Source organism: Vipera berus, assembly GCF_964194415.1.
Source record: "Vipera berus genome assembly, chromosome: 2".
Lineage (NCBI taxonomy): Eukaryota > Metazoa > Chordata > Lepidosauria > Squamata > Viperidae > Vipera > Vipera berus.
In genome coordinates, this window is record NC_138203.1 from 64,992,741 (window position 1) to 65,136,919 (window position 144,179).

Consider the following 144,179-nt stretch of genomic DNA (forward strand, 5'->3'; position numbering starts at 1 on the left):
CAGTGATAAGATACAAATGGGAAAAGACCTGAAGTCAGATTAATTGATTAGATTTGCATGCTGAAGGGGAATAATCAAAATTATAGTACAATACATCTAGGCACCATGTTGAGAAAGGCTGTTCTGTATATACCAGTATGTCATAGCAGGCCATTACATAGTTATTTAAATAGTTATATTGATACAGTGGAAGCAACAGAATAATACCAATCACGTGAAACCTGAAACTTAGAAAATACCGGTACCTCATCTTTAACTACTGCAAGTCGATTCAGTATAGTGGTTAGAGAGCTGGATCAGGATTGGAAAAACCTGTGTACAAACCCCCACTTGATCACAAAAAACTTGCCACCTGACAATCTCTCAGTCTCATCTATCATTTACAGCTAATCCTTGACTTACAACCATTCATTTAGTGACTGTTCAAAGTTACAACAGCAGTGAAATTTTGATCATATGACCATGGGGAATATTTTAAAAAATTGTCATAGGGCACCTTTTTCAGTGCCATGGCAACTTTGAACTATCACTAAATGGATGGTTGTAAGTTGACAACCACCTGTAATCATCAGCTGGAATGAATGATCCAAACTGTTCTGGTTAGGTTAATGACAATGGACCTGCATATTCTTAGTATGAAACAGTTCTTATCATCAGTGACCCATGCAGATGTGAGCTTCCTTTCTCCATTTCAGCTTCTTACCATGTAAATCTGGAGGCAGACAGAAAAGGCCACTTACTGCCACTCCAAATTTTCTAACCCCTGCAAGTTCACCACAATATCCAAACTATAGCTTAGTCTTCAACCTGCTCCTTTTCCCCTCCAGTTCTTCACACAGCTTCTACCAACTCTCTCTCCAGGGTCCTCCTCAGAGCAAGAAGCTGGGATGACAGGCCAGGAGAATTGTAAGACCCTTGCCAGCTGCTTCACCAAATGCTATTTTAAAAGAGGTTTTCCAAAACCCTTTCTGTTTTGCACCTGCAGCTTTGGCACTTCCAGATATGGCTACCATTCCCTAGTGACTAAAGCAATCTGGCTAAGTTTTCTCTTGAGTAGCGAAAGCCAGCCAGCTGGCAAGGACAGGCAAGCCAGAGTGCTCTCACTCTGCTTTCCCTGGACCCACTGCCTCTCCCCCTAGATTCAAGTTTCCTCAGGCAGGGCCAGTCCTATCACACATCCTGAGAGAGCTCTTAAATTTAATGGAGCCTGTTGTGCTGTTTTTCTTATTGCTTACTTATTGTTGACACTGTGGATTTTCCCTCAGTTATTTTCTTTTCTGAATTGCTGTGGGATTTGGGGTGGGGGGAAGAGTAGTGAGACAACCTAATTGCCTCAGTCTCAAATTCATCTGGACTTCCTAAAAAATGGTATTTGAGTAACAAAGCTGTTTTTCATTTCAAATGGTCATGGCAGCTTATAATCACACAATAGTCTTAAGCAATGCACACTGCACCCAACATACAAGCAGCAATGACACAATATATGAGCAGGCATCATGGCTGCCATCTTAACTTTTATTATTATTATTATTTATCACCTGGTGGTGCTTCTCAACCTCATCAACTTTAATATATGTGTACTTAAACTTCTAGAATTTCCCAGGCAGCACACAACTTAAAGTTAAGGTTGAAGAACACATTGCCCTATGGACAGGGCTTTTTTTCTCATAGAACGCTCAGAACGGAGTTCCGGCACCTTTTTTGGATGGAACATTATAGCGTAGGCAAGGCGGGTTGTATGACATGTGTGAGTTCTGGCACCTTTTTCTTTTACAAAAAAAGCACTGCCTATGGATATCCCTGTGTCAAAATGATGTGGTTGCTGCCACACAAGACATCTAGCAATGTAATTTTCCCTGTTGTATTGTATAAAGAATTGCTTGCGGCTTCCTCAGGCATCAGGCTAATTACTGAAAATTCTGCAGGAGACAAAGGTCCTACAACCTTGACAGAGACATAGATTTTGGGAAGCCAGATGCAACTGTGGATTTTCTAATTCTGCTTCCAAGAAAACAAATGTATAGATTTTTACTGGGTCTTCTGGATTCAGTCAAGCTATTTCCAGTTACCAAGTCCATAGAAGTTCACTAGAAGTCAATTTGAGGTGGGGGGAGGGAAGGGAGAGAAAGCAACAGCTTGAAAGATTCAAGGCTACAAGATTAAATTTACTAAGCCATCATTCTCCACATGCTCTGCCACTGAAAAATAATATATTCCTCTTAAATCAGAGATTAGCAGGACTAGAAATTATTTTTCATATCAATTCATTGTAAAAGTTGAGATGATGTTATGAATTCAGTCATGTCTGACTCTTGGTGATTTCATGGTCCATGTCTCTCCATATCTTCCAATCTTGCGCTATTTCTTTTATTTCTTCTATGGTCTAACTGGTGTTAGTTTTGATGGTGTCCAGCCACCATGTTCTTTGGCAGCCTGGTTTCCATTAACCACTAACGCTTCCAAGCATAATTGCTTTCTCCAGTGAATTCCCTCTCATGACATGTGTGTGATGTTATCTCAGAACTGCTGCACCACATCTTTCATAAATCCTGAAGCACCGGGGAAATACCCAAGGATTGGAAAAGAGCTGAGGTGGTTCCCATCTTCAAGAAAGGAAAAAAAAACAGACCCAGGAAACTACAGACCAATCAGTTTAACAGCTATACCTGGGAAGGTCCTAGAAAAGATAATAAAAAAACATATCTGCGAACAACTAGAAATAAATAAGGTCATAACTAGTAGCCAGCACAGGTTTGTTAAAAACAGATCATGCCAAACCAATCTTATCTCATTCTTCAATAAAGTGACTAAACTAGTGGACCAGAGAAACACAGTGGATGTAGTATACTTAGATTTCAGTAAGGCATTTGACAAAGTAGACCACAACCTACTAATTGACAAGCTAGAAAAAGGTGGAACAGACAACATCACCACCAGATGGATCTGTAGCTGGTTGAAAGCCGCACATGAGTATGGCACTACATCCACATGGAGAGAAGTAACCAGTGGAGTACCACAAGGTTCTGTCTTAGGCCCAGTACTCTTCAACATCTTCATAAATGACTTAGATGAGGGAATTGAAGGGGAACTCATCAAATTTGCACATGACACCAAACTGTCAGGAAAAGCCAACACCCTAGAAGACAAACTCAGGATCCAAAAAAGATCTTGACAAATTCAAACAATGGGCCCTATCCAACAAAATGAGTTTCAATGTGGAGAAAAGCAAAGTCCTACACTTAGGCAGGAAAAACCAGAAGCACCAATACAGATTGGGTGAGACCCAGTTTAAAAGCAGTAACTGTGAGAGGGACCTTGGAGTCCTACTGGATGGTCACTTGACTATGAAAACAGCAGTGTGCAGCAGCAACCCAAAAAGCTAATACAATCCTGGGTTGTATAAACAGAGGCATAGAATCAAGATCACGCAAATTACTAGTACCGCTTTACAAAGCCTTAGTAAGACCACACCTGGAATACTGCAGCCAATTTTGGTCACCATATCACAAAAAAGATGTTGAGAGTTTAGAAAAAGTTCAGAGAAGAGCAACTAAGATGATCAAAGGCCTGGAGGCTAAAACATATGAAGAACAGCTGTGGGACTTGGGTTTGGCTGGTCTAAAGAAAAGAAGAAATAGGGGAGGCATGATAGCAGTGTTTCAGTATCTGAGGGGCTGCCACAAGGCAGAGGGGGTCAGGTTGTTCACCAGAGCACCAGAGGGAAGGACAAGAAACAATGGTTGGAAACTGATCAAGGAAAGAAGCAAACTAGATTTAAGGAGAAACTTTCTGACAGAGAGGACAATCAACCAGTGGAACAGTGTACCCCAGAAATCATGGGCACCCTATCACTGGAGATCTTTAAGAAAAAACTAGACAATCACCTGTCTGAGATGGTGTAGGTTCTCCTGCTTAAGCAGTGGGGCTGGATTAGAAGATCTCCAAGGTCCCTTCCAGCTCTATTCTATATACAGGGTCAAAATAAGTGAGCACAGTTTTGTGATTTTTGCTTTCCAGTGACACGTCTGGTGTTACGTGCTCTAGTACTTACTTGTTAGTCACCAAGGAATATGTGGGAGCCTTCTCCAGCACCATAGCTCAAATGAGTCAATTTTCATCCTTCCTTGCTTTTTTAAGGTTCAACTTTCACCACCATAGGTAGCTATAGGGAGCATGATAAAGGGGACTAACCTATCTTTGGTTGCCAGGCTGTCCTTGTTTTCCCATATTTGGCTCATATTCCTCATTGTAAAAGTTAGGCTCAGTCATTCTTTAACTTTATTCAGAACTATCTGTGGCAAACTATACATATTCGATGGGCAAGTTGCTAGAATTGAAGTAAAAAGTTTGCATTTCTGACTACTTCCTAAATTCCATCTTATTTTAAAAATATTGTTTAATATAATTTAACTTCCAGCTGCCTCTTTGTTTTATCTTGTACATAAGAAGACCGAGAGCCAAGTTTTCAATCCTCATTTGCCACATTTTTAGCCAGCAGTGATATTGTGGGGGAAATAAAATCTCCCAAGCAGAGATTTATTGTTGATAGCCTGTATTGTCAATTACTCATGGGCACTGCAAATGTTCAGACTTTATGGTAACTGCAAAATAAATAATAGATGACCTTATAATATATGAGAACTATGAAACAAAGAGGGACTAGAATACAAGTCTGCACTCTAATGTGTACCAAAGATTTTTCTACACATTAACCATCCTCCCTTAAAAATAAATCAGAACAATGATGTTTATAAAACAAATGAGCCAATTATTTATTGACCACATTTTCAAAAAGAAAGTGCACTCTAACCCTTTGACACAGAATAAACAGTTCTATAATTACTAGGGTGCAAATATCAAAAGAGTTGACAACTGACAAAAATATGTATCTGGGTAAAAAATAAAAAAGGATAGAACCCATATACAGGACAATCTAAATGATTATCTGTACAAATTGGGGCATTAAAGATCTTACTTCACTGGCTTCTTTACATATCCAGAGTGCACGATATAATATTACTCAACTCACTTAAGGCAATATTTCAAATCTAGGATATGCAAAGATATGCAGCGCTGTTTAAGGCACTGTTTCCAACTTTGACAAGTTCCAGACACATCAAATTCAACTCCCAGAATTCCTCAATCAGTCTAGTTATGGCTGAGAATTTGGGGAGTTGAGTTTCACACATTTGGAAGTTGCCAAGTTTGGTGTAGAGTGGCTGAATTAACCCCAATTCAATCCACATTCATAAAAAGTTTCAAAATAATCGTGGCCACAAATGATTGGACCATTCTGCAAAAAATAGAGATTCACTGTTAAAGATCTGGATATTGTAGAAAAAGAGCTATGTTGGCCTATTGTAGTAAAAAACAAAAGTTTGGTATAACCTTGTCTAACAATTTTTATTAAAGGCCTTTCCTTTTGTGAGCTAAGCTCATTTCATCGAATGAAAATGTACCTTGTAATAAAGGTTATTGGTCTGAAAAGGTGATACCAGACTCCTTCTAATGTAAAGAGGTAGATGTAATCAATGGCTTGAGAAAGGTGAGTCTTTATCTTTCTGAAAAATATATAATATCTTTGCAAATTTTTTTAAAAAATCTTATTCTTATGAAGGACAGTCATGTAATTTACCTGATATTTTTCCCTAGGAAAAGCAAGAGGTTTATTTAAAATGTTCTCAAAATGTAGTTATGATCCCCACTTTGTTTAGCATAAGGAGCTTGCAGTCTGCACCTTCAGCAGTGTGGACAGAATGGAAACAAACACATTTGGAAAGGGAAATTTTTCAGCACTGACTCAAGAGGGGCCCTGGATGGCAGGGGCATCATAATAATAGCAAAAGCAATAGCATTTAGACTTATATATACATCCCTCTCTAAGCAGTTTACAGAGTCAGCATATTGCCCCTAACAATCTGAGTCCTCATTTTATTGACCTCAGAAAGATGGAAGGCTGAGTCAACCTCAAGCCAGTATGAATCGAACTCCTGGCAGTCAGCAGAATTAACCTGCAATATTGCATTCTAACCGCTGTATCACCACAGCTCCTAATTCTTATGACACTCTCCTGCTTACAGGAATACAGAAGAGAAGATGGTTCCACCTAGATTTGGACTCACAAAAGGAGGCTAGGATCTTGTACCAGGGAGACACTAAGACTGCTAGTTCTCCATTGTCATCCCAGGAAAGCAGAAGTTAGGGCAGCTTCCATGCTATGATATGCTGGCTGGGGAATTCTGGAAGTTGAAGTCCACCAGTCTTAAATTTGCCAAGGTTGAACACTCCTGCTATAAATGAAAGCCTGGTCTTGGGCCTAGCAAAAACCCCAAGCTAATGACCTTCTCTGCCAAAGAGAAGAAAGCTATGTCCAAGGTGGATTTGGCCATATAGTGGTGCAGTGCAGTGGTGGGGAGAAAATACCAGCCATGCCTGACAGGGCTGAAGATATGAGGCCCTCCCTTCCTGTGAGGACAAGACATTTGGCTCGTAAGATCCAGGATGGCAGCTATAATCTGGGCAGCTCAACTTCTGAGATAGATCTTTTTAAAGATATATTGAGGGAAGTCTTGTTCATTCTGCCTGCTCAATGTAGGGAGAAAACACCAGTCACCATTGGCTGCTGGGGAGGTTACACATTTTTGCTTAGAAAAAGGGCATCGAAGGAAGTGGATAAACAATGGGATGAAGAACCCCTTGGATGCTAACTGATGGTTGGCATGTTCATCAGTTATGAAGAAGTTATTAGCTTTATTAATACCATCAATAGCCAGATATGCATCTATTAGATACATAAAGGTAAAGGTTCCCCCGCACATGCGTGCTAGTCATTTCTGACTCTAGGGGCCGGTGCTCATCTCCATTTCAAAGCCGAAGAGCCAGCGCTTGTCCGAGGATGTCTCCATGGTCATGTGGCCGGCATGACTAGACGCCAAAGGCTCACAGAATGCTGTTACCTTCCCTATTTTTCTACTTGCATTTTTACGTGCTTTTGAACTGCTAGGTTGGCAGAAGCTGGGACGAGTAACAGGCGCTCACTCTGCTACGCGGCACTCGGGATTCGACCCGCCAAACTGCTGACCTTCTGATCGACAAGCTCAGCGTCCTAACCCACTGAGCCACCGTGTCCCTTATTAGATACATAGATTCTTACAATCCCAGAGGATGTTTTAATATATATTTAATATATTAATATATGTGTTTATTTAAATGTTTCATCAAGTGGGCTTTTCTTCTATAGCATTGAAGCACTCAAAAAGTTAAGAAAGAAAGCAAAAAAAAGCCCATCCATTTTTGGCAGACATTCTTTAAAAGAACTGACTATTAAAATGTGTGGACTTTAACTCCCAGAATACCCCTACCAGGACTTGGAGTCTCCAGCCACACAGTTTAAAGTTGTTGAGTTGAGAAATACTACTCTAGAAAGTTACTCTCTAAATGCTCAAGGGCACCTTATTCCAAAATATATTCATCTTTCCAAACATCCATCTTTTTCCACACTTGCCTGAAAGATGCCAAGATCAGATGCCTCCCATGAATCTATCAGGTATTTGCCTTTATATCTGCTTGATTACATGCTCTGATTCCCATTGTTCTCTGCATGCTTCTTAATGGATATATTCCATGCCCCTAAAATAGGCATTTTTGCTTTTCATTACGTGGCAGATATATATAAAGTAAATATTGGTCACAGTAAACTTAAAGTTTCATCAGTAAGTGGAGCAATACTACTTACTAACCAACAATCAAGAAGAAGCCATCCCAAGAAGTATATGAGACATGTTTCCTCAATTTATATTTTGCATGAGGAGGAGGACTTTAGTGATAGATCTTATAATCATATCAAAAAATCAAGGAAAATTGCAAGGTGTATTTTGAAGATAAGATAGGTAAAATATATATGTGCTAAATACAAAGAATCAATAGCTGTCCTGCTTCAGATTTCAATTACTGACTCTCACACAGCTGGTATGGTATCTTTGAATTTACTCAAAATCAAGAGGTAATAGCATGCAAACCAAAACAGTTTTAGATGATTGCCTGAAATAGGGTGTACAGTAGAATAGTCCAGAATCAGTCCAAAGTTGCAAAAGCAGGGTCAGGGTTCCCAGACAGTTCAAGGGTTACAGGTTTAAGATTTCTTACATGAACAGAGACATCACACAAGAGCTAGAGTTTAGGTATTGTTTCCAGCAAAGGAACATGGATTAGAGCTGCTTCTTAAATCAAGTGGCAATCAGTTGTCATCAATTAAGTAATTTGCCTGGTGAGAAGAATAATAGAATGACATTGCTCTGTTCTTTGGTCTACTCCAGGGATCTTCAAACTTGGCCCTTTTATGACTTGTGGACTTCAACTCCCAGAATTCCAGGCACGCTATCTGAGGAATTCTGGGAGTTGAAGTCCACAAGTCATAAAAGGGCCAAGTTTGAAGACCCCCTGGTCTACTCAGTGGTACTGGGACTAGGAGTTCATCCAAATCATTATGCACCTTCTGTTTGCTCCTTTTTTGTGTTCTTGGCCTTGTTTCTCCTGAGGCTGACATTCAACAGGTTCTTCTGGAGCCTCTTCCTCAATGTCTGAGTGGTCAGAGTTGTGGACCAAGACAAATTCATTGCCTTTACCCCAATTTGTTCAATATAATAGATTCATAGCTGAACTTCTCCTTTATAAATTTAGCAATTTTGCTCACAATTTATACCTACAAACCAGGAAGAATATATTTGATGGCTGAGGCATTGCAGATTCATGCCCTCTCATGATATGGCAAGTGGTAGAAGTGCATGTCCATAGAATCCAACAACTCAAATTGTGCTCTTGAATAGGCCCTTCTAAGAATTGCATCAAAGTTATTGACAGGTGTTATTGACAGGTGTTTGGGAAATGACTTTGTTCTTAGCCAACCAATTTCAAGATCTATTTTTGTCAATAATTCCACGTACATTTGAGCACTAATATGTAAGACTTTCTGATTTACAAGAAATGATTTGCAGGGAGGTAGTTGAAATACATGTTGGGTGGGAAATCTATGCTGTAAGAAAAGATGGATTGAGCTCTACTTATCTGCTCAGCTAAACATACTTTGGGTAGCCTATTTGGATCCTCTGCCAATACATTAAAACTTTGATTATTGAATAGATGTGTATGATGTAGATACTTGTTTCTTCTCTGACTGCAGGAAGCTGATGTATCCCAGTTTGCTTCTTTAAAAAACAGGTCTGAAGCTGTTAAATGTAGGTGCTCCACAGTTCCATGCCATAGGTCACCATTGGGACTATTTTTGCCCTAAATACTCTCAATATGGAGATCAAGGTGCCTAGGTAAAAGAAATTAAATAATTTATATCATCTTTAATACTTTCCTCAGCCCTCACTGAGCTTCTTTAAAATATTTGCCCACAATCACAGGCCACTCCTAAATAGGTGAAAGAATTCACTTCTTCAGTAAGCTTCCCATGCAGCTGCCCATAATATTCACATTTTAAAAAAAAAAATGCCATCGCTATAGATTTGGTTTTATTAATATTTAGAGCAGGGGTGGCCAGCCTTGACAACTTTAAGACCTGCGGACTTCAACTCCCATAATTGGCTGGCTGGGAAATTCTGGGATTTGAAGTCCACAGGTCTTAAAGTTGCCAAGATTGGACACTTCTGCTTTAGAAGTTTGAGAATGCAGTAGGCATTTATCTTTCACAACAGTCTTCTCAAACCTATTTGAGACTGTGCCATTAGAACCATATTGTCAGCATAGAAAAGACTATTAATAAATTTATCATGGATTGTTGGCATATGAAGCATACTGGAATCCTATAATATCATTGACAGAGAGGTTGAAAAGCCCTGGGGCTAGACTACATGTCTAACATCTTTAATGGGTAAATATACTCTGAGTTAGAGAACCATTTATACCCATATGCATTTTTGAAAGCCTTAACCAATCTGGGTTCCATGTTTAAGGTGGCCAATTTCTTCCAAAAGCTGCACTGAGATCTACAAAGGTAGCGAACAATTTCTTACCTTTAATTACTTGTTTTCTTATGAGATGGTGTAAAATAAAACAACAGCTTCTCAACCTTTTGGCTAAGATCAAGTAGTAATGTGTGGTCTGTTTTGCATGAGATACAGAACATTACCAAGGTCTAATTGACTGCTAAAAGATATATTCTTCACTTGCGCTCTTCGTTTTTCACTCCATAGCCATTGATCTTTTCCCCCCCCCCTTGAAATATGTTATGTTGAAAGCAATCAATGAAGCTTCATAATTCCAGTCTACGAACTAAATTGGAATAACAGGTTGTAGCAACCATAGACTAGTTCTCCAGTTAATGGTTTTTCTAGGCTTCCTTTAATGAGAATGTATGGCAGCCAAGAATGAAATTTAATGTGTCTGGTGAAAGACATAAGAGCTTGCAGCTGAAGGTACTTCTGTAGAAGAATATATCCATTTCTATAGACAAAGGGTATAATTCAGACAGAGTTAGGCACTTTTCAGTCTCATTAATTTGGCGGGAGAAAGCTAAGCTTGACTTTAAAGCCATATTGTAATTAGGTATTATGTAGGGCGATTGAGATGGGAACTCCCTGTAATTTTTCATTTACAAAAATAGCCTCCCAGGAGAGGACCTCTCAGTTAGAAGGGTGAGACTGAGAGAGGAGTGTATTGCCTGTGTGCTCGTATACTTTTTTTTCAGCTAGGGGAAAAAAAAGTTTCCTGTAGCCTATCAGAGGGGAAAAGGTGAAGAGAGAAAGGATTAAGTGTATCTTTACCCCAGGCAATTAGTCCAATCCAGCTTTTTGTAAAAGAAAATAAACCTAAGGTCTCTCCATTCAGGACTCTCCATTATTTTCTACATTGAAATAAGTGGAACAAGCACTAAAACCAAGATGGATTTTTCTTCTACTACTTTGGTGTTCTCTTCCCTTCTCTGTCTCTTTTGGAGAGCTTCAGCTATCCAACCCAGGATAGCTCTTCTGTTTTCTGGTGCAGTTAATACAGCCACTCTCTCCAAGTCTCTTCATTTTCTCCTCAAATTAGAAAACAAACTTGCAATTGCTGGAGGTATAGTTTGGATTGTCTTCAGGCAGGCAGACCAATGCAGGTAGTCCTCGACTTAACTGAGCCCAAAATTTCCATTGTTAAGCAAGAGAGTTTTGCTGCATTTTATGACCTTTCTTACCACAATTGTTAAGTGAATCACTGCAGTTGTTCAGTTAGTAACATGGTTGTTAAGTGAATCTGGCTTCTCCATTCCCTCTGCTTGTCAGAAGGTTGCAGAAGGTGATCACATGACCCTGGGACACTCTAGCCGTCATAAATACATATCAATTGCCAAGCATCCAAATGTGGATCAGGTGACCATGGGGTGCTGTAATGTTTGTAAGTGTGAAAACAGACATAAGTCACTAAATCAGGGGTCTTCAAATTTGGCCCTTTTATGACTTGTGGACTTCAACTTCCAGAATTCCTCAGCCAGCATGCCTGGCTGAGGAATTCTGGGAGTTGAAGTCCACAAGTCATAAAAGGGCCAAGTTTGAAGACCTCTGCACGAAATGAATGATCGTAAGCAGAGGACTTGCATGCACTTTGTACATCACAGCAATATTTTTCCCCATTTGCTCTCTCTGTTCATGAGCTCCAGAAGTGAGAGAAGCCTAGGGTGAAATAAGAGAGAAAATGGAAAGGGGGGGGATTCCTTCCACTTAATTTCTCCTATTAAAATCCCTTGCCAAAATGTTCCTTGCTCATTCTGTCAGCTGTAGAACCTTTTCTTAAGATAAACATTTAACAACATGGGCTGAATTATCCCTAATAGTACAGTATTAGTTTATGTTTCTTTTAATTTGCTTTGCATACATAAAGGATTCTTTTCACTTTTGAAGAGAAAGATAAAATATCTTCCTGGAGTTAAACATGAAACATTGTTTGAGTCTTTTCTTTTCTAAATGTCAAAAGAAAGTGCATTCTCATGACCACATGTGTTTATCAGGCACTCCTGGGACTAGCTAATTAATTTTTCAGCTGTCAACTTCTGACTTCAGTTAATATTTTTAAACTGTTAAAGAAGAACTTACCTTTTAAAGAATGGAGATCCAGTCAAGCCTAGAAGTTGAGGAAAGGCACCTAAACATAAGATATGCAGATTTAACTATTTTAGTTGCTCTGGATTATATAATAACATAACAGCTGTTTCTTTAAAAAAAATAGGGAAAAGAAACTTTATGAGAGAGGGAAGGATATTAAGCAATATCGCAAATTTCACCATATCAAGATCTCATAGAATACTTCTAAAAATCTAAGATAAATAACCTTTATTTTCACCTTCTTTGTGAACACACTGGCACGCATTAAAAAATTATATATATATATATATATATATATATATATATATATATATATATATATATATATATATATATATATATACACATATACACATATATACATATATACATATATATATATATATATGTATGTATGTATGTATGTATATATGTATATGTATATGTATATGTATATGTATATGTATATGTATATGTACGGTATACAAATCAAATAAATAAATAAATAAATAAATATGTATATATATATGTATATATATACACATACACACACATATACATACATACATACATACATACACACACATACACACACTCATATATACAGTATATGAGTCTCGGGTAAATACAAATTAGAGCATCACTGGTGGAGATAACAGTTTATTTTTGTTCATGACTCAATAGTGTTCATTACTGCAGCTGTACTGTAATACAGGGCTTTTCAACCAGTGGTACACCTACCACCTGTGGTACTTTGCCACATGGCAGGTGGTACGCAACTGCTAGCCAAGTGTAGCAGGAGACGGAAATGAGCTGAAGCAACCCAAGCCTGAGGGACAGGCAGCTGCAGCTGCAGGATTGTCTAGGCTTGGCAGAAGCCCAGGAGCCGGCAGAGCTCCAGCTAATTGGCTCCAGCTGATTGGCGCTTCTGGAAGCAGCACGGAGCTGGAGGTGAAAAAAGGGAACGAGGAGAGGAGAGGCTATAAAAGGATGTGGTTTGGGTGGGAAAGGGAAAAAAGGCAACAGGGAAAGAGAAGGAGAGGTTATCAGGCAGGGAGGAAACAGGAACAGAGAAGAAGAAGAAGCTGTTGCTGGAAAAAAAGGTCCCCTTGTTCTTTTTCTCCAGCCAGGAGAATGCAACCAGTGCTGATGAAATGAAAAGCCAACATGTCAGAAAGGAGGTGGGTTTATTTAGTTCTGGATCAGCTGGCAGCTGATTTTTTTGTACAGTTTTGTAATTCAGAGGCTCATTTGTGTGCTCTGGTTATTAGAATATTTTAGTCTGTATTTTAGGCTAGCAATGAGTCCAAAGTGTTGACTTCCGTAGGTTTAATCCCTTTAAACAAATGTAATTAGTTTTACCCCCTTATCTTGAGTCTGTCTATGGCTTTTAGAAAGTTTTCTTTAAAGGTAAAAAGGCTTAATTTTAAAGCTAATTGCTGGAGCCTTTCAGTCTTGATTGCAACATTGTGACACATGCCACGCCTGAGGCAGCTTAAAGAGAGAAAAAACTCGGAGTTTATGTTTGTGAGCCTTTGTTGCTTTGCACTTGATTCCTGTGTCTTTAAGGGTACAGGAAAGGGATTGGGAGGGTGCATTCTTACTACACTGTAGAAGGAGAGCTAAGAAGGGGCCGACCAGCTAGCTCAGGGGTCTACAAACTTAGCAACTTTAAGACCTGAGGACTTCAACTCCCAGAATTCCTCATTCAGCCATAATGGCTGAGGAATTCTGGGATTTGAAGTCCACAAGTCTTAAAAGTTCCAAGTTTGAAGACCCCTGAGCTAGCTGGTAGTGGTGCATATTAATAAACATGGATAAATTCATCATACATTTGTCAGTGCAAAGGGAAAGTGATTCAGCAAAGGAACAGCCACCAAAGAAATTAAAACGTACTTTTTTACTTTTTTCTACAGTTTGTAATATTTTATTAGATTATCAAATAAAATACAAAAGCAAATAGTAGGACACAGTGGGGAGAAAAAAGGGGGGAAAGTGAGGGGGAGAAGGGAAAAAGAACAGACTTCCTCTGTCACAGTAGAAGGAAGCATTAACATTGAACCTCAGCTTTTTATTTTTTTCCTTAATATTATAAACTAGCCATTTCTATAACAACAAATGAATCTAATCAGTAAAACTCAAAATCCCCTCCCTTTTTTTAATCATCAAGTTTTTGACACCTTGCTAAGCACTGGGGGTACTCAAATATTGTCATGCCCTAAAAGTGGTACAATCTGTGAAAAGGTTGAAAAGCCCTGCTGTAATGTATCACTAGTCCAGGGGTGTCAAACTCAATTTCATTGAGGGCCACATCAGCATTGCAGTTGCCCTCAGGGGGCCGGGTGGGTATGGCCAGGGTGGGCGTGGCCTACTGGGTGGGCATGGCTAGAGTGCGTATGGCCTACTGGGTGGGCATGGCCAGCTCTACATCGTTCGCATCAAGGGTGCCTATGGGGGCCTGGGCAGGAGTGGGACAGATCTGAGGGTCTCTGGCAGAAGGAGGGTCTCTGAGCCAGGGCCAAGGCAGTGGGGGCCGTTCCCTCACTGTTTCCAGGATGGCTTCGTGGGCCACATGAAACCACTTCGCCACCCCGGGCCTTGTGTTTGACATGTCTGCACTAGTCACTCCAGTTGCATGAGAATTTACCATGTTTCCCTGAAAATAATACCTGGTATTATTTTTTGCCTCCAAATGAGGCACCAGTCTTATTTTTGGGGGGTAGGGAGGTCTTTTTCACTCACCTTGCGGCAGCGGCATTGCCAGCCCCGCCCAGCCAGCCCACTTCTTCTGCAGCCGAAGGAGCAGCTTCATTCTGCAGCTGAGAATGGAGCTCCGGCCTGCATTTCGTCGTCAGAGGCCTTTCCAAAAGGCCTCTGCAGCCGAGAACCAAGTTACTGATTGAATTCATAGCTCAGTTCTCAGTTGCACAGTTTGTGGCACTAGAAGGTCTTCTAGTCCAAATGCCTGCTCAGGCAGAAAATCCTATACCAAGTATTAGTCATGCTTTTTTTTCACAAAACCAAAATGAGCATTATCAAGTCAAATAAGAATGGATTTTTTTTCAAGAAAATAAGTGATTACTTGTTGTTGTTGTTAGCTGCGAAGTCATGTCCAACGCATCGCGACCCTATGGACAACGTTCCTCCAGGCCTTCCTGTCCTCTACCATCTTCTGGAGTCCATCACTACTCTTTAATTAAATATAAGGTGAAAACAAAACCAAGCAGCATAATAATAGTTTACTCTTTGAAACAATAACACTTTCTAAAGCCCAAAAAGTGGAAAGATTTGTAAAGGTCATTATATAGCCCTCTGCACCACTTGTTGTAAATTGCATGCTGAGACTCACAGACTTTAGACTTTGATCTAATGGCTTTTATGATAATGTTCCTCCAATAATGAAAGAACACACTTTCCAATTTCAACATCAAATATATAAAATAAGACCCCACATAAAAAGGAAACAGTTGACATTCATTAGTGAAAGTAACTTAGATAAGTGCAGAGCATTAATTTAATGACGAGTTATTGAAAATGCTAATGCTCAGAATAAAATTTATAACTTGTCTAGAAAAGAAAACGTAGAGGGTTTTCGTCATTGTATTGAGAACGTGCTCCAATTATCAAAGATTAAATGAATTGTAGCTAGAAAGTGCATCATAACTGGCCAAATCCCAGATCCATTTAGAGAGATTTGGTGACTCTTTAAGGTAAAGTAGAATTGTCTACAACAGTGGTGGCGAACCTATGGCACGCGTGCCAGAGGCGGCACTCAGAGCCTTCTCAGTGGGCACACTCGCCATGCCACAGAGATGGCAATCGTCCCTCTTCAAGCAACCACCCGCTAACTCGTCGAGGTCCCACATGGCCGGATGCTTCCCGGCACGGCTGGTTTCCCTCCCCCTGTCCCATCCCTCCTGGCCTTGCATGCTCTCTTTTTCCTGGGCATGACCCACTGCATCACCTCCTCAGCTGTCAGCCGGCCATCCAGCTCAGAGGCAGCTTCTTTGAACTGCTGGCGGTGGGCTGCGGAGCCCCAGATTGCGCTGGTCAAGGGGCCAGCAGGCTGTGGCTGCTGATGGACACCTTCAGTCCCCATGAGCTCGCTAGCCTCTGTGTGTGGGGGCCGATGGTGTCAGGCAGCAGCCACCCCGGCCCTTGCCTTGTCCCATGGCAATGGCACCTCCACCCTGCCTCACTTCACCCCACAAGACGAGCCTCCTGCCTACCGTCTGGCCCGCCAGAGACCCCCTGGATCTCCTCCATCCCTGCCCACCCCTCACAGGCGTCCATCCCCACAAGCAACATTGAGGTGACCATGCCCACCTTGGCCACACCCACCCAATCTGCCATGACCACCACAGCTATGCCCACCCAGTGGGCCATGCCCACCTGGCACCCGGCAATAAATAAGTTGGTTTGGGGTTGCAGTTTGGGCACTCGGTCTCTAAAAGGTTCGCCATCACTGGTCTACAATATTGGGTGTAGATGTCTTTCTTTCATTTTATATTCCATCCCTTTGACTAACTTTTAGAGCTACAGCTTGTTAAACAATATGTCGGCATGTCTGTGGAAAATCTTCCTATCTCTTCCCAAAACCTGTACTTCTGTTTATATACCAACTCATCTGTCAAGATCCTGCCTCCCCCAAGTTGGTTGTTTACTTTAAAATTTTAAACTTTCCCAGCTTCCCTGGAAAGCATTGAGTTACATATTGGAAAAAAGTATGATTTGTTGAATCAATCTCAGTGAGCTGCATTCACCCAAACATATACCATGAATAACAATCCTGAGCTCACAACATGCTAAGGCAAACCAAATAAACTATTAAGAATTAAAACATTTTTTGTACTTGTTAAATGTGTTCGCTGTCTTTTTCTCTCTAAATTTCAGTACGATAAAATTTGTTGTTGAAGAACCCTACCCTAAAAGCAGGAAGTATTTGTAGTAGTAGTAGTAGTAGTAGTAGTAGTAGTAGTAGTAGTAATATAATAATAATAATTAATAATAATAATAATAATAATAATAATAATAATAATGATGATGATGATGATGATAATGAAAGGGACCTTGGAGGTCATCTAGTCCAACCCCCTGCTCAGGCAGAAAACCCTATACCTCTTCTTAAAAACTTCCAGTGTTGGAGCATTCACCGCTTCTGGAGGCAGGTTGTTCCACTAGTTAATTGTTCTAACTGTCAGGAAGTTTCTCCTTAGTTCTAGGTTGCTTCTCTCTTTGATTAGTTTCCATCCATTGCTTCTTGTCCTGCCTTCAGATGCTTTGGAGAATAGATTGACTCCCTCTTCTTTGTGGCAGCCCCTGAGATATTGGAACACTGCTATCATGTCCCCCCGTCATCCTTCTCTTCATTAAACTAGACATACCCAATTCCAGCAATCGTTCCTCATATGTTTTAGCCTCCAGTTCCCTAATATATAGACTCCTGATTTCTTATACACTTTTCAAGCATTTAACTGTTCAGCTGGAGCTAAAAATATAACCCTTTCTGGAAGATGTTATTGTCAATTAACTGATATTAAGACTATTAAACTGCCTGGTTATAAAGTAGCCATTTGTGGTTAACGGGATAACAATTAAAACCAGCAGTGCTAGTCCTAATGCAATGAAACATTAATTGCAATCTGTTATTTACTGTCCAGTAATCCTTTACCACAACTGTTTCAGTTCCTACAGCTTGGCTACATATCTTAACCTGTAGAAAAATCCTAAATTAGTCATTTAAAAAAAACAGTTTGACAGAAGAGGAATGCTGTGAATGGGCAACGTTGTTCAACAATTTTGGAAATAAAGATGAGCTTTTGGAAGTTGATTGTCAAATTGGCTTTGGCATGGTTTTGGTCATTTTATTGTTAAAACTAGGATATATTGTTAATAACAGGAATTAATATTAAGGTGCAATTAGAACAGAATATCTATTCCAAAAAGCATGGACAAAATTTAAAATTATCATTAATAGAAAGCATCCTGGTTTGTACATATACCTACCCCTTACACTGTTTTCCTTTTTGGGGAAAGCAACATGCAAAAAAAAAAACAAATAATGAAATAATGAACCAATTAAATTTAAGGCATGAGATAAGAAAAGGGAAAATAGCCAAACGTAAATGAGAAAAACACCATTTGTGAGGGCTGCAGCTGGCAACACAGGAAATGAGTCTGGATCAGGCAGAATTATTTTGTGAATATGAAAAGTGGACTACAAAAATCCATTATATTAAAATAGCAGGAAAAACAAACTCTTGATACTACTGCATGAACTTTCATCATAAACAGCTTTTATGTTAATTCTTTTGCCATTTGTGCATATCAATAGGCTTATGCTTAACCACATAGTTGGAATGAAAAAAGATTTTTTTTCTAAGCACAGTTCACCAAACAATCACCATTTTCATTCATTCTTAGGTTGCCAAATGGCTTTCTGTAATGAGCCATTTTGTTCACATCCATCCATTAATGATACTCAACAGAATTCTAAAAAGAGAAGAAGAGGAAGAAATATATTTTTAAATTGATTAATTCATTAATTTCACTGGTTTTAATTAATCAGTAAGAAAGACAAAAAATCTGGATAATAGATATTGTAATACCTGGAGATAGCCGAAGAGAAAGAACCAAATGGCAAAGACCTGCAATCAATCAACTGTGTTATTAATCAGCATTAATAAAATCACCACTGGACAGTTTACATCCTGTGTCGATACCTTTAATACCATCAAACAATATTTGCCTATCATAGATCCTTCAGATAAAAAAATGCCAAATCCAATCTAAATCTGGATGGCTGCATGACTAATAAATAAGATGTATATTCCCACCCCTACTTCCAATGACAATCACATTCATTCCAAATATTGCCTACATTTTTGTTTATAATTATTATTAAATATTTTTATTGTGATAGTACAGTGGTACCTTGGTACTCAACTTTTTTGAAACTCATTGAATTTGGTATTTAGTGCATTTTGACATGAAAATTTTGTCCTGGTACTCATCAGTTGTTTAGTACTCAACACAGAAGCTTGAACTTGTTGGTGTTGGCTGCCTTGTGACGCATTACATTATTCCTTATGGGAAAAATATGTGTGGTACTCATCATTTTTGGTACTCATAGCCCCTCCTGGAACTAATTAACAATGAGTACTGAGGTATTACTGTAACATCTAATGCAAACTTAAAGAAAGAAAAGAAAAGAGTAAAAGCTGCAAGAAAGCCACTGAGTGAGGAAGGATGAAAGCATCACCCACATTCTGCCATCACTATATATTAGCAATAAACAAATCAAAGAAGCAAGTTCATACAAAGGATAGAATGGAATGGAATGGAATGGAATGGAATGGAATGGAATGGAATGGAATGGAATGGAATGGAATGGAATAGAATAGAATAGAATAGAATAGAATAGAATAGAATAGAATAGAATAGAATAGAATAGAATAGAATAGAATAGAATAGAATAGAATAGAATAGAATAGAATAGAATCTGGAAGGGACCTTGGAGATCTTCTAGTCCAGCCCCCTGCTCAAGCAGGAGAACCTATACCATTTCAGACAAGTGACTGTCTAGTCTCTTCTTAAAAATCTCCAGTGATGGAGCACCCACAATTTCTGGGGCTAAGCTGTTCCACTGGTTAATTGTCCTCACTGTTAGAAAGTTTTTCCTTAATTCCAGGTTGCTTCTCTCTTTGGCCAGCTTCCAACCACTGTTTCTTGTCTTGCCCTCTGGTGCTTTGGAGAATAGTTTGATGCCCTCTTCTTTATGGCAGCCCCTCAAATACTGGAATCCTGCTATCATGTCTCTCCTGTTTCTTCTTTTCTTTAGACTAGCCAAATCCAAGTCCTGCAGCCATTTTTCATATGTTTTAGTCTCCAGGCCTTTGATCATTTCAGCTGCTCTTCTCTGAACTTTTTCCAAGGTCTCAAAATCTTTTTTGTAGTATGGTGACCAAAATTGGTTGCAATATTCCAGGTGTGGTCTTACTAGGGTTTTATAAAGCAGTACTAATACTTCATGTGATCTTGATTCTATGCCTCTGTTTATACAACCCATGATTGTATTAGCTTTTTGGTGATGGCTGCACACTGCTGGCTCATAATCAAGTGATCGTCCACTAGGACTCCAAGGTCCCTCTCACAGTTACTGTTTTTGAGCCAGGTCTCGCCTAATCTGTACTTAAACCTTTGTTTTTTCCTGTCTAAATGTAAAACTTTGCTTTTCTCCACATTAAAACTCATTTTGTTGGACAGGGCCCATTGTTCAAGTTTGTCAAGATCTTTTTGGATCCTGAGTTTGTCTTCTGGGGTGTTGACTATTCCTGCCAGTTTAGTGACATCTGCAAATCTGATGAGTTCCCCTTCTATTCCCTCATCTAAGTCATTAATGAAAATATTGAAGAATACAGGGCCTAAGATGGAGCCTTGTGGTACCCACTGCTTACTTCTCTCCATGTGAATGTACCATTGAGGATTACTTGGTGAGTATGGTTTGTCAGCCAGCTACCTTTTTCTAGCTTACTAAGCAGCAGGTTGTGGTCTACTTTGTCAAATGCCTTACTGAAGTTTAAGTATACTGTGTCCACAGCGTTTTGCTGGTCTACTAATTTAGTGAGTTTTTAAACTAGTTTAGAATGAATGTGTAACCTTCCAGCCAGGATATTCTGCCCTCAGCACTTCTTTGACTAACATCTGGGTCCAATATTGTATCCTTATTACTAGCTTCATCTAAAACTTTCATAGAAAGTAAAGATCAGTAGGAGATACATTGATTCTGTGAATACCAAATGAAACTTAAATTGCCTAATGAAGAATCACAGAGAAAGCCATGCTCTTTGCACACAACTCAGTAGAGATGTAAGAAGAAAGCAAGAGGGCATTTTTCTATTTTTCAATTGGAAAGTGGAAATCCTGCCCTGATAAATTCATTTGCCTCTCCTTTGAAAGTACTACAACATCACTTGAAAATATTCATTTAATATGTAAGTAACATACGTTTGTCTCGGTTTAAGTTTCATTCACATCAGTGCTTTGCTCTTTTTCATTTAATCACTTTACTTGCTCTGTATTTTTATCACCTTATTGTATACTTTTGAGTGACAGAAATAACAGCATCAATTTTAATTGTCATTTGAGAAAAAGTGGAGGATAAAGTAGAACAGATAATTCCATAATACTAAACAAACAACCATGACCTCCACAACATAAGCAAGTAAATGTACATACACAAATCTTTTTATTGTGAAAAGTGAAGTAGAGGAAATACAATATGTATAAGCTGCCTCTTCTGATATAGAGTCAATAAATTCCACTAAAACCAGGTGCAGTGTATGCCTCCCAGCATACACAAAGGACAGCACAGCAGGAGGCTGATGGTGCAGATCAGCAGAGGGGTTGGACAGCTCCGGGTGATAACTGCTCACTCAGGATAAGCCTAATGACTTAAGCTGTTGACAGCCCCAGGCATGGTCAGCCTGGTGGGAAGCCAGGATCTACACCCATTGTCACCTGCACTGGCAGGAAGCCCAGGTTTGAACTGATTGGATGCCATCCACCTGGGCAGGTACAAATAGACGCCAGGCTTCCCTGTTTCCCTAGTTCGTTCTGTTCAGAATAAACTCATCTTTACCCCAGCTCTGTATCCGTCTCTATGTGAAGCACGCGACTTTACACCAGTGAAAATTAATATATTTACACACAGCTAAACATCAAATTTTTCACTGCACATAATTATTTAGAAGGAAGAAGCGACTATAGAGTAACATTAGTTTCCTACTTGCTTTCAATGTTGGTTTCATAATTCTTCAAATATTCACAATATAGTTTAGTCACGGCTCTTTTGTTAAAAGGTACAAGGCTAGAGTCCAATAAGCTCCTATTAGACAAGTGCTCATAATGTTCCAGCTGATCTCCTTATCTCATTGAAATATTCCTCTGTGCTCCCTTGAAACATTCAGCAATAAATTAATCATTTATGGGATGTGAAGTTATGCTGCTGAACACCCAGCTGATCAAAATAATGAGGTCACTGAGCTTCATGAAAATGCCGGTATGGTAGTTACTGAAATTCTCAACCTCGTTAAAAGACATTGAAATATTTTCAAATGGGAATAGTTAGGTAATAATGGGAATAGCTGGGGGCACAGTTAAAGAGAATGCTTCTGTGGAGCAAAAAAAAATTTTTTTCCATCTCTCTCTATCAAATCTTAGGTTTGTCTGCAATTAAGGTTTAATGTAATCAACATCCCTCCTAGCTAAGCAAGGTGTTGGATCCAGCAAAAGCTTGCATCATCAAATAGGAAACATGATCGTTTTTGTTGATTTTTTTTTCTTCAGCTCTCTAATTTCCCATCCTGCTTTGAAGATCCCCCAACACTCTGGGATGATTCTGAGGATGGAGGGATGCCAAAATTGCCTTCTTCCATGTTCCTCTGAAAGACGTCCTAATGGATCTTCCATCAGAGACAGCTTCAGATTGGATGCAACTTTCACTACAAGTTTTTTCCTTAAGTACCTGCCCAATCAACTTCGATCTAATGGAATGGCCTTTGGGAGCATGACATATTCCAAGGCTTTGCTCTATGGCAACCTCAGAGGAGGAATTTCCTTCCATCTTCATCTTCATGTTCAACTCGCTGTTCAAGTTGCTAAGTACTTGATCTCAGTGTAATGCATATGTTCACTCAAATATTTGGTTAAATAGAAGCTGCTGTGCCTCTTGATTTGCTTCAGAATTGTCATTTATTATAGTACAGTAAAAGCTTATTATACACATTTTGTAATCATTTTAAGTATGTACTTGAAGTATGGTTACAGAATTTGTATAATAAGCTCTTATTATACAAATAAAAATTTGATAGATTAAATTATGGCTTACTTTGCTAACAACCTGGTTGCTGCATTGAGGTTTGTATGTAACCTTTAAATAGGTTTAAGCTGTTACAAATCAATATTAATACATAATGGAGGCTTTGGATGAAGACAGTGAGGAGAATTGGAAAAAGAATGTTGGGTCTATTTTGTCTTTTCTCACTTCCATTTACTACTGAACTGAAGCATATATCTTAAGATTGGCAGTGACATATTTGTGTGAAATATGCTAATGCAGCAGATTTTCTACATTTGGTCAAAAGACGCTGCATTAGCAAGTTTTCTAGCTCTTTTTGAGTTTCTCAACTGATTTTCTGCTTCTATTATCTCTTATTACATAAAGTCTATTAAATAGTTGTTTTTTTCTACAGGACATACAGCTGAAAATTCATATATCAGATGAGCTATTTCAAATTATTATTTACTCTTTAAATGTTCCAATTTCTATAGGGCAGCTTTACTCAATACAATGATTAGAGGGATGGAGGTTAAAACATATGAAGAATGGTCGCAGGAATTGGATTTCTCTAATCTAAACAAAAGAAGAACAAGGGGTGACATGATAGCAGTGTTCCAATATTTGAAGGGTTGTCAGAAAGAAGGGGGGGCAATCTATTTTTCAAAGCACCAGAGGGCAAAACAAGAAATAATGGGTGGAAATTAATCAAAGAGAGAAGCAACCTAGAACTAAGGAGAAATTAACCAGTGGAATGGCTTGCCTTCAGAAGTTGTGGGTGGTCCATCACTGGAGGCTTTTAAGAAGAGACTGGACAGCCACTTGTTTGGAATGGTATAGGGTCTCCTGCTTGATTGGACTAGACCTCCAAGGTGCCCTCCAACTCTGATTTTCTGTTCTCTTCTGTCTCCAAATATTTGAATGACATTGTTAGAATTCTGAGATATCTGTAAGGTACCAAACTGTGGAGAACTAACATGGTAGATTTACCAGAAGCATTGTATCGTATTTGAGAAAGCACTGCATTTAACATTTCCAAAAAAATGACAATCATACATACAATATATATGCAAAAATGATATGCTAGCAAGCAGAACCTTCTTATTCTCTAATATCAGCTACAGCAGAGGTCCTCAACCCCTAGTTCGTAGACCAGCACCGGTCCATGGCATGCCAGCAACTGGGCCGCACAAATAAGCAAAGTCCCATCTGTGGGATGCAGACATTACACGAAACCACACACCCTCTGGTTCACGGAAAAAACTCTCTCCACGGAACCGGTTCCTGATGCCCAAAAGTGTTGGAGTCACTGAGCTACAGAATGTTCCCAAATCAAGTGTGGTCCCTTTTGCTGAGCCAAACTTATATTCTGCATGCTTTGAAAAGATTCCCACTGACATTGGGGTCTGCAGATAATCGCCCGGCCGCCCTGTTTAGGGTGACTCGCTCCCTCCTGAATCAGGAGGTGAGGGAGGAACCCTTGGAGGGTCGTGCCGAGGAGTTTAACCAGCATCTGTCGGACAAAATCGCTCGGATTCGGACCGGTCTAGACTCTGACTGGGCAGAGTCTGTCGAGCAGGACGCGGGCGGTCTTGTCGATTTCACCTGGGAGGAGTTTGATTCTGTGACTCCGGAGGAAGTGGACAGGATCATGGGGAGGCTGAGCACCACCACATGTTTATTGGACCCGTGCCCTTCCTGGCTGGTCTATGCAGCCCGGGAGAGGACACGCAGCTGGTTCCAGGCAGTTATATCGGCTTCTCTGAGCGAGGGTAGCTTCCCCGCCGTCTTGAAAGAGGCGGTGGTGAGGCCTCTCCTCAAGAAGCCTGCCTTGGACCCAGCTGTATTGAACAACTTTCGTCCTGTCTCCAACCTTCGCTTTCTTGCGAAGGTTGTTGAGAGTGTGGTGGCACATCAGCTCCCTCTGGTCCTGGATGAAGCGGATTATCTAGACCCGTACCAATCGGGTTTCAGGCCCGGGTACAGCACGGAGACGGCATTGGTCGCGCTGGTGAATGATCTCTGGAGGGCTCGGGACAGGGGGCATTCCTCTGTTCTGGTCCTATTAGACCTCTCAGCGGCTTTCGATACCATCGACCATGGTATCTTGCTGCGGCGTCTCAGGGGATTGGGAGTGGGAGGCACGGTTTTACAGTGGTTCTCCTCCTATCTCCAGGGACGTTCGCAGTCGGTGTTGGCAGGAGGGCAGAGGTCGACCGCGAGGTCTCTCATTTGTGGAGTTCCTCAGGGGTCGGTCCTCTCGCCTCTCCTGTTCAACATCTATATGAAACCGCTGGGTGAGATCATTCGTGGTTTTGGAGTTGGGTATCATCAGTATGCTGATGATACCCAGCTTTTCCTTTTGACCCCAAACCACCCCAGTGATGCCCTCAATGTGATGTCCCATTGCCTGGAGGCGGTTCGGGTCTGGATGGGGAGGAACAGACTTCAACTCAAGCCCGACAAGACCGAGTGGCTTTGCATACCTTCATCCCGGGTTTATTCGGACATTCCACCTCTCGCTATGGGGGGTGAACTATTACCCCCCGTAGATAGGGCTCGCAACTTGGGAGTCCTCCTAGATTCACGGCTCACCCTGGAAGATCATATAGGAGCTGTGACTAGGGGGGCTTTCGCCCAGGTTCGCCTGGTGCGCCAGTTGCGGCCCTATCTAAGCCGGGATGATCTATGCACGGTCACTCATGCGCTCGTGACCTCTCGACTAGACTACTGCAACGCTCTCTACATGGGGCTGCCCTTGAGGACCACCCAGAAGCTCCAACTGGTACAGAATGCAGCCGCGAGAGTTGTGTTGGGAGTCTCCCGATACTCCCATGTTACACCTCTGCTCCGTGAGCTGCATTGGTTACCAGTTGCCTTCCGGGTGAGATTCAAGGTACTAGTAATGGTATTCAAAGCCCTACATGGCAGGGGTCCAGAGTACCTGAGGGAACACCTGCTGCCGGCATCGACTTCCCTCCGCCCTGTGCGTTCCCACAGAGAGGGCCTCCTCAGGGTGCCACCGGTCAGAGAATGTCGACTGGTGGCCCCCAGGGGGAGATCCTTCTCTGTGGGCACCCCGGAGCTATGGAACCAGCTACCGGTTGAGCTCCGGATGGCGCCCGACCTTCGCTCCTTTCGCCGCGAGCTAAAAACATACTTTTTTGAACAAGCTGGCCTGGCCTGATGAGGGGATTGGGGGGGGTCTGCTATTGTTATTTTATTAGGTTTTAAAGATGTATTTTAGTATGTGGGCATTTATTTAATCTTGTTTTAACTTTTGTAATTTGTATTTTTATTCTTGCCCTGTTCACCGCCCTGAGTCCTTCGGGAGAAGGGCGGTATAGAAATAGTATTAAATAAATAAATAAATAAATAAACATGGGTTTGCAAGAAAAGCTTATTAAATTTTATTTTACAATAAAAGATAAAGTATTGACAAAAATTTGTCAAGGCTTTTTGAATGCACCTTGCTAATTAACTCTTTCCTGCTTTGGCCTGACTCAAGGTCCCTTATCCACAGGATGTAGTCAACTTATGACAGCTCATTATTTGTGTAAATTATTCAAATTGCTAATAAAGAATTTGGGAGGCTGAGATGATCATTTCGAACTTCTTATGTTCTCATCAGTCAGTCATACCCTTTATCTGAAAATATAATTAAATAAAACAATCCTTAAACTAAAACGAACAGGGGGGAAAAACAGAAATACCAAAGGAAAAAATGACTTTATATATTAAAATTATCAATAGGGTAGTTTATTAATAAATACTATACAGTACTATGGTGTAATTTACAACAAAATATTATTGTAAAGTATCCCCCAAACTGTGCCAAAGTAGTACATATTGCTTCATTCTTTGCTTTGAGAAAACACTGACTTTTCCAAGAAGGATAAATCACACATTACCAAAAGCCATTACATCTGGAATAAACAGTTTCTCAGTTCCTCAGTTATAATTGTTTTAACCCTGTCCCCCTTCCAGGCTTGATTCAATTGTATTATCTGATAAACAGTCAGATTCCAAACTTTAGAGTACAATTGGACATCATATCAACATCTTTAACATTTTAGATTTTAGGAAAATCAAATCTTTAATTCCTATAAAACTACTTACAGTATATGCATTAAAGTATAATCCCAAAAGAGCACCAAATCATGTTATATGCAACCATGAATCCCTACAATTTTATACCGCTAACAGAAAATCTGGTGTCCATCTGTTCAAGCACAAGGTAAGACTTGTATTCAACAATAGTGACCAAGATAGAAGAAAAATGTCAGTAACTTGCTTCACAGCTGAAATTAAGCTCAACTAACTGAGCTGCATTATGGTACATCTATTAAAGGTTCTGGCAATCTGTCCTGTTTTGATTCTGGTCATTACAGAATACCTATTATCACTTATCTTAATTGGTTTAAAATTCCTAATTTTGTCCTACCGACACAAAGATCAAGCAAGAAACTTTTAAAGTGTTCCACAAATTTTTTTTTTAACTTAGATTGTAAAAGGCTTAATGCTCCAATCCTGTCTGACTGGAAAACTGGGGTAGAGCAGCTCCATTCCGTCTGTCAACAGATTCAGAACAAGAGGAGGCCCACTCTTTCAAAGCTCCTTATTGTGGGTTCTGTCTATGTGCTCTGGCAGAGATAATGACAAATTATGGGTATTACACAGATTGGGGGCAGATGGGAAATTTTGGATCTTCTGGGTCTTGGTTAAAGGTATTCCTGAGCCATTTCTTTCACAAAATGAATTTGTTCCAGATTCTTCATTTCGTGTCCCAGAAGGACTTGTTTTTCCGTCATACTATGTCTGCAACAAGTTCATCCAAATTATCAAGGTTGCTTCCAGACAGTGGGGATTGTAATGCTAACAATTAAAAACCATTGTGCAATCGCTTCTTTTGTGTGTGTGTGTGTCCTGTTAGCATCTTTTCACTGGAAATTAAAATGGTGCCAGGCATGGAAAAAGATGGGCGAATTACAGATCCAAATAAAATTCTGTAAATAAGGCAGGAAATGTCTGTCACGAAAGCCTCAGTTGGAAGGACCTTCAGACCCTACTCCATAAGTTGGTCATTGTTTGGAAAGGACCTGCACAATTCATTATATTTATTATGGAAATAATAATGAATATTACAGGATCCACTAAAGAAGGGACATGTGTGGAGGTTCCATGAAATTTAAAACCCAAGTGTGCATAGATGTAAAAAGAAGGACATGGCTTCAACCCTCTGGTTGCATCTGCCATTTTCATACTATTGACAATGACCCCTCCCCTGTTGCTCCTGCACTAAAGCTGTCAGACATTTTTAAATGATATATTTTTACACATGAATTCATTATTTCTCCTGAGACTTAACTTGGAGTTTCAGAACTCGCTAGAATAGACCATCTATTTACTAAGCAAGCATTTTCTCCCATCTCATTTACCATTCCAACTTCTTGAAGAATCGTCTTAAAGAAGACATTAATGAACAAAGGAAAGGGAATCCAAGAATCCAAGAGAGTGTAATCTGATCTAATATATTTAAACTCAGGATTTAATTATAGGAACCTATGGGGATTCATTTTTTGTTTGTTTGTTTATAAAAATTTATATGACTTTCAGTGAATCGGGGCGGCTTACAAAGAGATATCTTGGAGAAGGCATCCACAAGCCTTTGGAGGAGAAGAAACATGCATAAAGTGCAGAAGAAGCATGCACTAACTGTGTGGGGGGGGGGGGTGTAGTGGGATGGGAGGAAAATAAAAAACTGAGACTGGTTCCCCTCTAACTCCCTGGAATGGTGGAGAAAGTAGGAGAAACACAAGCATACTTGTAAAATTCTTGGCAACCATGATAATTCTATTACTACAGATTTCTTAATAAAGCATAGTTCTAATGATCCTGTGGAGACATTATTACTATTATTAATTATTATGGTTTGTCACAGAGTCAGCCAGATGCTCAGACTGGATTTGACATTTTTATCTGCCTATCAAGTCCTTCCCAAGGACCAAGGATAGGCAGATGCTGTTTGATAGTGTTGTGTAGTGAGTTATTCGCGCAGGAAAGGAGACGAGGCAAGTGAGTTCAACAAAGCTCATGGTTTATTGCTTGCAGGATCTGAACTGAGAATTGGGCTGCAGCTTGCAGCAATTTATAGCCTGGCCCCTAGGCGGCAGCCAATAGGTTTAAAGCAACCCATTGCTGCCTAGGGACAGCCAATAGCAGCACTGGAGACCTGGAGTCTGGGTAGCTGGAAAGTCGTTAGCTGCTCCAGCTTACCACGTGGTGTTACAACTGAGCCCATTACATAACAGATAGTGTTAAAGGTATCGTCACAGGATGTAAACTGTTCTAAGTAAAACAGCCTTTTGCAAGTGACTGATGTGATTTTTGCCAATGGCAATGGTGTTTAAATGATGTTCAAGTTGTTTTCATATTGTACCCAAGGCCCCAATTACTATTGGTACTATCTTTGCTTTCTTTTGCCACAGTCATTCCAATTCTATTTGCAGGGTTTTGTATTTTGTGATTTCTTTTTCCCCAGTTCTTTCTCTTCTGTTCTGCTATCTCCAGGGAATTATTATTATCTTGCTTTACAGTATGATGTTAAGCTACTTATTAATATAGCGAGGGCCCTTGAGTATTTGCTTTAAAGTTCTGCACTTATGCAGAAGGATGCTTTTTTATTTTACGTTCACCCCAGTAGAGATCCTATCAGCACTTTTACCAGTCATCAAATCAATTTCCATTATTTTCTCAGCCGTTAGCATTGGGGAGAACTGGGCGATGTCCTTTTTTCCTTTTTTAAAATCTCATTTTCTACTCTCTTCCTTAACTGGTTCTTTGGATAGGATCCTGCTGGCATGATAGCTTTCTTCTTCCCTCCCTTCTTCCAGCTTAGATATGTGAGCAACAGAGACCTTCTTGCAAAAGGAGTAACAATTCCACCCAGAGCGTGTGTTTTCCATCGCTCATACTCGATTACACATTTTTATCTTTCCTCTCCACACAGCCAACTTACTTCTGGCAAATTGTTCTTTGAAACAAATATGCTTAAAACTACAAATTTCAATAAAACTGTTACTGTAATTGCAAAACATTGTCAGTCTGATTTCTGCTGATAGCCATATTTACTTTTTAAAGATTAAGATCTTTAACATATGTACGCCCAGCAGTATATTACTTTATAGTTGCTGTTTTTTAGAAAGTCAAATAGTTTGTGTTTATCTAGCCTTTATAAGTTAGCAATTCTTATAAATGTGTGTGCATTTGTTTTCAAAATGTTAGGAGATAATGTAAAAATAAATATATTTGTGACTGCAGGTATGGCTGATGTCTACTTGGAAATTGTAGGGAAAAGAGTGACAGAAACTGGGGCAGAGTTAAAAGAGGGATCAGTCTAGAACCTCTATGTAGCCACAAGCAAACTAAGTCCAACCTCTCTTGAATTTGTGGACCCTTATCTAACTCCAAGCAGCTGCTAACCATTAATTGAGAAGATTCCTGTGCATAGGGAGTTTAGCAATAAATCAGTTTAATTCAGTGGTGGAATTCAAATACCTGAACAACCGGTTCTCTTATTGGATGCAGACCTGGGCCTCTGAGGACTAGAATGGGCTTCCAGAAGTGGCATCCATGCACTTCTGGCAGGTCGTTCTAGGCCTGGGAGGCCTCCTCAAGACCTCTGAGGCCTAGACTGGACTTCTGGAAGCACTGTACATTAAGCCGGTTCTCTGAACTCAGCAAAATTTAGCTACCGGTTCTGCCAAACCAGTGCAAACTGGCTGAATCCCACCACTGGTTTAATTGGAACTTTCCATATGGATCTGGTCTTTTGAGTCTGACAGAATAACAGAATTACAGAGTTGGAAGGGACGTTGGAGGTCTTCTAGTCCAACCCCCTGCTCAAGCAGGAGAGCCTATACAAGTTCAGACAAATGGCTGTCCTTAAAAACCTCCAATGATAGAGTACCCTCAACTTCTGAAGGCAAGCCATTCCACTGGTTGATTGTTCTAACTGTCAGGTAATTTCTATTTATGTTAGCTCTTTCCTTGATAAGTTTCCATCCATTGCTTCTTGTCCTGCCTTCAAGTGCTTTGGAGAATAGTTGACTCCCTCTTCTTGACGGCAGCCCCTCAATTATTAGAACACTGCTATCATGTCACCCCGTGTCCTTCTTTTCAAAAATAGATTTAAATAGTTTATGTTTTGTACTCCTAATTCTTCAAAGGTACAAATTCTTAAAACCAAAATAAATGAACAATTACAATTGAACTTGAATATGACTTAATACTGGTGCATGCCAAGATTTGGCTCTTCACAGTGGCAATAAAATGATGAAGAATGTATTTCTTCACTCTTGCTGTATCCCTAGACTCCCTTCAAGTATCCCATTTGATGCTCTGGATCTGTTGGAAGAAAGTTGAATGGAATAAGATGCTTGCAGACTGCCCAGATGTTTTTGTGGGTTTCTTTGCACATAAAGTTGTTCACATTCATTCAGAAGTAAGTGCCAACTGGACAGAGCCACATGAGGCATGGGAATCAACTCTTTGCAACATTACCAGGGTTTGTTTTTAGTTTGTGGCAGCTGTGAAAGTAGATTGGATGCTCTATGCAATGAGTTTTGCCATTGGTGGGTTGGATCAGTACCTCAACTGGATACTTTGGTGGCCACAGAAATATGTTTGGCAGGATTTAAGAAATAGTTAATTATTGGTTATTTGAGGAATGGCCAGAAGCCTTTGCCTTTAAAGCAGTGAAAGTGCACCCTATTTGAAAAGACCCTTTGTCAATTTCTTTTAATTTAATTTATTCAATTTAGATACTGTCTGACTCCAAAGTAACCTTGGGTGGTATACAATAAAACCAAACAAAATATAAGAATTCAAAGAATAATAACAAAGGAAGAAGAAGAAAAAAGAAAAAAATAGATGGTGAGTCCAGCTAAAAGCACCCACACCCAAAACATATCTAATGGGGTCCTAACCCAAGTCCTGGGAGAACATCCAGATCATCAAGGCTTCCCAGAATGATATCAGGGTGGGAGCCACATAGATATCAGGGCCCAATTCATTATCTTGATTCAGCCATGCTCGACAACTTTCAGCATGATGAAGTGTCAGTCATCTTTTGCCAGCTAGGCAAGAAACTATAAGAATAAACTTTCCAGGATACCAAATGTCTGATAAGTAGATTTATTGAATCAAAGTTAATGAGGCCATTTAAAAAGAATTCCACTGACTTGAAATGCAAGACCACTGCTTTTTCATCTTTTGCTTCTTTATCTTGCCTGTCCAGTGTAGAAAATATTTTCTCTGATGCAAAATTGGACTGTGTCCACTGTCTCTTCTTTGGAAAATAATTGACATGGTTCAAGCTTGACCTGTCATCATGTGAAAACTTGATGTCACCGTAATGGCAGATGATAAAGTGGTGGAGAAGTGGAGCTTCAGGTGAGGCAATAATGAGCTAGGGCATCTTCCGATATTATCAACAAAGATCAAAGAACTGGCAAATAACCCTAGTCTGAGGGAACTTCTCCAGATAAGGATGAGAGATTGCCTACTTGTACTCCAAACCATTTCTCCTCATGAGGAGGCTGTAGGGTGGGTCAACATATGCGTCTGAAAGCCAGGTGATAAGGAAAGCCCTCGACCATGACAGAACCTTTAAGGAGATTGTGTTTGTTAACCTCACTTTCTAAAATGTTTTAGATTTACAATTATTTCAAAGTTACAAGAGGTCTTCCAAGCAACAAGTTTTTAAAAACTATCTAGTGAGTAAAACTGCATCCCTAAATAGAAGAAAAAAATAACTAAAAGATTAAGAACAAGCAGAATATAAAAAAGGGCAAAAAAATAAATAAGAATTTTAGCTAAGAAAGTTTTAAATGGACCAAGGGACCAGAAAATTTTGGAACATTGGAAACTTTGATAAAAAATAATTAAATAACTTTTGCCAAGACTTTTGAAATAATAAGCTCTATAGAACAATATCTGCATGTAATAGTAATTTATTTAACCTACCAGGAAAGAGATGTTTGGTTGAAATTTGAATATAAAAAAAGAAATCTGAGACTCTATAGAAATTGGACACTAGATGGGGCTAAATTTCCAGAAAGGGGACAAAAAAGACAAACCTTTTTTTATCTTGGATTTGAAAGAAAAAGAGTGAAACTTATAAAATGACATACGCAGAAATGAGACTTGAGATATTTCAAAGGATCAGTGAAGAATTGGAAGTGAAACTTATAATTAAACTGACAGCAATAATTACTGCACTTGCTAATGCATTTCTTTAAGGTCTTTACGAAAGAGCAAATGAAAGATGAAAAGGAGAATAATAACATACAAGAATTTACAGGCAGATAGAATGAAGAGGTGAAACAAATTTTAGCTGACATAGAAACATTAAAAAATGTAGATTATAAAGCAGAGATGACAGTTAAAGTGAAAATACAAATGGTAAGCCGAGAGATTTTTTAAAAAAAACCTAGACAAAGACTTATCAATGGATTTACAAAAGAAGGCTTTTAAAGTTCTGAAGAAATATTTGAGGCAGGAGGAACAAAGTTTAAATGAAGGTTCAATCCCACAACAGCAAATTGATGGATTAGAGTTCAAGATTTCAACCCCTCCCCCCAAAAATGAAATATAAAGTTGACTTGTTTGATAAGGGATGAAATAAAAAATACTATCATACAATGCTGGAAAACCTTTATGGACTTTTTGGTGATATCTTTTAGTGAAATCACAGGTTTTGGATTTGCGAATGGAAAGGGGGGATTATGGGAAGAAGCTGATTATATACTGTATATAATTCTGTAAGTGGTGGAGAAATATCAAATTTGCTTGAACTCATTGCAAAGAAGATCAGGAGTCACTTCTTTAAAATATTCTTTTTTCCCTTGCTCTTATTCGTTTCTTGTTTCATTCTTTATTTTCTTTCTTTTTCTTTTGGCGCTTTGTTTTCCTTTGTTTTCCCCTTTCTTTTTTTCTTTTCATATTTGTACTACAGTACACAGTACAAACATTACAACATGTATGTTAAAAACCTTAATTAAAAATTTTTCTTTTAACAAAAATAGAGAAAATGATGGAGAGTCAACTACATGAGTGTGTAGGAAAAACAAACTATATGAACCTCCTTCATTCGGGATTAAGACAGGGTGTGGGAGGGAGGCAGCGTTGGTTACACTGGTGGATGATTCATGAGGAATGAATTGGACCAGTGTAGCCCTCCTGGTCCTACATGTCCTCTTGGTGATGTTGTGAACCATGATAAACTTCCTGGCTGCCTGAGAGGTTGCCTGTTGGAGCCATCACTTGGAGATGGTTCTGCTCCTTACCAGTGTAGAGAGTTCCAATCACTAGTCATTGGGGAGAAGCAGTGCTCCAATATGGAGTATCACTGGGCAGAATCCTTTCCCCCCTAATATTGAACATCTGTATCAACCTTCTGGGAAAGTTCATCTGTTGATTTGAGCTGGGGCTTTGTCAGCAGATTGAGCTGGAATTGCTGTGAAATGCCCCATGATACTCTCTGTCAGGACCCACCCCAAACCATGTCTTAGGAAGACAAAACTCTTGGAGCCAAATCTAGTCCAAAAAGAATCTTTACTATGACATGCTTGGTTGTAGGAATACAAGACAGGACTTAATATTGTTTCACGAACTAAACCCTTATAAAGAGTTCCCAGTTTAACCCCCCCTTAACCCCATTTGGTCAGTCCCCCATCATTTACTTCTATCATCCCTCTCGTGGGAAAAAGGAACTTAGGACCTTTTATGTTTATTGCTCTCTTCCGTGACACAAGCCAGATGCTAGCCCCCCCTTTTGTTTCCTCAGTTCAAAAGGCTTCTCTTTTCCTTTGAAATGCCTAATACCAGCTCGATACACATCCGTTCTCTCCTCTTCGGGAGATGGCAGAATCCATAGAATAATGTTTTAAACATACATTTATGAATATGATATAAATGGATTCTGACACTCTATGCAATGTGAGATTGGGTTACATTGGTAACCTCATTGTCCATATATGGTTCAGAACATCTAGACAAGGCCTGCTTAAGGTCACATATTTGCAGAAAGTGAAAGGTTTATGAAGTAGAAGTCTCTCCTCCGTGTTTGTCCCTACATCATGGGTATATGCCGTTCAGAGATACATTTGGGCTCCATTTATTCTTGGCATTCAGGAAGGAATTGAAAATCTTTTTATATCAGAGTTTGCCAGCCTTGCAAGGTACTCCAAATAGGAAGCGTGCCCAGATAAAACAATTCTACTTTATTGTAATAATACATTAACAGACTCTAACAGAATCTAAGTCTTGTTGTTTTAGGTTTTGAAATATATCAGATATTTCACTGTTAATTTGGAGCACACCTTATTATTATTATTGCCTTTCTTTTTAAAATACCTTTTTAAGAATCGGAAGCAGAATAAATTCCCATTTTAAAAGAATTACTACCACCATTATTAGTAGTATTTTGCCTCTGTACGAAAAATGAACAAATTCAAGTGAATGCTGCCATCGTGTGTTTAATACTTGTCATTGCTAGGAGAAAATGTTATTAGCTTATAAAATCAGAATACTTCCTACAAAAGCAGAGAATCTCAGGATCTGTTCAGAGGTTCAGTGATTTTGTTCTGAGATTTTTCCTGGTTTATAAAGTTTCTCTCTTCCTCATTGCTCTTGGTGCCCATCATATATCTTAGTATTCTATCTATTTTAATGTTATCTGGTTTTTGTCATTGCTTATCATGAATTTTGAATGTTCTATGTTTAACCTGACCAGGAATGAAAAGCTATCATCTTAACATTCTGGGATCCAAAATCCCAGAGGGTACCAGACCAGTGGATCTTTTTTTCTTTTTCTTTTTTAGCACTGGCTACTTTCTTTCCCTCACCTGATTTTTAATATTATTTTAGAAGTCTTTTAATTCAAGAAAATGGCAAGTTGGATTCTGTAAAGCAACTGACCAGACTCGGGCACTATCTTTATTTCTAAGAATGTCCCCAAGAATCGAAGATATTCACTTTTTCACAAATAAAAAAAGTGGTAGATAGGGGCAGAAATGTAGCCACGGGCCTAGAAAACAACGACAATGTTATGTGTGGTAGAACAAAGTTTCCAGGCCTGGGGTGAGTGCATACCATTCTCAGAATGAATGAGATGTTTATTATAAGGCTCTTCAAATCTCTGTTCAGAATTCTACACAATGTGCAAAGAATTAAACTATAGTCTTCAATAATATGAATATAGCACATTCAGTGGTATGGTATTATAGTTTATACTCTGAATATATAGTGATCAGTACCCAGATGAGTGTCTTTCTAAATCCTTTGAGAAATTCCACCCCACCATCTTGAAACAATACCTCCAGTTCAGTTTGGGAGAGAGAACAGTAATTGCACATCAGTCATTAATTTGGCCCCAGTATGTTTCCCATTTATTATAGCTTGATGTCGACAATTCATCTTTCCTTTAACTGCTTTAGGCAGCTTTTAAAGGTAATTCACTTCCTGTTTCCATTTGGAATTATGACAGATATTTTAAGTGCTTAAGAGTAAAACCGCGTGAAATGAATACTCAATTGTATGTAATTAGACCTGTCCCAAAACAAATTACTAAGTCAGAAACAAAATGGTTTTGAATATTTCTTCAGCCTTCTGTGGGACTCGTAATAGAAGAAGGGGAAACATCTTTCTTCATTTAAATCAATGCACTAGCACAAGTATAACATAGGGATTCCTAGTAATATGCAAACAAAAAGTATGAGTCAGGCATATTATGAAATTTTCTTTTAATGACACTTTCCCAGTGCTTGAATCCACATGTATACTGCACAAATACGTTACAAGCCCTTGGGAAGAATTTGATACATATGAAAAATTCAGATGCTTGGCAATGGATTCATATTTATGATGGTTGCAGTGTCCCAGGGTCATGTGATCACCTTTTGCAAGCTTTTGGCAAGCAAAATCAACAGGAAAGCCAGATTCAATTAACAACCATGTTACTAACTTAACAACTGCAATGATTCACTTAATACCTGTTGCAAGAAAGGTCGTAAAATGGGGCAAAACTCACTTAACATATGTCTCACTGAACAACTGAAATGTTGCGTTAAAATTGTGGTCGTAAGTCGAGGTTTATACACACCTGCATACAGTGATGGCGAACCTTTTAGAAACCGAGTGCCCAAACTGCAACCCAAAACTCACTTATTTATCACCAGGTGCCAGGTGGGACGTGGCCCACTGGGTGGGTGTGGCTGTGGTGGTCATGGCAGACTGGGTGGGTGTGGCCAAAGTGGGCATGGTCACCTCGATGTTGCTCGTGAGGAGGGACGCCTCTGAGGGCCGGACGGGGTTGGGGGAGATCCAGGGGGTCTCTGGCAGGTGGGGCGGTGGGCAAGAGACGCATCCTGCAAGGTGAAGCGAGGCAAGGCAGGGTGGGGGTGCCATTGCTGCAGGGCAAGGCAAGGCAGGGGCCAGGGCCACTGCTACCTGACACCATTGCCCCCACACACACAGAGGCCAGCGAGCACATGGGGGACAACAGTGTCCATCAGCAGCCACAGCCTGCCAACACCTTGACCGGTGCACTCTGGGGCTCCTCAGCCCACTACCAGCAGTTCAGAAAAGCCTCCTTTGAGCTGGACAGCTGGCCAACAGCTGAGGAGGCGATACGGTGGGTTGTGCCCGGGAAAAGGAGAACATGCAAGGCCAGGAGGGACAGGACGGGGAGGGAGGAAACCAGCTGTGCCAGGACACATCTGGCCACGTGGGACCTCAGGTGGCTGATTGAAGAGGGACAGTTGCCATCTCCGGGACATGGCATGCGTGCCCACAAAGAGGGCTCTGAGTGCTGCCACTGGCACGTGTGCCATAGGTTCGCCATCACTGCCTGCATACACAGATATACACACACAACTACATACATACTCCGTGTGTGTGTGTTTGTGTTTGTGTGTGTGTATACACATACATACATACACATACACATACTTATGTTAATGTATGATGTTGAAACTTGTTGTTTGCTGTTATCTTTTTAGGACAAAAATCAATGTTTATTTTATTGTTGCTTTTCCTTGCACCTTATAATCATAGCCTTGAAGAATGGCACCACCTATTGGCCTTCTTCAACCTGACATCGTCTTGTAAGAAATTCTGATAACTTGAAGCCGAATAAATTTGGACAGTGCTGAACCAGGGAAGTCCCTACTTACTACTCCCCACTACACACACAGAGAGAGAGAGAGAGACCCATGACAGTCTACTACTTGAAAATATTATGTATTGCAGAATTTCCATGTCTGCCTAATTTCCCTAATTTGCCTTTTCTGGTTGAGGAATTTGTTTGCATTATGACTTAATCTAATCTATTTTTATACTAGCACAGCCCTCTTTTATAAGGCAATTTGCAATTTGTTAAAAGAAATGCAGTGATACATTGGCTGGTTTTATTGCTGATCATAGTGCTGATTGTAATGTAACTATTTTTTTGTAAACATTAAAGCACATTCCTGACAGCTAGAACAATTAACCAGTGGAACAACCTGCCTCCAGAAGCTGTGAATGCTCCAACACTGGAACTTTTTAAGAAGAGATTGGACAACCATTTGTCTGAAATGATATAGGGTTTCCTGCCTGAGCAGGAGGTTGGACTAGATGACCTCCAAGGTCCCTTCCAACTCTATTATTATTATGATTATGATTCCAAATCATCCACTTCTCAAGAGGCATTTAAGGTCAACATATAAATGTAAAGTGGAATGTAATATCTAGCCTTCTTTTCAATTGTAATATTTCACTGTAACTAAATTAATAATTCTGGATTTGTAGCATTGTCTGCAAATAAAGGATTCTAGCAACGGAAAGTATCCTCCAAACTTGCTCATGGTTTGTTCCAAAGAGATGGAAAATGTTCATGAAGTAGGAAATGAGCTGGTACACTGTACAATAAACTTAAGCATCACTGAAGGAGCATTGTTGTTGTTGTTTTTAGCTGCGAAGTCGTGTCCGACCCATCGCGACCCTATGGACAACATTCCTCCAGGCCTTCCTGTCCTCTACCATCTTCTGGAGTCCATTTAAGCTCACGGCTACTGCTTCAGTGACTCCATCCAGCCACCTCATTCTCTGTCGTCCCCTTCTTCTATTGCCCTCGATCTTTCCCAGCATTAGGCTCTTCTCCAGTGAGTCCTTCCTTCTCATTAGGTGGCCAAAGTATTTGAGTTTTAGCTTCAGGATCTGGCCTTCTAAAGAGCAGTCAGGATTGATCTCCTCTAGGACTGACCGGTTTGATCGCCTTGCAGTCCAAGGGACTCGCAGGAGTCTTCTCCAGCACCATAGTTCAAAGGCCTCAATTCTTTGGCGCTCAGCCTTTCTTATGGTCCAACTTTCACTGCCATACATTGCAACTGGGAAGACCATAGCCTTGACTATACGCACTTTTGTTGACAGGGTGATGTCTCTGCTTTTTAGTGTGCTGTCTAGATTTGCCATGGCTTTCCTCCCCAGGAGCAAGCGTTTTTTAATTTCTTGGCTACAGTCCCCATCTGCAGTGATCTTGGAGCCCAGGAAAATAAAATCTGTCACTACCTCCATTTCTTCCCCATCTATTTGCCAGGAATTGAGAGGGCCAGATGCCATGATCTTGGTTTTCTTAATGTTAAGTTTCAACCCAAGTTTTGCACTCTCCTTCTTCACCCGCAACAAGAGGCTCTTTAGTTCTTCTTCACTTTCTGCCATTAGAGTGGTATCATCTGCGTATCTTAGGTTGTTGATATTTCTTCCGGCAATCTTAATTCCAACTTTTGATTCATCTAGCCCTGCCTTTCTCATGATGTGCTCTGCATATAAGTTAAATAGGCAAGGCGACAGTATACAGCTTTGCCGGACTCCTTTCCCAATTTTGAACCAATCAGTGGTTCCATGTCCAGTTCTCACTGTTGCTTCTTGACCCGCATATAGGTTTCTCAAGAGACAAATAAGATGGTCTGGTACTCCCATCTCTTTAAGAACTTGCCACAGTTTGTTGTGATCCACACAATCAAAGGCTTTAGCATAGTCAATGAAGCAGACGTAGATGTTTTTCTGGAACTCCCTAGCTTTCTCCATGATCCAGCGTATGTTGGCAATTTGATCTCTAGTTCCTTTGCCTCTTCGAAATCCTGCCTGTACTTCTGGTAGTTCTCGATCCACATACTGCTGAAGTCTAGCTTGTAGGATTTTAAGCATGACTTTACTAGCATGAGAAATGAGTGCAATGGTGTAATGCATCACAGACCAGCGCTTGGCAGAGAAGCCACAAAGGCCTTGGAAAATAAATTTATGTATTTATTTATCAAATTCTGAGACTGTCTCTCTCCCTCACAGAGTGTCTACACTTCATGCCATGATCTTTCCTGAGACATTCTATGGAAGTCAAAGTTGGACTTTGAAGAAGCAGAACAGGTAGAGTATTGATACTTTTTGAATTTTGGTGTTGGAGAAGATCCTGCGAATACCTTGGACGGTCCAGAAAACAAGCCAATGGTGCATCAAACAAATCAACCTAGAACTTTAACTCAAGTCGCAAATGGCCACAATAAAATTATTCTACTCTGGGCACATTATGCAAATACACAGCTCCCCTCTAGAAGGTTTTAATGCTGGGAAAGTTGGAGGGAAAAAGAAGAGGATGATCAGCAGGAAAGTGGATAGACTCAGGTATGGTGGCCATGGTACATTGTTAGAAGACCTGAAAGATCAGATTAGGGAAAAATTGTCATGGAAGAAATCTATCCGTTTGCTAAGAATCAACACCAACTTGATTGCACATGATGGATCAAAGAGAACATGAAGCAGAAAAGAGATGCTTGTGTGTAAATGGAACTCAGCTCATCAATAGGAATCTCACAACTGATGTATAATAATTATAATAATAAAAACAAGTACCAAAATATTAAGAGTAAAGCAAAGAAAACCTGACTGGTCTCAGAGTATTACAAGGAATACATTAACTTGCATGATTCTGATATTTATAGGTAATTGCATCATTGATTTAGATAAAAAATATTGCAAAAAGGATGGTATTATTTCCTTTCCAATGAACCTCTAGATGGTAATATTTTCACAATGCACAAATCTCAGACTGACACAATGAAAACAGCTACCTACTAGTCACATGGTGCATATATGTGATATTAGAACATTTTTGCCGTCAAAGAGATTATTTTACCTTGCTAACATTTTGTCACTTTCCCATTTTTGTAAATATCTTCTGTAGTTCTGCATATTCCACTTCTGTTTAACCACTTTAGATACTCTGGTGCCTTTAACATAATTATTAACTGAATGCTCCAACTAGGACCATTTGTATACACATTTTAAAAAGCCAGTTCTAAAAAAGTATTTGTGGGATCCACTATCTAGATCAGACATGTCAAACTCACGCCGTCACATGACGTTGCGCAACGTATTGGGATGGTTTTGCCATTGCCGGCAATGGTGTGGGCACAGCTTCCAGATGACGCATCCGGGCCATGGGCCAGCAGTTTGATACCTCTGATCTAGATCTATCCATTGTAAGGAGACAGTATTTTAGATATTTTTATTGCAAGAGAGAGTTTGGTGGACCCACTTCTTGCCTGTGTTACTAAACAATGCATCTTCATTAGCATTTATTCCATGTCTACTAAATTTTCTTAGTCTACTTTGATGTGCATTTTGATTAAAGAATACACACAAAAAATACCTCTCATTTGCACTCCCAATGGCACACTCAAAGAACTTAGATCTTTGCAAAAAGTATCTGTTTTTTAATATCTCTCCTGTTATATAACTAATAATGTTTACCTCCCATTTACCTAGCCTATGCTTCCTGGAATGTCCTTTGTCTTTTTTGAAATATTGTATTAAATTGGCTATTTTCCAATTGTTTAATGTAGAGGCTGGTTCTACAGATAAGGTGCATACTTTAATTCAAAGATCAACGTGTTCACATAAGAGTTCCTTAAGATCTCTCAGATGTTTTACTGGGCTACCTACTCATTGCCAGTACTGTCAGCAATCATATCTCCTTTACGTAAAAGGTAACTAATGATTAATTAATCTTGACTGGGCAGTTTTTAACAAACTCTATACAAGTTCAGGTACAATGAGCTAGTATTATACAGATTATTGCAAGGCTTATACTATATGCCTTCTAAGCTACCCTTTCCGTACAGTTTCTTAAATGATTAACTCATTGCTTGATCACATGATCCCAACATGTGAGGAATATTTACATAATTATGAAGTGTTTTTCAATGATGTTATTATTAAACAGCAGGAAATGACAGCAGGAACTCAATCAAGAAAAGTAGTGGGACTATTTGTTTGTGAAATTAACTTCCTATAACACTGTTGTATTTCCCAGGTTGTGTGTAATAAGGTCTATGAGGGCCACACTGAGTGCTTCCACACACCCCATCTTCAGCCACAAAAAACAACGAACAATATTCCTCAAAATAAACAGTGGTCTTTCTCTTGAAGTTCGGAAACATGCTTCATTGATAAGGTTTACAAGTGGCCATATCTGCTTTTGCCTTCGAAAAGCAAGTCCATATATTGAATGATCATGGTTTGTTTAAACATACTTCATTGAATAGTCATAATTGGCTAGGTTTGCTCAATATGCACTATAAACATGGATTAAGAATGGCAGTAGGTAAGTTCCCATAGTAGACTAAGCCAAATTCAGAAAAATCACATTGTGACTTAATGTATGTTATGAACTCAATCCAGACAGCTTGAACAGGGATTTCTAAGGGGGTCGAAAAAAGTCAAGGTGGCAGGCACAACTGGACAATGAAAGCCGCATCTCCTTTTCAATATGTGTGTGATGACATACATACAAAAGAAGATGGTTGACACCTCCACTTTTTTTTTGCCCTTACCTCCCCAATACTGAGGGTTACTTTACTGTTTTACTTTATGATATTCTGTTGATACCATCAAGTCAAGCTTTTCATGTATTATATTGGATGCTTTTCTACCTGTATTTCTACAGAAAATAATATATTTAATAATTACAATTATCCAAACAAAATATGAAAACAAATGATTATGTATGTGTGAGAGCCACTTTGGCCTACTAGTTAGAGCAGCAGACTAGAAATCAGGATACTGTGAGTTCTAGTTCCACCTTATGCATGAAAGTCAGCTGGGTGATTTGGGGCCAGTCATTTTTTCTAATCCCACAACACCCAGGTCAGGCCACAAGTCATTTGATCATTTCTTCTTGCAATAGGGGTATCAAACTGCCAGCCCATGGACCAGTTGCATCATGCAGAGGCTGAGCCCAACCCAGCTCCGGCAATAGGAAAAAAGTTGTGATACGTTGAGTTATGGTGAGTTTGACACCTGTGTCTTACAACCAATGAATCAACACTTGACTGATTCTGAAAAAAAACACAGATTCTGCACTCGTGGGAAAGCACTAGGAAGGGAAAAAATTGTTTATGTTTGTGTCTTATTTTCCTGAATCCTTATTTCCTTACTTGTCCTGAACATGCATGAACCTGAACATATATAGAATTGTGCTGACTGATATAATGAGAAGTAAAAAAAACAAAACTCTAAATGTTAGAACTGAACAGCACTCCCAATCCTCAGAATACGCTTAACTATTCAAGATAGCTGTGATTTTGCATCATGATAAATCATGTTTTATTAAGCCATGATTTTATATATCCAGCCATAAATTGAACAAAATTGAACAAACTGCATTGTGACTTAGTATACTGTTGAACCATGCTACCTTTTTTGGTCATGAATCTTTCCCATCCAGTGAACACCTTTTAAAGGTCTGCCCAGCTCTGCAAAGATCTGGATCTACATTCTGCCCATTTCTGCCCCAGGACACTCCCGAACATAAATCCAAATCTTCAGTTCCCTCAGAAGTGCTTTGGTCATTATGAACGTCACCCTTTCCATTCATTTATAACAATGTGTAGGAATGTGGCTGCCTCCCAAAATTGTAGAATGGGCGGTTCCATTGTTCAGCAAGCACTTGATGCTCATAGGCAAGTGTTAATCATAATCTTTCAAATTTCACAAGCTTGGAGTTTTACAGTTTTGTATCAGAGAGACACAGGAAAGTGGAGCAATGACTTCAGTGTAAGGATTGATGGTGTGGTTAAGAGTCAGATATGTCAAGAAAGAGAGAACACACGGCTTAACTGGATGTTGCTGGTGGCTGGGTAGGACCATATTTGCAGCTCTGCCAGCAGCAAAGGTGTCTCTGTTTCTTTAAATACCCTTCTGGGATTATTTCTGCAGCTATGTCCACAGTTAACCGCACTTCTTCCAATAGCTACAAGAACCCAGGATTTGAGGTAAGTCTAAAATGTTTTTTGTTGTTCTGGAAAAAGTTTGAATACTTTAACATAGTTTCTAGGAAGGTCTGTCACCTGCTACGCCCAGGCAACAATTCTTTAATAACAAATAAACTTGCTAAGAAAGAACCTGTCAGTGAAAATGCTCTTTTCTCAAAAACTGAATACAATTACATCATTGTGAAGAGATATGCAACCAACTGGGGTTTTTTTTTTCCTTCTGGATTATTATATCAACAAATTAGTCCTACTCCTGTTTAACTCGGGAACTGAATTAGTTGCAAGTACAACTTTTAGATACATTCTGAACTTATTTAACCTATTTGGGGGATGTGAGGGGAAGAATCCAAGGCTAGATCACGTTGTACAGATTGTAATGACTGTGGTAGCAGTGTTAGTTGTACAGTGTGATTGTTTTACCACACATATGTAGGTATAATTTGCATTTTTAAGCATCTTGTGCCATTGTACCAGTGTTATCAACACCAATTAGTATTTACTAATAGTACTTAAAGAAGTACCTACAGGGACAGAAAATATTTACATCTAAAGTGCTTCATTAGCATAACTTCCTCAGCCTGGAACTTTCCAGGTTGATTAAAATTACAATGACCCAAATTCCACAAATTCCTTAGATCTCCCCTATCCTTTTGGCACCAAGTTAATTTCTTTCATTTTCAGAGATGCATAGATTAATCATTAAATTTAAAACAAAGACTATCAGTCAACATTAATATAAATGTGTTCCAGTTTATTTATTCTAAAAAAATAACTAAAACAATTCTCAATTTATATCAATCGTCCAGTGGCACTTGGCTGTTTTCTAGTGGTCAAAATATCACATAACAGCCCCTGGGAGTTATTATCAAGCTTAACATAGATAATTGTGGGAAGTAGGTACAGGATTGGCAATCACTTCTCTTTTTCACCTTCTTCCTCCTTTGTGTTTGTTATGAATTATTTCTTAACATCTGCATTTCCATCATTACTCAGGTTGAGTTAGAAATGCTATTATTAAAATAACCAGACATCACAACCACATGAAAGAGGAATGTTATCAGAGGACTGATGACCCTCCACCGTCCACTAACATATTAAAAATTATTTTTACTGTGATAATTAAGTGAATCACCATGGTCAGGGGTAGGCAGCCTTAGCTCTTTTATGACTTGTGAACTTCAACTCCCAGAATTCCTGAGCCAGCCATGCTGGCTCAGGAATTCTGGGAGTTGGAGTCCATGAGTCATAAAAGAGCCAAGGTTGCCTACCCCTGATTCCATGGTCATTAGGCAAATCATATAGACATTAAGCAAATCATGTGATTGTTAGCCGAAGCTAGACTGTTAGTATGAAGCACCAACATGATGGTACATAATCCATAATTAATCAAAAAGTATGTTTGATGACCTCAGGTAATGCCAGATAACTTACAGGTTCAATCAGTAGCTTATCTGACTTAGAAAATTGAATTATCCATGACTCAGTGAAGCCCAGGTAAACATGTTGTGTGAACAAAGTCTACAAATCCCATGTTTCTATAGATGATGAAAGCAGCAACGGAAGCCCAAAAAGCACTATGGAGTAGTATATAAGTCTAAGTGCTATTGCTATTGCTATGAGTGGCTGACATCAAGGCATCCTTGTCCAGATATAGTGATCTTTCTTTTAAAGCAGTGTCTGTGGGATGACTGTCATTTTAACTTCACAACCCTGTTGAAATATGCCTAAAGTTAAACTATGAGCTCCACAATGAAACGAGGACTTCAACCTGGTCCCATTCTATTTCTCTAACCATTACACCACAGTGCAATTCCTATGGCACACCTGGATGGTGCCCAGGTGGGATACATCAGTCTCTGTCTAACTGACCTGTTTTCAAATGTGGAATCTACAACTGGAAGATGAAGAAAACATTCACACATGCATTTATCACTTATTTGATTTAATAACCATCAACATACTGTAGCAAACTAGATATGGGTCTTCAGATCTCAAGTCATAACTTTTAACTAAGAGAGAACACTAAAAAATTTATTTACTAATGCCAGGCACAAGATAGGAATAAACCTCTTACGATTTTCTAAGAAGCAGTTTGGTGGCAAACCAAACTTGGATGGGATAATGGGAACAAATCAGCTATGAATCAAAAATATCTCCTCCCATTCTGCTCAGTAAGGTCAGATGAGGAAAAGAAAGTAGAAAAGGTCGTGAACATGCAACAGAACTTTCTTTACAAGGCAAGAGGAAAACACTCTTTGCAATCTCTTTTGCAAGACGTCTAATTTCGTCTCTTTCCTCTGCAAGTTTTGTAAGTTTTTCACTTGTAAGTTTTTTTTTAAAAAAAAGGAAAAAGAAACTCATTTACAAGAAAAATAAGAACTTGCATCTTTGTTGCAAAACCAGCTACTGAAAGGAGTAAAAAGAGTTGTTGTTGTTTTTTACTTATCCTTAGCAAAGTACAGTATTTGGGAGGAGAAAATATCACAGGAAGAAAATAAGGGGGTATAATTTATGCTCCTTGCAAAAATAACAGTTCCTACAGTTTATAGTTGCCTGCCTGAAGTTTGGAGGGTGTAATTGCATCTTAAGGTTTGTGGCATATTAAACTGGTGACTAAAAGTCCAGAGCTTGCAGTTTGAGCTCCTATATGACAGAATCAGGACAGGCAGACGAAGGGTGTTGTTTAAACAAACAAACAAAATGAAAACTTTAATGGAATTTAGGAACTGATTTTTTGTGCTTTGCCTCTTTCCTCTATTGCCTCAGGGAGCAGAATGTGTATTTATGACTCTCTGTGTGTAGATCTCTGTTTGTGCATATCCTCCATTTTATCTTCACAACTCTATGAAATAAGTTGAGTAAGTGTCCGAGGACACTCAAAAAGCTTCATGCCTTTGCAGGCATTTGAATCTGGATTTCCCTCAATTCACAAGTTTATTATATAGGTAATGTATGTATATCAAGAAGTTAAATATTTGACCGAGACTGAGGGGGAGTGATTGGCCCAAGTTCACCTAGCTGGGTTCCTAAGACAGGACTGGAACTCATAGTTTCTCAGTTTCAGGCCTGTTGCTTTAACCACTACACCAAACTGGTTCTCATTATTATATTACTAAGATTTAAATTTACTCCTTTGTTGTTTGAGAAGTAAGTTCAACAAAGAACTATCATTATCAGATGGAAGGCAAATTTACAGTCCACAGGTTTGCTTGCATTTTAATACTGTTACGTAAAGATACTTGATTCTCTTTAATACAGATACAAAAATATGTGGCTTTTATTAGCTTTGAAATGTGCCTCTTTGGATTTAGCTAAATAATTTATTAAGCTTAAAAGCCAGCTTTTTTTTAATTTAAAATGTCAATGTGACCATTCGTAGTCAGTAGAGGTCAGCTAAAAAGCAGCATGTGGCCTTCAGTTTTACCAGAGGCTCCCAAGCACCTCTTAAAGTGGAAGAAGCACTCTACATTTCTCATAGCACCTCGAGATCCCATTACAAAAATTCAGTGGCAAAATGGCCAAATGTCAACCACTGACTTCATCATTTGGACCCAGTGTTGGATTCTTAAGGGAAGGAATAAAGGGTGGGAATGGAGCTGGAAGATTTTGAAAGGCAAGGTATTTCCAATTCCACCTCTAAAATTTCAAAGGCTCTACCGCCCAGAGGCCCCAAATCATACTTCTGCCAGGAACAGTGTGTTTGTGAGATTTAAGGTTGGTGATGGGAAGAGTTTATTCCCAGATGCCTCCCACTGTTTCCTATCCTTAATTCAGTATATTGAAATAAGCTAAAGTAAAAGGTGAAAAAAATCCAGCACTGTTTCCTCCCACTCCCCTCTGATCCACTTCACCAAATGGCCTCCTTTGGCCATCTTGATCCTTGAAAAATTGCAGCTTGGCTGCTCAGACTCTAATGGGTTTCAGATTTTGATTTGTCTGAGCCTTGAACTGTACTCTGATCCACTGTAATGAAGTGACCGATCTAATCTTTACAGTGAATCAGTATATTTAAGTTAGAAAATTCATTACTGGATTTCTGCGCATGAACCATGATTGGGAAACTCAAAGGTGCTTTTTTTCCCCAAAAAGCAATTGGATTGATTTTTTTCTTGAGGAAAAAGACATTTCACTTCTCATCCAAGAAAATTCATGTATTATGACTGGATGGAAGGACGGGTTCTAACAGGATTGTGGGGTGGGGGGAATGGAAAGATTATATTTCTTTGCAGTCATCTAGGCATTAGCACTCTGTCTGAGAGCTGTTGAGGCCACCTGGGGGTTTATCTGTGCTCTCAAAGTCACCTGAATGACTCTGAGGGCCCAGATAAACCCCCAAGTGGTCTCAACAGCTCTCAGAGAGAGTGCTAATGACCAGATGACTGCAAAAAATCGTAATTCTTCCATTGTCTTCCCCCCCCCATCCTGTCAGAACCTATCCTTCCATTCCCCCCCCCATCCAGTCACAACTGATGAAGCTTCCTCCTCCTCAAGGAAAAAACAGTCCAGCTGACTTTTTAAAAAAATGCATCTTTGAGACAACTATTACCTGGATGACTGAAAATCTTCATAGACATGTTTGGGAAAATTGTCCTGAGGCTGGATCAATTGATGGGTTATTTTATTTACAAATGGCAATTTAATCCAGGCAAGAGATTTAGCCTTTATTGACTCATTACAGTTATGAAGATTCTATATCTATCCAGGATGACCATTAAAGGTATTATACTAAAATCCATGTTCTTGCTTCCTTAGTCTTTCCTGGCAAAGGACAATTCAGCAGAAACCAGCCAAGCCTGGGTGTCGTTAATTGTTAACATGAGTTTGCTCAAAATATAAGGCTACAAATTCTACCTATTTACTTTTCATTCGGTTTCTCTCTACCCCACCCTCCTAGTCACAATCTGGCTTTGTTTGTCTGTGAAAAATTAGAGGCTGTGCCAAAGTTATACACATGGAAACAGAAACTAACGTTGGACATCTTTTTGTGGTCAGGAACTGCACTTAATATTATTTTGTGGGAAGTGATACAGTACAGATCAAGCTATACTTTTCTTTCTTTGCTGTTTAACTGTTAAGCTAATGTTAAGATTTATATGATCTCTGAGAGATGGACTAAAATGAAACTTGCAAAATTGTTTTTAATCAGAAACACAATTTGTAAACCATTCAGCAGATAATGAGTTAACTATATGATATGAATTATCCCAATCATTGAAAACCAACAGTCCTCCTTTGTTCAAAGTTGGTTAAGCAGTTTTTATTCGCAATTTTATGGTAAGCCAATCTAAGTGCTTCTCTGATTTCTCAAGATACTAAAAGCTTCCATTATTCACCAGCAGGCAACTCCATTTCCAATGATAGCATAATAATAGTAATTGCCAACTTAGAATTTGTAACTTGTATGGGTCCCCCAGGATAATAGTCCATAATGGTTATGCTCTTCCCTACAGTTTCCCAATATTCATATACACATTGATTTTTTGGTGGGGTGTTCCAGTCTAATCAGAGGAATTAAAACATGGGGAATACATTTAGCTACAGCTTTTGTATGAATCATGCCTCAAACTAGCAACAATCCATGCAGCTGACCTTCAGTAATCATTGTGCTAGAAAAATATGGAAATATGTTGGTGCAGAGGAGAGGGGATCCAGGAATCACAAAAAGTGGGAGCATTGGGAGAGCTAGAATGCAGTTTATCCACTCCTATCCACCTCATTCCAATTTTTGGTTATCACAGAGGTGGGAATGCGATCCCCCTTGCAATATCCCATTCTGTAGACACATACCGTTAACAGCTTTTGCCTGCCTTTAATTCTCCTTCTTTCTTACGAAGGCACCTGTAGGGAATAAGGAAGATGGCCTGAGCAGAGATATGCAGGAGCCGCTACCTAAGCAAAAGGGGATGAACCATTTTTAAAGTCCAGGACAAAGAGATAAGATTCTGAAACGACTCAGGCAGATGCCTGCCTAATTCACTGAATGATAAGAAAGATAAGCTCAATCAGATTTGCAAGATTCTGGTATTACGGCCAGTCTCAGGAAAAGTCATTGTAGCCTTCATGTGGAGTTGGTTTGCTGACAGCACAGCAGGATGAATGTCACTCCTTTTGTCGCATATGCTAAGTCGAAGTCTGTTCATCTCAAGTCAAATGTTGTGCCTTGCAGGAAGACACTGACGTTTCAAAGACAAACGGTATTGCATTAAGAAACAGGAACTTAGAAAGCAGTAACTCTCTTCATCCTGATGAGGTAAGAGGAAAATGGGTAGATTCATAACTCACATTCAGTCATGACAAGTTTTGTTTGTGTTGCATTGTGCTGAGTTAAACACACCACAGTTTTCTCTGGCTGTTAGTGTTCATGCCACAGTTGTTTTAAATTAGTAGTTTGGGAACTGGGAAAGAGCCGGTGTTATGTATCCAGTGCAGGCATCTGCATAGCAACAGCCACTAGGGGGCGTTGACCTGGACGGTTTTGGCGGGAACCTTAGTTTCGGCGGGAAACCTAGGGCCAACCCCATTGGCTGATCACATACCTGGCTAGGTATTTAAGGAGGCCAGGTAACCCTCGTTCCTCAGTACGCTACCCCCCCAATAAAGAGCTGAACACGTACTCCGGCTGGCGTCTCTTCCTTGCGTCGGACCCACTACATTACAGCCAGAATGTGATTTTGGCATGTGGAAGAAAAGTTATAAGCTTTGGGTAACCAACCCGCCCCCTTTCAATTAAAGATACCTAAAGATTATTAACGTAACTGAGATAATGTGGGGTGGTGAATAGACAGTAGACAGCTTGAGAGTCACTGAGAACTAGAAGGCAAGTTTTCCTTGTATCTGGCCCTTGAAGAGGAATCAAGGGAATAAAAACACATGATTAATAACCCATTTTGCTTTCTCTTCTCCTAGCATGAGACAAACATCAGCATTGACAGTGAGCCATATGGAAGCCAACCTGAATCAGAAGAAAACAAGAATCTTGGGTGCAAGGGGTAATAAATTCATTAGGAGTTCTCCACCTATCAATGTCCCCTTCAAGTGAAGTTTTAGTGTATTCAGACACACTGGGTTCAGTTTTTGGCTTCAGAGATTTTTCTTCCATCACTCTGTCATACATTGCTTCTTTTGTAATAAAAGATTCCATAGAGGGAGGGAGTGGCAGGCCGGCACACATGCACATAAGGGCCCGCCAGTACTCCATTCACGCCAGTTGAACTGCATGCGCACCAGCCAGCCACCTGCACAGCCCAATTCAAAACTGGCCACGGCCCAGGAGTTGGAAACCTCTGTTCTAAGAGCTCAAGATGGTTCACACAAGATTTTTCCATAACAATATTATTGGGCAGTTTGGATTAAGAGATATCTTTTGGAACATCTGACACCCCCCCTTCCCAGTGTCTCTGCTCCTACCCTCCTGATCTTCAGTAAGGCCCTGAAAACTTGGCTCTGCCAATTGGCTTAAGCCCCAATGGGGTAGTGCCACTCTGGAAGTGCTTGATGGGCTAAAAGCAGATTCCACCTCATTCCCTGCACACTTTGTTCCCACCCTCCCCACCTTTTTGCAATAATGTATAATGTTATTGCTATATTCATTTGCATTGTTTATTGATTTTAACTTTGTAAGCCGCCCAGATTCACATTGTGGCAAGATTAATTAATTAATTAGGCTGGCCCAAAACTCACTCACTCAGATAGCCGAGGATGGTTTGGAACCTGATTCCCAACTACTACACAAAGTCTGATCAGACCCTGATGGATCTTAGGCTTGCTTCATACATGTCACTAAAATCATCATGTGAAATAATTAATAGAATAGAATAGAATAGAATAGAATAGAATAGAATAGAATAGAATAGAATAGAATAGAATAGAATAGAATAGAATAGAATAGAATAGAATAGAATAGAATAGAATAGAATGGAATGGAATGGAATGGAATGGAATGGAATGGAATGGAATGGAATGGAATGGAACAAAATAGAACAGAACAGAACAGAACAGAACAGAACAGAACAGAACAGAATAGAATAGAATAGAATAAGAAGGGACCTTGGAGATCTTCTAGTCCAACCCTCCTGCTCAAGCAGGAGAACCTATATCATCTCAGACAAGTGATTAACTAGCTCAGGGGTAGGTAACCTTGGCTCTTTTATGACTCGTGGACTTCAACTCCCAGAATTCCTGAGCCAGCATGGCTCAGCTTGGAAACCTCTCCCTTTTCCCTCAGCATGGCTGGCTCAGGAATTCCAGGAGTCATAAAAGAGCCAAGGTTGCCTACCCCTGGTCTAGCCTCTTCTTAAAAATCTCCAGTGATGGAGCGCTCACAATTTCTGGAGGCAAGCTATTCCACTGGTTAATTGTCCTCACTGTCAGGAGTTTCTCCTTAATTCCAGGTTGCTTCTTTCTTTGTTCAGTTTCCAATCATTGTTTCTTGTCCTGCCCTCTGGTGCTTTGGAGAATAACGTGACCCCCTCTGCTTTGTGGCAGCCCCTCAAATACTTTGATTGCTTTTGGCTTTACATGATATCTAAAATCAAATTACTGTAGTTTGCTCATCTAAACATGTTTGTAAAAACCTTTACTCACATGAAGAAGACAATGGAAAGAAAATCTAAAAATCCTGTATAACCAATATGTTCTGTTCATTGTTGATTATACTATATTGTGTAATGCATACTTATCTACTTACAGTACAAAATAGTGTGTGTTTAAGTTATCCTGTTTACAGTACTTATTATCTTACATTTTATCCTTCTAGGAAACTTGCGAGGAAATACGGTATGGTCCTTCAATTTTTCAGGAAACATAAAACTAGAATCCAATACATAATTTATGGAATATTAATTACTGGTAAGTATTATACATTCTGGAAAATAGCAATTTTATGTAGAATTTTGGGTCTATATATTTTTAAGTGTGAGATTAGTTGCATAAAATAAAATCCATCTCTTGGTTAATATGCCTGTCTGATTACTGCAATCTTCTCCGGCCAGAAGGCTATCTTTGAAAAAAGTCAGTAAGCTCTAATTTATGTAAAACATGTCAGCTAAGGTGTAGACCAGTGCAAGAGATATTGGAATTACACAGTGGCTATTTTGAAAGTTGTGTACTGTTTGACAAATTGCTTTTTGGGACAATTTAATATGTTAGTGTTAAAAGTCTTCAAGGAATTAAAGCCTGACTACCTGAAGATACAGCCAAGAGTCTTATGTTAACAGAAAAGTAGGGCTGCATAAATTGGGCTGTCCTGACCATTGAGCTTTGTTTTGTTTTCATAATGAAGCTCATAAGCTGTACACTCTTTGTACTTTTAATGCAGGCTATATTAAGAAAATGGGTGGATGAATGGATTCCTCTGATTTGGTTTCTCTTCCCACTGACCATCACTTGCCAGCAGGAAAAATAACAATTGTTCTCCTAAACATATGGTGGGACAGGGTTAGAAAAGTTACAAAGAGTTATTGTGGAAGAGCTTGTCTCCTGGAGACAAGAATACTCTTATTGTTAGAGGTTTTCAAGCAAAGTTTGGACAGCATTTCTTGCTGGATATCATGGAGATTCTTGCATTGGACAAAGGATTGAATTAGAAGACTTCCAAGGTCAAGAAATACCTCCTTATTTCAAGTTTGAATCTTTCTCTGTAAAGCTTTCATGAAAAATCATGTATTAGAGAAGAAAGAAACATTACTTTAAAACTGGCAAAATTAAAGACAAATGAGACAATGGCAATGTTATGAGGTCATCTCACCTTGTTTAATTATGGTTAGAGGGACAGGTGGATAAGGCCTCAGGGACCAACTTCATCTCTCTCCCACTATTACTATTGATCTTTGTACGTTTATTATGTACTTCTTTGATGAGTTTTTGTTGTTGTTGTTGTTGATTCAGATAATTAGATTGCATTGGAATAACTGGCTCCGTCTTGGAATAGGTAGTTGTTATGTATTGAATATATATCACTACTAAAGTGAAACTAACTTAACTCCAACTGCTTGTGAAGCTAAAATGAAACTAACCTTTAGATGACCCTGACTGTTAACTCCAAGTGTTTTGGAGGGAAACTTTGAACATTCATATTTGGGCAGGTTTTTTTCAAGTATTGTGATTAGTTAAGGCCCTGTGGGCTCAGAGTATAAATTACAGGCAATTGCCTGCAGTTCTCCAGTTCTAGTTTGAGTCAATAAATAATGTTGTAACTATGTTGGTCTGCTCCTTACCTACTGAAGCCCACTACTCAATAGTAGTGATATCAAAATTGCTTTGACTTAGTTTGTGCTTAGCTTCCTGTAGCAACTATAATTTTCCTGAGGTAAAAGTAAGATTAAGCAGACATGATACCAGTTTCATTAACTGCTGTTATACCTGCTTGGGTAAAACAGTATTTTGCATCTTGCCCCACCCTCTTCCAGCAGGAAGAATATTGGTAGTCCTTGACTTACAACGACAACTGAGCCCAAAATTTCCATTGCTAAGCAAGGCAGTTGTTAAGTGAGTTTTGTCCCATTTTACAACCTTTTTGCCACAGTTTTAAGCAAATCATTGCACTTGTTAAGTGAATTGTGCAGTTGTTAAGTGAATCTGGCTTCCCCCATTGATTTTGCTTGTTGAAAGTCAGCTGTGAAGGTTATTAATAGTGATCACATGACCCCAAGACAGCACGACTATCATAAATACATGCTACTTGCCAAGCGCCTGAATTTTGATCACATGACTGTGGTGATGCTGCAACAGTTGAAAGTGTGAAAACTGGTCAGTGGTCACTTTCTTCAGTGGTGTAAGTTCAAACAGTCACTGAAAGATGGCCTTCCTTGTAGATGCTTTTCCTCCAATTTGTCAGTCCAAGGTAGAAAGGATGTTGATAATTTGGTCATAAGTGGAACAACCATTCTCCTTCTGTTCTTTCAAACAAGACATTTCCCCTTTTGCCCAATTAAAACATACAGTTTTAGGGAAAGGATGAAGAAAAATGAACAGATCTCTCACCTCTGATGGATGCGAAGTGTGGTTAGATCAGGGGTCTTCAAACTTGGCCCTTTTATGACTTGTGGACTTCAACTCCCAGAATTCCTCAGCCAGGCATGCTGGGTGAGGAATTCTGGGAGTTGAAGTCCACAAGTCATGAAAGGGCCAAGTTTAAAGACCTCTGGGTTAGAAGGTATAAAAGTGCTAGATTTTATATAAGCACCTGTTTTATAAAAACATCTAAGGCAGGGTTGTCAAACTGGATGCATCACCGGGAAACCACGCCCACCCCTTTGCCGACAATGGCAAAAAAGCTCCGATACGTTGTGCGATGTCACATGACGTCGCGAGTTTGACATGTCTGATCTAAGGAATTCCAAAGAGATATACTCAGTGCAACATAGTATTCATGCGTTTCAAAGCATAATCATTTCTTTTTAATTATTGGTGACCTGAAAATTGCAGGTAACTGTTGCAATTTTGTTTCAGGAGGAAAAAAAAAACAGGAGATGGAGACATTTTGTATGCAGTCTGGACAGCTGACATGATCTTCCTTTTTTTCCATTACAGCTTATCTGGCAATGGTGATTGCAGCCTGCATCTTGAATTTTCACAGAGCCTTAGCACTCTTCATCCTCACTGTCCTAGCCATTGTTTTCATCTGTTGGGACTTTTTCATAGCCAGATATGAGGGTAAAATTGCAGAGCTGCTGTCTCCTTTGGGAAGATTTCTGAAAGCTCAGTGGTTTTGGTTGAAATGGTAATTAACCAAGTTTATTTTTTTAAGTGAAAATGAGATTATGCACAAATTATGTTTGTGATTTTCAGTACTATATAAATGCTATAAATTATGTTACATTTCCTCTTAGCTGCTAAAAAAAAACCAGGACTTTGTGATATTAATTCAAAATAAAATTTCACTTTTGTTTGACCTAAAGAAGTACATTTCAGTATCTATGTAGGGGGTGTACTATTAAAATACATATTGCCAATTATTAAAGTAGCTCTCACAGCTATGTTTTTAATAAGAGTTCAGTAATGATTAGCAGATGAAAATGTCTAGCCTAAGGTTAGTTAATGCATTATTAAACTGATCATGTAGGAATAGAACCAAAGCAATCTGGTTTAATTATAGCTATTTAGTAGCTTTTGTAAGGAGGTGGAGACTGAGTAGACTTAAACACTTATTGGAGCTAAATTATCAGGACAATGTATAATCATATATTATTGAAAGCTTGTCTTCAGACAAAAATCCCAGTGGTCATTTCATCTGATCATACACTTCTTATTTGGGAGTAGGGGGACACTCCCAAACATCTTTCAAACTAAAACAGCTTGAATTGTATCAGATTTAGCTAGTTATAAGAGCCCAAAGTATACTGTACTCTTTTATTGATATTTTAAGGGCGTTTGCTTAGTTCTTTGACTTTCTAGAAAAAAATGCTACAAAAAAGATTGTAATAGTGAGCGCCCAACTTACAATCACAAGTCCAGACCCAATTACAGTCATAAGTGAATCTGTACCCAGAAATTTTGGGATTCCATCACATGCAGCGATGGGCGGAGCTAAAATAAGTGGGGCCAAAAAAGAATGAAACTACTGTTCTTTTGTCTTTCTGGCTACCCGTTTTTCCCCCCTGCCATTCATTTTACTATTTGGAAATTAAGTTTAGTTAAGCTCTTATAAAGCAATCCCCTTAGTCTGCATTTTAATGACAACTAGATGCAGAAGTAAATTCAGAAGGTTGGGTTCTCTCCATTACTGGAAGTCAAGTGTCTGTCTGTCTTTCTTTCTTTCTTTCTTTCTTTCTTTCTTTCTTTCTTTCTTTCTTTCTTTCTTTCTTTCTTTCTTTCTTTCTTCTCTCTCTCAAGCAAAGCTAAAAACACAATAAAAGAGAAAGAAAACCTGTAATTATTTGTCAGATTTATACTGCCATATTGTTGTTAAGGATACACACAAAAAGAAACAATCTAAAAGCTTAAGGAAGTAGAGATTACTTAAATCTCTAATGGTGTTTTACCAGAAATCAGTTTATATCATCAATTGCTGTCACTGACAACTTCTCCAATTGAAGTCAGTACTTCCAGTTTGACAACTAAAAGTTTGACAACACCACCCCCTCCCCCATTTTACAGTCCAAGGCCAACAGAAGCAAGTTATCAATTATTCAATGGGAAGCAATATATGGCTAGTGTGTTTTTAGCAATAAATAGTTGTGAGGAGTCTGTATTGGAATAGCCTATATTGGGGGGGGGAGATACAGTCTAAAACAAAGTTATGATTTATCCCATAAGTCATTCATTGCGGTGTTTGAATACCTTTTACTAGGGTAGTGTGGATCATCTTAATAGTTGCTGGTCTGTGTTGGTTAATTTTTGATACTGCCAAGCAAGGGACCAATCAGCTCATTTCCTTTGGTGGACTTATTATGTATATTGTCTTGATGCTGATCTTCTCCAAGTACCCAACTAAAGTGAGTATGTTTACAATCTTTCATTTATATTTATCATTTATCACATTTAATGTGTATTTGCAACCACTAAGTAGATGCCTGATAACATAGCTTACTCACTATATTTTATTTGTATCTTTGTTTTACACAATTCAGCCTTTGATTTCTATATTCATTTGTATCCTGACTTTATTACTTTTATAAATAACTCAAGGTGATAAACATATCCGGCACATGTTCCTCCTCCTATTTTCCCTACAACGGTTGTGGTGAATTGTGCTGAGAGAGAGTGACTGGCCCAGGTCACCCAGTTGTCTTTCATGGCTAAGGCAGGACTAGAACTCACAGTCTTCTGCTTTCTAGCCTGGTGTCTTAACCACCAGACCAAACTGGCTTTTACCAATTGTATATCCTCCAGATATGTCAGAACAACTCTCAAAATTCCAGAATAGCATGACATTTGAGGAATTCTAGTAAGTATAATCCCAATACATAAGAAGGATACTAAATTGAGAATATTGGGTTGGATTGAGCTAAAATGTAGAAAAAAACATTAAAAAAGGGGGCAGAAATATATATATATATATATACATAGATATATAGATAGATAGATAGATAGATAGATAGATAGATAGATAGATAGATAGATAGATAGATAGATGATAGATAGATAGATAGATAGATAGATAGATAGATAGATAGATAGATAGATAGATAGATAGATAGATAGATAGATATAATGTTTTAAAAGCTGTTCTTTTTACATGAGTCATTCTCAAGGTAGGTCTTGGTAGGAAGGACTATATAAAACAGAAACTTTAGTTTTGATCCTAATTCTTATTCTACTATGACCGAACCTAGATCAGTTTTTAAAAAGTTATTGCTCTGGTCCAAGGCTTTGTTTTCAAGTTGGATAGCATCCATGGATGATTGCTGAATTTTTTTTAAGATCGGGCGGCTGAATAGTTGAGTCAGTGGCTCCAGCTGATTCCAGCAGAAAATTATATATTTGATCCTGGAATGTGCAGCCTAACTTTAGAGATAAGTTGGTTACATATCCTACTTCATGCTGGATAATTCTGTATTTGAAGGCATTCTTTATTTCAGGAGAGAGAGACAATGATCTTGTTGCATTGCACAACAGTTCATTGTTTTTTTCAGGGACGGCACAAGCTGGCTAAGTCTATATGAAGGCTTGTATACTTCATTTCTTTTGCATCTTGTTAGAAACTGGCAGAAAAAAATGCAATTAGTGTTCGTCAATTTGTTGATAAATGTCAACAACACAAAATCCTCTCCATTTAAAGGGCTGCTAGTCCAAATCCATTTCAAAATAAAGAGCTGCAGCAGAAGAGCAGGCAGAACTGGAAGGTGGAGTTAAATGCATCATAACTTTAGAGTCTCTGCGTTCCCACAAGAAACACAAGTCCAACCCGCCCCCCTTGAATTCCATTACCTTTAACTAGCACCAGTCTAGTGCTGACACTTATTTGACCAGATTCTTATGAATAGGCTGAAATAATAAATCATCTATGCTTGAACTCAGTGAATGATCCTGGTTCTTTGTGTCTGACAAGAGGCATAAGATTAGAAGCCATTTTAAATTGCCCATCAACAGTAATGGAGAGACATAATAGAAGCAGAGGTCCTTTGGTCACACTTCCCTCTGCCAGACTGAGATTTGTTTATTTGTTATAATGTTTTTAATCTGGCACCTATCCATTTAAATTAGCATATCCAAGTAGAGGGCAAATCTGTATCTCATTCTGGGTTATGCAGTCCCTTCTTATGCAGTGGTGAACAAGTAGCAACCTTATTATGAGACAAACAAAGAGAAAGAATAAAAGTTGTGAAGATTTGCCAGTACATGCAGAAATGCTAAAACCAGTGTATCTAATGAAGTCCCATCTTGCTTGCTTTTTTATTGCTTTTCCTTTTTGAACAAAATGAATATCTGTTCTAAATCACCTATGTTTCATAAAATGAGAAGAATGTGATTTTATTACCAGAAAATACAGTTTAGTTTTTCTGTCTTGGCTTTCATAACTAAGTCAAAGCTTTCCTTTAACTAATATTCATATTCACTTCCTTAGTTCACCAGATTTCAGCCAGCTGCTTTCAGAGCCTTTAAACAAGTTACTTTCTAGCTCAGGAATAGAGTGTATATCAAGGGATGTCCCAGATAAACTAATTCTGATAAAAGCCCCCAGAAACACTTTAATTTCTGAGAAAAATTACTAAACTGATGTTTTATCCAAAATCTACTTACCGGTACCCTTCCTTAAGAAAAAGGAACATTTATAATCTCTTCATCCACAATATATTTTTCCATTAGTCTTCCTTGTCCTGTCTGGCCAATTTTATGACAGTTATGAAGAACAAAGATAGAGCTTCATGTAATGCTATTCATATGAAATCTGGGTTGGCTTGTATAGGAGAGAGAGGTAGAAAACCATGGAAAACCAGCAACCGTTTGAAGTTACAAGGATGCTGAAAAAGGAGATTTATGTCTGGTCCTAAAAGTTGCATCCCCACAGATCATAATTCAGGCATTATGCAACCAGCACTCATTTACGATAGTTGCAATGTCTCACAATCATGTGATCGCCATATGCCTGCTGCTTCACATCCATCTGTAACCAGGAAAGTCAATGAGGAAGTTGCATTTAATAACCTATGGTGATTCACTTAACAACCACAATTAGGACTGATGTAACTTGATGTGGTGATAAGATTTTTTTCACTTAATGACTACACCAGTTAGCAGCAGAGTTGGCAGTCTCAACAGAGGTTAATAAGTGACACTAGATATTTATTTATTATCAAATTTAGATACAACCATCTCACTCTTGGTGTGATTGTATCCTGAACAAGTGAAACCTACAACAAACATTGCAGTGTATTCATATCTTTTATTGCAAATCTTTTTACCCAGAATTCCAAGCCACTGAGCTTTACTCTCTGCCAAGATATTAAAAACTATAATGTAATTTCTCCAGTACTTTCCAGAAGTATGGATCAGTTCCCAAAATTCCTTAGCCAGCGTGGCCTTTATCAAGAATGTTGGAATTGAACTTCACTTGTTTGAAAAGCAACACCAGATTGGGTAACGTGGCTGGAAGAAATCAAACATGCATAACTTTTCTGTCTTACTTGTAAATTTAGTGTAATTATTATTATTTTTAAAAAAATCTCCCCTTCTTTTGTAAACATTTATATATTTGGAAGAAATATGCCTCTTCTTTGGAATCACCATCTGCATTTACTACAGTATTCAATGCAATATTGTCAACTTTGAGCTGATTTTAAATCTGATGGTTTTGTTTTGCTTTATGTATCCATAGGTTGTATGGAGGCCAGTAATTTGGGGGGTTGCAATGCAGTTTGTTCTTGGACTTATAACCTTGAGGACCAAAGTAGGATTTGATGCATTCCACTGGCTTGGTAATCAAGTGCAGGTAAAGTGTTGAATAAAGAAGTACCTATTCTTAATCTTTCTGACAAATGATCAGTTTATGCCTGTGGAAGGGTACTTAGGAGGTGTGCCTTGGTGCTGCATTTTTTGACTCGGTCATTCATGCCTTGGCTTAAAGCAGGGGTGTCAAACTCAATTTCATTGAGGGCCGCATCAGCATTGTGGTTGCCCTCAAGGGGCCGGGTGGGTATGGCCTGGGTGGGCGTGGCCTACTGGGTGGGCGTGGCTAGAGTGTGTAAGGCCTACTGGGTGGGCGTGGCCAGCTCTACATCGTTCGCATCAAGGGGGCCTATGGGGGCCTGGGCAGGAGTGGGACAGATCTGAGGGTCTCTGGCAGGAGGAGGGTCTCTGGGCCAGGGCCAAGGCAGCGGGGGCCGTTCCCTCACTGTTTCCAGGATGGCTTCGCGGGCCACATGACACCACTTCACGGGCCGGATCTGGCCCCCGGGCCTTGTGTTTGACATGTCTGGCTTAAAGCATCTTTAGTAAGTAGCATTTCTTGAAATGTTGATGAATTTTTCCAGAGGTCAAGCTAAATAATTTTAGACTAGACAGACAAATGATCTGACTGAGTAAAATAGCAGCTGTAATATTTTGCTAATACCTCATTCCTGTCCATGTTCACTTACAATTAAATTTTGAATTCTGATTTCCTAAGGACTCGTTCTCAAGAAAGGTCAAGGCAATTGTCTGCTTCAAAAATTATCAGAGGAAATAATCTGATTTGTCCTCGCTTGTGACCAGGTTTCACTAAATTAAAGGGATTTGCTTATACCATAATTAACCTGCAATAGGCAATTTGATTTGACTGTGCATCTTAAATTATAAAACGGTTAATGCTGCATATAGAAAAATCACTTATAAAGAAATGCAATTTCTAAAACAATCTTTTTTAGTCTTAAAAAGGATACAGGTGAGCAGACTTTATCTTCATAAAGAAATATCCTAAAAGTGCAGTCCCCTTCTTTAATCAATTTAAAACCACTGAGTTTGTAAAAGAGCATTTTCAATTAGCAGTTAAACCTGAGCTTGCCTTCTAGGTAAGTGATGGTTTACTTAAGAAACCACATTTGGCTGGGTTCACAGATAGCATTAAGCTAAAACAACATGATGCATAGCTGGCAAATCAAGCAAGTAAGAATCACACAGATTTCATAAACATATTCATAATGTGGGTTGACAACTGTAAGAGAAGATTTGCTTCCCATTGCTCTTATGTCCTTCCTGTGTTGTCCTTCCTATAGTTTCTCACAACTAAACACATTGATTGAAAACTCCACAGTGTTATTATCCAAATATTGTTCTGTTTAATATCTAAAAGTCCAACCCAATGCTATTGGGTTACAGTGTTACAGTATCCTCTAGTTCTCCAGCCAGTAGAAAAATGTTCCAGCATGAATTGTACTTCCCACATTGTTGATCTGCCACAGAAACAAAGCCAGAAATTATGCTGCTGTCCTTAGTATTTCAGGGTGGGACACGTTAAGGAAGTCAATTGGTGGATCTCCCAGTTTGATATCCCCTCTCACTAATCATTGCTAATCAGTGGGAAAGCAATCACCTAGTACTGTCCCTACTGTGGGATAGGGAACGGATGAACAAATATAGGTGCATGCATGGAACTGTGTGTTGAGCTGCTTGTCAAGACCCCCATCAGCAGCTCTTCAGGGCATAATTCATAGTTCAGCTTTTTCTGAACACAGATTTGGTATTCTTCTAGGAGGGAGGGGGAAGGTAAACTCCAATTCAAAGGAAGCCTGGTTGATAGATCACAGGTATGGAAGAGGGAACGTGTGATGAAGCAGGAGGGAGCAACTGAGAACAGATGAGCTCTATGACAGGCATGTCAAACTCGCAATGTCATGTGATGTCGCGCGACGTATCTCGACTTTTTCCCCATTGCCAGCAATGGGGTGGACGCGGTTTTGGCATGACGCATCCAGCCCGTGGGCCGGGAATTTGACATGCCTGCTCTATGACTTCATGGTTGATGATAACCAGATGGCCATTGAGAGCAGCAGTTGTGACTGACTTGCACATAACAGCAATCCTCATGGCAACCAATAGACTTATATACTGCTTCACAGTGCTTTACAGCCCTCTCTAAGCAGTTTACAGAATCAACTGAAAATAATTAGTACTCATTTGGGTCCTCATTGGGTCCTCATTTTACTGACCTCAGAAGAATGGAAGGCTGAGTCAACCTTGAGCTGTTGAGGATTGAACCCCTGGCAGTCAGCAGAATTAGCCTGCAGTACTGTATTCTACCCACTGCACCACCGTGGCTCTTGGCATCAACTTTGGAATGGAATAGAGAAGATGGCAGTGTCCCCCTCACCCCCCATCGCCAAAGTAATAAAAACAGTAACAATATGGCCAAGCAAAACACCTGGTCAGAAGAAGCAGCAGACATCTCTAACAAGGATTAGCAACATAGCAGTAGAACTGTTTTCAAACCTAAGTCTAGCACTCCTTCTGTGTTAAAAACTCTCCCTAAGATCTGACAAGCGCTTTGAAAAGCGCCAGTCAAGCATTACTTGGACAGAGGCCTCTATAGAAATCGGTCTTTCCTACAGCACAAAATAGTCAAGACAGTTGCCAATAACCAGAAAGAAAGTATTCCTTCCAATAGTATAAAATGGCCGAAATTGCTTTGCAGATCTGAAGCACTGATTCTGTCAATGGCTGGGTCATCAGTGAGGTATGCCGTATCTCATCCATGTCAAAAATTGGACTGGGATAAAAGGAAAAACTGGAAAAGCTATAGAAAATTTTAAGTTGCATAAGCTCTGAACTGAAAATGTCACACAGTCATGGAAGAAAAAAGCAGTCACTGGAACCTATTCATGGCAAGGGTGGAGAACCTGAGCATGAACACTAAGAGCAGAAAAATGTTCTCTTCCTTGCCAATTAACAAGGAAATATTGTTGATTGTAGAAGTGCAAAAAAAAGAGAAGTCTTAAGTATACCTGAGGCAAAACAGAGGATTTCAAAAACCACATTAATTTACACTTAACCTAAGTTCTGCCTGTCTATGGAGATTCTCAATCATCCAGGTCATGGTTGTCCTAAAGGTGCTTTTTCAGGAGACAACTGGACTTTCTTGTTTTTTCTTTGAAGAATTTTTGCTTCTCATCCAAGAAGCTTCTTCAGCTCTGATTGGATGGTAGGAAATGGAAAGATTTATATTCCTTAATATAAATCCTTCCATTCCCCTTCATCCAGTCAGAGCTGAAGAAGCTTCTTGGATGAGAAGTGAAACATCTGCAAAGAAAAACAAGAAAGTCTAGTGGCCTCCCTTTGGGACTAAGTTCTGCATCTTTTGAAATCATAATTTGGTAGTGGACTTCTGCAGGCAAATAACATACATTAACTATTTAAATGGGCTGGTTCATGCAGTTTGTCACAATCCGTTGCCTTCCAATTTTTCGTCTTTCATAACCATTCTGTTAGAAATGGGGTACCTAAGAGAAGGGAAAAATCTTAATCATTTTAGCATATGATATTACAATACTGTTGCAATGTAGCAAGATACAACCACATAATTTTCTTCCTCTTCTCCATGTCAATACAAGTAGCACCTGTAACTGTCAGTGAAGCATTTTTAAATACAGCCTTTCCTTTTAAGGAGCCTTGGTGGCGCAGTGGGCTAATGCCTCCTTAAGTAACACCAGCTGCCTGCAATTATTGCAGGTTCGCATCCCACCAGGCTCAAGGTTGACTCAGCCTTCCATCCTTCTGAGGTAGATAAAATGAGGACCCAGATTGTTGGGGGCAATAAGCTGACCTTGTAATAATGCCGCTTGGGGGGGCCCAAAAGCCCTAATAAGCAGGCATATACATAGAATGAAGGCTATTGCTAAGCACCTTGATTTGTGCTTAAATTGTAAGCCGCCCTGAGTCTTCGGAGAAGGGTGGGATATAAATGGGATTAAAATAAATTAAAAAAAATAAAATAAATATTCTTCTACTGCCATTGGAAAACCACCCAGGGCCCCTCTCTGAGGGAGAGAGGGGGTTAAGAAATGTGATTGACAAATAAATAAATACATTCTCCAAGTCTCTCCTTATGGAAGTGCCCTTTGTTTCTAAACAATCCCAAAATGTTTCCCTTGCAGATTTGCATTTATCTGCACAATTTATAAAATGTTTTTGCCATTAACACCTCCAAAGGTTAGAACTATAAGGTCTCCAAGTTTTATTTCACCGAGGTCATTATTAAACAGGCATGTTTCCTTGTTAGTTTTGGTTTTTGAAATTCAGAATTAGTTTGAGGGTTCACATTTTTATTATAGAAGAACGCTGCAGCATTATATGTACCCCCCCTTAGTTTTAAGTCCCAGAAATAATTATTCTAGAATAATGTATTGATGTCAGAATCCATTTATATCACATTCATAAATGTATGTTTAAAACATTATCCCCCCCATGGATTCTGCCATCTCCCAAGGAAGGAGGAGCATATGTGGATTCAGCCTGCCTTAGGTTATTTCAAAGGCCAAGGGAACCTTTTGAACTGGGGGGAACAAAAGGGAGGGTTAGAGAAGAAGGCATCTGGCTTGTGTCTTCTTTTAATTCTGGAGAGGAAGAAGGCAATAACCATAAAGATTCGAAGTTCCTTTTTTTCCCCATGAAAGGGATGACACGAAGTAGAAGGATGTGGGCTGACCAAATGGGGTTGAGGGAAGGGGGGTTGAACCGGGTACCCTTTATAAAATTTCAATTTGTAAAACAATACTAAGTCCTGTCTTGTATTCCCACAACCAAGCATGTCCTAGTAAAAGATTCCTTTTGGACTAGAACTGACTCCAAGAGTTTTTGTTTTCCTAAGACGTGGATTGGGGTGGGTCCTGACTTGCACTGAAAGTCAGCCTGGAAGGGAGAAACCTTACCGGGGGACTTTGCAACAAATATTATGTCTGGTGACGAAGCAAGAGAGGAGGGAAGCCCCACGGAGAGGGAGTCTTCCCCCCGAATGGAATCCCAGAGACAATGGGAAACTGAAGCAGCATATTTCCCCGGGGAAGAAGTGGTGGAGCAGCACAACCGAAACCCCCGGTGGTCGATAGGTGTTGGAAGGAAAAATGAGTGGGAAAAGGCATCGGGTGAAGTGACCCTGAGACGGAGCGACCACCAGCCGGAATGGAGGCAAGAGATGGAGAGCTTCCTGCACGCCAGTGAGGAGGAGAAGATCCTGGAAAAAGCCATTGATCTGATGAAAAAGCAACCCTGAGTTCACTAAGGGAGGAGAGAGCTGAAAAATGCAATGGACGCAGCGCCTGTGGCCGCAACTGGAGAGGTAACGGAGGGGATCCAGCACCTGAAACCCTGGGGCCATCCAACGGAACGGGAGTTGCTGCCTCAGCAGTACCCACCCCCTCAGAACCACAGACAGGGAGCAGGATGAGGAGACCGTCCGCGGCGCAGACAACGCTCCAGTCAAAGACTCCCGCCCCTGGAAACAAAATTCAAGGGGGAGCCATCACAATTGGGGTTTTTCTTAACCCACGTCCTTAGCTATATGGAAGAATACGGACGGGACATCCCCAGTGACAAAACCCGCATCCAAATTGTGCAATCCGCCCTGGACGGACCGGCTGCAGACTGGGTGGTGAACCTACATGACTCCAACGCCCCAGAACTCAACAATTTCAACCGGTTCATGGCATCCTTGAGGCGGCGTTTCGAAGATCCCTTTGTGAAATTGCAGAATACGTGGACTGTGACCACAGATCAGTCACAAACACAAATCTCTGAATTTCCTTGAGACCTAGCAACATTTCTTTTTACCTCTTATCTTGGGTTTGGCAGGAGGACGCAATTAGAATTCCTTGTAGCATTAGAAGTGTGGGGTGCAGAGATACTAATCCTGTGTGATGACAAACGAAGAACCAGGAAGAAGATATTGCCACTCCCACAGTGCTCATTGTTCTGCTTAACTTGAAACTCTGAAAAGTTTGTCTTTCAGTCCTGGGATTTGTATTTATGCAGTGAGTGGTCTGTATGAAAATGAAAATGAGACAGCAATCTTAATTTCCACTTAAGAACAGAAAGTTACCTGTGTGGTGGGGTGCCTCACATCCAGCTTTTGTCAATGTCTTAAATCAAAGAGGAACTTATACTTCCTTTACCTTGGTTTAAGTCTTTCAAGACTACCTTGACTTCCCCTTGATCCAAGAGTTCATGATTCACTAGTTCTTATTTTCAATTGACCTCACCTAGTGAGTCATACAAGTCACTACTTGAACATTTAAACCTATAATGATTGAATACTTGAGAAATACGAGTCTTTAAAAAATTGGATTAGAATAATTGAGGTGGTGGGGGTTTTTTCCCCTTAAAACAACTTATTCTTCCTCTTTCTCTCCCCTTTAAGATTTTCTTGGGATATACCGATGCTGGTGCTAAATTCGTGTTTGGTGAAAAATATACCGATCACTTCTTCGCCTTCAAGGTAAATAGGCATTGTTTTGTTGAGCCTGGCTTACACTGACCAAGTTATAGTGGGTAAGTTTAATAAATGAATCAGTAAAGCACAGAACATTTTGTATGTACAATATTTCCCTAAAAGAAATATTCCTGTTTAAAGTACCAGTCAGTTTCAGCCAGTTCTTTGATGAGAGAAGTATTATTTGACATTGTCTGAAGTCCTATGATATGCTGACCAAAGTAATGAACCTGGAAAAGACCAATTTTAAATAGAATAGAACAGCTTTTGCTTACAACAATAAATAATATTAATCAACAAATTCTTTTGCTCTCAGTTGACTAAATCCATTTTAAAGCAGGGGTTGGGGAACCAGGTGGACTAAAGGGCATCCGGACTCCCTGATCCATTTTTCCTGCCAGCCCCCTGGTGTCTTCAGGACTGTACTATCAAAATTCAATGTACCATAATCTCCATTAAACTACTGGGAAAGTTAATATGCTGATGTCTTGTAAAGTTCCTCTAGCAAATGGAAAGAGGTTGAAATTAGGCCTTATGCATTTCAGTCTTGCCACAAACTTTAATATACTTGAATGAAGTATCATTCAAATTATATATAGTGCATGACCAAAGCCCATGTAGAATAGGGCTTACTGCATCTTTTCACAATTGGGAGGACTATGTTTGAAGTGATCTTCAAAATCATGCAAGGAGCTCCCCCTAATAAAGCCTGTTTCCTATTTCAGGAGTTTGCATAACATTGGTGTTATTCAGCTGAAAGGAATGTAGTGAGTTGCTTATTGTGTCCTATTGTGCTCCATTAGGTGTTGAGGAAAGTATAAGAGCAACAACAACAACAACAACAACAACAACAACAACAACAACAATAATAATAATAATAATAATAATAATAATAATAATAATAATAATAATAATAATAATAATAATAATAATAATAAAGTTGGAAGGGACCTTGGAGGTCATCTAGTCCAAACCCCTGCTCAGGCAGAAAACACTATACCATTTCAGACAAATGACTGTCCAATCTCTTCTTTAAAACTTCCAGTGTTGGAGCATTCATCGCTTCTGGAGGCAGGTTGTTCCACTGTTTAATTGTTCTAACTGTCAGGAAGTTTCCCCTTAGTTCTAGGTTGCTTCTCTCCTTCATTAGTTTCCCTCCTTTGCTTCTTGTCCTGCGTTCAGGCGCTTTGGAGAATAGCTTGACTCCCTCTTCTTTGTGGCAACCCCTGAGATATTAGAACACTGCTATCATGGCATGCCTTGGCTAAGGTTACTCTATTAGCCATTTTTGTACATTTAAAGGAAAGGAACTTTTTTGATTACGATAATTTATTATCTTCAATGTTGTTAGGTGACTTGTTCCTCAGTGATGACAACCTAAAACTATCCATCTGAAACATGGTTAACTATCTGGTTAACTATTTGGTTAACTATCTGGTTAACTATTTGGTTACATGTTGCTTACATGTAAACCACAATACACCTGGTTACCACACCATTTCAATTCTCCAAGAGACACCATTTTCATACTTAAAATCCAATAATTCATCCATAACTCCTTTATAAAATGCTGCTTTATTTTCACTGAGCACCTGCATTGCTAATATCAAAGTCTACTTCCACCGCAAAATATCTGCTATAATCATCAGTCAATATGCTTTAGATATAGTTGAGTATTCAGGTAACAAACAGCTCCATTTTTTCAATCCTCCTGAAATAAGTTCTTCTATTTTGTGACACAAATATTTTACATCTTTTTTTCCTAATATATGTTTCTTATAAACAAAATCACATCTTTTTAGCTGTTTCATTTTTTTTTCTTTTGAGGAGCATTTGCCCCATTTACATTTCATGTTAAGCATTTACAATCAATAGTGAGGCCAAGTTTTTAGAAAAAGTCTTCCCTGCCCAACATGGAACTCTCTTCAATGTCTTATTACTGTTATGGCATCATCTGACATTGTCATTTCCATTTGTATATCCTCAAATGAAATATATTGTATTTTTTCCAGAATAAATCCAAAAACCTCTTGTTTTCTGCACAGAGTTCAATATGAACTCTCTGTTGCTTAAAAGAAGAAATCACTCTTTCCTACTTACTCCATCTAAATGGAATTTTCTTCTGTTTTTCTGTCAGAAAAAAATACTTTTTGTCTTGTATAGTATTCTGATTGGGATTTACTTTAAGTACAATTACATCTGTATTACCAATTTTCAATCCAGTGTTAAAATGCTGCTGTAAAATTTTACCTCTGTCTTCTTCCTGACAAAGTGCATAAGGATGTCTCTTGGAACATATCTTAATTACAGAGTGTATTAATCCCATAGAACTCATGAATCTCTGTCTTGGTATCATCTTCTGCTTAATACAGAAAATTATTAGACACCAATTTAGCAATCTTTTTTTCTAATATCTTCTTCTTGTTCTGAAATTACTCTAAATCTTTTTTTTAGAAAATTTTATTAAATATACATTTAAAAACAAAAAGTGGAAATGATTCAACTTCCCTAGCTACAACACTACTATTAGTATTAACTTATGTTACAGAAAGAAATAACAAAAACTTAAAATACAGTCTATAACAGGACAGAGTATAACAAACTGTACATATAACATATGTCGATTTTTTTAGTAAACTGTCATTCAGTCCTCAGCATTATATTTACATATCTTTCAGTTGTGTCCATTATATAGGTGCTAATGAGAAATCCTTACATTATCAACCAATCGAACAATGGTCATCTCAGCGATCCTCCTTAACTCTAACCAGTTGTACAAATTTTGCCAAATTTCATAATACTCCATTTCGTTCTTATTTTTGATCTCTAGGTTTAACCTGTCCATTTCAGCGCAGGATAAAATTTTATCTATTATTTCTTCTTCAGTGGGTGTTTCCTTTATTTTCCATTTTTGAGCATATGCCAGTCTTGCTGCGGTTAAGATATGTACTAAAAAGTAGACAGATGCTTTACTGAGATTATCGTTAATAATCCCTAATAGAAAGATTTCTGGTTTTAAATCAATTTTTTGTAGTAATCTTTCTTCCAAATTACTCTAAATCTTCAGCATACTTCTTTTTCTCTCAGTTCCAGTAATGCCAGATTGTCCAAATCTTTCTCCAGTTCTCTATTTAAAACTTCTGTTTTACTTTCCCAAACTTCCACTTTGCAGTGATTTCTCTTAAATCTGCTCCCAGTTGCCCTACAGATTCTTCAAACTTGTAACTCCTTTCATGTCTTTTTTTTAATCCACCTTTCATTTCCTTTTGCATAAAAATAAAAAAAATAAACTTGTGATTTATGGCTTTGATATTTCTAGAAAGAAGAATATTATGATGTGTCTTGAGAGGGAGAGTTCAAAATACAATTGTAATATTTATAATTGCTGTGAAGAATATTGAAAGTCCTTTTTTCTTTCTTTTCTATTTTTCAAAAAAAAATTCTTTTCTTGTACTTTTTGCTTTCTCTTTTATTTCTTCTTCTTTTCCTCCTTATGTCATATTAATTCTGATTGGTTTTTATCTTCTTCTTTAAAAGTTTCAATAAAATCATGTTGTTGTTTTTAAAGAAATAAAGCATAGCTGCTGTTTTGTGTGTGGGGGACTCAGGAGTTCCTTCTCCAGGCATCTTGGCAAGACAAGCATGCTTCTGGAATGTATTATTTTAATTTATTTCGGCCTATGAACACTGACAAATTGTTAAGTCTTTGATTACAAGACTGATGGTACAGTATTTTTAGAATTGATTTGTTTCAACTTTATAACATAGGAAAGCATTTAGATAACTTGGAAACAGTTTTTAACAATAGATGTTTTGTCTTCGACTAGGTGCTGCCTATTATTATTTTCTTCAGTACAGTGATGTCTGTGCTATACCATGTCGGATTCATGCAGTGGCTTATTAAAAAGGTAACAGTGCTCTGGGTACTTTGAGAAGCATCACAATAAAAATAGAATAGAATAGAATAGAATAGAATAGAATAGAATAGAATAGAATAGAATAGAATAGAATAGAATAGAATAGAATAGAATAGAATAGAATAGAATAGAATAGAATAGAATAGAATAGAATTCTTTATTGGCCACATGTGATTGGACACACAAGGAATTGATCTCCAGCTATAAAATTACAATTTGTCTATGGTTATAAAATTATAATTATAAAAGCATATGTGGTACATGGAACAGATCGTTTTTCTTAATTTTCTTTTTCTTTTTTTAAAAAAGTATGTAGCGCTTTCCCCCTAAATCTAATGCACCTTGTAAACTATCGTAAAATAACTTTATTTAACCTGAAGCATTCTACATGTCTTGAGCTCATGACTCCCAGTATATTGAGTGGGTATAAGGGATAAAGCTGGCACAAGTGGGAGCAGAGGTCCTCAGATCAAACAGAACCAGTGTGAAAAATCTGAGTAGGTATCTTTCAATTGGTTGAGCAAAGAATGATCATTGATTAAGGTCAGAGGGAAGGCTTAGGATTCAAAACTTGAGACTCACAGGTGAGTATGTATGTGTGTGTGTGTGCGGCGCATGTGTGCACATGCATGCATGTATAAGAGAGGGAATTACTTCACAGTGATGAGTCTATGCAGCTTCTTCCATTAACTAGACATTAAATGTGGGATTTAGTTTAGGGAAGAGTAGATCGATTGTCTGTGAAATCTGATAATAAGTAAAATTCCATTTTCCCATGCAGATAGTCCTCAACTTACAACCACAATTGAGCCCAAAATTTATGTTGCTAAGTGTTAAGAGAGTTTTGTCCCATTTTGCGATCTTTCTTGCCACAGTTGTTAAGCGAATCACTGCAGTTGTTAATGTAGTAGCCCGGTTGTTAAGTGAATCTGACTTCCCCATTGACTTTGCTTGTCAGAAGGCTACAAAAGGAGATCACGTGACCCTGGGACACTGCAACCGTCATAAATATGAAGCAGTTTCCACGCATCTGAAGTATGATTATGTTACCACAGGGATGCTGCAACGGTTGTAAATGTGAAAACTGGTCATAAGTCACTTTTTTCAGTGCTGTTGTAATTTCACTAAATGAAGTGTTGTGAGTTGGAGATTATCTGTACTGACCAGCATGCTGACTGGGAGTTGCAGTCCATACATCTCAAAGTTAAGAAACATTGGTCTGAAGAATGTTTCAGGGAAGGTCTGAATATATAAACAAAATCTATCACTAACTGTCACTTCTAGAATATAATTTCTTCCTTTCATCTGACACAATAAAACTTCAAATTGCAATAAAACAAGAATGAGATGTGTAAGATAAAAGAGCAGATACTTTATGAATAAATACCAATCTTTTCAGGATATCACCACCTCTTTATCAGCTTCTAGGACCAATGCTAGGATTTCATCTTGTTACAGCCTTAGCCCTGCAGTACAAAATTCCAGCCCAGGGGCTGGATCTAGGGCTCCTCCTCCAAAGAAAAGTTGAATTATTCTCATGCAAGGGAACTGGAAACAATTACCCCGTATATACTTGAGTATAAGCCGACTCGAGTATAAGCCGAGACCCCCATTTTCACCCCCAAAAACTGGAAAAAGTTCGTGACTCGAGTATAAGCCGATCCGCCGTTCTGCAAGCCTCCGCCGCCAGCAGAGGCTCGATCCGCCATTTTGCAAGCCTGAATACACAGGAATACCCTGTGTGGCCGCGGCTCTCGGGGAAGCCCTGGCTGTCCGCTTCCTCGCTCCACGCTGCCATTCGGGGCCCGCGCGTTCCCCGGGCAAATCGCGGCGCCCAGCAGGCGAGGAAACACGCCCGCTCCAGTCGCCCCCCCTTCCCTCAGGAGACAGAAGCAAGTGACCGCCCGGAGCTTACTGAGGACTTGCGCGCGGCCGAGGCTTCGGTGCTTCCAGGATCGCGCGCACCTCTCCCAAGCCGCCGCCGTCCGGAGACCTGCCGAAGTTTGGGGAGATTTGGGGAGGTGCGCACGCACCTCCCCAAACCTCCCCAAACGTCAGCAGGTCTCCGGATCTCCGTGCCTTGCCTGCCTGCTAATTTCCGCTGCAGAAAGAAGCAGGCAGGCAAGGCACGGAGATCCGGAGACCTGCTGATGATTGGGGAGGTTTGGGCACCTCCCCAAACCTCCCCAAACGTCGGCAGGTCTCCGGATCTCCGTGCCTTGCCTGCCTGCTTCTTTCCGCTGCAGAAAGAAGCAGGCAGGCAAGGCACGGAGATCCGGAGACCTGCTGATGATTGGAGAGGTTTGGGCACCTCCCCAAACCTCCCCAAACGTCGGCAGGTCTCCGGATCTCCGTGCCTTGCCTGCCTGCTAATTTCCGCTGCAGAAAGAAGCAGGCAGGCAAGGCACGGAGATCCGGAGACCTGCTGATGATTGGGGAGGTTTGGGCACCTCCCCAAACCTCCCCAAACGTCGGCAGGTCTCCGGATCTCCGTGCCTTGCCTGCCTGCTTCTTTCCGCTGCAGAAAGAAGCAGGCAGGCAAGGCACGGAGATCCGGAGACCTGCTGATGATTGGAGAGGTTTGGGCACCTCCCCAAACCTCCCCAAACGTCGGCAGGTCTCCGGATCTCCGTGCCTTGCCTGCCTGCTAATTTCCGCTGCAGAAAGAAGCAGGCAGGCAAGGCACGGAGATCCGGAGACCTGCTGATGATTGGGGAGGTTTGGGCACCTCCCCAAACCTCCCCAAACGTCGGCAGGTCTCCGGATCTCCGTGCCTTGCCTGCCTGCTAATTTCCGCTGCAGAAAGAAGCAGGCAGGCAAGGCACGGAGATCCGGAGACCTGCTGATGATTGGGGAGGTTTGGGCACCTCCCCAAACCTCCCCAAACGTCGGCAGGTCTCCGGATCTCCGTGCCTTGCCTGCCTGCTTCTTTCCGCTGCAGAAAGAAGCAGGCAGGCAAGGCACGGAGATCCGGAGACCTGCTGATGATTGGAGAGGTTTGGGCACCTCCCCAAACCTCCCCAAACGTCGGCAGGTCTCCGGATCTCCGTGCCTTGCCTGCCTGCTAATTTCCGCTGCAGAAAGAAGCAGGCAGGCAAGGCACGGAGATCCAGAGACCTGCTGATGATTGGGGAGGTTTGGGCACCTCCCCAAACCTCCCCAAACGTCGGCAGGTCTCCGGATCTCCGTGCCTTGCCTGCCTGCTTCTTTCCGCTGCAGAAAGAAGCAGGCAGGCAAGGCACAGAGATCCGGAGACCTGCTGATGATTGGGGAGGTTTGGGCACCTCCCCAAACCTCCCCAAACGTCGGCAGGTCTCCGGATCTCCGTGCCTTGCCTGCCTGCTTCTTTCCGCTGCAGAAAGGAGCGCGGATCCAGTGGGGGGGGAAAGCCCTTTAGCAGGATTTGCCTGCATGCCGGCGGAGGCTGGATCCGTGCTCCACAAGCCTCTGCCGCCGGCTGGATCCGCGCCCTGCCGCTGCGGAGCGCGGATCCAGCCTCCGCCGGCGGCGGAGGTCTAGGGGTAGTGGGGGGGGGGCCCGCGGACATAGATGGGCTCAAGTGGAAGCCAAGCAGCCCTCCCGAATCTGGGCTTCTGGACGGAGCAGCCGGTGGTGCGTTTCAAAAAGCCAGATAAGGCAGACAGGGAGATGAAGAGTTCAACCGAGTTTCCTCTTTTGTTCAGGCTCCCCCGATCAGACAAAGAACTAGCCAGCGGCAGGTTTCTCCCCTTTTCCCTCCCATCTCTCTTCCCCCAACCCTTGGGTCCCACAGCAACTCACGAACTCCAGCCGCCCCTTCTCCTTCGAAAGGTCTAGATCCCGAGATAAGATATATACAGAAATATACATAAAGAGAGACGGACGCAGGCTGTTGGTTTCTCGCCTCATCCCACGCACGCACGAGGGGGAGAAACAACGCTCTGGGCGGCAGAGTCTTGGAGAAAGAAAAATCGGCTGCAGCCTCGGGGTAGGCTTCTCCGGGGGCGCCGCCGCGATTCTGCAGGGGCCAGGTAGGGAAAACTCGCCGGGGAAAACGGGTGCCGTTGCAGCGCCCGGCGAGTTTAAAAGCAGCGGGTGCAGATGCCTGAACAAAAGAGGAAACTCGGTTGAACTCTTCATCTCCCTGTCTGCCTTATCTGGTCTTTCAAGAGGAGGGTATTCCTTTCACTTCTTGAACTTTCCCAAAGACTTGCAAACTTTTCCAACCATTACTTCCAAGGATCCTTGATGGGGAGAGAAAGCACGGGTGAGCGATGGGGAGAGAAAGCACGGGTGAGCAATGGGGAGAGAAAGCACGGGTGACCGATGGGGAGAGAAAGCACGGGTGAGCGATGGGGGGGAAAGCACGGGTGAGCGACTCCGCTCCCTCACCTCACCTCCGGGCCGGGCTTCTCGCCGGCGGGCTGGCTGGCTGGTGCTGGTCCCCGGGCGAGGAAGCGTGCAAGCGGGCGAGCGGCAGCGGCATTTTCGGGGCGGCACGGGTGAGCGATGGGGAGAGAAAGCACGGGTGAGCGATGGGGAGAGAAAGCACGGGTGAGCGATGGGGAGAGAAAGCACGGGTGAGCGATGGGGGGGGAAAGCACGGGTGAGCGATGGGGGGGGAAAGCACGGGTGAGCGATGGGGGGGGAAAGCACGGGTGAGCGATGGGGGGGGGAAAGCACGGGTGAGCGATGGGGAGAGAAAGCACGGGTGAGCGATGGGGAGAGAAAGCACAGGTGAGCGATGGGGGGGGAAAGCACGGGTGAGCGATGGGGAGAGAAAGCACGGGTGAGCGATGGGGAGAGAAAGCACGGGTGAACGATGGGGAGAGAAAGCACGGGTGAGCGATGGAGAGAGAAAGCACGGGTGAGCGATGGGGGGGGAAAGCACGGGTGAGCGATGGGGAGAGAAAGCACGGGTGAGCCATGGGGAGAGAAAGCACGGGTGAGCCATGGGGAGAGAAAGCACGGGTGAGCGATGGGGGGGAAAGCACGGGTGAGCGATGGGGGGGAAAGCACGGGTGAGCGATGGGGGGGGAAAGCACGGGTGAGCGATGGGGGGGGAAAGCACGGGTGAGCGATGGGGAGAGAAAGCACGGGTGAGCGATGGGGAGAGAAAGCACGGGTGAGCGATGGGGAGAGAAAGCACGGGTGAGCGATGGGGAGGGAAAGCACGGGTGAGCGATGGGGGGGGAAAGCACGGGTGAGCGATGGGGAGAGAAAGCACGGGTGAGCGATGGGGGGGGAAAGCACGGGTGAGCGATGGGGAGAGAAAGCACGGGTGAGCGATGGGGGGGAAAGCACGGGTGAGCGATGGGGAGAGAAAGCACGGGTGAGCGATGGGGGGGAAAGCACGGGTGAGCGATGGGGAGAGAAAGAACGGGTGAGCGATGGGGGGGGAAGCACGGGTGAGCGATGGGGGGGGAAGCACGGGTGAGCGATGGGGAGAGAAAGCACGGGTGAGCGATGGGGGGGAAAGCACGGGTGAGCGATGGGGGGGGAAGCACGGGTGAGCGATGGGGAGAGAAAGCACGGGTGAGCGATGGGGGGGGAAAGCACGGGTGAGCGATGGGGAGAGAAAGCACGGGTGAGCGATGGGGGGGAAGCACGGGTGAGCGATGGGGAGGGAAAGCACGGGTGAGCGATGGGGGGGAAGCACGGGTGAGCGATGGGGAGAGAAAGCACGGGTGAGCGATGGGGGGGAAAGCACGGGTGAGCGATGGGGAGAGAAAGCACGGGTGAGCGATGGGGAGAGAAAGCACGGGTGAGCGATGGGGAGGGAAAGCACGGGTGAGCGATGGGGGGGGAAAGCACGGGTGAGCGATGGGGGGGGAAAGCACGGGTGAGCGATGGGGAGAGAAAGCACGGGTGAGCGATGGGGGGGGGAAGCACGGGTGAGCGATGGGGAGAGAAAGCACGGGTGAGCGATGGGGGGGAAAGCACGGGTGAGCGATGGGGAGAGAAAGCACGGGTGAGCGATGGGGAGAGAAAGCACGGGTGAGCGATGGGGGGAAAGCACGGGTGAGCGATGGGGAGGGAAAGCACGGGTGAGCGATGGGGGGGAAAGCACGGGTGAGCGATGGGGATGGAAAGCACGGGTGAGCGATGGGGAGGGAAAGCACGGGTGAGCGATGGGGAGAGAAAGCACGGGTGAGCGATGGGGAGGGAAAGCACGGGTGAGCGATGGGGAGAGAAAGCACGGGTGAGCGATGGGGGGGGAAAGCACGGGTGAGCGATGGGGAGAGAAAGCACGGGTGAGCGATGGGGAGAGAAAGCACGGGTGAGCGATGGGGAGAGAAAGCACGGGTGAGCGATGGGGAGAGAAAGCACGGGTGAGCGATGGGGAGAGAAAGCACGGGTGAGCGATGGGGAGAGAAAGCACGGGTGAGCGATGGGGAGAGAAAGCACGGGTGAGCGATGGGGGGGGAAAGCACGGGTGAGCGATGGGGGGGGAAAGCACGGGTGAGCGATGGGGGGGGAAAGCACGGGTGAGCGATGGGGAGAGAAAGCACGGGTGAGCGATGGGGGGGGAAAGCACGGGTGAGCGATGGGGGGGGAAAGCACGGGTGAGCGATGGGGAGAGAAAGCACGGGTGAGCGATGGGGAGAGAAAGCACGGGTGAGCGATGGGGAGAGAAAGCACGGGTGAGCGATGGGGAGAGAAAGCACGGGTGAGCGATGGGGGGGAAAGCACGGGTGAGCGATGGGGGGGGAAAGCACGGGTGAGCGATGGGGGGGAAAAGCGGCAGCGGCATTTTCGGGAGCAGCGGGTGAGCGATGGGGGGGGAAAAGCGGCAGCGGCATTTTCGGGGGCAGCGGGTGAGCGATGGGGGGGGAAAGCGGCAGCAGCATTTTGGGGGGCAGCGGGTGAGCGATGGGGGGGGAAAGCGGCAGTAGCATTTTCGGGGGCAGCGGTTGAGCGATGGGGGGAAAAGCGGCAGCGGCATTTTTGGGGGCAGCGGGTGAGCGATGGGGGGGGAAAGCGGCAGCGGCGGTTGTTGGGGGCGCAGCAGGCGAGGCAGCTTCTCTCAGCAGCCTGTTCCGAACGAAGGGACAGTTCTTTTTTTTTGTTGACTGGAGTATAAGCCGAAGTGGAGTTTTTCAGCCCAAAAAGTGGGCTGAAAAATTCGGCTTATACTCAAGTATATACGGTATGTCCTTCCCACATGATTCCCTGTCTCTCTTCTCACTGAAAGAAATATTGCTGGAGGGCTGTAGAAAGAATCTGGGGAGAAGAAGGGCCTTCGCATCTCTCAAATCTTATCTTGATAATATGAAGCCACTGGTTCAACTTTGAGTTGATTCTGTTTTAAGTGCTGCCTTAGGTCTGTATGGTATAATTATCCAAATTAAAAAGCCTACTAGATCGTCCAAATGCCTTGATTTCATTCCCACACTAAAAGCTTCCCTCATCTACTATTTCATTGCTTTCTATTCTCTGAAATTCTTCCAGTCAAAATAGTTTAACATTTAGTCTATATAATGACAAACAGCTATCTAAACTGTTCAGCAAATATAGGAAGATTGTGGTTATTAAAAGTTGCATCCTTTTGTTTGGTAAGTTACATTTTTGGACAAGTTGGAGAGGGGAAAAAAAGCTGGTAGAATTAGTAGAACGGTAGAATTATGTTAGCCTGATCCTGCAATGCAGCTGTGGTGAAATTCCTGGTTTCTGGAGAGACTGGAAGATGTAGGTCCCTGTAATTCTGCCAGAGTATTCATAAACTCTACAACTTACACTATCCAAGCTCTGTTAGTCTTATGCGAATTCTATAATTTAGACTTTATGTAGCCTGTGCCAATGTAGCAGATTAAACTGATTTATTTGTAGATTTATTATAAAAGCTCAAAGCAGCTTGATATGTTCCAGTTTATAACATTTTGTCTAATCAAGATGGATGTCCCTGGCATTGATTCTACCCTGGCAGACCTGACTCAGCTAGGGATTCATGTATTGTAATAAATTGGCATATATTTGGTGTATTCCAAAGAGCCTCCTAAAGAACATTTTTGACATGGGAGAATTCCTTACAGAGTTTACACATGTACTTTAACTCAGTTAAAGTTGTTTGTTGTATTCTGTGTATATGAAGCAGCTTGAAAATGGCCAAAAGATTAATTTTGTGCATTGTAACTTTCATAGGTTGGATGGATCATGCAAATTACCTTACAGACAAGTCCAGTAGAATCTTTAGTTGCAGCTGGCAATATATTTGTGGGAATGGTAAGTTTGTGAGACAGAGAAGTAAGCTAATAGACAGAGGACAAACACCTGGGTAGGTATTAACAGCCATGGAAATCATCCATTTAAAATGCCATTGCACAACTCCCAAGAGACAAAGCAGTACAAATATTTTAATTCCAGACACGAAGGAAGGTTCAGCATTTCTAATAATAGGTCAACAATTTTATTGCCTTGGCAGAGTAAACATTCTTACATGGGGGAGTAAGTTTTAACAATCATCTCATTCTTTTTTTTCTTTTCTTGTTTGTTTCTCATGATTCCAGAAAGCTCGGAAGCAAGAAAAATTGGTTATTGATTCCCTCTTAGAGCAGAGATGCTGCCTGATATGCAAGAACATTGCAGGTTCATGCTTTTGCATTAGTCTAACGTTCAGATCTGGATTTGCATTAGATTATATGAGAAGGGACACCATAAATTCATGCAACAGTGTCCAAAATAGGCACATATTTTCTGCCAAGATTTCCTCCTAAAACAGAAGCCTATACAATTCTATCTTTTGACCATTTTTTAACCAGAAGAATGACTCCAGTTCAAACTGCAAAAAGCCAAGGAAGAAGATATTCAAAATGTTCAAAAAGATTCTTCCTTTACAAGTGTATTCCTTTACACTAATTAGTGTATTCTTTTACACTAATAAATGAGGGCTGGAGGATTCTATTAAGTTTCCAAGATTCTGATCTTTATCCCTAATTCTTTGCATTAAAACTCCTTGCTGTCGTCCATGTAAAATTTGCTTCATGAATTCAGGGATTCCAAACCCCCAATCAACTGGGCAACAAAGCCATGCAAGCAGCAGGCAAGAACAGAAAGCTCCATTTGCACAAGCAGAGTGCCTGTGCATGAAACCATCCCCTCCCCCCACACACACACACACACTGACAGTCCACGGGGCTGGAACGGTTGGGGACCGGTGTCCTGGATCATATCTGTAGGAGAAAAGCAGGCAGAGCTGGGGGCTGGAGTTCATCACATCATCAGTTAAGAGTCCGTACGTTGCCACAAGTGACCCAAATCCAGCCCCCCCCTTGAATTTGTTGACCTTTATCTAGTGCCAGTTTAATGCTGATTGTTAGTTGACTGCATTCTTGTCAATAGGTTTGAATAATAAATCTTCTGTACTGCAACTTCACATCTGGCCCTGATCATTTGCACCTGACAATAACCTGTGGCATGGGGGCTTGACGGACCATTCTAAAATATAGGTAAAAGGTAAAGGTTCCCCCGCACATGCGTGCTAGTCGTTTCCGACTCTAGGGGCCGGTGCTCATCTCCGTTTCATAGCCGAAGAGCCAGCGCTTGTCCGAGGACGTCTCCGTGGTCATGTGGCCGGCATGACTAGACGCCAAAGGCGCACGGAACGCTGTTACCTTCCCACCGGAGTGGTCCCTATTTTTCTACTTGCATTTTGACGTGCTTTCGAACTGCTAGGTGGGCAGAAGCTAGGACGAGTAACAGGCGCTCACTCTGTTACGCGGCACTCAGGATTCGACCCGCCAAACTGCCGACCTTCTGATCGACAAGCTCAGCGTCCTAACCCACTGAGCCACCGCGTCCCTTTCTAAAATATAAGAGGAAGACATAACTAAAACCCGCTTACTTGATTTCTTTTCCTTGCAGTCGGAGTCTCCTCTCATGGTAAAGCCGTATCTGCCCTATGTTACCAAGTCTGAACTCCATGCTATCATGACAGCGGGATTTGCCACCATTGCTGGAAGTGTTTTAGGAGCATATATTTCCTTTGGGGTAAGAATGGAAGCACAGTAATTGATAATGATTATTTTATCTTGTTTGTAGTCAGGAGTTTGTGGTGTTAAACATGATTCGTTTTCATTAGCTGTTTTGCCTCATTAGGGATTTTTCTTTCTCTTTCTTTCTTTCTTTCTTTTTCTTTCTTTCTTTTCTTTTTGTATTTCCTCATTTCTTGAAGCTACCCTAAACCTAATGATACCACTCTCTTGTATCAGGGTGATGTCTTTTCTCTACTGAGAGTTGACACTGTGGTCACTGAATTTGCTTTTAATGTCTATGATTTCCAGAGCTTTCTAGACTTCTTTCTCCAGCTAAAATTCCCCTTTCTCGTACAAAACCCTGCCTGTTCTTTAAAATGCTGTTGGCCTCCAGTTTTACATGAAGCTATAGAGAGATAAGTGAGAAAAAGAGATGCATTCATATTATTCCAATATTCCAATATATTTTATTACAGCTTGTAAAACAACATTTTTTTTCAACTCATCTCTAAAGCATGCTGACTGGGAAATTCTGGGAAGTAAAGTCTACACTGACTTGAAGTCACTGAGGTTGAATAACACTGTCCTAATGTAAAAAAGTGGGGACACGGTGGCTCAGTGTGTTAGGACGCTGAGCTTGTCGATCAGAAGGTCAGCAGTTTGGCGGGTCGAATCCCGAGTGCTGCGTAACAGAGTGAGCGCCTGTTACTCGTCCCAGCTTCTGCCAACCTAGCAGTTCGAAAGCACGTAAAAAATGCAAGTAGAAAAATAGGGACCACTACGGTGGGAAGGTAACAGCGTTCCGTGTGCCTTTGGCGTCTAGTCATGCCGGCCACATGACCACGGAGACGTTCTTGGACAAGCGCTGGCTCTTTGGCTTTGAAACAGAGATGAGCACCAGCCCCTAGAGTTGGAAACGACTAGCACGCATGTGCGGGGGAACCTTTACCTTTACCTTTTAATGTAAAAAAATAATTTGCTTTCATTTGGCAGGTTTCAGCTTCCCATTTATTAACTGCTTCTGTGATGTCAGCACCGGCAGCTTTAGCTATTGCTAAACTCTTCTGGCCTGAGACTGAAAATCCCCAGATAAATGCCCAACAGGATACAAAAATGGAAAAAGGGTAAGCAATTTATATGTTCATGTTATATTTTCATGGCTGCTGGACTTAGTAACACTTTGAAAAACCATAGAGACCATCTATGGACAATTCAATTAAATGAAACTAGAAGAAACATAACTGGGGAACACAAATTCGCTTTTGATTGATATGAGCAAAGTCATCTGTAATGAAAAGAACTTACTTAGATAATATTGCCATTATTCCCATGCCATTGAGATCTTGCTACCTCAGACAGAGGCTCAAATATCAACAAATTTATTCCCATTAGTGCCCACCTGTAAGAAGAAAAAGGAGCAGCTACTGAATTGCTAGTTTTCACAAAGCCATTTGAAAACACAACGCACCAATCAGAAAGAATTAAAGCTCATAACTCTCATAATCTAAGAACTTAAATAAGGGAAAATAGAACTGGCCATTTCAGCTCTCTGGTAGCCATAAACACACTTAGCACAAATATGATTCGCCTCCTAATTCACAGGCAATGAATATGATCAAATAATTCATCAGCATCTAATAATTAATGATAATCAATTATTAATTAACATTAAATTAATTATCAGCTGGTTGAGGTTATTTATCCTGTTCCCCTCACTGTAGGATCAACAGATGCTAAAGATCTGCATTCCTGTTTTAAGCCCTCATAAGTGCTTTTTACATTCACAAAAGTTTATCTCAGTGTCAAAATTATTAACAATATTAAATATTACTTTGGATATTATTCTGGTTGCTGGCCCACCTGATATTTTAAAAATGATGGATACTATTATTGTAGGGGAAAGATTGTTTTGACTGTTTGGTTGTCTAAATTTGCTTTTTGAGCCATACAAATGTCACATTAATGTGCACCTTTTCTTTTGCTGCTGAAGAGAAGCTAGGAACCTGTTGGAAGCTGCCAGCCAAGGTGCCACTGCTGCCATCCCCCTGATAGCCAACATTGCTGTGAATCTGATTGCCTTCCTTGCTTTATTGGCCTTCTTTAACGCAATCCTGTCTTGGCTGGGGAACATGTTTGACTACCCACAACTGAGCTTTGAGGTATTGTCCTATCAAGCTGTTAGCTCAAGCAAGGGGTATGGGAGATGTAGCCTAGACTTCACTTCAGCCTACTATTAAGAGGATATCTGAAATTGTAGGTTATGCCTTCAGGCAGGGGTGTTCAATCTTGGCAACTTTAAGACATATAGACTTCAACTCCCAGCATGGCTAACTGGGGAATTCTGGGAGTTGAAGTCCACAAGTCTTAAAGTTGTCAACGTAGGACATCCCTACTGTTATGTAGTGGGTCCGACGCAAGGAAGAGACGCCAGCCAGGGTATGTGTTCAGCTCTTTATTGGGGGGGGAACGTACTGAGGAACGAGGGTTACCTGGCCTCCTTAAATACCTAGCCAGGTAGGCGTCCAGCCAATGGGGTTGGCCCTAGGTTTCCCGCCGAAACTAGGTTTCCCGCCGAAACCGTCCAGGCCAACGCCCCCTAGTGGCTGTTGCTGTGCAGATGCCTGCACTGGATACATAACACCTACCTTAAGATATTTGTGTTTCCTTGCGCTGATGTATCTACTGACTGCTAAGAATTATTAGAAGAAGGCACTCTTCTGAATACTGAAGTATTTGACCAGGCACTTTTCTGTAACAGAGAGTTTGCAAAAAAATTCCTCGTTGTGATATTAAAATAGGGTTTTTGTGTGAAAGGTAGAAAGATGTCTGTGATCCTGTGTGACTAATTCTGGATTTCCTTGCATGGAAGCAGGAAGGAGGGGCAGCTGAAAGTATAAATCAACCATCAAAAAAATCAGGCACAATGATTAATAAACATGTTATACGAACTACAAACTACTGGTAAGGAGTTCAATGTGCAAAATACAGGGGAGTAAATGGCTGCTTCGTGCCATTTAGATGCCAAGAATCATGCAGTGAGTGCATTTGGCTTGTGTTTTAATTTTCTGCTGCTGAGATCCAAATAATGAATGGGACATGAAAAAGGCACATGTGTGTGTAGTATATACACATACATAGGCACACATACAGGTAGTCCTCAACTTATGTACTCAATTGAGCCAAAAATTTCTGTTGCTAAGCGAGGCAGTTGTTAAGTGAATTTTGCCCCATTTTACAACCTTTCTTGCCACAGTTGTTAAGTGAATCACTGCAATAGTTAAGATAGTAACATGGTTGTTAAGTGAATCTGGCTTCCCTATTGACTTTGCTTGTCAGAAGGGCACAAAAGGTGATTACATGACCCCAGGACACTGCAGCCATCCTAAATACATGCCCATTGCCAAGCATCCAAATTTTGATCACTTGACCATGGAATGCTACAACAGTCGTAAGTGTGAAAAATGGTCATAAGTCACTTTTCCCAGTGCCATTGTAACTTTGAATAATCACTAAACAAATAGTTGTAAGTCAAAGACTACCTGTAGATCTTAAAGAAAAAAAATTCTGCTTGTTTCCAGGTGGTCATGACAAATAAGTCACATAAATTCTGTTTGTGTTGCAGTTTACCAATAAAGGCACTACTGTACTTCTATATATCATCTGTTTGGTTAATATCCCCAGATCATTGTATGAAAATTGGGTGCACAACTTGAGACTTCAGTGTCACAGCCCCAGTAACCTCCACAGGTTTATAAAATCATTTGATTTAATCATTATTATGACTAAGCTTACAGAATCATATAATTAAAGTTGTTTCCGAACTTAGTTTTTTTAACTCATATAAGCATACTAATTTTAAATATATAGGTAGAATGGAATTATATTAATTAAACATACATTTAATTAAATTTACATATACATGAAATAAAACCTAACTCCACCTGTGATCCCCATATAATTGCTCAAAAACCCATGAAAAATCAGGTGTACCTCTGTTGAACAAGCCTAGAAAAAAAGAGGCTCCCACTTCAGTAAAAACTGCTGATTAATCTAGACAATCAGTTAACATATTCACAATGAGCAAGAAATCATCAGATGGAAAGCAAGGGGAAAAAACCTGGATGACTGTCCCTGCTTTAACTATGTACTATGAGCAGATGGGTCTAAAATGCAACCATAAATAAATAAAAAGGGAAATGATCACATGGAGGAAAAGGGCAGAATTAATTCATTACAGGTTGAGCCAATTATTTATGTATTATTAGGGCATGCATGAATGCAGAACCTTCTGCATTAAAGTGCTTCCACTTAATGTAACATATGGTACCGTAGAAATGATAAATGGATGGGGAAAACATTTAGAATGGCAAAAAAAGGAAAGAAGGAGTTCAGTTCCCATTGAGAGCAAAAAGAATATCACTTTAAGCATAGAAGAAAAATATGGCAAGCTAGGTACAGATGCTCCCCTTGGAAGCAGCCACAGTCCTGGTGCAGTTAAAGAAAAGAGTAATGGATTGCTTAACAATCTAATGATGCTTCATCTACCTAGCTACAAGGGACCATTTATAAAAGCACTGTGAGGAGGTTTTTAATGCAGTAAACAAAAGGGATACAGCTGGCCTGGACAGTTTCCCAAGAGAATTTTTTTTCCTGCTTTCTAATGGAGCATAAAGGGAACACAAATACTTTCTGAGCACAATATTCAAACCTTGTTGAGAATGGCCCCAATTGCCTGATAGGCAAAGAGATCCTAATTAGTTAAAACATGGCTCCTTCCTGCCTTTCTGCCTCATTTGAAAAAGTATGTTCCACCCCAATCCACAGACTCCAGGTAGGGTAGAAAGAGAATTGAACTCTCATCTCTCATCCCAAGCCACATTACAGATTTTATTCTCCTGCATAAGTTTTTAATGCCTATTTAACGGCCAGATTAATTTTTCCCCAGTGACTCAAAAATATCAAATCATTTTACCCTTGAGCAAAAGGCTATGAATGAATTTAGTGGGTATTTCCTCTTAGCCACTCTGAAAGAAAATTATTCCTTCCATCCACTGAAGCAGATTTTGGGTTTTTCAAGAATGTGGTGAGTTGAATAATGCTATGACTGCCCTTTCTCAGTGTCTGGAGGTTGTGGAGATCTGGTTAGGGAGCAATATGTTAAAACTGAGTCCTGGCAAGATGGAGTAGCTGTGAGTACGCTTTGGGTGGTACCATTTTTGATGATGGATGGGGTGGCACTGCCCCAGGCAATTGTATGTCCCATCTATTAGTCTAATGTCATCCTACCAATAGGATAAAAATTAACAGTGGATGCTCTAGAGCTGCATCTACCATTAACAATGATCTGGTGTCTCAGTCAAGAAAGAAAAGACTTTACCATAGGAATGACTAAATTAAATTAGAGTTAAATTAAGCTAAATTGGTAGGAAAGAGTTAAGTTTTCCCCCCCCCTCTAAATTGGGATCTCTTTCATGATCTCTTTTTGTTAAAACAGCTCAGTTTGAGATGTAGATTTCCACAGTGTAGTTTGGCTTTTTTGGCAACCCATTTTATCTAATGATCTTGCAAATAGTACAGTATTCTTGTGATATAATAATGATGTAATGATGCTTTGCTATTCATTCTCTCCAGTCAATGTATAATTTTACAGATTCAATCATCTGTCTCCTGAAAATAGGGGATAGTTTTATGTCATTCTTGGATCTAAACCAATCCCTAAGGCCATTTAAAGGGTGGGAATGCTTTTTTATTTAGTTATATTTTTTTCTCTTTCTGGACTAAAATGTAGTGTTCATAATAAATAGACTGCTTAACCTTGAGACTTACTAGCTGATAACAAGACATTTTAGGCATACTGTATAATAATAATAATAACAACAACAATAAGTTGGAAAGGACCTTGGAGGTCATCTAGTCCAAACCCCTGCTCAGGCAGGAAACCCTATACCATTTCAGACAAATGGTGGTCCAGTCTTTTCTTAAAAACTTCCAGTGTTGGAGCATTCACCACTTCTGAAGGCAGGTTGTTCCACTGGTTAATTGTTCTAACTGTCAGAAAGTTTCTCCTTAGTTCTAGGTTGCTTCTCTCCTTGATTAGTTTCCATCCTTTGCTTCTTGTCCTGCCTTCAGGCGCTTTGGAGAATAGCTTGACTCCCTCTTCTTTGTGGCAGCCCCTGAGATATTGGAACACTGCTATCATGTCACCCCTCATCCTTCTCTTCATTAAACTAGACATACCCAATTCCAGCAACTGTTCCCTATATGTTTTAGCCTCCAGTCCCCTGATCATCTTTGTTGCTCTTTGTACTTTTTCTAGAGTCTCAACATCTTTTTTACATCGTGGTGACCAAAACTGGATTCAGTATTCCGAGTGTAGCCTTACCAAGGCATTGTAAATGTGGTATTAATACTTCACGTGATCATGATTCTGTCCCTCTGTTAATGCAGCCTAGCACTATGTTGGCTTTTTTGGCAGCTGCAGCACACTATTGGTTCATATTTAAGTGATTGTCCACTAGGACTCCGAGATCCCTCTCATAGTTACCACTATTGAGCAAGGTACCACCTATACCAGGGGTCAGCAACCTGAAAAAGCAAAAGAGCCACTGGGAACCGGTTCCATCACACATAAAAAAAAGTGGGAGCCGTGTGCGTGCATCCACGCACGCGCATGCGCATAAAACAAAATGTTTTGCGCATGCGCAAAACGTTTTGATTTTTGCGCATGTGCGTGCGTGGATACACGTGCGCGGTTCCACTTTTTTTATGTGGACGCACCTGCACGCCAGCGGCTACGGGTCTCCGTGGTGACGGGTGCTGGGTTGCAGCGCCGCCTTCAGCCTGGGCGCCGCCAGAGCCACCCCCGGGACCTCCAAACTGCCGCCCGAACACCCGTTTGGAGACCTGCTGGTGCCAGCAGGTCTCCAAACGGGTGTTCAGGTGGCAGTTTGGAGGTCCCGGGGGTGGCTCTGGCAGCTTTCTAAACCGGCACCAGCAGGTCTCCAAGCAGGTGTTCGGGCGGAGGTGCGCGCGCACCTCCGCCCGAACACGCGTTTGGAGACCTGGTGGTGCCGGTTTAGAAAGCTGATGCGGGCCGCGGCAGCTTTCCAAACTGGCACCAGCAGGTCTCCAAACGGGTACCACCGCTGCCCGTTCCGAGAGGTGCGCGTGCAGCTCTCCAAACCTTTGGAGTGGTGCGCGTGCACCTCCGCCCGTTCGGAGTGGTGCGCGCGCACCGGGCGACTGGGAGCCGCAGGAGACGGCTCAAAGAGCCGCATGCGGCTCCAGAGCCGCGGGTTGCCGACCCGTGACCTATACTATACCTGTGCCTTTGAGTTTTCTTGTCTAAATTAGAGCTTTACTTTTTTCACCATTGAATTTCATTTTGTTAGATAGCATCCAGTGTTCGAGTCTGTCCAGATCCTCCTGTATCTTAAGCCAGTCTTCTGGAGTTTTGGCTATTCCTGCCAGCTTGGTTCATCTGCAAATTTGAGTTGTTTTCCCCTTGAGGATTCTCATCCATGGAATCCTTCCCAAGCCCTCCCTAAGTTTATTGAAATTAGCTCTAGAGTCCAAGACTCTAGTTTGACTGTGTTATACTGCTTGTGGTTCCATAATGTTGAATTCCAATATTGCATGTGTTATGTACTGGACTCTTAAAGAATACCACGTGGGTTGCTGGAGCAGCTAACAGCTCTCCAGCAACCCAGACTACAAGTGTCCTGTGCTGCAATTGGCTATCTCCAGGCAGCAATGGTTGATTCAAATCTATTGGCTGCCACCTAGGGGCTAGACTATATATTGCAGCTAGTTGCAGCCTTTTCCCCAGTACAGTTCCTGCACAAAATAAACTATGAGTTACCTTGTACTCAGCTTCACGTCTTCATTCCTGCACCAAAAAACCCGCTATTTAACAGCATGATCACTCCCCCCACCACCACCAAGGTTCCTGTGGCTTCAACACCTTCTATCATTTCATCTCTTCTCTACGTTTTGGGAGACAAAGTTTTCTGCTAGGTTTTACACTGCTCCAGAACCTGCTTATGTGATCAATAAGTCAATAGGTGCTCAATAAGGTTTAAAGCTCATATTTTTCTTTGTTCTTGTTTTATCCCTTATAGATAACCTGTTCATATCTGTTTGTGCCATTTTCTTTCATGATGGGAGTAGATTGGGAAGACAGCTTTATTGTTGGTGGGTTGCTTGGTTACAAGACTTTCTTCAATGAATTTGTGGCTTATGAACATCTTGCAACCTTGATTAAATTAAGAAAGAAGGGAGGAAAAATGTACATCAATGGTGTGAAACAGTACCTGAGTGTAAGTATTCCTATACAGTTCTGTTTCATTAGATCTGATACTTCACAGATTTTTGTCCAGTGGACTTTCCTAAAACCTATTTCTGAATTACAGTGACTGTTTTAGGCATGGGTTCCTACAGATCTGAAGCCACAATTGATATAAATATTTTCGTAATACCATTTTCTTGCGGTTCATAATCCAAGTTATGTCTTGGCTGAATTTAATAATATTGTCTATAACCCAAATGAATATTTGGGGGTGTATGACTGTACATAACTTTAGCACTGAAGTAAAATAGAGGTCAAAGAGAAGGAGAATTTTGATTTATTCTACTATTGTGTAATCAGCTGGCGCATTGGGAGCAGCAGGAAAGAGAAGTGAGAAGTTGCTCTCATACATTTCCTGTCCTTGAATTAAGATGACACTATTAGATGAATTCATTGGGGGGAAAGCAAATTTGTTACTAGCATTATAAAATCCAAATCACAAAACTGTATTAAGTTTTGGAAAAAAATAATGAAACTATAATATTCATAATGTTTACACAACAAAACCTGGCTACTATACTATCCCATTCTCTCTCTCTCTCTTTCTCTCTCTCTCTCTCTCTCTCTCACACACACACACACACACAGAGAGAGAGAGAGAGAGACAGAGAGACAGAGAGAGACACACAAACCCCAACCCTAACCAAATCTAATATTTTGGAAAATACAACTGCTAGGCCATTAAACCTGCCTTAATTAATCTAAGTTCTAATCCATTAGGAATTTTGTTCACTGATGAATAATTTAGCCATACTCATGATAGTTGTGTCGTCAAATTGGAGGAAACATTCAGGAAAATATTTTGCACCTTATTGTTTACCTAGACATGACCACAGGATAATGCAGATCTGTTCACAATGGGAAGCTATGTTTCTCCCAGGCAATTTATTTTTAAAAAAAGATTTTTTTCTATAAGATATCAAATGCACTACTACACCTACTCATTCTTTTGAAAACCATATGCAGAGTGACATTTATATGCACAAAATTCAAATGTGTGCATGATTAGAATTGACACACTATGCGCATGTTCCATTTTCTACTAAGAAATTTCAGCAAAATAGCTGACACATCTGAAATAGCCCTTGGCAATAAAGTATTACATGTGTTTGCTAATGGATTCAGACATAGTGTTGAAATTAGCTACATTTTGAGAAATTCTAGCCACTATCAGGAAACCATCAACATGACTAACCCTAACCCTAACCCTACCTTGCCAGGCCCAAATACGGGCCAAACCTTATTGCCTGTATCAGCCTAACCTAAGGCCATCCACAAGCTGTAGTCACAACTGTGACAACTCATTATTTGTGTAAATTTTTGGGATTGCTAACAAAGCAATCCCTTTAATTCTTTGTTCGCAATCCATATAATATAATATAATATATATATATATATATATATATATATATATATATATATATATATATATATATATATATATATATATATATATATATATATATATATATATATATATATATATATATATATATATATATATATATATATATATATATATATATATATATATATATATATATATATATATATATATATGTGGATCTTTGGTTATTCGGGTTTTTCCCCGCGTAGAACTAAAGGTGTAGGCGCAACGTTTCGACGGAATCCCATCCGTCATCATCAGGCTGGTAGCTTTAGCTTCCTTCTTCTGGGAGAAGCATGTGGCTGTTTGTTCCTCTTTTTTAAACTGCCAGAGGGGGTGTGTTCTGTGGGTGGAGGTGTGCTCTGATTGGGTGGGGGACCAAGTGTGTTCTGATTGGGTGGGAGTGTGTTTTGAATGGTGGGTGTGTTCTGATTGGGTGGGGGTGTGTTCTGAGTGGATGGGCTGGTCTCAGCTGCCAGCTCCAGACCTGAGCTGGTGAGTTGTGCTGCTTTTGTTCGGCTTCGTGTTTGTGGTGGTGCCATGTTTTTATAGTGGGTGTCAGTTTGCTTATTGTGTGGTTTGGAGGGGTTTAAAGTGGCTGATGTTGCAGCTGTAGTTAGGTTTCTGTTTTGTGGTTGTGCCTCGTTATCATTGTGGGTTCGGATTTGCTTTTTGAATGGTTGTGTGGTGGTGATGTCATGTGACATCATGGGGAAATTCTAAATTTATTCTCATACACAGACATTATGCCCTTATTGTATGTTCAAATGCCATTAGCCAGAAACTAAAAATGATTTTTTTTCTCAAAGAGAAAGTAATTGGTCTTTTGCTTTATTTCAGATACGATCTGAAACAATTGCCACTTACGCCCTTTGTGGATTTGCAAATTTTGGTTCGGTGGGCATGGTACTTGGAGCACTATGTAAGAATCATGCATTCTTCTTATATTATAGAGAAGAGCAGGCAGAGCTGGAGGAAGAGTTAAGCACGTCATCAGCTGAGGGTCATTACCTTGTCAAAACCTCTTGAATTCTGTTGACCTCTATGGTTTAAATTCTGCACGATTTTCCCAAGTGAACTTTCATTTGAAAAGATATTACCGTACAAATATCACTTATCGTTACCTAGCCACATCTATAATCTTTACCAAAGCTGCTCCAAAGATTATAAAAGTGTTAGAAAAATGCTGAGTACTGCAGATGTTCTCAACATTGCTCACTTGTTTATTTTCTTCTATTCACATCTCCAGCATCCTTGGCTCCCACCAGGAAGAGAGATATTGCAGCGGGAGCCTTTAGGGCTATGATTGCTGGCACTGTGGCCTGCTTCATGACTGCTTGTGTTGCAGGTACTGTAACATTACATGCCACCATTTGACATGTTATGTTTGACATGATCCAGAAACTTTATGCTGCATGGGGGAAATCGAACGCTCCCATTGAAATCAGTGGAGTTTCTAGAAAGACTTAAATGTGATATAATTGTGCTTCAGTGAAAGCATCATTTGGTTTTGAATGGAATGAAGAAACAAATCCTTGCTTAATGGTATGATAGCAATTATGATGGCTTAGATTTTTTTTAAAAAAGAAGTTGAAGGGAGGGAGTTTCCTTTCTATCATCCCTCCTTTTGAAGACCTTTCTACATAGACAATAGCCTCTCCCCTTATAGACTCTGCCCCAATTTTGTTCCTTCTACAAGTGAACTGCTCCATCTTTCTATTGAACCATCAAGCACATCTTGCATTCCATCTTTCTGCCTTCAAAAAGCTGCTGTCATCCCTCAAAAACTGGACAAAATGGTGACAAAATGCTATAGAGCCCTAGCTGTAAGAGGCAGGGAGACGTTTCTGGAAGACCAAACTAGTTAAAAGTTCTCCCTGGTGGGAGAATCACTCTTCCAAAAGAAATGCTACAAACTTGTGATAACAAAAGCAATATCACTTATTTACATACCCCTTCACAGTGATTTACAGCCCTCTCTTAGCGGTTTACAGAGTCAGCATATTGCCACCAACAATCTGGGCTCCCATTTTACTGACTTCAGAAGGAGAGAAGGCTGAGTCAACCCTGAGTGGGTGGGAACCAGTGCTTTTTTTCTTTAAAAAAAGGTGCCAGAACTCTCATCTTGGTGGGTGCAGGAGGCGGGGGGTGGGGGGACGGCATTGCTGCGGTCACGGGTGCGAGGGGTCTTGGTGGCGGACTGCCCCATGGGGCCGGAGCTGGCGTAACTGGTGCTGTGGGAGCAGCGAGGCCCGCTCTATATGGCGAGGCTGCACAGGGTGGGCGGCGGAGGCCGTGCGGGCCAGGCGATGCAGGGCGGCCACTTAGGCATGCAGGGCGAGGCAACGGTGGCACAGGTCCAGCACCAGGTAGGCCACCAGCCTGGCTGACATGGGTGAGCACAAGGAAGGAGTGCACATGGACTCCACAGAACCCACCTCCCACTCCTTGTCCTCTCTTACTCACCTAGTTGAGATGGTGTAGTTGGGCAGCAGGGAGGGATGCAAAGTTCCTGCCAAATCGCCTTAGTTGCAGACAACTTGCCAGTGCAACGTTTGCCGGCCAAGTCTTTTGGCATGCTCAGCAGCAATTCCTATTGGCATTTGAAAGCCAATAGGGTTTTGAAAGCCAATAGAGGAAGTAGCATAACTTGTGCAAGAGGTTTTTTTTGTGCAAAAAAAGTGTGCCAGAACGCCATTCTGAGCATTCTATGAGAAAAAAGCCCATGTTTTCATTTTATGATTTTAAAAATATTGTAAGTTGCCCCAAACTTCGCCAGGTGCATACAAATTGCATACAAATATTAATATAATCGGTAAATAAAGGTAGAACATATGTTAAATATACATCAAATCATAATATGCTTCCCTACAAAGTCAATTCTTGCTCAATGACAGACCAAGGAGTTAACTCAGAAAGGCAAGAGGAAAATCTAGAAGAGGTCTGTGCAACTAGTAGAAGGGAAAGGCCCATACTGATAAATTAAAAATCTTTGTGGTCTGCAAAGGAATGCTGGTGGGCTAATCAATGATTTGGTGACTAGAGGAGCATCTACAGTGTTGGAGCTCATGGTCATGGTAAGCCATGGAGGCACTAGGCAACATGACTTTCAGGGCAGTGGTGGTGATTTTATTACTTTTTTAAAAAAAAAAAAGTCTGTGCTCTGTCCAAGGGTACTTGGTAGGCTGCATGTACAGGCCTGGTCTAGAATTTATTTTGGAGCATTCAACTATCTAAAGCAGGCATGTCAAACTCATTTTGTTTGAGGCAACTTCTTATAAAAGAATTGTCATTAATTTGTTTTAATAAAATAATTTAAATCAATTTTTCACTTGATTTCAAATTAAATGAATTACATTGGTTGACAATGAGATATTTTTAGTACAATTGCCAAATGCAATAAACTGGTTTTAGGTATATGTGCACTAATTATTTCAACACCAATACATTTTAACAACTTATTCCATTTGTAAATGAATGCAAATTTAATTTAATTTAATTTAATTAAATAATATTTCTATACCGCCCTTCTCCCTGAGGACTCAGGGCGGTTCACAGGGCGGTATACAATTTTTTTGTGCAAAAATAAAACAAAATAACAGATTTAAGAGCTGTTATCATTAGTTATCTTTACATAAAAAAATAATTCCATCATCCAAAACTTTGTTATACTGTATTTAACAAACAGATGCTTTGAGATTAAAAAAAAAAGACTGACTACATTTGATTGTGTATCACCATGGCATTAAAACAAAATTCGAACAGTGTATGAAAAATAAAGGTTCCCTAAACGTCTGCTGGCTATATCTATACATTTTCCTTGATAGCACTATATAGACTTCTTTTTAGCCTTTTTTTTCAACTTCGCAGCTTAAAAAAGGCAAGGCACCAGGAGCTGAAAGTTACAGAGACTGTTTAATTAGGTTGCTAAGCAACCTGTTCACACTCAGCCATTCTTACCCTCCCACTTTTAAATTGGCCTGTACGGATCGCATTTCCTTCGATTTGAGCCATCTGAAGGCCTGTCATTGCGATGCATTCTGCTGCTCTGCAACCTGGCTGCCTGAGGAGAATTTGGCTCTCTGGAACAGTTTCCTTCAGCTTTTGTGTGTGTGTGTGCAAAAAAAGGTGCTGGAACGCCGTTCTGAGCGTTCAATGGGAAAAAAGCCCTAGATATATCACATATAATTGAAGATTGTAATTAGTTGTGTGTGCATGTTCAGCAAGTGTGATGTATTTGTGCTGGCATTTCTAGGCCTCTTTCCAACCACATCCATAAAAATTTGTAACAAACATTGGAATTCTTAACGCCATGGTTGGTATTTCCCAGCAATCTGTTACTGGAAGGAAAAAGCAATCCCTGCTGCGTTACAGATCCCAGAGAAGCATTTGCATGTATGCAGGTATCCTTAGGGTGCCATAGTTATGGATGAGAAATATTGGTTGCAAAGTTGGCATTTCTGGATGTAATACAGATATTTTGGACTTATTTTTGTTTCTTTGCATGTTTGATATTTTTAAAAAGGCATATACTATTGACTACGCTTATGCACATCTTTTGCTAGGATACATGACCACTGCTTTTCCAGAATGTGAAAAGTGAAAGATTGTGACTAAACAAAATTTAAATGTACAGATAATACCACCAGAAATTATTTTAGCCTTTTTAATAAATGTTGTTATTGATGTTAAGCTCACCATGGAAAATATCATATATTTTTATGTATATACTAGGTTAATTATTTAAAGACTGAAGTGCAACATAACTAGATCCTAAATAATCTATTTTTCAAAACGCACAACAGTCCAAACAGTAAAAGTAAAGTCCAAATTAAGAATATTTCATTCTTAAGAATTGTTTAATTTAAAGTGGTTTAGTTGTAATAGCCGAAGAGCCAGCGTTTGTCCAAGGACGTCTCCGTGGTCATGTGGCCAGCATGACTAGACACCAAAGGCACACGGAATGCTGTTACCTTCCCACCATAGTGGTCCCTATTTTTCTACTTGCATTTTTACGTGCTTTCGAACTGCTAGGTTGGCAGAAGCTGGGACAAGTAACAGGCGCTCACTCTGCTACACGGCACTCGGGATTCGACCCACCAAACTGCCGACCATCTGATCGACAAGCTCAGCATCCTAACCCACTGATGAGCACTGGCCCCTAGAGTTGGAAACGAGTAGCACGCATGTGCAGGGGAACCTTTACCTTTACCTTTACCTAGTTGTAATAGATGGTTAGACTGAAAATAGTTTTCAAGAGTATGTACAAAAGATACTATTCTTTTTCTAGCATCAGCTAAATTAGACATATTACATTGAGAAAAATGTTTCTCATTTCTTTCCTGTTATCTTTATTGATTTCATTGCAGAGATGTTAACATAGGAAATAGATTATTTTGTTATCTAATTTTACCTTCCAAAAGACAGAAGCAGATGAAAAATGTGAGGTTCTTTCCTGTTGGCTTTTTTTGAATTAGCTGTTTTAGATTCTAAAAGTTTAGTTCCTAAAGAAGTAACCCTGTAAATAATTTTAATGTCCTCCTCTAGTGCAGGCTCTTTTATGACTTAAGGACTTCAGCTCCCAGAATCCCTGAGCCAGCATGGCTCAGCTTGGAAACCTCTCCCTTTCCCCTCAGCATGGCTGGCTCAGGATTTCTGGGAGTTGAAGTCCACGAGTCATAAAAAAGGGCCAAGATTGCCTAGCCCTGCAATAGGCTTTCAGAAGGAGCTCTTTTTTTTTTTTTTTTTGCAAAAAAAAGGTGCCGGAACACCGTTCTGAGCGTTCTATGAGAAAAAAAGCCCTGGTGGGAACCAAACTCTGGCTGTCAGCAGAATTAGCCTGCAATACCGCATTCTAACCATTGTGCCACTACGGCTCTTCTGATTGTTATTTGGCACTGCTTCCCAAGTCCTACATGTGCCCCACATCATTATGGCATCCTAGTGCAGATCAGTGCATCCCTTCTGTGTGAAAGGCCTCTGAGTCCTCTAAGGAGCCTCTTCCAGGAATCATCTTCTTTAAATGCAAAGGAGTCTTGCAGGAAATGGAAGGCAAGGCAACTATACAAAATTGGGTAAAGAAACTTATAAGATGATGCCCTTTCTCTCAAAAGGCAATTCTACCCAATTTGGCATTTTTTCATCTCCTTCCACCCACAGCGCTCTCTGACTATGCCATACATGACGTTTTCCTAATACCTGGAAAAGGTTTCTTCAGGAACCCCTTGAAATGGAAAAAACAAACAAACACCCCCTTTGTTTCCACTTGTACTTAGTTAGATTCAAAATCTTGTCTGAAATAATGAGAGTGGCTTGGAAGTATAAGTGTAAATGTATTTTTAATTCTTCATGCAAAAATAGGTTTTTCTCATTCTCTAAGCTCAGGCTGTTTAAAAGGGCAGCTCTTCTCATGTAGATTTGAACAAAACACTTAAGGTACATTTGTTTAACAAAGCTCAGATTTCAGTATCCAAGACCTATTCAGAGAACACTGTGGTAGACTTTACTTCACCATTACCTGAAAAGACCTCATGCAACACATGGGTGGTCTTGCCTAGAGCCCAATAGAATTCTAAAGACTTCTCCTTCCAATCTTTTGAACACTGGCAGATATTCTGTTTAATGAGTTGAATGAATGCACTTTTTAAAAGCTGAAAATAATAGGTAAAATCTAAAACAGTTTTTCTGAACTGTGGATCTGATAGCTGAGGCCATAAGAATCCATGCTATGGGTCTTGCCTTTGAGATATTTTTCAGTTCAGTAAAAGAAACATTACAGGCCTTTGGTGAGTTGTGTTTGCACACAAAGATTTTGTCTGAATAGGTCAAAAAATATAAGTGTGTTGAAGGAAAAGTCTTTATCATGGTTCAGTCCAAGCTGGGGATAAACAACATGATGACTGCTTTAGGAAGAAGGTTACAGTTTATTGCAGAGGAGAGCCAGACAAAAAGATGGTTCTAGCAGAAAAAGGACTGAGCACATGTAGGCAGTGGGCTTTTATATCCTCTGGAGCCTTTTGTTTGGAGTTATTTCCTGTTTCAGGCTTTGTATTTCCTGTGTCACGTATTCTGACCTGAGTCTGGGTGTGCCTTTCTGGTATTCTTGATGGTGGTGGGTCAATCCTATTATGTCCAAAGGTCATATCCTGCTTCACTGGGGCATGTAGATTTTAGGTCTTCCTAAGCTTCTAGCTCCAACCTTCCTGATGGTTTACATTTGCATTTCTATAGAACTGGTTTCTGCTTGGGGGAAGGAGACCTGGGACTATTAAGAAAACTGGGCATGCTTTCCTGGTTCTTCAATATCTTTTTAGGAAATATATTTTTCTGCCCTTTTAATATTTCCTTTTCTGGGGAGCTGACTTCCCACAGGTGGTATGATAGATTGTGCATAGTCCCTGAGATGGATTCTGAAAAGCACTACAGTATGTGTGTACAACCCAGCTCCAGTGCAAACCAATCCATTCATTGTCAATTTAACTAAATTGAAGAACCTTGTGAAAAACAGAGATAAAGTACAAGTCAGTGTCTCAGTGCATTTGTTGCCTTAACCCAGAGATACTATTGCTTAATACAAACATCTATTCTGACCCTTTTTCAGGTATACTATTTGAAAATCCATGTACAACATTATTACAAAGCAACTTCAATGGAAATGACAATAGCACCGAAATAGTTGCCTGCTGCCTAAAACTCTTTAACAGGTAGGTAATTAGATTAGAATCCCATGTCATAGACATCACATGTGAAGTCAAACTGCTTATTGCCAGTAAATATTCCAAGAATACTGAACGTGAAATGAACTATAATACATAAAGATATAGCATAATACGGTAACATTTCAGAAGTTCCTGCAAATAGTTTTTTTTTTAAAAAAGTATGGGTTATAAAAGGCTGAATTTTTAAAAAAATTGTTTCCATACTTTCACTGCTCTTCAAGACAGCACTAATTTATATTTTACCACCTTTGTCTTAGTTTGACTGCTCGGTTTTTGAAGACTTATGGTAAATTTTTATCTTTAGTGATGCTTTCACAAATATTAAGAACTCTTACTTAGTATCTATATTTGGAAATCTTATGGATATATATATGATCAAGAGCAGGAGCATTAGTGAGAAATTATGCAACATTTCTCTTCCTTATACTACAGTATACATCTGCAATGCAGTTTATCCCTTTACTTTTTCCAGTTAATATCCTTATTTTAAGCAACCTTACTCTAATTAAGCTAATGCACAAATAAAGACTCCTGCATGCACAGAATTTTTCCCACTGGCCAAATGCTAATTTAGGGAGGATGGGAACCTCTCAAAGAAATCTGGCGAGTTTTGTTACATTTGCTAAATTTATTATTCTGTTCTAGCTAGTCTGAACTAATCATATTGATTCATTGCCAATGAAACAAGCTGTTGGTTATGCAAGAACGTTTTGAAAATATTATTTATAATGGAATTTTTTATCCATTGCATTTTCTGTTTTACGGTTTATTATACTGTTGTAATCCACTGATGAAATGTTAGTATGATAAATAACTTTATTCATATTATTTATTTTTTTAAAAAAATCATTCTCTTTTTTTATCAAACAGTGGCAACAGTTCTGCAGAGGTCTTCCCAAAGTCTAACAGCGGTTTAATAGCCTTGCACCAATGTTGCCAACATCTGGGCCCATCCAAGATTAATTGCAGCTCAGTCACTCCATTATCTTAAGCTGTTGAATAGGATTCAAACTGACGGTGGATGAACAGAAAAGACAAGATGGAAATGGGGTGATCTTGTTGCTAATATAAACAGGGGGGAAAACGTGTTCTAAATTAAGCTGGAATGATAGCTATCTGCATCTTCTATTTTCATAAAGTTGCTGATGGAAGGACGTGTTGATATATTTGTAAGTGGGGAAAAAACTTATATACACATATACCACAATCACATTTAAGGTTTAGAATGACGTTTGAATCTTCCATCTTGGATTTATGGAAATAACTTGAGAACACATTGTAGGTTAGAAGGTCTGGTTTGCACACATTCCCAGTAGTGTCTGTTTGGGTCACGTTGATGCAATAAGTCACTAACCTTGGTTAAAATGCAGCCTGTGGTGGGATGAGATAGAGACACATTCAGTCACATTAATTCAATTTGAACCAATCACAGGAATATTCAAAAATTATTTCAAATGACTCTAAATTTGTTCAATTTACACCTTTCAATTTCTGTTTAGATACCTCTCAAAACCCCGTTTTGTTCTACTGAGATAAGATTGTTATTTTAATATGATCCTAGGTATGCTCAGAACTAAGCTGTTTCTTTTTCTCCTGTGGAGCTTATTTACAAATCCAAGTCAGAAAACAGGCAACTCACAAACTAATGGAACTCTGCTTTGGTGTTATAGGACATAATAACAGAATTTTGAAATTCTGACAGTTTCCCTCTAGGCCTTTTTGTGCCAAACAAAATCAAAGCAGGGCTCTCGTGATTTTCTTTCCTACCCCTTCTTCTTTCCCAGAACTGAGTTGTTATTTACTTCAACAGTTACATACTGTATATCAGTTGATGTAAGAGAAAGGTATATAATTTTTAGAACCTGGGAATATTTTAATTCAGATATTAATCAAGGGAAACCAGTTCCACTTGAAAATCAGTTTCCCACCACCCCTCAAAAAATATGTAGAACAGGTTCTATTCTTACAATGCAGGGTCATGGGTATAAATTAATGAAAAGTAGTTACACATAGGCACTTTTGTTGCTAGAATATTAACAAAATATCAATTTAAGTACTACTATATGATCTTTAAAATAAACCCAGTTTTCACTATTACAGTTTGTTCTACCAGACTCTTAATGAACTGCGGGAGTAATATTTAAATTATTAAACAAATATGTTCTGTTTCAATTATTTTTATATATTTATCAATTTGTATTGCTGTCTATCTTACAAAAAGGCAAGGATAGATGCACAACCCCCATCAGGCCAGCGAGAGATCATCCAAAAGTGCAACCAATGCCATCATCATCCCGTAACTAGATCTGAAACCTGACTGAAAAGGTGGTTTTCAGTCCATTTCATCCATGGTCCATGGAAACTACAATCTAACCACCTTCTCAATCACCTTCCCCCAAAAAGGGAGGTTAGATATTGAATGAAAGTTGTCCAGCATGGAAGGATGTAATGAGGACTTCTGAAAGAGAGGATAAACCAAGGCTATTTAAGAGGTAAAGGGACAATCCCCTCATTCAAAGAAGTATTTTAAATTGTGAAGACTTTAACTCCCAGGATTCCAGAGCCAGCATGCATGCTGGCTGGGGAATTCTGGGAGCTGAAGTCCACATAATTTACAAGTTGCTGAATTTGGAAAACATTGCTCTGGAGGTTTTGATAGATCATTGTATCTATCCTGTTATTTCATGAATAAATAAACAGAAATTGCCATGCATCAATAGATAATACTTTGATCCTTTATTTCCCTTTTTTAATGAAGAGGAACAAAGAGAAAAAGAAAAGAATTATTAATAGAGGAGAGAAAAAAGAAAAAAATAAAAGTTGGGGTTTTAAAATTATTGTGTGTTGTAGTAAAGCTTTGTTAAATATCTATGTTTTTAAAAATGATAAATGATTTATCTCAATAATATTTAAGTCTTTTTTTACTTTCAAAATATTTTCCAAGGGCATTTTGTACATTATTTCTGCAACAAGGAAAACATGTTGATAAAAGCCAACCTGGGTTTGTCAAAAACAGATCATGCCAGACAAATCTTATTGCATTCTTTGACCAAGTGACAAAATTAGTGGACCAGAGGAATGCTGTGGATATAATTTACTTGGACTTCAGTAAGGCATTTGATAAAGTAGATCACAACCTACTACTTGATGAGATAGAAAAATGTGGGTTAAACAGCATCACCACCAGATGGATTCATAGCTGGCTGACCGGCCATACTCAGTGTGTGGTCCTCAATGGAACTGCATCTACATGGAGGGAAGCGAGTAATGGGGTGCCCCAGGGCTCTGTTCTAGGCCCAGTGTTCTTCAACGTCTTCATCAGTGATCAACTGTGAGAGGGATCTCGGAGTCCTAGTGGACAATCACTTAAATATGAGCCAGCAGTGTGCTGCAGCTGCCAAAAGAGCTAACACAGTGCTAGATTGCATTAACAGAGGGATAGAATCAAGATCACATGAAGTATTAATACCACTTTACAATGCCTTAGTAAGGCCAAATTGTAATACTGAATCCAGTTTTGGTCACCATGATGTAAAAAAGATGTTGAGACTCTAGAAAGAGTACAGAGAGCAACAAAGATGATTAGGGGACTGGAGGCTAAAACATATAGGGAACAGTTGTTGAATTGGTTATGTCTAGTTTAATGAAGAGAAGGGTGAGGGTTGACATGAGAGCAGTGTTCCAATATTTCAGGGGCTGTCACAAAGAAGAGGGAGTCAAGCTATTTTCCAAAGCACCTGAAGGCAAGACAAGAAGCAAAGGATGGAAACTAATCAAGGAGAGAAGCAACCTAGAACTAAGGAGAAACTTCCTGACAGTTAGAACAATTAACCAGTGAAACAACCTGCTTCCAGAAGCTGTGAATGCTCCAAGACTGGAAGTTTTTAAGAAGAGACTGAACAGTCATTTGTCTGAAATGGTATAGGGTTTCCTGCCTGAGCAGGGGGTTGGACTAGATGACTCCCAAGGTCCATTCCATCATCATCAATAATAATAATAATAATAATAATAATAATAATAATAATAATAATAATAATAATAATAATAATAATAATAATAATAATAATAATAATAATAATTTTTATTATTATTATTATTCTAAAATTTGTATGTATTTAACTCTTTTCTACGTGCATAGTTCTTTCTGGTTATATAAAACTGCTGATCTCATTCTTCAAAAAAACATCTAATAGAAGTATTGTGTGCTTTTAAAATGCAAGTTTAAATTCATGTAGTTTCATTGTGCCACAAAAAACATGCTGTATGTGAGTTTGTGTTTCCGTGTCTGTACGAAAGAGAGAGGGAGAGAGGGGAAAATCTTATGAGATCAGAACATATACGTTTTCTACCCTGATAATCACAAGAATGGCAGCAATAGAATTTGCTATTCTGCAGCTAGTGATGTGTTGTTTTTGGTCCTGGAGATATATAACAATTGTTGATACAGTACTCTTGTCATTTTGATACTTTTCTGATCTCAGTGCAGTACTCTCCAGGTGTGATGGACTTCAATTCTAGTAATTTTAAAATCTATGCTGTATTGTGGAAGTAAAAGTTCAGTATATCTAGAAACATGTAGAAGGAAAGTGGTCTAATCTTGGTAAATATGAGTTTAGCACATGTCAGCCCTTCAAGGTAGCCCAGGCTATGAAAACAGAGAGTGAATCATATCGGGAAACTAAAGGATTCCAAATTACAGCCCGGCAGACCTTTGACAGTTGACAGCTGTCAAATGGCTGCCAGAAGCATCTACGCATGCGCGCCGCCCCGCCGGCCGCCATTCCCGATGACAGCTGTCAAAAGAGCTGCCGGGACCAAACACGCACGCGCCGGATTTGACAGTTCCCGGAACTGTCAAATCCGCAGTCCACAATCTGGTCCTCGAACTGAGCTAAGCGCTCAGCTGAGAGGAATTCCCCGGCAGCCGTCGAGCTGTCAAAAATGCCGCTCGTCGATTGGCTGTTCTCCGAGCGGCGGGAAAAATACTGTTACCTGATTGGTTATGATGTTTAACAGTTCTCTATATAAGCCTGGATTGTTTGACAATCAGCTGCCAGGAGCTGAACCGAATAAACTTCTGAAACCTTGCCGATGGTCTCGCTTGTGTCTTTGTAAAGACAATTCACCTGGCGACGAAGGTGGGATCCCGGTACTAGAGAGCTGCCGCTGAGCTAAGTCACACCGCGAAGGAGTTCCGATCCCTCTCGCTGACAAGTCACTGCTGAAGCCACTTTCGAGGGTAAAGGAACCCTTCGGCAGCTTGAACAGTACTGTGGACCCAGACCATGGCAAATTTAGGTCACGTCAGAGAATTCGACGTCCGTCACCCCGAGGGATGGGAGTCGCACTGGGGGCAAATTGAAGGCTACCTCGTTGTCAACAAGATAACGGAGGACCGCCACAAAGCCGCAGCTCTACTCTGCCTCAGCGGGCCCGCCGTTTACGACATCGCTGTTGGGCTCTGCAGCCCAGACCCCGTCGCGACCGTCCCCTACGCTGTGCTGACCGACCGCCTTAGCAAGCATTTCATGCCCCGTCGGTCTGAGCTGTATTGGCGCCTCCACTTCGCCCGCCGCCGCCAGCAACCTGGCGAAACGTCCACAGCCTTCGTCGCGGGGGTTCGTCACGCCGCCCGTAGGTGCCAATTTCCAGACCTGGAAGACCGCATCAGAGACCAGGTTATCGCCGGTCTCTCCAATGAGCGGCTCCAGCGGAAATTGGTAGCCAAGGCCACGATGGACCTCGCTCAACTCATACTAGAAATCATGGCCTACGAAGATAGCCACCGTGAGGGCCCCCCAGTGCTCAGAAGCAGCCCGGCCGGGTCAGTCCACCACACCTGGGAGCCGGACATCGAGCAGCCAGAGGCCTATAACGGCGTCGACGACATCATGTCCCGTTTCAACAAAATGAGCGCCGACTACGGGAGAAACCGCAAGCCATTCAAACCAGCCGGTCCAGGCCAAAGACCCACCTCCACCGGCCCAAAGCCGAAGTGTGCCAGCTGCGGCGGGGCTCACGCCAGAGCCACATGCCGTTTCAGAAATGCAAAATGCCACGGATGTGGAAAGACCGGGCACATTCGCTCTGCGTGCCGCAGCCTGAACCGGGAAACCCTCCACGAACTTGAGGAAATTCCGGCAGGTAGGAAAAAAGTCCTTTCCCCTCCCACTAAAACTCACCAGTCCTCAGTATTGTCAATTAGGGCCAAACAAAAAAACTGCACCGTCCACCATTTACAACCTAAAATTAAGATTTGGGTTAAGATTCAAGGGGTGCCCTGCGAAATGGAAGTCGACTCCGGGTCCTCTGTTTCAATAATGTCTTGGGATACTCTCAAAAAAATCGGGTTTAAAAGCAGACACCGTATTTCTATACAGCCCTCTAAAATACTCCTCGCAGACTTCCAGGGGGCCGCCATTCAGTTAAAGGGACAAGCACAAGTTAAAGTAGAATACAAAAGATTCCTGGGGCACTTAACGGTCCAAATTACAGAGGCACCCAGGACCACCCTCATCGGGTTAGACTGGTTCGAGGCTCTGGGCATCCACCTGGAAGGCACCAACCGCATACAATCCCAAACACTAGAACAGGTCTGCCAAGCGTTCGCGGATGTTTTCGACGGAACGCTTGGCAAATATACTGGCACCCCTATAGACCTCAAACTAAAACCTGAGGTTGGTCCCATCCGCATTAAGGCAAGAAGGGTCCCCTTCGCGCTGAAAGAAAGAATTGAGACCGAATTAGACCGTCTAGTCAGCTTAGGGGTCCTAGAACCAACAGATGGGGGAACCTGGGAAACTCCCATTGTGACACCAGTTAAACCCAATGGTGATGTGAGAATATGCGCGGACTATAAAGCAACTCTAAACCGCGCATTGAATCCCCATGCATACCCAGTACCTGCAGTCAGAGACGTGCTATCAGAAATAGGGTCCGGCTCAATATTCGCCAAACTCGACCTGGCGCATGCCTTCCTTCAGCTACCTGTCACCCGAGAAACAGCTGAAGCCCAAACCATTGTTACACACCGCGGCGCTTTTAAGGTAAACCGCCTACAATTCGGCATCTCAGTGGCTCCTGGTATCTTCCAGGAGGTTATGGAAAAAACCTTAAAGGGAATACCAGGTGTCTGCCCCTATTTCGATGATATACTCATCGCAGGGGAATCGGAAAACAACTTAGCGGACAGGCTACAAGAAGTACTATCAAGATTTAGGGAAGCGGGGCTAAAACTCAAACGCGAAAAATGTTCCATAGGCGTCCCATCCGCAGATTTCTTAGGCTACAAAATTGATTCGCAAGGAATTCACCCCACCAACTCAAAAATCCTCGCTATCAAAGCTGCCCCAACCCCTAAAAATAAAACTGAGCTCCAGGCTTTCCTTGGGCTTTTAAACTTTTATCATGCCTTCCTGCCAGGGAAGGCAACCATCGCAGAGCCTCTCCACAGGTTACTCGACAAAGGGGCAGCCTGGCAGTGGACATCAGCCCACGAAAACAGTTTCAAATCACTCAAACAAATGCTTTCCAGCAACGCCACCATTTCCCACTACAAAGAAGACAAACCTCTCTGCATAGCCTGCGACGCTTCCCCATACGGGATCGGAGCAGTTTTAAGCCATTTAGACAGCGATGGCACTCAAGCCCCGGTGGCTTATTATTCAAGAACTCTTTCCAAAACGGAAAGAAATTATGCCCAGATTGATAAGGAAGCCCTTGCAATAGTGGCGGGAATAAAAAAGTTTCACGACTACCTTTACGGCCGCCCTTTCGTGATCTACACTGATCACAAGCCACTGTTAGGACTGTTCACCTGGGACCGCCAAACCCCCCAAATTTTGTCACCTAGGATGTTGCGCTGGACAACATTCCTCGCAGCATATTCCTACCAACTGGTATACAAGCCGGGGAACCAAATGTGTCACGCTGACGCTCTCAGCAGATTGCCTCTGCCCCACTCGGAACCAGACCCTGCCCCAGCTAGCAACATCTTAGCTATCCAAGAACTCCTGGAATGCCCACTGACAGCGGACGATATCGCTGCCGCAACATCCCAAGACAAAACACTTAGCAGAGTGTTAGCGTGGGTACACACTGGCTGGCAATCCTCCTGTCCTGGCACAGAATTTCAACCATACTTCTCAAAGCAAAACGAATTAACTTCGCACTTGGGATGTTTACTCTGGGGGTGCAGGGTAATCGTGCCGCCCAAACACAGACCCAAGGTACTGCACACATTACACGAGGGCCACCCTGGCATCGTAAAAACAAAAGCCTTGGCCCGCAGCTACGTTTGGTGGCCGGGAATAGACCAGGACATAGAAAAACACATTGCTGGCTGTTATTTGTGCCAGGAATCCCGCCCACTCCAACCCAGAGCTCCAATCCACAAGTGGGAACTCACAAAAAACCCCTGGTCTCGCATCCACATCGATTATGCCGGACCTTTCCAAGGGCAGGTCTTCCTCATAGTTGTGGACAGTTATTCCAAGTGGCTGGAGGTTCTCCCGGTTCACAGCACAACGTCCGCCGCAACCATCCAAGCCCTCAGGGGAATCTTCGCAACACACGGTCTCCCCGACGTTATTATATCTGACAATGGCCCTCAATTTACTTCTCATGACTTTCAGATCTTCACGAGGAGCAATTGTATTAGGCACTCAACATCGGCTCCCTTCCACCCATCGTCCAATGGCCTTGCAGAGGTTATGGTGAGGACCACCAAAGACGCTCTCAAAAGAATCATCACAGGAAACTGGCACCGTCGCTTGGCACAATTCCTTTTAGCCCACCACGCAACGCCCTGCTCCTCCACCGGCAAAAGTCCGGCCGAACTCCGATGGGGTCGCCGCCTGGTAACAAGGCTCGACAGACTCCACCCCGACAGACCTGCAGCCGAATTATCACCCAAAACTCAGCCAAAAACATTCTCCAGGGGTCAAAATGTTTGGTCTCGAGATTATGGGGGAAGGGATAAGTGGGTTCAGGGGGTTATCCTGGACCAAACAGGACCGTTGTCATATACAGTGGACACTGGGACAGGACTTGCGCAACGCAGACACGCAGACCAGCTCCGACCCAGGTCACCCCCCAACCCCCTTCCGCAATCAAATCTAGGCGAGCCTGCGCCATCCGGCATTCACGAGCCCAACGAACCTTTCCCTCTCCAGGACCCGCAACCGCCTGCGGAATTCCCTTTGGAAACAACTCCACCGGCTCCGCAACCCGTAGAAAGCACCCCCTGCCTCCGACGGTCTAGCCGAGCCAGAAGACCCCCCGCATACCTCGCGGACTTTGAGTGGAAAGGAAACCCGCCAACAGCAAAAGACCCCGTTAATAATACTTGTTTAAAAAGTTTAAATGTTGTTACAAATAACGTACCAGTTCTGGGGGGGGGAAAGGGGGTGAATCATATCGGGAAACTAAAGGATTCCAAATTACAGCCCGGCAGACCTTTGACAGTTGACAGCTGTCAAATGGCTGCCAGAAGCATCTACGCATGCGCGCCGCCCCGCCGGCCGCCATTCCCGATGACAGCTGTCAAAAGAGCTGCCGGGACCAAACACGCACGCGCCGGATTTGACAGTTCCCGGAACTGTCAAATCCGCAGTCCACAATCTGGTCCTCGAACTGAGCTAAGCGCTCAGCTGAGAGGAATTCCCCGGCAGCCGTCGAGCTGTCAAAAATGCCGCTCGTCGATTGGCTGTTCTCCGAGCGGCGGGAAAAATACTGTTACCTGATTGGTTATGATGTTTAACAGTTCTCTATATAAGCCTGGATTGTTTGACAATCAGCTGCCAGGAGCTGAACCGAATAAACTTCTGAAACCTTGCCGATGGTCTCGCTTGTGTCTTTGTAAAGACAATTCAGAGAGCATTATAAAAATAACAGAAACAAAGGCAGAATATAAGGAAAAACGGCTGGATGACAGATTAAATAGATGGAAAACCAAAGCTTTGCATGGACAGCATTTGAAAAACACTGAAGGAAAATGTGATAACAACTTGACATGGCCATGGCTTAAGATGGGAACCATCAAGAAAGAAACAGAAGGCTTAATACTGGCTGCTCAAGAACAACCACTATAAACTAATGCCATGAAAGCGAAGATACCAAAATCTAGACAATCCAAATTGCTGACTTTGTAACGACAAAGTTTTAAACTGTTTCACATTTAATATGTGAGTGCAGCAAAATCACGCAAACTGATTACAAAGCTAGACATGACCGAGTTGCTAAACTAATCCAGTGGGCATTGTGTAAAAAATACAACTTGCCTGTCCAAAAAGTCGTGGGAACATAGGGTGGAAAAAATTGTCGAGAATGAGAGGGTGAAGATCTTGTGGGACTTCCGAATATAGACAGATCGCCATTTGGAACACCAAACGCCAGATATTGCAGTCATATAGAACCGAAGCGTACAGTTGATTGATATTGCTGTACCAAGAGATGCCAGAGTCGAAGAAAAAGAACTGGAAAAAATTACAAAATACCATGACCTGGCCATCGAAACTGCGCAATTATGGATGAAACATGTAACAGTGATACCCATTGTCATCGGGGCACTGGGAACTATGTCTAAAAACTTTGCAAAATACATCAAGAAATTGCAGCTTCCTGCAATAACTCTGGCAAAGCTACAAAAAACTGCGCTACTCGGAACATCTTATATTTTAAGGAGATACCTGGTTGATACCTAGGATGCTGGCAGCAATCCGTGTCAACCATTAGTGCCAGTCAATTTGAGTGTTCAGTTGACTGAGTTTCATGTTTTATGAATAAAAGTTTTATATTATAATAATAATAACAATAATAACAACAATAAAGTTAGAAGGGAGCTTGGAGGTCATCTAGACCAACCCTCTGCTCAGGCAGGAAACCCTATACCATTTCAGACAAATGGCTGTCCATTCTTAAAAACTTCCAGTGTTGGAGCATTCACAGCTTCTGGAGGTAAGTTGTTCCACTGATTAATTTTTCTAACTGTCAGGAAATTTCTCCTTAGTTCTAGCTTGCTTCTCTCTTTGATTACCGTATTTTCTGGCGTATAAGACAACTGGGCGTATAAGACGACCCCCCAACTTTTGAGATGATTTTCAAGATTTTTTGTCTTATACGCCAGAAAATCAGCGAGCCCGGGAAGGCACGCCCTCCCCTCTCACTGTGGAGGAAGCAGGGCAGGCTGGCGTCTGGCGGGAGCTGGCAGGGCAGTCCTGCGCTCGCGTGCGCTCCCCAGCTCCTAAGGAGTCCTCGGGGAGCCATGGCAGGCGCCTCACGCTCTTCCCTCTTGAGGCAGCATTGGCGGAGCCGTCCGGCGTCGGGCAGGAGCCGGCAGGGCAGTCCTGCGCACACGCGTGCTCCCCAGCTGTTAAGGAGCACTCCTTAGCAGCTGGGGAGTACGCGCGTGTGCGGGACTGCCCTGCCGGCTCCCGCCCGACGCTCTTCCCTCTTGAGGCAGCATCGCTCCCCGGCTCCTAAGGCTATTCCTACCAGCTTGGTGTCATCAGCAAATTTGTTGAGTTCCCCATCTATCCCCTCATCCAAATCATTGATTAAGATGTTGAAGAGCACTGGGCCCAGAACAGAGCCTTGGGGCACCTCACTACACACTTCCCTCCATGTAGATGCAGTTCCATTGAGGACCACACGCTGAGTACGGCCGGTCAGCCAGCTACAAATCCATCTAGTGGTGATGTTGTCTAATCCACCTATGTATATGATAGCATAGATGAAATGCTACCTTACTAATGTATACTAATACCATAGTTTATTTGAGGAATGAACTGTTTTTAATTAAAATAAATGTTCAACTTTCAAAGTACAGCTACATGACGCCTTTTAATTTCCCACTGTTTTTGGAAAGATCTGAGCAATATTGTTAGAAAAATGAACCTTAATAGCATTTTCTATTACATGTTACACTTCCTCACAACAAAATAATTGATTATATCAACAAAAATAGTTCAGTCATTCTATGCATTTTCCCTCAGTAATTACAAAACCAACAACTATACTACTTATTTTACGGCAACTGACTACATATAAAATACATATGACATCAATGATCTCTGTTCTACCAATTTTCCCTCTTTAGGAAAAAAACAATAGGAGGCTGCTAATTTAATAAAGGAAATAGAGGTATAGGTTTTAATTATAAAGCTAATGAGTTGAATGAGGAAAATAATATTACTTAGATTGGAACAATAGTCCATGAATCAGACATTCCTCTGTTTACCAAATCTTCATTGGAAGGTATTCAGAAAGACTTTGGATGATCCAGAGTGAGTCCATAAGGGTTTTCTGGGACAAAAAGCAATTTCTCTCTACTGCAAGGAAATCCAGAATGAAGCTTCCTCCTTCTGCCTATAACTTCCAACTAAATCACAACAGATGTCTCTCTTTTTTTGCCCATCTGTTGTTCAAATTTCTCTTGGTTCAAATTTTAGTTTGAAGATACTTTTTTCAATGAGTATTTTGCCAAGTTATAGAGCCATAAACAGGAACCTTTAAATAAATAAGAATTTCTATAGGAAAAACTGATCTAACAGCTTTTCTTTTTTTAAGGAGTTGTCTCAAGGAAAAGCTTTCTTGTTAAAGAACAGAAATGTTGACACAAGTATGATTTGTATTTTTGCACAATGGAATGTAAAGTAATTTCATTAACTAGCTTAGGGACAAGAGAGGGACAAGTTAAAAGTTCTATCTATCTAGCTAGCTAGCTAGCTAGCTAGCTAGCTATCATCTGCCCATTTTGCCAAAAGCGATTCTGGGCAACACACAACAATAGATTAAAAAATATATAAAAACAGTAAAGAAAAAGTAAAAGAAATTTTAATATCTTACAAGGCTCAAAGTACAATCAAAGTGAAGGGAATTTTTTTTTAAAGTGCCCCTGTCAACAGTGGAGTCAACTAGCCAAATCTCTAGTTCCACGGGAGACTGGTCATATAACCAGATCTTGAAGGTTTGGGGGAATGTCTAAAAGTCATGGGTACAATCTGTTTTCCCTGGGAAGGATGTTCCATAAGACAGGTGCCATAGCAGAGAAGGCACCATCTCTGAAACCCACTAAATCTAGGTCCCTGGCCAATGGTATTCACAGTAGGCCTTCCCTGCAAGATCTGATGGGACAGGCTGATGTAAGTGGGGGAAACAGACCCTCCAAAAGCCATGTCCCCATGCCATGCAGGGCTTTAAAAGTTAAAACCAGCATCTTGGTTTGGACCCAGAAGCAATCTGGCAACCAGTGCAGGTTGTGGAGCAGAGTTGTAACATGTGCTGTTCATGAAGAATGCATTGCAGTAGTCAAACCTGAAGGTGGCCAAGGCACGATTGAGTGTAAACAGGACCTGCTCATCCAGGAACTAGTGCAACTATTACACAACACAGAGTTGTCCTAAGGCTCTCCAGCCATGACTGCCACCTGCTCATTGAGCAGGAGTTACGAGGCTAGGAGGGACTCCAGGTTGACCAGGCAAATAATTAAGCAATGACAGTGCATAAATTCCTTGATTAAATGTAGAATATAAAAGTAGTTGTGGCATATCAATTACTTGCAGCCTAGATACAACAATCTGAGTAGTGTTCCCCCACCGATACTAACAAATCTACAGTGAAAGAAAAAGAAATAGATCTAAAAGATCATTTGTGAAGTCCATATTTTAAGTGAGGAAAGACACTGTATTATATTAGTTGTTTTTAAAAGTTGCTGCTAATCATGGGAGACCACATGATTACAGTTTTACAATCCTAATCCTTTAAAAATTACTCATTTATCCTTGTCAAATGCCTGTGCCCAAATAATCCATAACTACTTTTCTTAATGTTCCATTTTGAGATCGAAACTGGTTTTCTGACAAATATAAAGTTGTCAATATGATAGTCGGGTTAGTAATAATATCAGAAAAAAACCAGCCTGAGATTTTTAATAGAGACCTAATTTGGAACTGTGTATCTGTTCCCTTCCCTTCCCTCCCACCCTCAGTCTGCTGCATTGCCTTGTCCTTTTCGAGAGAGATAAAAGAAATCTTACAGCATCCTTGTTGCCACTTAAATATTAGGCTGATGAAGCACAATGATGAGTTTTAAGAAATTCAGTTTCTGTTTCGGTAAAATATAGCACACCACTGTTTCTTCTTTTCTCGTTCTTGAAAAAGAAACACTAGATGGCAGGTTTTCACCAGGGAAGTTCTTCCAAAAACCACATTCTTGTTCCCTGAGCTTGGGCTATAAAATTTAGCTCATGTATTGTTGAATCCAGGATGCAACCTATACATTTGAAAAGAAACTTTCTATCCAAGACTAATCAACACATATACATTTATTAGCACCCCTAAGAAGAAAACAGCTTTGATATAGTGTATATGCTGCAGTGTTGGGATGGAACTTGGACAAATTAACCATATCATTCAAAAGCCTTTTTCCTTGTCTCTTTATGAGGGAAAAAAATGGGAAAAGTTGAAAACAATACAAAACAATACATATTTTCACTAGAAATATCCGCACGTGTGAATACAATTTTCAATATTAAAAAATAAAAATTAAATTGTAATGATAATAATTGTTCCTGAGGAATATTTTATTTGTCCATTAATTATTGGATTAATACGGTGCTCCCAGTTGCAAACAACTGAGCAGCAAGTATTACCTTACAGAAAATGAAAAATCAATAATTTACTAGATTATCTCCTACTCCCTTTTTCTATACTAAAAGTAAAACTAATACAATCTAAAAAAAATAAAAGGAAAAATGGGTGTAGAAAAGAAAAAAAACCAGAAAAAACACAAAAAAGAGAACATGAAAAAAAGAAAAAGGAAAGAAATATAAAGAAATGGCTTCTCACCTTTATCACGAGTATATTTAGTAATTTATCACCCTCTCTTAAAATGCAACAAATGATCTCTTCTTCCGATATCCCAACTCTTATCTATAAACAAATCCATAAAGCATCATTATTTCAGTCTTGATGTCAGCAAAAGATTATCAGAGAGAGCAACATATCAATGTTAACACTGAACAAATAAACCAACTTTACATTCCTTCCTTTTATTTTAATACTCTTGAACTTTATTCCCTTCCAATAATATCCTCAAAATTTATTTCTTTTCATTTTTTTTCTTTGTCCCTTTTCACAAAACTCTTCAAAACTTAACAAACCTCTTTTGTAAATCCAGTATAGGAAACTTATTCAGTCCACTCTCTTGGTCTGCTATTTGAATATCCCTTTTAATTATTAAGATATCAGACAGTTTATTGGTATGTGCAGTATAATATCTTTTTCCATGTCATTCTTGTAACTGGACATTTTTAAATCCGTCTTGATTTTGTCAGCTAAAATTTGTTCCTCTAATATCTTTTAAACACAATCTACCTATAGAGGCAGACACTCTTAAAATTAACTTCTGGGTCCAAAAGCATCTTTGTATGCCCAGTGTTAAAATATTTTGTTTTGTTCTTTAATTGCAAGTTGAATTTTATTTTTCTTCTCCTTTAATTATAATCTTTGGTTCCTTCCAGTGTCCCCTAGTCTCCAATTTTCAAAGTCTTGTCTTTTTTATCAAAAATTTTGATTTTTTTATTTTGATTTCATTTTGAATAAAATAAAAATTGTAAAGAAAATAATTTCCCACAACAAGGGTTCTTTATAAATAATTCCAAAATCTTATTTCAGAAATATCTGGACCCTTAATCTGTTTGTAACTTTCTAAAATAGAAGTTTTAATCACCTTTTTTCTGTTTATAAGAAAAGTTTTTTAAGTTCTTAAACTTATAATTAAAACTTTTATTACAGAATGAAAGAAACTTACCTAGTGCTATAAAACTTGTTCATCTAAAGGTTCCAAATAGTTAAAAAACAATTAAATAATTTCTGAGGGTGATTAGGGAACTATGAAAACCTACTGTCCTTTTAAAGGCACCAACCATGGTTTGAGCAAAGTGGCTATTCCCTCATCGTTCAGAGCTTTAAACCTGCCAGAGTCCACGATCTCTGAGGAGAAGCTGCCTGGAGCACTTGTGAGCAATCCCAAGTCCTTGTTCATTTTGTGTATGTATTTTTGATACAAGACACCAGAGAAATTATATAGAATGTATAAACATACTTCAAAGTCCCCTTATCAGCGAGATGGGCAGTATATAAATTTAATAAATAAACTGCTTCATTCAAGGCCTTGTGGAGCTGCTGCACAATCAACTACTTAGTCATCTTCTCCAAAAAGTGGAAATTGGATACTGAATGAAAATCATCCAGTATTGTGAGGTCCAGCAATGGCTTCTTGAGTATCAGGCTGACCAAAACATCCTTAAAAGGTAAAGGAGCAACCATGTGACTCAAAGAATTCACCAGACCTAGAGTCAACTCAAAAGCTAGCTGGGGCTTGCCTTAGCAAACCAGGAAAGCCATGGAATTAAAGAGCAGGCGGATGAGCTAGCAGCCTGCAGAATCCTATCCACCTCTTTAGACCCCAAAGGTTCAAAACATTCTCAGATATCTGGGACAAGTCTTCACCCCAGGCACTGCCCCCCTCCGAGCTATAACAAGACCAAGGTCAACTGTGAGCAAATGCAAGTGATTAACTTATTATTCTCATGACTTTATTCCTAAGATTAATAAAACATAAGAAATAAATAACTACTAATAAACTTGAATAAATAGTATTTATATAAATATCCCTCATTCTAAATTAGAATAACATTCTATTATTCCCATTCCCATTTGTGCTTTTTCCCTCTGTCAGTAATTAAATGCCACATCCATTTGCAATATCTCAAGGAACCTATCCTGGTTTCATATATATAGAAACTACAAAAAATGTACTTTCTAAATGTTAAAGGAATTATATTTCCCCAGTTTTGCCACATACAGCGACTCAGTAAAGCTCATCAAATGAGTTTGCTTGGACCATTCAAAAATAAAAAGCAAATAATAGGTTTGACAGAGCAAGAACTTGATTTAATCAAATATTAAATTGACAACACAGAGTACTTTGTTTATTATTCTAAACATTTTAATTGTGCTCTTCAATTGATAAATCCCACAGGAAGCTTTCACAAGAACATACTGGGCAGCTGCAACAGGCAATTCAAAGAATTAGTAATAATACACATTTATTTATTCATCTTCTACTCACAGGACAGTTAGATTTGATTATCTCAAAGAGTAGAAACAGTAGTGTGCCAGATACATTAAAAGCTAAGAATTTGTTTTTACTTTTTTTTCTGACAGTCACATTTGCTTGATCGACATATTTTTAAATAGTTCCAAATTTAAAGAGCCTACAGCTTTTTTCTGAAACACTTTGAGACAATAAAATTAGACTAATTCAAGAACAGAAAATAATGTGAAAATTTTTTATAACAAAGTGAAAGTAAATATAGATTTTTAAGAATAAATACCTGAGAAACACGTTAAGATATGGAATAAATATAATCCCAGACTTTGTCTAAATATATCTTTATTGACAAGAAGCTTTTTATAGAAGCAAAACAACAGATATAAAATGATGGTTACGATATGATGACTTATTAGAAAAAATGGAAGATGAAAAGAAAAATTAGTGACAGAAGGGCTTTCTTTTCAATGGTTTTCTTTTAATGAGATGAAAGAAAAGCTTAATATGGACAAAAGGACAATTGGAATCAAGAAGACAATTGGAATCAAAATTTGAAATAGAGTTATTAACAAATGATGTTCATACAATACCTAAAGTGTACAAATTGTTTCTCTAAGTTTTGGAACAGAGGATGAACAGATTAAAGACTGTATGGTAAAAGGAGCTTCAGACCTTGGTTAAAGTATAAATATGGCTACTTGGGAGAAAATCTGGGAAATTAAAAGTTTTTAAGATAAAACTTTTGTAAAATGATATACTCATGGTATACAACACTAGCTAATTTGTCTAAAATATATAAAGTAATATATCAAACAAGTGTTAGAAGTATAAAAATAAAGAGGGGTTGTTTTTTATGCATGGTGGATTTGTGAAAAAAGCAAAAGACTTTTGGGTGCAAATTTATACAACGATGCAAAAGATATTGCAGATTAATATTACCATGAAACCAGAATTTTTTGTATTTGGCTTTATGAATGTTGAACTCGAAAATAAATATGAGAAACTATTTATATTGTAACTGTGGCAAGATTATTGTAAGAATGAAGATAGAAGAATAATAAAATAACAAAACCCACATTGGAGGGTTTACAATTACAATTACAATGACACAGCTTGCAGAAATGGCAAAGTTAACCAGTTTGGTCAGAGAAAAACAATTATGAAACTGGAAGTCTTATATGGACTCTTTGCTGGAACGAGAAAAGACAAAACTGATTATTTATGGATTGGGGATTAGAACAGGTTAAAGAAGGAGAAAAAGTAAGATGGTGATTGCTTAATAGAAAGAAGAGTTGAAGTCAAACTTCAGTGTTTTCTTTTTTTACTTATTTTCTCTTTTTTTCTTATTTTTCTTTTCATTGTTATTTCTTTTCAATCTTTTTCGTTTCATTGTACTGTAAAATTCTAATAAAATGGGGGGCTTTTTGAAAAAGAAAGAAAATAATGTGTGAACCTTGGAACTCTTCACTAGGTGGGTTAACGTAAAAAGAAAGACAAGGGGGAAAATGCTACTGTTCAAGCACTTGTTTAGGGCCTAAAATGGAATAGGAGAGGGGAGGACACGAATGTTCAAAAGCCTGAGGTAGTTTCTGGTTGCAGCCAGAACTGAACTATTAGATTTGCAGGCAGTAATTGGGGCTTCACATCTTTAACAAATATCAATCCAGCTGTAACTTAAAACTACCTGCATCGTTGGATGAAACATGCAGCATCCAAGGGAGGTAAATATATATATAAATACAACTATATATATACATATGTCAAATGTGTGAGGTGTTCTCACGAGTGAATCGTTAAAGGAGCTTCCAAGCAAAGGCATCACGCAGAGATGCAATCATATTAGTTTTATTCATGATAGATCAAAGAGAAAGAAATACTTGGCATGAAAGCATTCATGCCTGCATGTGAGAGAGAAATAAAATAAAAGAAAACAAGCTAGCATTACATGACTAAACTAGAGGTTAGGAGTAGAGGTAGAACTAAGAACTGGAGAACAGAACTAGAACTAGAACAAAGAGCAGCCCCTCGTGCAGAGGTATTTATGGGGGGTCTTGGCCCCTCCTTGACCATAAAACTCTCTCACCAATGGGGCTGTGGGTCCGAGACCCTTGGCTCATCAGTGGAAGCAAAGAAGCCTCTTTGCCTCCATCTGATGACCTTTTTGGGGAACTGCCAATGGCTGGCACTAAACATCTAACAATTCCCCTTCTTGCCAGCCAATGACAGGGACCAGTGAATGTATGTAAGGGGTGAGCAGGTGTCATAGACATGCATAAAAACATTCAGAAGGCCAAACACAAACGCTTACACAGAAGGTTGTGCCGGTCAATGGGAACAGGCTTGGTAAACAGATCAGCTATCTGGTCAGTTGTGTTACAGTGCTCCACATGTATAAAACCCTTTTTGGTAAGCTGCCTCACATTTTTATAGCGTATGTCTATATGGCGAGATCTGGAGCCTACTGCATAAGCCTCCGAGATTGCAATTGCGGCAGTGTTGTCCTCTAGAATTTGGATGGGCAGAGGGGGAGATGCCCAGATGCTTGTTATCAGTTCATTGAACCAAGTCAAATCATTGGCCGTGTCTGACAGGCTGGCATATTCAGCCTCGGCCGTGGAGCAAGAAATAAATTTTTGCTGCCTAACATGCCAATGTATTGGGCAGCCATTTAGCAATATGAGGAAACCAGAAGTGCTCCGTCTAGTTTTGGTGTCTCCAGCCCAGTCTGCGTCTGAGTAAGCGAAGAGCTGGGCCGTCTTCCCCTTCTCTGGTTCTAGCATAAGGAGAGCATCAGCTGTGCCCTTTAGGTATCTAAGCACCCTTTTAACAGCAGTCCAGTGGAATTCCTTTGGGTGTTCCACGTGCCTGGACAATAGATTCACAGCTAAAGCTATGTCAGGTCTGCTCCAATTGCTGATGTATAGCAAGGAGCCAATCACAGATCTGTAAAGCGTGTTATCTGTGAACTCAGGACCGTCCTTATGGGTGTGGTTGTAAAAGTCGCTTTGCATTGGGCTATGCGTAGGATTAGATTCTGTCATTTTGCATTTGGCCAGTAATTCCTCTATCTTTTCTTTTTGAGATAGAGCGAACCCCCCCTTAGTGGCCAAAATATGCACACCCAAGTACTTGTCAACCCGCCCCAAAGACTTCAGAGTAAACTTTTCTTCCAGGGCCTTGGCAAATTCATCACACCTTTCCTTGTTAGGCCCTACATATAATAGGTCGTCCACATAAACTAACACCCGTTCTGTGGTTCCCTTGGAATTGCGTGTGAAAACACATTGATCTGCATGAGATTCTGAGAAACCAACTCGTTCTAAACTCTTTCTAAGACAGTCATACCATAATTTCCCTGACTGCTTAAGACCATATAACCCTTTGTGAAGCAACCATGTATTTCCCCCTTCTTGCTGGTAGCCAGGTGGGGCCCTCACGTAGATCTGCCGGTCCAAGTTGGCGTGGAGGTAAGCCGTCTGGATGTCGAATTGGAAGACTTCTTCTCCCAGAGCGGCTGCAGTCACGAGGGCGGCCTTGACGCTCTCTGCCCGGACGGTTGGAGAGTAAGTCTCCGAGTAGTCTTCCATATAACGCTGAGCGAAGCCCTGGGCTACCAAACGGGCCTTATACAGGTAGAGACCATTGGCAAGTGGTTTGGCCTTGTAAACCCACCTTGTGCCAATGACTTTCCTCTCCTTTGGAGGTTGCTGGGGGGTGAAGACCTTGAGTTGTTTTAAGCTCTGCATTTCCTTCTCCGTCGCGAGCTGCCATCTCTCCTGCTCCTCGATGGGCAGCTCCTGGATGTCAGAGAAGGATTTTGGGGTGACCACAACGCTGTTGACAGACGCGATGTGGCCAATGTCAATTCTCTTTGGCGGGACCCCTTTGTTGGACCGCTTTGACCTCCTTACCTTCTGCCACTCACCGCTCTTTTCTTCTGCGGGTCTCTGAGGTGTCGCTGGGGGTGAAGACGGCGTGTCTTCCTCCATGGGACTGGACGCATCTTCGTCTTGTTGCTCACTTTCGTCGGTGGCAGGGTATGTGGTCGTCTCAGGTGATGTCATGGTCGGTGTGCCTCTGCTGGGTCGGTTGGCATATGGGCTCAGATCATTTGAGTGGATCTGGGTCCAATTGGAATCCTCTTCGAAAGAGGCAGATTGGGAAGTCACAGGTCTGCCCCCTTCTCCCAGGAAACGATAGGCCTTGGAGCCAGGAGCATAGCCCAAGAACCTTAGTCTCTGGGAAACAGATCTCCCCTTCTTCTGCAGCTGCTTGGGGATGTGCACCCATGCATAGGTACCAAACACACGCAAATGTGCCAGATTTGGTTTCCTACCGTGAACCAGGAAATATGGGGTCTGGTTCACAACACTGCTCCAGGTGCGGTTTAAGGTGTAATTGGCATAATGGACCGCCTCTCCCCAGTATGACTCTGTGACATTAGCGTCCGCAATCAGACTACGCATCATGGTTTGCAGGATTCCATTCCTTTTCTCAGCTACACCATTTTGCGAAGGCGTGAATGGTGCAGTTAGGAAATGGCGGATGCCCTTACGCCTTACCCAGTCCTGGAACTTCTGAGACATGAACTCAGCCCCGCGATCGCTCTGCAGTTGTGCGATCTTGGTCTTGTACTGGGTCTCTACGAAGTTATACAGTGACTTTATGGCGTCAAAGGCTTCAGATTTTTCTGTGAGAGTATACACGTGCCCGTATCGTGAAAAATCATCAACGGCAGTGAGAAAATACTTTTTCTTTCCTAGGGAAGGTGTAAAAGGCCCAACTAGGTCAACATGTACTAGTTGGTATGGATATTGAGTCTTGCGTAATGACACCTTTGAGGTCGGGGCAGCCTTCCTCTTTGTTTTCTTGCAAATGGCACAGTCCAGAAACACGTCACAGTCCTTGAGCTGGACTCCCTCAGCAAATTCTCCCATCTTTTTAACTACAGGGAAGCTTGCATGACCCAGCCTTCTGTGCAATAAGTGGGCGCACTTATCATGAAGCCGCTTTCCCACTGACACCCTCTTGGCTCTAGTTGCTTTGAGTGGTGCTGTAGGTGCCTGCTGAGATTCAGGCTCCTTGCCCACACTGCCCTTGGAAAACCTTGGGGAAGGCTGTGGTGGCTTGGGAGAAAAATATGGTAAGCCGTTTATGATTGTAATATTTCCAATGACCTTCTGGTCCCTGGTGACATGACCTCCCCCCTTGCGAAATAAAACTTCCACTTTGTCATCGTCACACAATTTGGTAATGCTCAATAGGTTGTTGGCTATGGAGGGAGCGTGCAAGACACCCTCAACTTTCCCAAGCCCAGGTACAGAAACAAACCCCTCCTCAACAACTGAAGCAGTATCTCCATTTGCAACCTTGACAGATGAGTTAATTTTCTTTAACCTTTTAAAACCTTGACTCATATTAGTAATGTGAGAAGAAGCTCCAGAGTCCAGTAACCATAAGTCAGTGGAGCTATCAGCCCTTGTTGTGGGGGTGAGGGAACAAGTAGGCAGAAAATTTCCCTTGCCCCTGCCACGCCCCCTTCCTTGCCCCTTGCCCCTTACTTGATTGGGACCACGTTTAGGGGCTTGATGTTGATGGGGGCAGTCTTTCTTGAGGTGCTCCTCAGAGCCACAGATGAAACACTTAAACAGAGCATTAATTTGCTCTGAGTTGTGGCGCCCCTTTCTGGCTTGCTGAGTGATGACTCTGGCGTATTCTCCGGCATGTCTTCTCCTTCTATCCTCTTCTATCAGTCTTCCTGTGAGGTAGGACAGATTTATGTTTTCCCTCTTGACCGCTTCGAGTGAAACAATGAAATTGCTCCAACTCCTGTCTAGGGAAGCGAAAATGACCGCAACCATGCTCACATCATTTACAGGAAAGCCTCTGGATATTAATTCTGACCTGAGTGCCTTTAATTTTGCAAGATGTTCAGGCATGCTGGCACCAAACCTCAGTCTGGTTGAATAAAGCTCAGTTGTAAGTCTGGTGATGGAACCAATGGTATCGCTGTTAAATAAATTGTATAATAGCCGCCACACTTCATCAGCTCTGAGCCCCGCTGGTATGCTGGAGAACAGGTTATTATCCAGAGAACTGAGTAGAGTCGAATAAGCCTGCAAATGTCGCCACTCTTCTTGACATCCCCATGGAGGAGGGGGTGGTTTCTGGACCATTTGTAGAGTCCCATTCTTTAAGAGATATAGCTGTATATCTTTACTCCAACTGCTATAATTCTCCCCACCTAGTTGTAGTTTTTTAAAATCATTTGGCAGATTGGCTGCCGGAATATAGTCCTTATCAGACCCACTTTCAAAATTTTTTGAGGTGTCCATTGATGTGAATGGGAGGGGAAAAGTGGTTTCCACAGTGAAAGGGGTCCCTCTAGTGGTCGAGGAGGGAATCCTTTCTTGACTATTTATTAACTCCAGATGGGCGTGCCCGGAAACCATGTGATCTGGGGGAGGGCGTTGTTCAGGATTTCTCCCTTCTTCCCATGAGGCATTGGGGGGGCGGAGCCCAGATTTGCCGGCTCGGAGTTGTTGGCTGCAAGCACATGGATTTTCATCGTTGCCTGATTCTCTTTGCCCTCACTGGTCATGAAGACCTGAAGAGAAGGTAGGAAGCTGTGGGGTTTGATCGTTGGGAGGCTTCAGGCTGGACCCACCCCGGCAGTTGGGCCCTGGGGAGAGAATAGGAGGCCTGGGGGGGGGCTGGGCACCCCTGATGCTGCCGCCGCTGTCTTGCTGGCCTCTAGGGCGCTGGCCAGTGCTTGCATGGCTGTCTGGAGAGCCGTTGTAACAGTTTTGGCTGGACAGACCTCATTGTCATCATAGCACTTTAGGCTTTGTGGGGGGGAGAACTCAGGATTTTGCATGCTGCCTTGGTCGGATGTCAGGAATTGCATGTCATTTCTGCTGTATGCCAGGGACTGCTGGCTATTCTGGTTGGATGCCAGGGACTGCTGGCTTTCCAGGCTTAAAAAGTCTTTGTCTCTGTTAGACCGCGTGGGGTTACTGGCGGCCGCCATCTTGTTTCCTGTTCCAGACCATGTGGGCGGAGCTATCTTGTTTCCGCTTGCCCCCGGAAGCTGTAGCTCACAGCTGGGCAGGGGGGTTCGCGCCAAAAGCCCTGGGGTCCCGGGGTCACTAAGGGTGGCGGACGCAATATTTGGAAGCCTCGTGGTCGATAGGGAAAGGCTCACCAGGGGTTCTGAGGCTTTCTGGGCTGTTTCGTGGGTTGCCCCCCCTTTCCCTTGCATTGCAAAGATCTCTTTAAGCAGCTCTTCACGTTCCTGTGCAGTCAGTTTACTCACGCGGCGTTTGGTCTCAGCCAGGTCCGTCTCTGCAGCATCTGAGCAATCTTGGACAGTCTGCAAACCTTGTATGCTCTCCTCTGTGGCGTTCAGTTGTAGAGAGGCATGTGAAGGGGTCCCAGATGCTCTGCTGGATCCTCTGACGGGATGAAGGTCATTTGAGCTCTCACCTGCAGCTGAGGTTGCTTCAGGAACTGGGGCTGTTGATTTTGATTGAAGACTCCTGGTGACAATCTGGGATCTGCGGCCATCCATTTCAGTTTCAAATCTTCTGCAAGCTTGGAAGCTTTCCTTTAAACCATCCTCTGCTACCAACTTGTGAGGTGTTCTCACAAGTGAATCGTTAAAGGAGCTTCCAAGCAAAGGCATCACGCAGAGATGCAATCATATTAGTTTTATTCATGATAGATCAAAGAGAAAGAAATACTTGGCATGAAAGCATTCATGCCTGCATGTGAGAGAGAAATAAAATAAAAGAAAACAAGCTAGCATTACATGACTAAACTAGAGGTTAGGAGTAGAGGTAGAACTAAGAACTGGAGAACAGAACTAGAACTAGAACAAAGAGCAGCCCCTCGTGCAGAGGTATTTATGGGGGGTCTTGGCCCCTCCTTGACCATAAAACTCTCTCGCCAATGGGGCTGTGGGTCCGAGACCCTTGGCTCATCAGTGGAAGCAAAGAAGCCTCTTTGCCTCCATCTGATGACCTTTTTGGGGAACTGCCAATGGCTGGCACTAAACATCTAACAAAATGCTTGTTAACTATTTTAGATTACCTTGCTAGGCCCCAAATCAGCCCAGGTTCGAATCTCAGAAGGGTATGGCTGACTGATGAAAACTAATAAGTTTGAAATGCATATCAGTCTCCCTTAATTCTTTGTTAGCAATTTAAAATTTACACACACAACACACACACACACACACACACACACACACACACACACACACACACACACACATATATATATATATATATATATATATATATATATATATATATATATATATATATATATATATATATATATATATATATATATATAAGCAAAGTTGACTTGAAGCCTGAAAACAAAGCAGCCTCAGACATTGAACTGCGTGTCAAACATTTTTTTTAAAAAAATGGTTTCTGCCCAAAATAATAGAAAAAAATATTGTGCTTGCATTCCTGCATATTTTGGAACAAAATCAAATCAAAGGCATTTGACACTCAAATCAATTTTAAAAAGTTTCTACCTCAGCAGGAGCAGCTCAAACCCAGATGGGCTGGGTTTCATGGATTCCAAAAGAGGAAAATAAGCATAATAAATAAACATAAAACCTAAAAAAGGGAAAAATATAATAAAATTGAATATATTTTGCATTGAAGAATTGTTTTTTTAGAACCGTTTGGAGAAAGCCCATATGAGAATTATTGTCTAAATTAATGTCCCTTTATTGTTTTGGCTTGACTGAGGCTTAAATTTCATTAATATTATAAATCTGACTTTTATCTACATCCTAGAAAATTAAACATAAGGTAATATGATTATTAAATGTCTGAATAATATATATTATTCTTAGGGATTGAAAGCAACCAATCCATTCCAGTTGCTTAGGCTGATCCTTGTTTGTGTAATATAAAATGCACACTGTTTAATATTTAAAGTGAACTTGTGTTACACTGACAGCATATACATTACAGAAAATAAGATACTTGGGCTTTGCATATGAATACTATTTTAGCTCTAAACTAATATTGCATGTTTTTTTATTTCTTTATCTATCCAATATGTTTCTGCCAATCTCACTGCTGGCTGGCTAAAAACATATAAAAGCACAGGACAAATAAGTATTCAAACAACAACATTCAAACAATATTATCTGTCACAGCCCACTTTTAATTTGGGAGATCAAAAAAGCATCAGTGAAATTGGACTTTCTGCCACCAAATCTCAACAATGCAGTTTTAGGATGTGGCGAGCTGCAGACAGCACACAAGTTCGCAATTGCAGCTTTAGGCAAAGAAAAACTGCCTGTAAGGGGTGAAGTTCATAACGTATGAACCCCCGATTTCTAAGTTAGGCAGAAAAACTAGGTAACCACTGAGGTTTGTCCCAGGGTCAAGGACGTGAAATGAACAGCCAAATTTCCATTGATTTTTTAAAAATGGAAGAAAATGGCTAGAACCTAAATCCTGTGTAAGAGGTCTGATTTCTGTGCATGTATGGATTCTTCCTGTACGTATTATGACTCTTATCTAGTTATGTTGCACCTTCTGCAGTTATGAAGTTTCTTTTGTAAACATGAATAGCCACCTGATTCACACATTGTGTTAATCCGTAGTTTGTTTGAACATATTTTTTAATAAGCCACAAAGATCAGGTTCCCCCATCATGCCACATTTAAAAACCATATAGACCATACTTGGTTGGCACAAAGTATAAATCCAGCGGCAAATGTGATTTTTGGTTTTGCTTATACAAGTAGCCATTGATTTACAACCATTCATTTAGTGATAGTTTGACGTTACATGGTACTGGAAAAAGTGACTTAGGACTGTTTTTCACAGAACCCTTGTAGCATCCCCATGGTCCCATGATCAAAATTGGGGTGCTTGGCAACTGGCATGTATTTATGACAGTTGCAGTGTCCCAGGGTCACGTGATCATCTTTTGTGATCTCCTGACAAGCAAAGTCAGTGAGGAAGACAGGTTCACTTAACAGCCATATTATTAACTTAACAACTGTTGCAAGAAAAGTCATAAAATGGGGCAAAATTCTCTTAAAAACTGTCTTGCCCAACAACAAGAAATTTGCGGCTCAATTCTGGTTGTAACTTTAGGACCACCTGCATATTTCATGGTAAGTCAAATATCTGAGTCAGTCATTGTTAATTAATGCTTGAGTAGAACTGCAGGGTTTTCTCATCAACGACAGATGAGAAAGAGCTACAACTTTGAAGCAAAGATCTATCTTGCTCTTTGCTCCTGTACAAGTTTTCTTTGTGTGCTGAGGCTGGATGATTTTTCTGTATGTTTTTTTTCCTAAGCAGGCCCTAAAGCCAATAATGACAGAGATAATAAAAATTGGCATTTGGCAGAATCTAGAATACAATATTAAGAATGTATTAATTACAAAACTGTATGATGAGCCAGCCAGAATTCTGGAGGTTTCTAATGAAATTTTAGCACAGGTGGCAATGTTCCTGAGGGATGGGGTAGAGCTGGAAGGAAGGAACAACGCTGAAGTAAACTTTGTTTCTTTTGAATTTCACCTTGTGCATGGTGTCATTTACAGGTAGTCCTCGACTTACGACCACAATTGAGCCCAAAATTTCTGTTGCTAAGCGAGACAGTTGTTAAGTGAGTTTTGCTCCATTTTAAGACCTTTCTTGTCACAGTTGTTAAGTGAATCACTGCAGTTGTTAAGTTAGTAACATGGTTGATTAGTGAATCTGGCTTCTGCTTGTCAGAAGGTCACAAAAAGTAATCACATGACTCCAGGACACAGCAACTGTCATAAATGAACCAGCGGCTAAGTATCTGGATTTTGATCATGTGACCAAGGGGATGCTGCAACGATTGTAAGTGTCATCGTAACTTTGAATGTTCACTAAATGAACTGTTGTAAGACCAGGACTATCTGTATTTAAAAGCTTGGACAAGGCAGTCTATGAGACATTCTTTAAGAACTAGATAGAACGTCTCTGTGGGATAGAAAGCAGCCAACATAGAGAGTAAGAAGAACTCTCATCAAATGGAATTGATGCTATCAATTTATTATCCTGTATCAATGCAAATCTGATTTTATGAAAAGCTCACAAGGGAACGTGAGTTGATAAAATAACAGTTGTCAAAATGATATTGCATTAAGCGTATTCTAGTTTAGATGATGCTAGCAGCCATTAAGGCTCATTTTTGTTATATATTTTTCTTAAGCCTAAGCATCATCCCAAGTGGCTACATAAGTGAATCCTTTTCTGTAATTTTATCAGATGTGCACATAACAGCATTTTAAAGTTCAAGTGATTCCAAGAGACTTCGGCATTTGCAGTGCAAAATAGACTGTTTTATTTTTATTTATTTTTTTTCAAAACAGATACCGATATCTAGCCTTCAAGCCAAAATACATTTACTCCGAAAGAAGTCTTGCTCTGTTCACTAGAGTTTATTCCCAAGTAAATGTGTCGCCTTGGTGTTCCTCTTCCTAAGATTCTTTTGTCTTAGCTGATCAGTGAAATCACTCGGTGGGGCAAACTAAAAGATTTCTTCGTATGGGCAGAGTGGAAAGGATCAGAAATCTTACAATCATATTTTGATTTGTTTTACACATATAAGATTAAAACAAAGGGGGGGGAATCCTAGTTGTTAAACAGCAAGAACAAGACTCTTGGTACTCCTTCTTTTCATCTGGAGTGACCATATTAATATTGAAGTATTTGCATTATGCAGAAGTCACAATTTCATATCGAAAGACAATCTACCCTAAGGAACTCCACAATTACTGCTGGAAAATGCTGGCCATTTACTCCTCATATGTAATTTTCTGATTCTCAGGGCCCCCAAAACCATATTTTGGTCATGAAGTGCTGGCTGGGGAATTCTGGGAGTTGAAGTCCACAGATCTTAAACTTGCCATGTTTGGAGACCTCTGATCTATACCATACACAGGGTACTGATTCAAATCAGGGTACTGATTTAAAACACTGCACATTTTTACAAGAACAGTTGTTTAATTTTACCTTCAGGTTGTATTTTTTTCAAAATTTGCAGGTCATTTTCTGAATAAACAGGGTTTTTTTCTTTCTTTAAAAAAAGTGTCTTTCTGTGTTTAAAAAGTGTTTATCTGCCACCCTCTACCCTATCACCCTCTACCCTATCACCACCATTTAGGGAAAACCATTTGGTAGCCAGAACTCCATTTTCCCTTTAGAGAGGCCAAACATCACTGTTGGACATAAGTAGTGATTGAAGGGAGGGTCTGTCAGGCATAGGAAATCATACAGTTTCATATACAGGATACAGTTCAAAAGTGCTACAAGTTTATTTCATGTTTCCTATTCATAAGAATCTATCTACTAACAGTCAAGGCAAATTGGCACCAGAAAACAGCCAACTGACTTCAAGAGGGGCTGGACTTGGGTATTTTATGAGGTAGGGGGGCATAATGACTCCAAATTGATGGTGCATTTGACCTCACCCTCAGGCTCAGCCTGGTTATCTCCTATCCCTTCTGCCAAACATCAGCAATTGCAGTTGGAGTGGGCTCCAGGACACAGAAAAATGGGCTAGGTCCTGCAACCCACTTATATTTTAAACTATAACCATAATTTATGTCACTTTTCTCTGATAGAAATGGGATATCCCTCTAAGCTGCAATTGTTTGTTTCTATCCTGGTCTATATTTTGTTTGCCCATTTTAAGTCTCTCTCTCTCTCTCTCTCTCTCTCTCTCTCTCTCTCTCTCTCTCTCTCTCTCTCTCTCTCTCTCTCTCTCTCATTAAGATGCTTAACATCCAAAAGGAAAGCTATTAGAGGCTGACCTTCTTCTCAACTGTCATGTAAGTCCCCTGCTGCCTTTTCTAATAAGCAGAACACTAAAACATTATTTTTTAAAAAACAAAAATGTTTTCCTAGGGATCACAGTAGCCATCTAAACGAGATCCTCTTTGCCTGAGAACACACGTACATGCTTAATTGTGAAATAGGGATATTGGTGTTTGGCGAAAGGGGGAAGAGGAAATTCTGTGGCCAAACAACTGAGCGACACAGAAGTGGTTGACAAATTGTTTAGGCCAAATTATTGATGTGAACAACAATACGGCTCTGTGTTGCTTTTTCCAATGCATATATTAACAGCCATACATGGGAAACAAATGCTGCTTTGTGGCAAATGAATTATGTAAATGCAATTTATAGCATTAATCTGGACGTGTAAATTTAATCCACGCAAACATAAAAAGGGTTTTTCGTGAAATGAATATTTCAAAGGCAGTTTAATACATTTAAAATAAATATTGAGCAGCTGATGTGGGGAGGGGCAACCATGCTCTCAACATTACAAAAGCTGCTTTAAAGCAATCATTTAAGGGCCTAATGAACACTTACTATCTTGGGATCTTAACTCCTAAGTAAATGTGGCTTTTAAGAGATTCATTATGTAGCCTATACAGGTGCCAGATATTGGAAGCTGCACATCACAAAAGTACATTGTAAAGTGTATTAAGGAAGTAAGAAAGGTTCTTTTAATAAAACATGAACTAAATATCACAAATCTTTCAGTGGTGAAGCACATTTAATATGGTAGATAATTGTACAACATCAACATTTTAATTCAGTGAGTTTCATTGCTTATGTCGCCAGATTTTTATTTAATTTATCAGTCAGGATTCTGTCTCCCCAATTTTTTAGTGGTCATGCTTTTATTCAATACAGTCAGCTTTAATAAAAAAATGTAAGAGTTGGATTGAAAATTAACTACTCATTACTTAGGAATGAGTCCTCAAATATTTAGGCTTTGATTATATCATAAGAAAACTCTACTTAAAAATGTTAGGAAGAACTTTTCAGTAACAATTCAGTGACATAGCCACACATTCTTTTTATTATCACATTTAATTTTAACAGTTTAAAAGTGTTTGTTACTACATATTGATGTAACATTTTTATATTGCTGAGTAGGAGATAAATGTTCATATTAATATTTTTATTTAGGGATGGGAAGATCATTTTGGCCATTTCATAGGTTTATGCAGGGCTTTTTTTCTCATAGAACGCTCAGAACGGAGTTCCGGCACCTTTTTTGGATGGAACCTTGTAGGATAGGCAAGGCGGGTTGTATGACATGTGTGAGTTCCGGCACCTTTTCCTTTTACAAAAAAAACCACTGGGTTTATGAATGTTTATATCTGCCCCCAATAATCTCGATTCTCAAGGTGCCTATCCACATGTGGCTAATGGGGATCTCTCTGTGCTTCATTTTATCAATCCCTATTGCATGATGATGGCTATGAGACAAAGTCTTCAGGTGCATCATTCTGCTGATAAAGAACTGTAAACCATTTATCATGATTGTCCTTTTTGAATAGGCTCCAAAAGGACACATTGCTTGTTGAGTCACCTGTATTTCATGCTTTTGGTTCCTGAAGAGCATGCTGCCAAAATGTGGCAGGGAACCTATAGAGCAGGGGTAGGCAACCTTGGCTCTTTTATGACTCATGGACTTCAACTCCCAGAATTCCTGAGCCAGCCATGCTGGCTCAGGAATTCTGGGAGTTGAAGTCCATGAGTCATAAAAGAGCCGAGGTTGCCTACCCCTGCTATAGAGGAATCCCAATGCTTTTTGGAGTGTGTTGCTCAAAATCAAGGTGTTCTAAGCAAAAACTATGATTCACATGCAGTACAGAAATGTGTGATCTTTCCAGACTTTAGTTCCTAGAAAGAGTGCAATTATTTAATGGCCATTTATTTTTCACTATCCTGGGAAATGCTGAGTCAGACTGGGGTTAAACAAAGTACAAAACTAGATGCTGATTTTTAAAGATTGGTAAAAATTTATTTTCTCTCCATTAGGGTTAGCTCCCATAGACTACTTCATTCATTGCCAGTAAACTATGGAGGATTTTTTATTAAAGTTTTTTTTTTCAAAATCAGAAAAGAAAAGAAAAACAAAAAAGAGAGAGAAACAATTAAAAAAACTAAAGCAGAGACTTTCAACCTTCTTTTCTACAGATATTAATAAATCCATCATCTCCTCTCCCCCTTAACTTTTCCAGGAATTTCTTTATCCCGATATTTATTTCTCCTCATTTTCAATCCTTAAATCCATAAATCATGATTTCACTTTTTTTCTTCTTTTAGCAAAAAAGTCCATAAAAGGTTTCTAGTCTTTTAAAAAATGGGTTTTTTTTCTTGACCAAACAGGTCAGTTTTGCCATTTTCAACATTCCTAACCATCCATCCCTCCATTGTGGAAAATTCAGTACTCTTCCATCTTTGTCCTTGAAGACAATAATCTTGCTGTCATTAACATAAAGTGTACAAAATCAATCTTCCACGAGTCTTTTCTAATTGATTACCCATAAGTCCTAATAAAAAAAAATTCTAGTTTTAACTATGGAGTAGAAGTTTCCTGAACTGGAAATTATTTCTGAATTTGTGATTACCAAGGGATTGTTGTACAGCTGAAATAATAATATAACTGAAACGACAAATAATTGTGCGTATTGCTTATTAAAAGATGGGGGCAGAATCCCTTCTGGAATAATTACTCCATCAAAAAACTGTTGTCTTGCAAAATACTGCTTCAGTTTAAGAGTCCCTGTAAAAAAAAGGACTCAATGTTCTTTTTAACAATCTCTATAGTCTTTATCTTTGGAGATATTTTCAGATTTTACTTTTGGAGAGCATTTCTCCATGTGGTTTGAGGCAAGACACACTGTCACCCAATGTACTTTTATAATGGTTATTTTATAGAGATCTTCATACAGAACATTGTATTCTAGGCAGGTAAGATTAATCCTAATAATTTTTTCTTGCTGGAGCAAGAAAGCAACAACCCCAACTTACTGATGTTTTGTGTAACAGCCTGTGCTATTCACTCTACCTGATCAAGGTCATTTATTCTTGGTTTGCCTTGAGTTGCAATTCTGAGGTCTTTTTTCTCTTGAACGTTTGTATGTTCTTATTTTATATGCTCCCTGACCGTAATCAATATCAACGACATGTTTCGATGTTCTTAATGCAGACTTTCATATTACAAAAAATAGCTTTTTTCAGATGTTAATATTTAGATGCTGATGGACTTTCTCTCTCTCTTTTATCTATCTAGCTCTATCTATATATTATCTATCTATCTATCTATCTATCTATCTATCTATCTATCTATCTATCTATCTATCTATCTATCTCTTCTCTTCAATAGAGTCTCAATCTTGGAGACTACCTGGACAAGTCCCTACAGTATTCTTGGCAAGATTTTTCAGAAGTGATCCTTCCTAGGGCTAAGAGAAAATGATTGGCTCAAAATCAACCAGGTGGCTTTGTGCCTAAAGCAGGACTAGATTCTCTGAATTAGTTTCTAGCCTGAGGCCTTAACCACCATACCCAGAGCTCTGGCTCTCTCTCTATAATGCTCAGTGCCAATTTTGATGTCTCCGAAGCATCCTTAATGCATATGGGATGAATTTTTCTATTTTTGTCTTGGGGGGAGTGCAGTAATTTCAGAGGTGAAATTACCTTAAACTGGCAATCTCCCATCAGCCAGGCTGTTTTTCTATTGGCAGAAGGCAGGGAAGGGATGTTAAGGAGCAAAATGAATTTAAGGCATCAATTTCATCCACTTAAAATACTCCCAACAAGTGCTGAAAGATTTGTCCCACCCACCCTGATAACATTTAGTCATGATGCCATTGGTCAAGTCCCCTAATCAAAATAATTAAGAAAGATTTGGTATGTTTTACAATCAATCTTAATTGCTAAAATGATTGTGTTATTTTTCCCAAATATTCATTTATTCATTCAATTTGTATCACTGTCCATCTCACTGAAGTGACTCTGGGCGACTTACAACAGTTAAAAATGGCAATCCAATAAAAAAAGTTTAAAAACATCATAGAAACTTATAAAACATCAGAAACCATGAAAAAACAAAAATAACCACGGTCAGTGGCTAAACTTCAAATAAATGGAAATAAAGTTGTAACCCCCATTGCAACCTCAGATTTCACTGAATTATGTATGACTTCAAAATACCCCGAATTACCTTTGTATATGTAAATTGCAATAATTCTATATTTTTTTATTTTTACTAGAAAAGATCTTTGACCTCTTCTTCGAAAGAATGGCTAATTAAATTGTGGGAGTATGTCTCCATGTTGAGAACAACTTCATATTCAGATGTAGACTAATTGGAAAGTATTCTTGGATTACAATTTTATACATTGAATTATGCCACATTCAAAATTTGAGTTTTAGAGTTCATATCTTAGTTTGAATGTACAATTTACAGTACTGATTTAATGAATTGTTTACTATCTAGCCTTTTTTAAAACATCCTGAACTGGCTAACTAAGCCCTTTTAGCTTAAAGTTCAACAGTGTGGCTTTTTATTAGAAAATAGATATGAAATATTTCATAATTCTCTAATGATCATTGGAACATATTAGTTTCATGATATTTCTGATTTATTGCTAATTGCCTGTATTTCAAGTCAATAAAGCTGTATCCGATTCTTCTATTTGTATCATATTTTTCTTATATTGTTTCAAAAAGATATAAACAATAATAGGGGAAAAATAATTAAATGTGGCTCCTGGCTATTTGAAAATTACTAGTTCTTTAGAAAGAATAAAAGAGGTTATGTTTGTTCACCCTTCAGAAAGACTCATTATTCCAAAAGGCAAAATACATCTGCTGTTGACTGACAAAAGAACCCATGTGGGTAATTTTTTTTTCTTTTTTCTTTTGGAGGGGGAGGGTTTCTGCACCTTCTATATTTTTAATGTATTTTGGGGATGTTTTGTATCTATTTTATCTGTTCAATATAATATTTAATAAAATTATTCAAAAAGGAAAAACATTGATGCTTCTTCACAAATGCATTTTGTATTTAAATAGAAAAACACAGCCCAAATGAGTGAAGTTTATATTTTCTAGGCATAATGTACATTCAAGTTTTGCTTTCTTTTGAAAGATCTTTTCCTTTTCATGAAAGACTTCACATTGCGTCTGGATCTGGGTAATGGTTAGAAGCAAATTTTGCTGTCCTACTTGAGTGAGGGAAAGCTTGCTGGGGGAGATAAGAATACTCTATCTTTGTTTGCTGGTTGGACTGACTCTTGGCAATTCTATGGGCTAAGCCTCTCCATATCTTCTGATCTTGCACTATTTCTTTGAGTTTTTCTATGCTCTGTCTGGTGTCAACGGTTTGTTTGATAGCATCCAGCTACCATGTTCTTTGATGGCCTGGTTTCTTTTTACCACTAACTCTTCCAAATGTAATAGCTTTCTCCATCAAATTCCCCTGCATGATGTGGCCAAAGTGAAACAACTGGAGAAACCCAGATTTAAGTCCAGCCTGAGCCACAGAAGCTCTTTAGATGATTCTCTTTCTCAATCCAACTTATTTCACAGAATTGTTGTGATTACAATGAGAGTAGCGACTCCCATGTGCATATGCTGTTTTGAACTTCTCAACCATAGGTAGCATATAAAACTAACCACAAATAATACATTAGAACACAGCAATTGGGGAAAAAACTTGGAATACGAATTATACGTAAAATAGTACTAAGCATGAGTGGAAAAACTGCAGCCTTGAAGAAAGTGTTAGCTGTAACGTACAGCATCCTTCATCACTGCCCAGGGATCTCCTCAGGGATGAAGTCAAAAAGATCAAAATATTCGCCACAACCACACAAACAAAGCCTTGCCCAATTTCTAATGTATCATGAAGCAAGGCAGGACTTCAGTCGCATGGTTGTGGCCACCATCTTGACTTTTTTACCCTGCCTGCAGGCACCCCTGACACTGGCCATGTGGGAGAGTAATCTAATACATCTGGAAGGCACCAGATAGAGGATGTGCAGTCTAAGCAACAGCTATATAATTACAATATTGTATGTAAACAAAATGCCTGGAATGGTGCACAGTATTCTCCATTAGGAAACAAAAACAATACAAGTTTGCAGCCAAAAAAATGAAAAACTCCGAGTTACAGCAATCAACATAAATGTAGTGTGTGGTTCCTTCTTCATCTCCTATAATTAAACCAGATATTGCCTCTTTCAGCAGACCTAGGGCATAAATTGTGATAGCAACATAACAAGCATTTTACTTTGCTTGGAGAAAAACTATAAGAGCAAGAAAAGCCCGTCTCTCTTAAATTACCAAAATATGTATTATTGTTAAGAGATGTGGCAGCATAAATGCAGCACAAGGCTGTTCTAAGACAAGCTGTAATTAGACATGAATTAGAGTGAAACACTTGATGTACGACAGTGGCGCAGATTATTCTTTCACCCTCAAAGGAGTGAACGGAGGTTGTCCATCAGTTTTCACCTTCAGAAAACTCAAAATAGGGGTATCAGCTTCCCACCTGTCCTACCTACTTTTTACGGGCAAAGTTAGAGAGTTCATAGATTTGACAATTTTTTAAAACGTTTGAAGTGACCTTGTTTCAAGGTAACATTTGTTGACTCAACTGCACTTAGGCATCCTGAAGTAATAACTGTATTTACAGTATCTTTTTTCTTGATGATCTTTTGTAATATTCCTCTGTGATTTTTTTAAAATAATAAATTGATGTGGGAGAACAGAAAGGAGCAAGCAGTTGTGTAAGGTTTATTGTAATTAGCTTGGGGTTTTTTATCTTTTTTTTTATCAAGCAAGATAAAGGATTTCAGCTGCTTGCAAATATCTTCCATTCCTATTGGTTTGGGCTTCCCCGTGATCTGGCAGGACTGCCGCCTGTATTAACTCAACCTGTCAGCAAATGGGCACCTGAATCTCAGCATTAATTTTGTGGATTTTACTTCTGTTGCGCATTTCAGATTTTGCTGTTGTAGCCAATAAAGAAAGCATCATCATCTACGGATGTCACATTTGTTACCTTAAAATTGCAGAAATATTATTATATCCTTATAGCTATGATTATGGCTATGAATTCTGAGATTCTTATTCATCCAGATCGTAGCTGTATCAAAAGTGGTTTTATTTTTGAAAAGGCAACTGGAAAAGGCAACTTTTCACTTCCTATCCTGGAAGCTTAATCAATACAACTGATGAAGCTTCCAGGATAGGAAGCGAAATGTCTTTGTCTTTTTCTTCTTCCTCAAAAAAAGTCAGTCCAGTTGCCTTTTTAAAAATCTAATGGTAGCTACACAATTAACCTTTGTTCTAATGGTCCTGGCCTGCTGCTGTTTTAATAGTGATTAACACTTAGGTTGTATCATACTATGCAAAAGAAGGAAATAAAATATGATAAATACGAGTGCGTAGTAGTAACCTTTTGGCAGCTGGACCTGCTTTTTCCTTTTAAAAAAAAGAAACTTAAACTTCCTAAAACCAGAAGAGATTTGGCCAATATTACAATGAGACTGATGAACTTCCAAGGAAGGGATTGTGTTCTGAATATGCCTTTGCTACGAATGTAGCAAAGAATAAGAAGCCAGTGAATAAATTGGCTCCTTCAACCCTCTCTGGAAAGATTGTCCATGTTGTATTCCATAAGAATGCTCCTAACTAGGAAACTGCAAGATAGCAGTCTCCAGAAGACAGGAATTCTTACAACTCAGGAAGGAGTGTCAGGAAAACGTATAATCGCCCCACATGACAGTTGCAGAATTGCAATTGTGAAATTGCCTGTAGCCATCCATGGCTATGCTACATTGTGAACCGAGAATCACTATAACTCATAACTAACCCTCTAAAACATTAAGTGGGCTATTTCAGCTGTCAATCAATTGCTCCCTTCTTACTCCACACATATCATCTTCATTCTCTCTAGGTAAAGAATTTACCCTGGGAAGCTGGAGCAACAAAAAAGACATGTGGCTAGGCTGTCTCCCACATTGTATTAAGCAGGTGTATTCACACGCCTGGCACTATCTATATCACCTGCACCCTACATTTTCAATGCAGCTTCCAGAATACATTGCGTTGTTTGTTAAGTGTGAAATTTACTCAAAGACAAAAAGAAAAATGTTTCTAATATTCATCTTTGGATATTAGCTTCTTAGAAACCCTAAAGGATAATACAATGTCTGAAAGTTCAGATGATAATCAGCCCATTATTATTCCCCTAGAGCTCATTAAAATGGCAGAACATTGTTTCTTGAAAGAGACAGGATGCTGACTAGAGTGCTGATAATACAATATCGTCTCCCTCTCTCCCCTTTTTGTCTCCCCTTTCAAAAGGTTGTGGATTCATGGGAAACAGGCTAGCTTTGGTCACCATTAAGTCAAGCTCACCTCACCTCCTTTCATAACTGTGAAATGAATTTTGAGTGATGCTGATTATAGCAACTGTCGTCTGGCCCTGGTTAAACCTAATTACAATCTCATGTCGGATTGCACTCCATTATTGTTTTCAGGTAATGTGGCCCCTCTCGTTCTCTTTCTTTTCAGGCTACAGACATTACAGACATCTCCTTTTTAATGAATAAAATAGTTGGCAGCAGGGCAAGGAGCGGCGGGAGGGGGGCGGAGAAGGCTACAATCTCAAATGATCTCTTTTGCATTGTAAAAAGATACATGGATTGATAAATATCCTAGGATGTGCCATTATCCATTATTCAGCTGCACAATTAGTGAACACCTGGCATCAGGAAAGTGAGATGGTTGTTTGCTTCCCTTCTGAATTAATGTTGATTGCCCAACAGACCCTGCAGAGCATGCCGATTTCCCCTTTAGAGGGGGCAGGGTGGGTGGGTGGGTAGGTGGAGAAGAGGTCTAGAGAGACAAAAAGCTAAATAACAACAAAATAAGCATTTGATATTTCAAGACAGTGAACTGGAATATTCACTTTGTGTGCATATGATGTACTTGAGCCAGATGGATTATATTTTACCAGGATTTTTTCTTAATCCAGAAATAAAAGCATATATGTAAAGAATGCTAACATCTTTCAAACTGATGGCAATAACATTTTCCGAATTCCAAAGACCGAAAGGCTATTTCCCTCTGTCCTTTCTAATTAATCATTAGAAGCATATATTTAGCAAACTGGAACTGAGTCAGACAAGTCAACCCATCAAGGTTTCCAGGGACTGGTAGTGACTTTCCAAGATCTCAAACTGGAGACCTAACCTCACTACCTGGAGGTAATTTGGACCTTTGGCTTCAATACTATAGAGTTTTAAACATTGCATTCATTTAATTGACAAGATACAATAGATATGGGTGACCAGAATTCAGGATTGCACCCACATGGAGAACAAAAGAATAACTAAAGAATTAGAATTACAGAAAAACGTACATTAAAGTTACACTTCATTGGATACTGTTATACTCCATAAGTTAAGGGACATAGCTGTCCTTCTCTCCCTCCATTTCTACTTTTGTAGGATAGTTAGGGAAACAATGAGCAGGACAGCAGAAAGAGTGAATGAATTCTTCTTAGAAGGGAAAGCATTAGTGGATCATTCAGTCTTACCTTGTATGCTCCATTTTTTAAAATATCTTTTTCAAATTTTTTGCAATTCCTTTACTTATAAAACAAAAACTCAAATCTAGGTAACGTTTATTCATTCATTGTTCAGCTTCTCTTTCCCTCATGGAATTCAAGATACAAATGGAATGTTGGTGTACTCTCTAGCCATGATTAGATATGAACTTAAATAAGGGTCCACCTCCATCTATTCCATCTAATATCTGTTGTAGCCCTGCTGGCTGGCAATTCTGGGAATGGCAGTCACAGTGCATCTTGAAGAAGTGGGCTGGGAAAGAGTTAATTTCTGGTGGCATAACTTTTCGGATTAAAGAGTCTTGCAGTTTGGCCTGAATAGAAATAAAAGACTGGTTCCTTTTATCAATTTCTGCAACATGAGGTGGAGGAAAGCAACTAGTGTTAATAAATTCTTTATCCTTACTGAAGGAAACTGTGAACTGGAGGTCCAAGCACCTGGGTTTTAAAATATTATATCTAGTTATTATATCTAGGCTGCAAAAACCTGGATGGCCACTAGAGGGAAGCACAAAATATTCTGTATCTCTGTCATTACCTTATTGCCTAAAATGTAGGTTGCACTTCACAGCACAGATTCTTAGTTTTGGACCAATTGTGCTAATGTCAAGAGAAAGTGAATACTATGCAGTGATTAGTGTTGACTTGGCAAGGTCTAAAGTAGAGGCTTGAAGTCAGAAACAAACTTAAGTATATGTGCACCAAATATTAATTTAGAAATAATTTAGAAGGACTGAACCCCAGGACTGTAGAACATCAGAGACCTAAGTCCTTGGTGATTTTGGATTATGTACAACTATGATTCCAATACTTTGTAATAGAAATTATGAGATTTAACTACGTAGCTTTGGAAAAAAGTTGGCATGTTGTACATATTAGGATTGCCAGATTTGGGGTGCAAAAATTCAGAGGACCCCTAGGTGACAGCAAAAAAATTAGGGTAATACAGTATGTATCGCTTTGCTACCCTCTAATGGCTGTTCAAGTATGGTAATTCTACAGACATCTCATTGGTCAATACAACCAAAGCAAACTTTTACGCATTGGAAATCAACAGTAAGCCTTAGTCTCAAGTTGTAATCATTGCTCTGCCAGCATTTGAAACTAGACTTCATCAAACGCCTTCTACCAAAAAAGAAGAAAATGAAATACTGTCTTCACATTACTGGAAAAATGTATTTCTTTTATTCTTATTTTTACATTGCAGACTATTGCACAGAGATCTTTGCTAAAACTGTACATTTAAGCTTTGTAGAATGACGTAAATGTAGAGGCAAAAGTTTTCAGTCCCCCAAAAAATTATGAGCAGGGCTTTTGTGTAGAAGAACTGCTTTTCTACAATAAACCTGTGTTTATGCCCTGGACGTGCATTTTGCCTTTTGTTGATCACAGAGTGGAAACAACGGAACATATCACTGTAATATTCCCATCATTCTAAACCCAGTATAGGGACATAGGTAGACATGAACTTACAAACACAAGCACACATTTGATTGTTTGTCTTTCAGGTGAGGTTGTGCTTCACGCATACGCAATTCATTCTTGTTTGTTACAGTTACCAAGGAAACCATTTTCTTTCAAGTAGCAAGTAAATTGCTAAGAAGTACATCTCATTTTGGCTATAGAAATAGCAAGCTCTTATACACGTAGAGCTTTTTTGGCTCATAGGCATAAACACTTCATTTCAGGAACCCAGTTCTTCAGCGAAAGCTAGTCTTCGTGTTTTATATTGTTATTTTTTTCTATTCCAGTCAATTGGGAAGCCAGATTCTCTTAACAACTGGCTTACTAATTTAACAACTGCAGTGATTCACTTAACAACTGAGGCAAGGAAAGGTTGTAAAATGGGGCAAAATTCACTTAACAAGTACCTCACTTAACAACAGAAATTTTGGGCTCCATTGTTGTCATAAGTCGAGGACTACCTGTATTTCTATTTCTCCTCCTCTCTCCCCCTCCCCTGAAAGGATAGAGTTCAGCGTTTAGCAATATGTTAATGACGATTCTCAGTCATCCAGGTAGGGCAGGGGTCTTCAAACTTGGCCCTTTTATGACTTGTGGACTTCAACTCCCAGAATTCCTCAGCCAGCATGCCTAGCTGAGGAATTCTGGGAGTTGAAGTCCACAAGTCATAAAAGGGCCAGGTTTGAAGACCCCCTAAGGTAGAATCTTCTGAAACTTGAATCATTGCAACTGGGATTTATTTTCTTGTTGGTTTGACATGTTTTGTCGCTCATCCAAGCAGCTTCATCAGTCTGAACAAGATGATTAGGCAGAGTCATTGGAATATACCAATTTCTGCAGCACCAACCTTGAAGTTTCTTTCTCAAAGTGCATAGCAATATTTGATAAAGATTCTGAGCCATCCAGGTAGAGCTGTCTGAAAGTTGAGTCATGACAACTGAACTTCTTTTCTCAAATGTCTCAAACCAGCAAGAAAAGAAGTCCAGTTGCCATGGTTGAGAAACATTGTGCTAGAATCATGGAGAAAGGAAAACACATTGTCTCTGAGTTATTGCTGGACACCTTTTTGTCCTGGCTTACTGTTGTGACTCAGGGCCAGCCTGTGGGTCCGACAGCCGGGTCCGATGTATCGGAGGACTCAGATGTGGGGGAGGAGGGAAACGAACCGGCTGATGATGATTTGGAGGCTTTGCAGAGTCCTCAGCCGGGGACCTCTTCTCAGCTGTGTGAGCCCGAGAGTGCGGAGGATGATGACCCACAGCTGGCCCTGTTCAAGGACGCCCGACGCAGGAGGCAGACGAGCAGGGACAAACAAAGAAAGACTATGGGACTCCTCGGGAGGAGGCACAGGGAGACCACGCCCTGAGCTCTCTATAAAAGAAGTGTTTGGGGAGGGGCTGGTTGCTGAAAGCAACTTTTCCGCTTGAGAAGACAAGCTCTTGTGTTTTTGTTAACTGCGTAATTAAATCTTGGCAGAAGCCTTTTAGCCTTGGACGCTTTCCAGACTCTTCTCTTAATTAGGGGTTGCGAGAAGAGGGCTGGTTCAGAACACTTACATTGAGATCTCATTGGTGCCAGCACCCGTCCGACGAAGCGAAGGAAAGCAACCGGAACGAGAGCTGGATCCTCTAGGCGACGTTTATTGTGAAGCATAAAGTCACCCAAAGACAAATGAAGTCAGCGTTGGCTGCACAACACACCCAATGCTGCTAAATAGCCGGCAGGGCCCACACCCACCACCCCGCCCAAGCAAGCCAATAACCACCACCCCTTTACTTAAGCACCGCCCTTCCCAGGCTCCACCCTTTGGTTCCTGCCCTTCACGTGTTCCACTGTGCTCCATCCCTCAGGTGCGTATCCCCCCAACCCCCCCTGGGCCCCGACCCACCACCACTGCTTACAGCAAACCACCCCCCACCCAGGGCTATTTCCCCCGTGGCCCCAAGACCCGACACCCCCACCACCCACCACAGACCCCAGACCACCGCAGTCCCGGCCCGCACAGTCTGGGATGAGACCCGTAGCCGCCCTTCCTGCAGCTCTTCGGCAGGGCCGTCAGTAGGAGTCCTCTGTGCGATCTCCTGTGCCATCGGCGGGCCCAGCACCAGCGTTGCAGGCACATTCTCCAGGCCCGGTTGCAGTTCCCAGGGAGGGGCAAGCAAGCCCCCGGAGAGAGCTGTCTTCGGGCGGGAGCCTCCATGGAGGCAACGCGCAGGCGCGCTCTTCCCCGGCCCGCCGGAAGTCCCCGGAAGTTCCTGGAATGGGCTGGCAGCGGGCAGGCGCTCCCTCTCCGACCCGCCAGGGAGCATCTCCCCAAAAGCAGCATCTGGCAGCCGGGGGTCCGTTGGCCGGGTTGCTGGTGAGCAGGCCCGCGGCTGGGGCTGGGGCCCAGGAGCCGGAAGCCAGGTGCAAGTGGGGGGGGGAAAGCCGGGCGCGGGCGTCTGCGGCTGGTTGCGAGGCTGGATGCGGGCGTCTGCCGGATCACCGGTGAGTGGTCGCGAGGCCCCGCCGAATGTCGGGCCTACTGGGCCCGATAATTGGATGTGACTTTTTTTTTTTGCTGTGGGTCAACTAGAAAAATAATTTCATTCATTCTGCAGGAAATGGGCTTGATCTGGTGATCTTGGATCATAGGACAGAAAACAGAGGTTGGAGGACAAAAAATAAAGCCATCATACTGACATGGTTAGATTTCGATTTTTTTATTACGTTTAGCTATTTGGTAACCTCTAAACTATGCAGAAATGGAGAGACTGATGCATCCAGATGAAAAGCCTGTTGTTTTGAGGAGATTTTAGCCAACATGGTTCATGATTTTTCCAGTCTCTGATATTCTGTAGAATGCAGAAATCTCCAGACATTCTTACGTGTCTTATTTTTGCCGCAAAAATCCTAGTTTATTTGAGAGCTGGTGGCTACGATTCAAGCAAGAATATAGCTAGAGTGGTCTTGAGGGAGAATTTGAATAGAAAATGTTTTGCCTCTCCTAACTACCGGTAAGAGACTTGGATGGTGGTTGTTTCTTTGCTAAATTCTGGTGTTGCTATTGTTCTTTAAAGGCTTACTTGACTTGAAACTGGCTATCTTAAGAATCACCTCCTCCTTGCAGAGAAAAGTAGTTTGAAAACTAGGATACAACAGTGATTAGGCTATCAGACTACAACTGCGGAAATGTAGGTTTAAACCCACAGTTTCCATGAGATTCTGGTGGGAAGTTCATCCATCATTTTCTCTTAGACCAGCCCAACAGAGTTAAGGAAAAGGAGATTTGAGCTCCTCAAGAAAAAAAAGGGATATAAATCAAGGTAAAATTTATTTTCATTTTACTTGACTCAAATGCTAAAGAACCAAAATATTTAAACATTGCATATATAGCTTACCTTTCAAAATAAAAGGCCTACTCCTGTAAAACATGTCAAAACAGACATCTGTCTTTCTATGGTATGTCTATGCTTTGGGGTCCCAGCATACTCAAAGAAGATTAACTTCCTTTGCTACTACATGCTCCATTGAAAGAAAACAATATATTCAGGTGAGTGTAATTCAACTAGACATGTTTGTGTTTCCAAGTTACTTGGGCTGAAAATGCTATATGATGAAAATAATACGGAATGGTTTTGCTGCTCCATTTTACTGTTTTACAGAAAATCCTAAATCCATTTCCCAAAGAGAAATTTTGATGATAGAGCATATGTTTTGCAGACCCAAGGTCTTATGATTGAATCTTTAAGATTTTTGCTGTGCCATCGCAAATATTATCAAATCTTCAAAACACAGAATCTGAGTTAAAAGGGACTTACAGGTTATATAGCCACTTTGGTCTAGTGGTTAAGTGGTTAACCAGGAGACTGTGAGTTTTAGTCCTGACTTAGGCATGCAAGCAGGCTGGGTGACTTTGGCCAGTTGCTCTTTCTCAGCCCAATCCCTTCCCAGGATAGTTGTTGTGGGAAAAATAGGAGGAGGAAGAAGTATTAGGTATGTTCACTGCCTTGAGTTATTTATAAAAAATAATATAAAAATAATAAAGGTGGGATATCACTGCTCATTGCAAGAATCCATTAAATAATCCTCAGCAGACTGATATCCAGTCCTTGTTTGAAAATTCCCATGGGGCAAAGATCCTCACACTTCTAGGCAAAATTAACACTGTTTAAGCCACACGGATATTCTTCCTAATATTTAGCCTGAATCTCATTTCTTTTA

At 40.6% G+C, this 144,179-nt stretch overlaps 1 protein-coding gene across 1 annotated transcript; it reads left to right on the forward strand.

Annotated features, from left to right (window-relative positions):
* Nucleotides 1–44,117: 44,117 nt before the first annotated feature.
* On the forward strand, nucleotides 44,118–101,829 carry SLC28A3 (solute carrier family 28 member 3). The gene is made up of 18 exons (XM_081318233.1): nucleotides 44,118–44,267; nucleotides 50,434–50,517; nucleotides 51,174–51,256; nucleotides 53,023–53,114; nucleotides 55,797–55,986; nucleotides 57,556–57,700; nucleotides 61,024–61,137; nucleotides 67,531–67,608; nucleotides 71,430–71,510; nucleotides 79,641–79,721; nucleotides 81,360–81,485; nucleotides 82,463–82,593; nucleotides 83,460–83,628; nucleotides 89,590–89,787; nucleotides 92,044–92,125; nucleotides 92,453–92,551; nucleotides 98,804–98,906; nucleotides 99,792–101,829. Exons 1-18 carry the CDS (start codon nucleotides 44,214–44,216, stop codon nucleotides 99,910–99,912), a joined length of 2,031 nt encoding a protein of 676 aa, XP_081174359.1. The 5' UTR covers nucleotides 44,118–44,213; the 3' UTR covers nucleotides 99,913–101,829.
* The last annotated feature ends 42,350 nt before the right edge of the window (nucleotides 101,830–144,179 follow it).

Excerpts from the sequence above, each read along its gene's own strand:
- SLC28A3 (XM_081318233.1), top strand. The coding sequence starts at position 44,214 with ATGTCCACAGTTAACCGCACTTCTTCCAATAGCTACAAGAACCCAGGA. Across the intron at positions 61,138-67,530 it reads GGCTTGGTAATCAAGTGCAG|ATTTTCTTGGGATATACCGA; the intron begins GTAAAGTGTTGA and ends CTCCCCTTTAAG. Across the intron at positions 92,126-92,452 it reads CATGGTACTTGGAGCACTAT|CATCCTTGGCTCCCACCAGG; the intron begins GTAAGAATCATG and ends TCACATCTCCAG.